Below are 105,291 nucleotides of genomic sequence, written 5' to 3' on the forward strand. Positions count from 1 at the left end.
AAAATAAAGTGTTACCATATCTTGCTTAAGTCACAAAGGCATGTTCAAAAAATTGCCTAAGTCATTTATTTCTCTTAAGTTACATAATTTACACACAGTGTTATTACTATGCCAATAGCCATCCTCTGTTACATCCTTTTTGAGTGAAATGATCAATAAATGTCATTTGTTACACTTTTGGTGACGTTTTTTTTGTTTCCTGCAAAACTTGAAAAATGACTGAGGCGATTATTTTAACAGTGTGACGAAGTGTCACAAGCTTTGTTTCTGGTTATAACTTTGGACACAAGCATCGCTGTCAGTGTAATGTCATGCTTCTCTTTTTTCAGCACTGGTTGGTTTGTCCTTCAGTGGTGCCATTGGACTCACATTTCTTCTTCTGGGCTGTGCACTGGAACAGTACGGGTAGGTTATTAGCAGTGGTGGAAGAAGTATAAAGTACTAATACCACACTGTGAAATTACTCCACTACAAGTAAAAGTCCTGCATTCAAAACTTACTGAAGTAAAAGTACAAAAGTATCAGCATCAAAATGTACTTAAAGTATCAAAAGTAAAAGTACTCATTATGCAGAATGGACCCACTCAGATGATTTTATATATTCTAAATACATTATTAGATTATTGTTATTATTATTATTATTGATGCATTTATGTAAACAACATTTTCATTTTCTTAATGATTATGATCATGAGGTTTAATTTTTTTAAAAAGTCTAATTTTATCATGTTTTCTTAGGTTAAATCTCCACCTGAAAAGTAACTACAGCTGTCAGCTAAATGTAGTGGAGTAAAAAAATACAATATTTGCTTCTAATTTGTGAAGTAGAAGTATACAGTTACATTAAATTGAAATACTCGAGTAAAGTACAAGTACCTCAATATTGTACTTAAGTACAGTACTTAAGTAAATGTACTTAGTAACATTCCACCACTGGTTATTTGTTTTGAAAAATATTTACCTTATTGCATGACTTGATTTAAGCCGTTTCTCCAGTGGAGAGGCAGATGTTCAGAGAGAGATATGAACAATAATTAATATCAATGCAGCAGAAGCTCAGAAATGTATTCACTTGTATGAGACAAGTTCCAGAAATGCTGAATCTTACAATTTCCATAATGCAACTCAATAGCGTCTTTCATTAAGTGCCCACTTCTTTCAAACCCCCATGCTCCAAGTTTGTAATGCAGGCTTTCTGTAAAAAGAAAAAAGAAAAAAAGAAAGAAAATGAAACCTCAAGCTGAGATAACAGTTTATGATTATCATACCATGTGCATTTGCTTATCTACGATGTAGGAAAAGAAAATGTAGGATGTGGAATCTCATCTGCAAATGTGCATCTTCTTTTCTCCTAAACTGTCTGTCAGACTGGTCAACTTTTATTTATTGGAATATTTTTTCAAAACAGAGACATTATACATATACTTCGATTTTAAAAAAAGCAGATAGTTAAGATGTTGTTTTCTAGTGATGACACAGCATTTATTTGCCTGATTCTTGAAATGAATGGTTAAATATTTTTGAATATTCTGTTCTGGCATCTATCTATCTATCTATCTATCTATCTATCTACTTACCTATGTAGTCATGACTACCTACTGTAATTTGAGTTACAGTTCTTCTTGCTCAAGTATTCATGTCAATGAAAGTGTCGGTGACATCAAGATGAAAAGTCCTGACATCATGTTTATGAACAAGATAGTCAAATGGCTCTGTCATGTTTTCATTATTACTCTGGAAATGTTTTCCAATGCAAAAAAGTCAGATCTTGGTGACATAACCTGAAAATGCTCAAGACAGAACTATATGCTATTTGCTTTGAAAACTACAGTAAAGTTACACATTACTGTATTTATCCATCCACCCATCCATCCATCCATCCATCCATCCATCCATCCATCCATCCATCCAAACACCCATCCATCCATCCATCCATCCATCCATCCATCCATCCATCCATCCATCCATCCATCCATCCATCCATCCATCCAAACACCCATCCATCCATCCATCCATCCATCCATCCAAACACCCATCCATCCATCCATCCATCCATCCATCCATCCATCCATCCATCCATCCATCCATCCAAACACCCATCCATCCATCCATCCATCCATCCATCCATCCAAACACCCATCCATCCATCCATCCATCCATCCAAACACCCATCCATCTATCCATCTATCCATCCATCCATCCATCCATCCATCCATCCATCCATCCAAACACCCATCCATCTATCCATCTATCCATCCATCCATCCATCCATCTTATAGTACCGGTTATATTTCCACCTGTTTATTTTTATTTGACCAGCTACAAACTCATGCCATCATATATCATAAAGTGTGCGTCCATTAACTGTTCCTCTCCTGTTTCTCTCTAGGGTATACTGGCCACTGTTTGTCCTGATTTTCTACATATTAAGCCCCATCCCGACCTTCATATCGAGACGCCTCAACGATGACAGCGACTCCTCCAGCAACGCCTGCAGAGAGCTGGCTTACTTCTTAACAACTGGCATCGTGGTTTCATCTTTTGGGCTTCCCATCGTGCTAGCCCGCACTAACACAGTGAGTTCTCTCTGCCCATGTGGGAATATCATGAAAATGTCTAGATATCAGCTCCTAAATTAAACTCTTATGAGCTGTTTTTGTTATTATATTTTCCAAACAAATAGTTGTACCAGTCTGTATATATAAAATCCACTGATAAAAATACTTTTTTTTAAACAAAGGTTCAATAATGTTTCCAGGGTCATTTAATAAATGAATAAAATAATTGTATATATATCCTTTATTTAACCAGGAAAAAGTCTTGCTGACATTAAAAAATCTCTTTTCCAAGAGAAACCTGGCCAAGAAAGCAGCATAAAAAGTGACAAGTTAAACATTTAAACACAGTTAACATAAACAATTGTGATGTGAATGTTTCCCAAAATAGCTCATGATTCAAATCACAATTATGATCGAGAGGCCGTTCATCTTCCATTGTGCCAGCTGACTGTTGTGATTTATTTTGGCCTGATTCAGTGTGAACATTTTTCTCCTCCAGATCCAGTGGGGGGCCTGTGGTCTGGTGATGACAGGAAATGCTGTCATCTTCCTCACCATCCTCGGCTTCTTTGTCGTGTTCGGAGGTGGGGACGACTTCAGCTGGGAGCAGTGGTAGAGAGCCTGCAGAGAGTGAACAGACAGAAAGATGGACGGATGATTGGAAGAATGGATGGATGGATGGATGGGTGGATGGGTGGGTAGGCGGATAATTGAATGGATTGACTGCAGACTTGGGGCACATGTGTCCTGCACTCAATACTCAGTGTAGGCTGCAAAATGTCAAAGTTACTGGGCATGTTTTCAGGCCGATTTTTTTATATTCTCTGGTATAAGGGTTGGAGACAACACTGTGTACCCTATTACTGTGCCTTATGTCTGGGACCAGAGAGACACTGATGCCTATCCACCTTAACCCATGTATTTTTAGCTTGTCTCGCCTTTGTTTCGACTCCCAAAATCACCCTGCTCTTTGCAGCCGCCGGCTATTTCATTATGCTTCAGTTAATCAATATCATAAAGGGATCCTAACTTTATTATAACACTGCAACCCTCACTGCGTTATCTGTCCTCATTGTTCCATGAGGATAGAGTCCCAAGTGGCTATACTGAATTATGGCTTGCTTATTATGAGCACTGTTTGCTATTTAAAGTGTGAAGGCAGGGCAAGTTATCTTAACCCATGCTATCTGACAACTATTTGTAGGACCCTAATCAGGTAAAGATATATTTGTATGGAGTATGTGGTTTGTTTGTTTTTTTGGTTTGTTTGTTTTCATTTTGCTACAAGACTTTAAAGCCTATACTTTTTTGGTGCAATTGTTTACATACTCACCAAAGATCATTTAAGAGTGCAAAAATGGAGCATATTCACCTCATGGACTGTGATTTTTTTTGATCTGTGCTATGCAGCAATGTGATCCTCAAAAGCCAGCTGAGGCATTTGGAGAAAGCACTGTGTAGTTAAAAAGATCATTCATCTATTGCCGTGTTTCTACTGCACAGTACAACTCTGCTTGACTTGAATCTCTATAACAGAACTAACAGAATGCTGCATATCAATGCAGAATCTGGAAGCGACAGTAAAAAAAGTTGGTATTGGAAATTTTCAGATTTCCGTTTGTAGTCCGAGTTGGAACAACCAATCACATTTAAGTGGGCTTGCCGGTATACAGTCCATTTGAAGAGCAAAAGAGGCAGAACATATTGGCCAGAAGGCAATCTCAGAAGCCATTTGCTATCGTCTGACAAAAGTTTTGCTTTTTATTTGCTTTTTTAAAAATTGGTCTGCATTCACATGCAAATATCTGTCAGTAGAGATGTTCCTAAATGTGGTCAGGACCTAAAACACGTTCCAAAAGTTTAGATGAAGCTGCTAATCGGACAATGATCAATTACAGGAAAACAGTAAGCCTTGGCCCACATATCCATTTTCTGGATATCCAATGGCTACATCCCAACCCCAGAAATATTGGGGATAACGATAGCCGAGTTCCAAGATTGTGCGTAACTCGACTTGTCTCACCTATGGTACCAGGTCCTTTAGTCTATTTCCACTAGGGTTGTCACGATACTAAAATTTTCAACTTGATACCGATACTCAGGAACATATTCAATACTCGATACCATTTTCGATACCACAAGGATAAAAACAAAGACCCCAAAATTTAACAGAAATATTTTTATTAACAAGAAAAATGCAACATGCAAAAAATCAACAGAACCACAGGTTAAATATTTATAATAAAAACAGTTATTGCAACTATGATAACAAGCTTCAGATACTCTTAAAAAAGGATATTTGTATCTGGATACAACATTTTAGTATCGATTCTTTTTTGAGTATCGATACTTTTGACAACCCTAATTTCCACGCCGCCACGTGAAACTGCCGTGACATCATCCTAAACACAACACGCGCTGAATCCTTTAATCGGCAGCCAAACACAGGAAAGCCTGCATGTCAATTGTATTGTATGTTTTAACTCCACCTTGTAGTATCAGCTCAGCTCGCCTACAACCTCGAACAAGGTGGTACTAAAAAAGTACCAGTTACCAGGTAGCAACCACAAGTTTTGCTAGTGAAAAACCAAAAACAGAACGAGTCGAGTAGAGTAAAGCCGCGATGTACCATGCAGTGGAAATGCGCCAGAGAAAGCACCCTAACCATTTTATATTCCTGCAGACAACAAAGAATTTCATACTGCTGACAGGAGCATGATACTAAGTTGCAAATAATATTTTTACATGTTGAATGGTAAATACAGTAGAGGTGTTTGGCTTTATCTGCAAACTCATTCATAAGTGCCTGTCATTCACAGTGTATATTTTAATTAATAGACAAATCACTGTGATTCTCTTTTGAGTCAGGTTTTTGTGTTTCATCATCAGGGGCTGTTGACATGTGTTATTGTAAATCAATATTACATCATTATGTTGTATCTCATCACTGTCAGTAACTGGCTGTTAATGTGGTTATGAAGTTTGTAAGCGCAGCCCACTTCATAGACTATCACACACAGTTATAATGTCCTGTACAATTTCTCGGTTTTCCTAATTCCTTAACTGCTTCTCAAGGTGAATATTATACTGTAAGTATCATAACTGACAATAACAGAACCTTTTTCCCTCTATTGGGAGTCCCATACCCACACTAACGAGTGCTGAAGAGCTCTCAAATGTTATTTTATAAGCTCCTGACTGCATTTTGTTTTCTAACATTGATTAAAACTCTCTGTATTGTGAAAAACTCTGTCTTGGTGTTTACTGCTAGTGATGAGAAAAGTGAAGGATATGTGGAGTGGATGGGGATTTCACTTATGCAAAGTCTTGGAGATGGATGATGCATTCAAAAAGACACCTGCAGTAGTGACAGTAGCAGACTGTAATGACCTCCTACAAGACTCAGCCCAGGAAATAAGGAGAGGGTGTGGGTGAGTGTGTGTGTGTGTGTATATGTGTGTGTGTATGTGTGTGTGTGTGTGTGTGTGTGTTAGGTGCATTTATATCTGGCCAGACTTTGCTAGAAATTCAGGTGTAAACAGCTGCTAAATCATTCAGATATTTTTGCAATATTCATTAAGCAGTGTGCAAAAAGAACCTCCATGTTTTTGCCTAACAGCCTATCATTTTCACTGAGAAACATCTGTCTGCCTCCCTGTCTGTTTTGCTGTTTCCAAACATTAAAACTGAATACAGATTGGCAACATTGCCACTTGTGAGCAAGGTGCAATCACAAAAGACAAAACATTATCTGTTCAGGGTTAAATAGGAAGTGATAGTAATCAACCATGATGCAGCAGCATGCAACTTGATTGGTTTCATTACATTCTCCATTCACTTGTGTCAGAAATGCACTGAAGCTGCAGCACCAATTTGCATGTTAAGCCAAGTGCATTTCCTCCACAAACACTTTGCAAATTAATCAATATTTCTATGGAAAAAAACATCTGTGCTTCCTGAATCTAGTGATTGCATTTGACAAAGGGAAGATGCAGCATGTATCCCATGGAGAGGTTACTGGTTACTGTTGTGTGAAAATGTTTATTAAGAAGATTCACAAAGGTGTGGATGTGCAATACATAATAGATTAACTGCATGAAAAGGCTTGGTTGTGTCAGGTTGAAGAAAGGAGCTGACATCAAAGATTAAAGGAAGTCTGCAAGATAAAAATTGGTCTCTTGGTTCTGATAAAAGGAAGGGGTGACACAGTTTAAGTAGTGTACAGAGAGTTTCCAACACAAGCTTATACACCTGGGCCAGTATAAGAACCATTAGAACCAGATAATGACCTGTGTATAGAAAGTGATGAACCTTTGCTCAGTTACTTGGCGAAGAAAAGTGTTGAAATAAATACCCACTGGCCCCTGTGAAGGAGAAGTTGTGCTTTGTCCCAAGACGCAACAATAACAAGCATCTGCTGCTGCGTGAGAGACACTGGCAGAAAATGATACTGTGATCATACTGTGTGCAAGTGAGAGACATTGAAAAAAAAAAGATGAAGGTAAAGATGGAGATGAAGAAAGAGAGAGAGAGCCCAGGGACACTCATTCATCTCTGTTCCAGGACAGCTGTTGCCTGGCAACAGCAAAGGCATCAAGTTTATTCTAAAATCCAGCTGGATCTGGCCTTGAACACTACATACAGTAACACCGTTTAGAGAATCACAGCATATTATATTATGGTGTGATACTGTGATATAAAACACACTGCAGTGTTAGTACATACAGTGCAACCAACACATCACAGCTGGACAATGAAAAGGAGCTGAACAATGCAACAGTGCAACGCAACACATGATACAACACATTTCAGAACAGCAGATAGACAGACAGTGTTGAGGAACCTCCATTGAAAGCAGTTTTGCAAGCTTCTGATTACTTCACACTAGAAAAAAGATGAACAGCAGCAAAGCTACTCTAGGTGGGAATCTAGTTTGGGTAACTAAAGCAACTTGTGAAAAAATAATTAAAAAAAATAATACACCTGATGTAATTATAACACTATATTATTCAAGAAAGCCAAATGTCAGGAAAAAGAAAAGACACTCAATAAAGTTTATTGCAAAAAGTTTCCGCAAATCGTACATAAGCTAAGTTTAAAAAATATTTAGCTTGCACCTTTTTAGACTTTTAAACAGACTTAAGCATTGATTTTTAAAAAAGATTTTTTAATGGGCCTATTGTTTTGCTCGTCAGTTTTATGAAATCTGACTACAACCGTTCAGAAAAACACTTCATCATTCAGTTTAGTACCTCAAATTTGTATGTAAGAGCAATACTTGAGTGAATGCACTTGGTTACATTCCACCACTGCATTAGTTCAATAACAGCACAAAATTGTTTACAACATTGTGAAATAAATAAATAACTAAATCCTTTCTTTTTATGACTGAAAATTTTTATTGTGGTTGTGGTTAATCAGACAAAAAACAATTGTTTTTTATAAAGTAGCTTAGTTTAACTATTTGAATCACAAAGCAAATATAAACGTATTGAACTACCAGCAAGCAAGCTACGGAAAAATGTACAAACAAATATGATAACATATAATTTACTACTCCCTTACACTGTACATTAATTGCTGAATAGATAAAAGCCATGGAAATTGTAAAGCATGGTATTTTCAATAATACTTATAATTCTATTACAAGTTCTGATATGTGTTATCTTTAATTATAACATTTATTACAACTTCATTCTGCCTGTACTGTAGCATCATCTCCATTGCTCATTCAGCAAGATAAGATAAGATAAGATAAGATAAGATAAGGTAAGTTATTCCTTTATTGATCCGCCATGGGGGAAATTCAGGTCTACAGAGTAAAACCAGAATAATACCAGAATAATAAAATAGAATAATAAAAATGAAATAGAATAAAGATAAAATAAATAAATAAATAGTATAAAATAAAAATACAAACAACAAGACACCTTCAAAATAAAGTGTTACCGTTAGTCTTAAGTCACAAAGGCCTAAGTCATTTATTTCTCTTAAGTTACATAATTTACACACAGTGTTATTACTATGCCAATAGCCATCCTTTGTTACATCCTTTTTGAGTGAAATGATCAATAAATGTCATATGTTACACTTTTGCTGAAGTTTTTTGTGTTTCCTGCAAAACTTGAAAAAAATGACTTAAAGGTGATTATTTTAACAGGGTGACGAAATGTTATTGTGAAGAAAACAGGTTCCAGTAAAAGTTCAATTCAACCTTGCCTCACTCAATCAAGGGCAGGCATGATGTGGATAACTTTCATTACAGCAGTATACATAACTGCTATATAAAGAGACAATCAACTAAAAGTCATCATGGAGTCAATAAAAGGCAGAGAGCCGGGGGGGTTGTAGTCCCATTAAAACCGGTGGAGCAGACACATCCACGCGGTGCCCTCCTCTCCTCTGGCCGGGGCGCAAAAGGACTCGGGGCAGCCAGCAGCGGGGGGAGGCAGGCGGGGAGGGAGGGAGGGAGGGCGTGAGTACCGACAGCCATTGGTAAACGGAAGGATTTGCGTCGTCGGTGTCAAAGCCAATCGATGCGCTCGCGGGGTCGGGAAGGGGAACGAGCGCGAATGGCACAAATGGAGCCGGATAAAAGGGGCGCGTGCTTTTTGGAAGCGCGGCAGAGAAACCGGAGACAACAAGGTACCGCACCAGCGCGTGGGACAACGGATACACAACCGGTAAGGCTGCATTCAATCTGACTGTGAGAAAAAGAAGCTAAATGTGTCTTAATTTTGACCGAAAAACGACAATTTATCAATCTTTCATTAGTTTTTACCGACCTTATCGGGTAACCTACAGCGCGACATTTCAAACTTTGAGGGTTTTTTGTGTTCCAGAGGTTGTTGTTGTTTTTTTTGGTGCAAAATATGATGTTTCACTAAGCTCAGGTGGCAGTCATTTGAGCCTGCACAGAGGCTATTTTCGAGGAAACCTTATCGGCAGCCAGATATCTTGAGTTGCACTGAAAAGGTCTTTGATTCAGTCATATCACGTAGGCTTCGTGTTTGTATGTAGGCTGTGCTCCTCATCTCTCTCGGGGCGCATTGTGGGCATCTCTCTTCCTTTTGTCAGCCGACTTGTTCAGTGTCTAGTTTGAAACACGAATGATGTGTTGCTCATGCAGGATTCTGCCTACACAAATGTTTGAGGCACTTTCGAGGAAGTATCCTGTGTGATGATGATGATGAGGTCACACAAAGCAATTCCCCCACTTTTTCTCTCAGCACAGAGACAGATGTTATTATAGAAAAACAAGTGGGTTTGAAATAGGGCTGGGCGATATGGACCAAAAGTCATATCACAACATATTTAGGCTGAATATCGATACACGATATATATCCCGATATTTTTATCGCAAAGTGAGAGCAGATGTTCAGTCAAAGTCAAAGTCAAATATGACATGTTACAAGTAGTTTTATTGAAACTGTTTTTTTAAGTGAACATAAATACTGTATAACAGGAGTAGCATTTTTTTAATCAAAGCTCCATAAAGTGCACATTTCAATAAAAATATTTTAAATAAAAATAGCCTATGAAATAAAATAGGCCAATCTTTTTCTGAAATGAATATATTTATATGAAAAAGGAATAACGAACATTATAAAATAACTAAATATGACAAACACTAGTACAGCACTTAAATATATAAAAGAAAAAAACTTTGAACTATATCAATATATGCAATATGGTCTAATTCCATATCACATTTAAAAATATATAAATATATTTTTTATATCGATATATCCCCCAGCCCTAGTTTGAAACACATTTGAGTTTGAGACAGTGTTTGTAGATGGTGAGATGGAGAGCCTGGGCAAACCCACTTTAACCCAACAACAGTCGGCCTGCGGGTTTGGTCTATAAACCAACTGATTTATATGCCATTACACAATCAATCACTGTCCATTTAGCACTGAAGTCTAAGTTAAATGAGGTCAAACCAGGAATTCCAGAAAATAAATGGCACTAGTTAGGCCCATTATTTCATCCTCAACACCATATTTCTGTCGGGGTTAAATGTGTCTGACTCATATCGATATAGACAGTCAATAGTGACCTTTTTATAGTCTGACTGATAGGGGAGAGTGGGGATGATTGTAACAGTTTTAAATTCATCATCTCCATGTTAGTGATTGTTTTTGCTCAACCTTTCAAACTTAGATTAAACCCACCACCACTTGGCACACCAAACTTCCCTCTAAAGTAATGGCTTGAGACTTTACTACAGTTTTTGCTTGATGATGATTGTCCGAGTAAAACCAGAGATATGGTCAAATTTATTTAGTATAGAAATATAGAACCAGATGTTATCCTCATTTTACCTCTTATATGTTACATGCAACCTGTATTCACATTAACAACATTTAAAATTCTTCAGTGACCATGATTGTGTGTTAAAAGTAGAAGAAAACACAATTTTCATACTCTAATTATCAAGTCATATAGGTGAGGTTATGCTAAAAAATAATACCAACATGGCATGGCAAACATTGCATTTAGGTGGTTTATAGAAAAGGTTTATATGAAAAGGATTCAAAAGCGGATAGAATAGTTCAAAACTACAAAGGGTTAAAACTTCAAGATAAAACTGAATATATGCTAAAAAAAATATCCAGTCTTCTTACTGGAGTCATATCTGTGATTCTGAGGTTTAAGTAAGGTAACATAAGGTGAAAACCATATTGTTCCACTGTTGCATCTAGAGGTGGGCGATATGGCCCAAATCTTCTACTGGAGTATATGTAATTTTATATCTCGATAGTAATATGTATCACTATACAAAAATGGTTCTTAAAGTTAGAGTCTTAACGTAACCATATGGTTTATTTTGAACTTCAGTACAAACAAAGACAACTGGCTGACTTGAGACACCACTCAAAACAATAGACTCAAAATACTGAAACTAAAATCTTTGAAAATGGAAGTTTTAAGGTCCCTTACAACAATTTAGTGTCACAGGTTTTATGGTTAACAGGATGCCTTCTTCTGATTTGTATTAAGAATTTCACCCTCTTCTTCCACGTTTGTCCAAATCACGTTACCTTGCGCTGCAGCTGGACTTGCACAATCACAAAATCTTGCAAGAGTGTATGTTGATTTCCTACTTGGCTTTTCCACAGGAGCCCTGAATAGCTTGTGGTTGAAACGGTGTTGAAATATCTACTGGAATCTCTATACATTTCTTCTTTTCCATGGTAGGCCTATATACACTCATGTCACCATACTCACACAAACCATTTGATATTCAAAGCTCATATGGTGCTGCAGATGAAAGTTTGTACATTATACCTTCATTTATTATGTTCTGATTGACTGCATGGGAAAAAAAACCTTTAAATAAATGATGTTTTTGAAAATGTATTTTTCTAGGAATTAATTATTCTGTCATTCTAATTATTGTTGTATTATAAAGTTGTTATTTTTCAAAATGTGTAGTGTTAATTTAACCCAGTTTAGTGAGTTAAAAGGGAACTCTTGACACAGTGTTAAATAATTAACTATTTGAATGTTAATTAAACTCTGTGTGAGAGTGTGGAGCTATATAAACCCTGAAAAAGTGTTAAAATCAACTCTGTTATTGCTGTCTGTAGACAAACGTATGTGCATACTAAAATATCGGTCAAGCCAATTTATCTGGGATTGGTATGTGTAGGTGATGTCTTTGGCTTTTTATGTCTTAGTGTAGTATTCAATATTACGAGGGCTCTTGAACTACTACTGGGAGCAGGAAATGTTTGAAATTCTCAACATATCTCTTTAAATTTTGTTATTGACAAAACACATCCTTTTTTCAGTGCCACACATGTAAAACATTCAAACTTAATTTCTGCTTTCACAAAGCTTCCTCACTGAGGTTAAGAAGGAAATGTGTGTATTGGTCACACCACAGCCGTTCATTTCTGCCCGGTCACATGGACAGTGTTATCTCCATCCAAATGTCTCCACAACTCCTAAAATATTCCAACTCTACCCAGTCATGACATACGAATAATAAAAAAAAATTGATGGAACCATAGAGTTTTATTTCTCTTTTACAAATCATTCTGCTCTTCTGTTACTCCACAGTGGTGACATTTCACTGTTGTGACTTTCATGTAACATTTTAGAAGGGATTTTAGAGGTGCACCTCCCTTTAAGCCCAGTTCATAGCATTTCTGCAGTGCTCCGGTCATGTGGTGTGAACTCAGCTGGCCACTGTCCCTTTATTCTCAGTCAGTGCTGAAACAACAGGGCACATACATTCAGCTTCTTGTCAAAAGGGCTTTGGCTACCAGACTGATGACTCACTTACTGGCTGCTTGGTGGCTTTACTGGTGATGTGGTTTCTATACTGCCTTTTCTGTTGCTAAACACTGACGTTCCGCTTCCAGCTCATGAATACACGGCCTGCTCTAGGCAGTTAGGTTTGCAAACTGCGTGAATGTGTGTCCTAGTGGGAACTGTGATTTGTGTTTTTTTTTAAACCCTAGCTGATTGTGAATACAGAAAGCATTGTGTGCTTACGTGTTTGACTTTTTTGCCTGCGTATGTGAAGAGGAACGCAGCCTTTTCTGTTCTCGGGGCTTTCACTGTTATAGCTTCACACTTCTCCTAAAACTCAAAAACAAAAGTTGTTTTGTTTAACTACAACCCTGATTCCAAAAAAGCTGGGAATCCTTTGTGACAAATATTTAATTAAAAACTTTACAAAGACAATATGTTTAACCTCTTAAAACCCACCTGCCTGCCAACGGGTAGGGGTAAACCAAAGTTAGACCTTGTGTTTTTGAACTGCTGTTTGCTTCGGTTGTGTTTTAGCCACAAGTGAAACAAGCATTACTGCAAATGTTACCTTTCAAATGAATACACTGGAAAAAAATTGGAGTGACATTTACTTAAAAAAAGCTAGGCAAGCTTTTCCAAATAAAGTGTTTGTAATCTTTACTCAGGCTGTTTCTAAGTAATGTTTACTTAATATAACTTATTTTTTTTAATGAAAAATACACAAGTAAATTGCAGATTCACTGATGTCCCTCAATTATATTTTACTTGGAAATATCAACTAATTAAGCCAATGAACTGGTTTAGTGAATATTACTTGGATCGAATGATTCAATTTACATACAAAACTGAGTAGACTTTATATAGATGATTGAAATAATAATTACAGAGCCAAAAAAGTGTACATGCATTCTGACCTTACAGATCTGTTATTAGCTTTGGTTCAAGCATGCATCGGTATCAGGACCGAAAAATTGGGATTGGTGCATCCATGCACAGGACAATAAAAAAACTTGAACTTGGTGCATAATTATCTGTATGTTCCCGAACTATGCTTGCCGGAGGAAAACATTGTGCCCCTCAGGGGGCCTTGTTGCTAATAAATCAGTTTTTGCTGTCCATAATATTGGCCTTTTTTTTTGCTGTGATATGTGATCATGAAATTGTAATCCATAAATTGTTTGTCTTTCAGGCTGACAGTCTGCTGACGTGACTTCCCGCCCATCCTCTCACCACCGGCTCAAAGAAAAGAGCTTCAGCTGTGAGTACACTGTCTCTGGGTGGGAATATTACGGTCAGAGTCAGGTTTTTACTGCAAGCCTTGTTGCTGACTAAGTACTGTATAGGATTTCTTCATTGGTTTTTGTAGCAGAAGAGATTAGTTTTCAGTGTATTATGGAGTACAGTAAGTCTGCAGAACAGTATACTGGCCCATATTAAAATGATCCTTCAGCATGTGTACCACTTCCAGATATATCTATCTATATCTGGGTTGGGTGAGGTGTTCAAATTTTCTAACCCCAATTGCTGATGTATTCATGCAGGTGTGTTTTTCCCTGCTGTCTCTCTGCCAGTGCTACTGGATTACATCGCTGAACGAGAGTCTGTCGCTGAGTAGTCTCAGATGGCGAGACCTATCTCCACACTTAATTTTAGCAATGTTCCAGCTGCAGCTTCTCACCCTTGATTCCACAAGTGCCTCTTGTTTCGGCTGCTATGCGACAGCTGGAACTGATCGCAACCATTCGTCAGAGACAGACCATTAATTAGCACAACAAAATAACAACAAAAAAATCCCCAAACCTGCAACCAACAACCTGCAGTGCCAAACCGTCAAATATATGTTTGAATGCACTTTCGCCTAACGGCAAGAGGGTCGCCGGTTTGACTCTGGCTTGCTTCTGTGTGGAGTTTGCATGTTCTCCCCGTGTTAGCGTGGGTTCTCCCCGGGTCCTCCCACTTCCTCCCACAGCCCAAAAACATGCACTTACGTTTAATTGTTGACTCTAAATTGCACATAGGTGTGAACGAGAGTGTGAATAGTTGTCTGTCTCTAAAGCCCCTTTCATAGTGCTGTGCCGCGCCGCAAATTTCCTGTTATATTGCCGGAAAGTTCTGTGCTGGCTTTTCAATGTAGTGGGAGTAATGTAGTGGCAACAGAGCAGCAGCAGTGCTGCACAGTAGCATAGTGCTAATAAGCTACACAGTTAGCTCTGTAGCAGTACAGTGTGTATGTGCTGCAGCAGTACATTCACTTAGCGACCTCCGTTTGTTTACAACAAGCACCGGACACTCTGTGTACAGTAAGCGATGCCTGTTTGTTTACGCTCAGCGGCGGACACTCTGTGTACAGTAAGCGATGCCTGTTTGTTTACGCTCAGCGACGGACACTCCGTACAGTGGCAGCAGCTGTTGTTCAGCTGCTGAGCAGTGATTCGATGACTGACGGACCAATTGGGAGGCGTGTTAGACGTCCCATGCGATGTCAAATATTCCACCTTGTCGGGATGTTCCGTTCATAGTGATCCCGTTTCCAACAGTCCCACCAATTTTCCGCCTCTGTGACTACCTCTGGAGGTGGAAAAATGGTGGGATCATTTGATCCTGGCATCCCGCTTCGGGATCGTTCATAGTGGAGGCGAGACGTTACAGAGCTGTAAATGTCTCGGCATAAAACGGCACTATGAAAGGGGCTTAAGTGTCAGCCCTGTGATAGTCTGACGCCCTGTCCAGGGTCTACTCCGCCCCTCGCCCATTGTCAGTTGAGATTGGCTCCAGCCCCCCGTAACCCTGATGTGTGTGGGGTCTATCAGGGTTTATGGGCCTAACCAGTCGCTATGCAGCAGGATATACGGTAGCCACCTGGTCTCTAATCATATTAATTTGTTCTCTTCAACCTCCAAGTATCTTCAAAGAGCACAGGTCAAAGCTGCACGCTGATTAATTTCTGTCTCGTCTTAAGGATTTACTGCCATGTTGACATGGAGGCTACCAGCTGGTGACACCAAAGGCACCCTGTGTCCCAGATCCTGCCGACTCTGCCAAACCCTCTGTTACCCTTCCTTACTCTCCAAGTCATTTTTATACAATTCATCCTAAAAGCTTGAATCAATGTGTCAGGCAATGGAAACTGTTACATGAAGGGATAAGTGATGCAGTGCTGACACAGGCAGCACTTCAATCACAATACGTCAATGGACGTTAAATTGGGTGACTTGGATATGATGGGGTAATTAGTAATTGCGTGTGGGTGTTTGAATTTGACAGAATAACACTCCCTCTTAATTATTGGGCTCTTTCAGCAACTCCATTAAAACAGTGACTCATCTAGAGTCAGTGCTGCCTTGTGTCCTGGCCCACCAATTATATCTCATTTCTTTACATTTCTCTCAAATGGTTGGTTAGGTCTCTCTATTAGTACCGGAGCACAGCATTAAAAAGCTCATGATGAATGGGAATGGGTAGTATCTGTGATGACAGTTGCTGTGAATTGGTCTGCTTCTAGCAGTCAGATGGAAAGAGCAACAATTTGCAGTGCCAACATGACAAGCATATGGTGCGGCAGCAGAACCATCCTAAAAATGGTCCTGTGACACGTGGCCCAGCGGCAACAGGCTCACAATCTGGCATTTCCAGTGTCTCTACATCTCTCTTGTGTCAGTACAGTAGGGCAGTGGGTTCCCTGCACGTGGCCTCCACGCTGACGTCATCTTACAGCCGCCACAAATTGGTGTGTTGTTTCTCTCCCTCCTCAACAAACTCCTCTCAGCCTTCACCCGTCTCAAAAGTTCCTTTCTGCTGGAATCTGCTCCACTGCACTGAATGCAAATATAAACAGCAAAGTTTCCATTGTGGCTGTTATGACTTTTCAGTTACAAGTAATCCAAGCTGACAAGTGTTGCAGCTTTTTTTCAATCATAGAGCTTCTGGCTTCTGGTTGAGTGTTAAAAACTATGTAAAACTGTTGAATTATGTTTTATGCATTCATGGAAAAAATTATTAGACCACCTTTGTTTTCTTAATTTTCTTTTTCATTTTAATGCCTGGTACAACTAAAGGTGAGGATTTGTTTGGACAAATATAATAACAACAAAAACAGCTCATAAGATTTTAATTTAAGAACTGATATCTAGCCATTTCTAATGGTTTTCTTGATAATAACCAAAAGCATTATCAAGAATACCATGGAAAGTGTCTAGACATCAGCACTTAAATTAAACTCTTATGAGCTATTTTTGTTGTTATCATTATATTTGTCCAAACAAATGTACCTTTAGTTGTACCAGGAATTAAATTGAACAAGAAATTGAAGAAAATAAAGGTGGTCTAATATTTTTTTCCATGTAGATCTCCACTTAAAGTCCATGGCAGAAGAAATAATGGCAATTATGCAGAGTTAAATGAACATTGAACAAATGAAAAACGGCTTTGCTTTAAGTAATCAAACTATTTTATTAATGAAACAATGGATCGACTAAACATTTCAGTTCAGTTTAAATAGAAAGGAGCTCTGGTGAACCCATATTGTTATGTTTATAATCTGTAACTTTGTCCCTTTCTGTAGAAGGGTGATTCAAAGTTGCAGTGCAGTGAGTTCAATAAGCTAGAATGTATATATTGTCCTATGGTTATTATCGCCAGTCTGACACCTGCATGGAGTGCATCAACTGCTTAGTGCTTAGAACATGCCCACACAAACAGTGTGGGAAGTAAGGATAAGATTAGAAAAGTGTTTGCCTTAAAACTTATTGCAGCCTAAATATTGATTGGTATCATATTCTGTGCTGTATGAATTACATTAAGATGGATGTGTCTAAGAGGGCAGCCACTCCAATAGGATATTAAGACCTTTTAGCATAAAATGCAACAAAAAAACTGACTAACAAATGATACCCAGTGAAAGGGTCACATATATTCCATTTTAATCAAATTCAGCAGTAAGCCATAGCTGCAATTCTATACTTTCAGCCAGAGTCACAAAAGAGTCCAGAAGGGATTCAGAGTGGTTGCAGGTGTGATTTGCATTATAAGAATGCATAAAGAATGAATAAATTAATATGTGGTCACTGGTCATTCATCTAACATTTGTTTTCTGTCGTCTGCAGATGCTACATCTAAAACAACTTTGTTTTTCATAGAGCATATTGCAAAACCAATGAAACAAAAGGCTGAACGCCACAGTATAATGATAAATGGACTAATGACAGCAATACAACTGACACTGTTTTTCATACCACCTGTGCTGTTATAATGCAGGCACATTGTAATCAAAATAATGAGTCTGAGCTTCCGGCAGTTCAATCTGTAACCAGGGACTAGAAGAGACGAGGCCCAGTTATTCCTCATTTGTCCTCTTATGTGCATTGAGAACTTGTCAACTGTGAGCTTCCTAACCTTCAGTTTATTTTCTGAAGTAGCAATGAAAAACAATAAGATGTTTAAATGCTTTTGAAAGGTAACATCAGTAGGGCTGAAGTATATTTGACTGACAAGCAATGCTTGCCATCAGTCATGCTACAGTCATGGAAAAAAATATTAGACCATTGTTTTCTTCAATATCTTGTTCATTTTAATGCCTGGTACAACTAATAATAATAATATCATGGTTTTCTTGATAATAACCAAAATTATTACCAAGAAAACCATGGAAAATGTCTAGACATCAGCTCTTAAATTAAATCCTTATCAGCTATTTTTGTTGTTGTTATTATTATATTTGTCCAAACAAGTGTACCTTTAGTTGTACCAGGCATTAAAATGAACAAGAAATTGAAGAAAACAAGGGTGGTATAATAATTTTTTCCATGACTGTATCAGCAGGCTCCTGACTGAGGTGTGAATAAAGCAGGAGTGGCCTTTTGATTGAATGAATGTGGGCAGGCCCAACGAACAAACAGGACCTCCTGCAGCTGTGTCAACAGCTTTCGTGTCTTGTGACCAGTGCTGCTTACTTCTCCATTTAGCACTTGCAATTTGGTAAAAGGGTATTTGAAGTCTTGTGTAAAATATTGACGAAATTTCCACTGAAAGGGAACAAAGCTGGGTAAGTAAAAGACAATTTGCTTAGTACAAAGAAGTGTTTTTTGTAAATGTTTTCTTTATTCAGCAGTTAGACGTACTTCTGTGTGTGTTAATGAGTGACCACTGTAAAGTTAATTCATCACAGTTGAGGCACACCAATGCCTTAGAAAGCTTTCATTGTTATTAGAAACGTAATATTAACGCAGTTCCACACAAGATTCCTTGAGCCTCCTTTGTTTTGGTGCCACAAAAGCTACCTTTGTGTGGGTGTCCAGCGATTTTAAATTTATGACAGTGACTGATTTGCCCTCCACAGCTCTCCATTGTGCATGGAGTCTGTGGGACATAGATAGACTGGTCAGATGGGCAAAGTCTCAGACTCTGACGTGGTGCTGATTTCTGATGTAAAATATGTGACACAAGTGCAAACATTGGTTGTCATGATAGAATTGTGAATTACCCAGTTACAGCCCATGCTATCGGAGCATTAACATTGTGTTGAATGACAGTAGATCAGTGCCATATATAACAGATACCCATAATAGAAGTGGGAATTATTTATAGATGATCAATAAAGGGTCGTCAAGAATTTAGTCGAACATGTGGAATTTTTAATCTATCTGTGTATTTTTTTATTTTATCTCTGACTGTGTATCAGTATCACTGAACTGAAACTCGGCCGAGTGTTCAGTTCTGCAGCCGTACGTCAATAAGCCAATGAGCTGAGAATTAAGTTGGATAAAGCTACAGTTTGCAATAACAATTATAAAACACACAGAAATACAAGAGTATTTATTTGAGCAAAACTAGCTTACTGTATTAAACCTTGCTAGCATGAATTACTAGGTTTTTGTATTTCTACAGAACTTATTTAAACACAAAACACTTAAATATGCAAGATTACTGTGAAATATAACCTCATGCCTCTTCGGGGGCTAAAACATTAAACTTCTTGACCTTATCTTTACAATTTAATCTCACTTGACTTAGTTTTTACAATCGACAGGAAGTCTTTTCGTCCTTTCAAAATAAAAGCTATATATATATATGTTTAACAACATAGCGTTAACGTTATAGATGCTGGAGTTGGCAGGTTTCTTACAAGCGCCCATCCCTAACCCATAATATTTATTTTTCCATGCATTCTCTATACACACTTATTCTTGTGTAGGGCCATTGGGGATGACAGTGGGGGGCTGATTTCTTCTAGCATACACAGGGCAAAAATTATCTAAAGTAGGTCATTTTCTGCCAAGAGTATCTGTAGATATAACCGGCAGCTAAACTGAGAAACATGGAGACCTAAAGGATTATAAAACCAAAATGCCTCCCTTGTTGCCATCTTGGTTTTTTGGAGCCAGGAGTGTCTATATGGAAGAGAGGGTGAAGCTTTGGAGGTTACACTGACAACACCCAAAAACAAACAAGTTTAAGTTCAATGTACACAACGACACGGATATGTATTTCTATGCAACTATCCAGATGATAGATCGATGTAGTAGCGACTTCTCAATGACAACATAGCCCTGCCCTAAGACATATCTGTTTTACTCTAAATGGGGCCATCATTTTTCAAAATTACCATCATGCTGTATTGAAGAACACTTGAACCTAGAAATTGAGATCATACTCTCATTAAGAAAATGTTTACTGAGGTAATTAATCAAGTGAGAAGTGGGCTCATTTTCTCATATACTAAGATACAATCTGACTTCTTTTAGCAGCAAGTGGAGTCTCCCCCTGCTGGTCATTAGAAATATTACAGGTTTAAGGCACTTCCACAACTTTTCTAACCCATGTCCACTTCTTTTATACTCTCACTGATCTATCATGTCCGCAAGCCCGTTCACACTTTAACTCACACCTTCATTTGATAGTGTTCAGTTCACTTAATGTGCAGTTATTTGGACTGTGACAGGAAGCTACACACAACTAACTATTATTGATCAATCTGTTTAGTTATATTCATTCATTATCCTTAACTGCTTATCCGCACTCGGGGTCGATCCCAACTGACATTGGGCGAGAAGCGGGGTACACCCTGGACAGGTCGCCAGACTATCACAGGGCTGACTCATAGAGACAGACAACCATTCACGCTCTCATTCACTTCTACGGGCAATTTAGAGTCACCAATTAAACCTCAGTGCATGTTTTTGGACTGTGGGAGGAAGCCGGAGTATCCGGTGAGAACCCACGCTGAGGGGAGTCGGGGAGAACATGCAAACTCCACACAGAAGAGCCGTAGGCCGGAGTCGAACTACACAAACATATAGCCTTGTTTAGTTATACAATCATGGAATTACTTTTTCATTTTTATGCCTGGTACAACTAAAGGTACATTTGTTTGGACAAATATCATGATAACAACAAAAATAGCTCATAAGTTTAGTTTAAGAGCTGGTATCTAGACATTTTCCATGGTTTTCCCAGAGCCCAAGGCTGTGCATTTTTGTTTTGGAATTGGGGTTATAATCTAATTATTGCCAATTCATTTTCTGCCAATCCACACACAAATTGTGGTTTCAGCAGCCTGAAACCACCGTATGGTGCTATGTCTTTAGTGTTCTTGGGGAAGATGATGCAGTTATTCAGCTGCAGAGCCTTTTCTCTCGCCAGTGTGCCAAGAGACGACATGCTGTACTCATACATGCTGTACTCATACATACTTAACTTGTACTTTAACCAGGCATGTTTAATGGAATAAATAACCGCTTTAAAGCAAAGTCTGTCCATAGCCTTTGCTTTGTCCTTGAGTTGTAAATTAAGCATGAAGATCCCTTATCTTCTATTCAAAAATCCAAGCCAAATTCTTACAAGCTGCATCTTGAGTGCTGCCTCATGACTCTGCATTCTGTTGCCTGTTTCACATCAACAATCAATTATTTGTAGAGGTAGAGGCAGCCGCCATGGGGATGACCTATTGCTGGGGTTACAGAGATGAGAGGTTACTTGAAGTTTGTTTATCTGAAAAGTGAAGCAGTGTGGTTTCAGTCCAGTGTGTTTTGTCCAATTATGGTCTTTGATTTGAGAGGTCTCTTGGGTTTTAGGGGCTCAGTCCTTCCCTGGATGTGTTCAGAGGACCCAGACATATTCACTGAAGTGCTTATAGCAAGGGAAAGGGTTTTATTTTGTAACAAACACTTCATTTATTTTAGAAGGTTTACAAGTAGGGCTAAGGCGACATGGAGAAAATCAAATAAAACCAAACACCAATGCTGTAGGGTTGATTTTTTTGGTGTTTTCGCAAAACATTCACACAAGGAACTTTCTTGGTTAAGTAATCATCAGTAAAGTGGATATATTGACTCTGGGTGAAGGCAAATACGGAACAGTTAGAATAATAAATGGACATTAAGTCATTAGTTTCAGCCCGACAAAATGGCAAACACATTAGTTGCACTACCAGCTATATCTGAATTCACTTGTTGAGATAAGATATGGGACAAGTGAAATTAATGGTGCTAATACAGTGCCATGGTTAAACACATCAGTCAATGTTATTCACAATATGGAACTGCAACTGTGCTAATAAACTTCCATTGGCTGAGGAGTGTATATTTCTATCCAACATTAAACTATCCAGGTGCTGGAGCTGTGTTGCCCTAAACTGTGATATTTTCCTCAAACTAGCTGAAGTCCTTGGAGAAAAGACAATCTTTCGATCTTTCGAAGCACAGAAATAGACAATTATATGGAGTCTGCCCCCTGAATTCATAATAAGTGGTCTCTCAGAGGCCGAGAAGTCCCCTCGCTGCTCGTTACAAAATATGACATAGTGACACAGTTACAAAGTTCCCCTTTCGTGTCTCAGATGGTATAACGACACACTGACTTTCATGGGCCTTTCCTCTGATGATATGTGCTAATAGTCCTAACGCTTTAAAACCAACGTAACTTTAAAGTGTTGGTCAAACTGGGTCTGAAGAGTGAGGCCTAATTGCTGGACTTACATGACATGATTTGATATGACCTTCTTCTGTCCGTCTTCTGTGCTTATGTGGTAAAGTAGCTCTTAGTTCTGGGGTCCATTCATTCAGTGATGATTTGTAAAAGCTTGATCTTGATGAAAAGACACAGAACAAAGCTGTTTTTTTTCGAGTTTTAAGTCCGTTTCAACTGATACTAAAACCTTCCATATAAGTATACTTTGGAAGGATGAAAGAATGTTCTGATGAAGAAAAATCTTTTATGGAATTTCTGAAATGTTGGTTGGTTCAAAGTTTAAGCACCTATTTAACAGAATAAAAATGGTAAATGGACTGCACTTATATAGCGCTTTTATCTAAAGCGTTTTACACTACAGAGATCGCTCATTCACCCGTTCACACACACATTCATGCTGGTGGCCAAAGCCACCAGGGCACACTGGTGCCACCTGCCACCATTGGGAGTTCATTGATACACTGATGAACACAGCATGGGAGCCATTTGGGGTTCAGTACCTTGCCCAATAAGGATACTTTGACATGTAGGCTGCCTTGGTCGGGGATCAAACCACCAACCTTCCGATCAGTGGATAACCACTCTACCAACTGAGCCACAGCCTTGGTGTTGAGAGGCCAAGTGATTTTCCTTTTAAGTAAGTTCAATCTGTACATTTTTAGCCCCACTATCTGGATGGTTTAGTAATGGTAATGCTGATCAAGACTGAAATATGGATTGGGATAAAGTCTGCAACCGATATTCAGAATTCATAGAGGAATCTAATTGGTTGATCCCCTGACTTTTCATCAAGCCTAGTGCCATCATCAGGTCATCATCAACTTTTAATTTATTTTTAATTGAATACTTTTGTCTGACCTGCAAAACTAATTACACGCCTATCAGCCTCATTTGCACTTTGTGTTTAGTGCTTGTTATTAACCCTCCTGTTATTTATAATTATTTATATACTTAGTTTTTTTCAGGAACCGCATCATGTTTAATTATCCAAAAGTGTCAGAAACCAAAAAATCCTAATAAACATTGTTTATATTTTGTTAATAACTCCATTACTAACATCTGAATCAATATTTAGTGCAGTGGTGTTCTTTACCTCTCACAGATAATGGTTCAATGAGGATAATTCACTTGTTTTTCACAAAAATGCATGTTAAAACTTGTTTATGTACATTGGAAAGACCAACATATAAAATGCAATAGTTTTACATGACATTACATTTTTGAGCAGTTTATTTTCAATTTTTAATTTTTTTCTTTTATGGAGTGATGTTGATAAATTAACACGAGTCACCTCAGTATCTATGTAATATAAACATGCAAATATGTGAAATGAACCATTTTCATTTTATATGTTTATTTCACTTATTAAGCCAAGCAGAAGAAATGTCATCCTGAAAAAACACTTTTAACTATTTTTTTATGATAGTTAAATGATAGTGTGCTAAATCTCTAATCTCTAATATAATCTCTAATCTAACAAATTAGATGGTGAACATGGTAAACATTATGTCTGCTAAGCACTGTCACTGTGAGCATGTTAACATTAATCTGAAAGCACAATTTTTCCTCAGACTGTCAACTTCATTATTTTGGGGGGTTGTAATGATAGTAGATAATATGTTTCAATTACAGTACATGCTGGACATTTGAACAGAATATGGCAGTACTAGGGCACATAAATGATAACACTATGGTATTTTTATTCATATTCGCCAGATGTCAGATTATGGCAGTTCAAGTTTCTGGAAACTATTACTTGAACTGAAATCCAAATCTTAAGATGCATGTCTTTAAATAGTTTACTGTTACATTTTTCTATCTACGGGGCTTTTTCTGCTAATGCTTAGAACTCAGATGGTTTTCTTGTGGAGAGAATATAACAGACACATCAATGCAAACTCATACATTATTGAGAACATTTCTCTACTGCTGAGATTTGAACCAGCAGCAGAATTTTACAGATGCTCAAAACAATCATCCCTGCTGTGTAATCTGCTGTCATTTTGTGTCTAATGTCACATTCTCCACAAGAACTGAGGGCAATAGGAGGCCACACATGCAGTATAGATGCTGTTTCGAAAGCTATCAACAATATTTTGTTGTTTGTGCAGATGAGACATTCACTTTTCATAACACTTGACTTGACTGCACTGACTGACTTTAACACAAGGGCACAGAGCTTGTAAATAAGGGGTGACGTGGGGGCGACCGCAGGGCAGGGGATCAATAGTGACATGGAAAATATTGATTCATGTCTGTCACTAAGATTGGTCACTCATGTCTGCCTTTTGGTGGTTTTCCACCAGCTGTGGTCTTTCTATTATTGATGAATGTACAGTCGGCGCATTTAATACATGCTGGCAGACAGGACTGGACGAAGAGACCTTCAGGCTCAAACAACATGAACTCCATCACTCTTTTTTTTTACACAGTCATTCTCAATGTAGCTTATGCAGTAATACATACCAGGGTTAAAGGAGCATTGTATTTTTTTGCACATTTTAGCACATTAACTACACTGTAAAACATGGTTGTAGAAATTACAGTAAAACACTGTGAAATTGCATCAGAAATAGGCCGTAAAATTAAATACTGAATATCAACATAGTAGATGCTTTTAAGGAATAGTACAAAAAAATTCAGTTTTTTTCTTGTGAAATTAATGGACAGATACCATAATGTCACAAGGACACAATAACCCTAAAATAAAGGGACTATTTAGTCTAAATGAATGGTTTTACAAATAATAATAATAAGATTTCTTTATTAATCCCACAATGGGGAAATTCAACCTCTGCATTTAACCCATCCTTTTTTACACGCAAGTGAACACACCATGCAAGGAGCAGTGGGCAGCACATTACTGCGCATTTTAATACAATTTACATTTACCTTTTTTTTTTTACAGTGTACAAATCACACATATTTAACAATCAATGTCATCATGACTGGTAAAATAAATAACAACAAAAAACATACAAACTGTCTGTATTACAGAGTATTAAAGATATACTGCACACAAATGTGTGTTTGTGAGCTGTAAACTAAATGATTTGAAGCTGAAAATGGCTCAACACGCCATCTACTGTTATATCAGCTCTAAACTTGCTGACCAATGCTGGTATAGAGTCAATGCTCACAATTTAAATGCTGACATGCCAAATACAAGTCAAATAGTTGTGTTTTATACCTTTTATTGTGTTGTTTTTGTGTCTATTATCTGTATTTTTCTTTTCGTTTTAATGCTCTATGATTGTCTACTTGTACCAACTTGTAACTGCTGACTTGCGTAATCCATCACAGTTCATGTAATGTCTGCTTTTCTGTAATGCAACCCAGTTCAGACTTGTCAAAGTACTGGACGCAGAGCTGCATTACCAAGTCAGAGCAATAAGTCTGACAACAATTGCAGACATGATGTCCACTGTGAGGGAAGCAGAATAACTTTTGGAAGTGGTTACTTTATCACTGCCCTCCCCTTCCTCTCTGCCTCCCATGTGCAGGCGTACTGGCGAGGCTGCCCAGAGCAGAAGAAGCAGGAAAAAGCTGCGTTTCGGAGAGAGAATCAGAGACGGGGAGAGAGAGAGAGAGAGCGAGAGCGAGAGAGGGAGTGAGAGTCTGACTGAACATCCCTCAGGATGAAGAAAAGCAGGAGTGCTCAGGGGGTTACACCAGGTGATGTAAGTATTGATTTTCCCAACCATCCATCTGTACAACCATGAATCCATCCGTGTGTTCATTAAACAGCCACTCATGATTTCTCTTTATCTGAAATTCCGCATCTCGCCTTTAAAGTTTTACAGCCTGATTCTGCAGTTTGCACAGTTGCTGTAAATCGTGTAACGTCCGCCCTTCCCTCTGTTACCCCCCGAAACAACAGTGAGTGTACAGTGAGCTCTAGTGGGAATACACAAAGGCAGCAAGGTGCAGTATGTCTGTGCGGTGCTCGGTGACTCATAAACAGATGACTGTACTGTACACAACAGACCGCTATCCAGCAGGACACGCTGCAGAGAGCGGGGTTGGTGTGTGTGTGTGTTGGAACAGGGACGGGGAGGATGAAGGACAGTGTGTTTTGTGTGTCTGTCCGCGAGACAGAGAGTGAGAAAGAGGATGGAGACAGAGTTGGGGGGATAATGCAGAGTTAAGGAGGCAGAGCGGGAAGAGGAGGAAAGGTGTAAAAACGGTTCACACCAGGAGACGTTCAGGGCATGGACTGAGAGAAAACATGGATCAGAAGAGGAAGGACAGAGATCTAACAGAGAGGCCCATCTGTTTCTCCTCCACGCCACCGGTGTTTATGACTGGGCCGCCACGCCAGATCATTTACATGACATTGTGCAACAGAAGCTCAGAGGCCGAGCTACATCCTGGATGATGAAAGTTTTCCTGCTGTGACTGGCCTCCATCACACTCCAACCCCCCTAAAATGCAGGACTGGCGAGTTACTGAATATCTATGATAATGCACAAATATAATAAAACTCCTCTAATGGTGTTGATTTCCCACTTTTATTAGAGGAAATAGGCAATTTAATCCAGTAAAAAGGCCATTCATGTCAGGAATAATTAATGGTAATTTTCACTTTTATACCAGCAGTCATTTAGGTAATGGCACACACATTTTTCAAAAATCTCACTTTAGAATAAATAGCAATTATTAGGACCTAAAATGCCTATTCAGACCCTAACGGCAGGGTTGTTTATGCAGGCTTTATTAAAGTTTGAAATGTTAATGTACTTCAGTGTATTGCGATAGATGGCAATGCTGCTTTCAACAGCTTTCATGCTACCCAGTAGTAGTAGGGCAGTGATGATAACCAGGGATGGGAATAATTAATCGATGATTGATTAATTGTTGTTAAGAATTTGGTAAATCACGTGGAATTTTTAATCGATCTGTGTATATTTTTAATTTAATTTTATCTCTGACTGTATCACTGAACTAGCTTACTGTATCAAACCTTGCAAACATGAATTACTAGGTTTAATTTGATCCATTTAAGACATTTGAGATGATGAGATTCAACTTTATTGTCATTTAAATGAGTAACAAATACTAGAACAACGACATTTGCAATTAACCAGAAAACAGCAGGGCAACATTGCTTTTTTACCGCGGGGTGATTAAAAAGTCCATATCGTCGGAGGTAGTATTTCCCAAACCTGAGGACATATAAAAGGTTCTGTAACAGCAACGGGGGAAAATGGTACTTATTTATAGCATATTATTTTGTTTTTTGGTTTATTTACAACTTTCTAATATATTTTGTAACAGACTTTGTTGGAGATAGGACAACCAAGTCCTTCACTAATTTCTGTCAATGCTCTTGCTGTTTACACAGTTCATCGACAAGCATTTAATATCTGACATAAGACTTTCTAAAAAATACAAACTTAAGAACTTAAAAAACTGAATCATATAAACTCAATATTATGTAGACCAGGGGTAGGCAACCTGCAGCTCCAGAGCCAGAGACAAAAATTATCCGAAATGAAACAAATGAATAAAATGAAGGAATCTCTTACATTGTAGTTTTCATTTACCATTGGTGTAGGCCCAAAGAAATTTGTATTCTACAATTGTTAAAATGTGTAGCTTATATATGGCATTAAAATGATGTTTCAACAACTAAAATGTGCATCACAGCTTATGAAACTCTACGGCCCGGCACCTTAACCTCTAAATTCTGCCAACTTCATATCTAGTTTTGAGTTTCCCTTTCGATTCTAAATCTCCTGAGATATTTATTTGGTGTCCAGCCTCTCTTTTGCACTTGGGTCCTTGCTGCATTCTGATAAAATCATATTAATAAATGGTCATGATGATCTATTAGTAATTAAGATTGGCTGTTTAATCTTCATTGTAAGGCTCAAAATAAGACATTTTTCCATTTTTTCCCGCCAACAATGACTCTTTTGTGGGTAAAGGTTGCCGACCCCTGATGTACAGTACAGGCCAAAAGTTTGGACACACCTTCTCATTCAATGCGTTTCCTTTATTTTCATGACTATTGACATTGTAGATTCATCAAAACTATTAATGAACACATGTGGAATTATGTACTTAACAAAAAAGTGTGAAATAACTGAAAACATGTCTTATATTCTAGTAAGCAAAGGGTGGTTACTTTGAGGAATCTAAAATACAAGACATGTTTTCAGTTATTTCACACTTTTTTTGTTAAGTACATAATTCCATATGTGTTTATTCATGGTTTTGATGCCTTCAGTTAGAATCTACAATGTAAATAGTCATGAAAATAAAGAAAAACGCATTGAATGAGACGGGTGTGTCCAAACTTTTGGCCTGTACTGTAGACAAAAAAAAAACATATAAACCATATAAATATTTTGGTATTGGAAATTCAAAGAAAATACTGGTTAATCCTTAATAAAAATATGAATTCACGAGCAGTTAAATTATATGTATGTGTTATTTATCTTATCATGGTTTCAGAAGCTCTTTTTTGAAGTCAAAGTATCTTTATTTCACAGAAGTTAAATGTGATTCAGTAACCCATCTGCTACCTCAACACCCTCGAGTGTCCGTCTCCCACATTACATTCAGATCCTTTACGTGCTTAATAATTAAAGCAGCCTCTCATTTTGTTTCTCTAGCTTCAGGATTCAATAATTTAGGCCCCACATGAAGCTGTGCTGTTTGAGCTTCACTCTCTCATTTGTACCACCTTCTTCAAAAAGCCTTTTTGGAAATATCCCAGAGAACACTGGAGTTGTTTGGACTCTGCGGCCAAGAGAGAGCCCTTTCATCTTCATCGAGAAAACACCCACTCCACCTCTGTTTGACACCGGAGATACACTACCTCCGTTTCAGACTCATTGCTTTACCTTTCATCTCGGTTCCTGTCCTTTTCTGACCGTGTTCTGGCTCATACGATACATCCAGGCTTCTAAATTTACTGTCGTCAACATCCTTATCCTACTCCTGGCTTACATACAGATGTACAATCAAAATGAATCAGACGCATTTCCTCTTCCAAATGCCATTCGGGCCACAGACGTGGGATCAATGCAGAACTAGGATTACATGTCCAGATGTCAGAGACACAATCGATACCCGAGTGATTAATAATTTGGCAGCGAAGCGGCGATGCCACTGTGACATATTGACAAGAGACTATTTAGGTCTTGGATTGGAACGTTTGTTTGATCGTGTTAGTGAACAGAGTCGTGTTTTGCCTGATTTAATTTTCATGCCTTTTCCCTCTGACGGGAAGAATCTTCTGTCTGTTAAAAAGACAGGCGGAATAAATCAAACAAATTGCATTTCCTAGAAGGAGCAGAGGAGTTCGCAGAGCTGTTTACGGACAATCAGAAAGGAAGGCAGACTTCCGACTCTGACTGTGGTTTCTAACTATCTCTCCGTCATTCAGAAACTCTCTCATTCATGTTTCTTATTTGCTTCCCATTTGGCGTCTCCCTGCCATTACTGTTCATCACTTTCACTGGAAAGAGGAGGTGGGATGACTTCATATTTCTGTCTGTTGTCTTTATTTCCTTAAATCACTGTGAGCTCTCGTGTGACAGCTCTCTCTCACGTCGCTCACTCACTCACCCCCTCACTGATTAATTAGAATTTCTCCTTTTGGCCTTCATCTCTCAAAAGATTTTCAACAGATTTTAAATCCCAGAAAGGATCTCTCTGTCCTATCTGAAGAGCCAATTTGGACTTGAAATTTACTTTACTCAGGGTTCGTATGGGTGCTTGAAATCGTTGAAACTACTTGAATTTAAATGTATTTTCACGGTTTAAAAACTGATTGGATTTTGGATAAAGTGCTTGTAAATGCTTGAAATTCTTACTGTATTTCTCTTGCAATCTGACTATATCCATCTATAGACTATAGATAATTACATGTTCAATGTAAAAAATAATGAGTAGCCTATCTGAAATGAAGACCGTTCCTTCTTAAAGTGTAACACCATCACTGTTGGTATGGTTAAGTGAAATCTCCCCCTTTTAGTATGTAAGTAATTCATCTAAAACATGCAATTTACAACAGTTGTAAGACACTGGAAAAGCCTGAAAATTTACCTTGAAAGTCCTTGAAAAGTGCTTGAATTTGACCACTGCTAAAGTGTACGAACCCTGTTTACTTGATGGAGTAAAGCGGACATTTTTCAATGGGAGCAGATGACAGTGGTGCCAGACCATTGAGAGATTTTATTTTACTGTTCGTCTTCTGAATGCATCACCTCAGCAAGAAACATGTACTTGTACTTACATAGTGGGCCGTTTTAGGGATGGGAATAATTAATCAATGATTAATTAATGGTCGTTAAGAATGTGGTCGATCACATCGAATTTTTAATTGATCTGTGTATTTTTTTATTTAAATTTTATATCGGTATCACTGAACTGAAACACGGCCGAGCGTTCAGTTTTGCGGCCGTACGTCAATAAGCCAATGAGCTGAGAATTAAATTGGATAAAGCTACAGTTTGCAAACTGAAAGTTGCAATAACAATTATAAAACACACAGAAATACAAGAGGATTAATTTGAACTAAACTAGCTTACTGTATCAAACCTTGCTAGCATGAATTACTAGGTTTAATTTGTTTAAAACATAAAACATTGAACTCCTTGATGTTATCTTTACAGTATAATCTCACTTGAATTAGTTTTACGATCGACAGGAAATATCTTCGTCCTTTCAAAATAAAAGTGTCTGTTATCAAAACAGGCTTTTGCATAGTACTGTATATTATATTTTATTTTGCGCATGTATGCATGCGGCGATTAATCAATTAATTGATCGTTAACGTTATAGATAATCGAGTTGGCAGGTTTCTTCCAAACACCCATTCCTACTACTACTACTTGTTTTAGTTTAGCGTCTGTTTGAGTAATCTTTACTTGAACTGCAACAATTACAGTAGTTGCTTAGTAAATATGCAACAATTTCAATAGTTGAATAAAACCCACAGTTCAGCTTTTCAGATTGAAGGCTTTGCTGGTTTTTATCTTCTATTATAGTAAATTGAATAGCTTTGGAATTTTGGTTTGATAGAACGAGACATTTAGGAATTAAGGAAATGATCAGTAATTTGAGAAATCTGTAATTTCAAATGAAAATAATTATAAACATTGGTACCTATGATGAGCTGAGAATTAAGTAATACAGTTTGCAAACCGAGTATTTATTAAAGAGTATTTATTAGAGCAAAACTAGCATACTGTATCAAACCTTGCTAGCATGAATTACTAGGTTTAATTTGATCCAAAACTTATTTTAACACAAAACACACTTAAATATGAAGATTACTGTGAAAACTAACCTCATGCCTCTTCGGTGGCTAAAACATAAAACATTGAACTCCTTGACTTTTTATCTTTAAATATCCCCTCACTTCAGTTAGTTTTATGATTGACAGAAAGTCTCTTTTCGTCCTTTCAAAATAAATGCGTCCGTTATCAAAACAGGCTTTTGCATGGTACTCTATATACATCTTTATTTTTCTCCATGTATGCATGTTTTTATACATAATGGAGTATATATAAAAAACAAAGCGATTAATTTATTAATTGGTCGTTAACGTTATAGATGCTGGAATTGGCAGGTTTTCTTCCAAACGCCCATCAAGTCAACAGAATAATTAGTTGAACATGTGCAGGCTCGGTCTTGTCATATTATGATGAGTCGTCAGTCCCGATGACAGCGAGTTCACAATGTGTCTTGGCTCTTTCTCCTCCTCACTCTCTCTCTCTCACTCACTGTCAGTCTCTTCCTGTCACGAATCTGCTGCAACACATAAACAAGATGGAACAAATGTTTTGCCAAGGCCGTGTTCTAGGAATTCCTCGACCCCCCCATCCATTTCCCCCTCCTCGACATCACGGTGCCTCCCCTTCTCCCCTGTTCATCTGCAGCCTGTCGGCGAGTTTCATTGACACTTCACGCGCTGTGAACATAAAGTGGAGGGTGATATATGCAGAATGAGCTCTGGCAGCCCGCCTCTGTTTCCTCAGCGCCCTGGCTTGTTTACAACCCGTCATTACAATATAGAACCCAGGGCTCCTTACTGGAACCTCAGCACTCAACCAGACTCATTAAACACACAATTTATATTCAACACTCCTCCGTAAAAATGTCAATTGGCAGCTCAGGTGTCAAGGGCCTGAAATAGGCTTTGATCAAACTGTTAATTTTTCTCTGTGTAGTGAAATGTAAATATAGCCAATATACAGTAAAACACTGCTTTAAATCAGGGATACAGTATGTGCAGGACAGGCATATTGTTTAGTTAGTTGAAGCATGTTTACGTCTACGTGTTTATGTGTTAAATTGGTATCATAAATCTCTCCTTTTGGCTCTATTGAGTTTATGCTTTCCTTTTATCAGAATCCTTGTTTCTGTTTGTTGATTTCCTGCTATTGTCATTAACACAAAAACACTTCACCCATATTTTCTTCATGTTTATTCACCGCAAAGCCTCTCCAGAGGGATTATTATGAGCCAATTTCATGGAAACGTAACCCATGAAATTGTAATTTTTTTTTTTTTTCTCTTCTCTTTCTTCACCCCTCAGGAGAATAAGGAGCCTCCTGTGGGACAATATACCACGGGAAGCACGCTCGGGGTAGAGGTGTGCAAAGTCCACAGACGGTTTTCTGGCAACCTGCAGCTGCCTCCGTTGTCATGGCGACAGGCAGAAAACGAGAGGGACAGAGGCAGGTCGCCGACACCTGACGAAGATCCAGTGACCCGGATGAGACCCACAAGTCTGCCCTTCGCTTGTCTGCCCCGCATCGACATCACACAGGCCGACCCCGACAGGTAAGACCCCCATCACAGTGAGACACTATGGAGTTCACATATGGGGTTCAGCACCGAACCATCTAGAGCAGGGGTCTCAAACTCAAATTACCTAGGGGCCACAAAATGACCAAAAAAAAGACAAAATGACTAAAAAAAGACACAAAATGACAGAAAAAAACCTAAATTACTTAAAAAAGACACAAAATGACTGAAAAAAAGACACAAAATGACCAAAAAAAAGACACAAAATGACTGAAAAAACACTAAATTACTTAAAAAAGACACAAAATGATCAAAAAATTACACAAAATTACTAAAAAAGTCACAAAATTATTAAAAAAAGACACAAAATTATGAGAAACCCCCCCCCCCCACAAAATTACAAAGAAAGACACAAAATGATTTATAAAAAAAAGACACAAAATTACATAACATAACATTTCCACTTCTTCCGGTAACAACAACACGGCAGATAATAAATGGTCCGGTAGCAGCTGCCTTTCTTTTTGTTAACGTCGTCATAGAAACAAGTGAAACAAAGCTCCAGCTGGAGCAATAAAGGGACCTTCCACACACAACACGGTAAAGTGGCATTCATTTAAAACTCACATTAAACTTTCATATCAAGATGAGGGCCACAAAATATCGTCATGAGGGCCGCAGTTGGACCGATTATATTTTTAAGTAAAATGCATCAATGTTGTGCACTTTGAGAGCTAAATGAGAGAAAACACCTCACATAACATTTTTCACAGTCCGGTGATACTGTATTATAGAATCTTTATTGTTTATCCTACTGGGTCGTTTTTTATTGTTGTCAACATGCTTTCCACTAGAACATGGAGCAGCCAGCCAGTGTGGGAAAATAGCTGGCTAGGAGAATTTTTTTTTTTCAATAAAAGCCCAAATTTGGTGGCCTCTCAAAGATTCTAATGCCACCATTCCATCATATTTAAAGTAATTAATTTTGATTTTGAATTTGATTTCTTTTCGTAATTTTTATTACGTGTGTAAGTGTGTGAAATTGCTCACATGTCTCGGAGGAGGATGGAGAAGTGAGGGTCGGGGTTTTGACTGACTGACTGGTGACAGACACTATGCTGTGCAAAGGCAACAAAAAAACTTTTTCTTTATTATGAATTGTGTAGATATACTTTAAGAAGCTTGAAATGTGACGTTAACGCAGCACATTAGACCCTGGTGGGACAGATTAGACTCTGGCAGGCCGCCAAAGTCTCGGTAATTAATGGGAAACTCTGCAAGTCTGCAACAACAACAAACTTTATTTATAGAGCGTTTTTCATACAGAAGGTTTAGGTCAAAGTGCTATAAGTACAATAAAAAGAAACACATTATAACAAGGCCAAATGAACAAGAAAATCAGACCATAAAAAGGCAGCAGATGGTAAAACATAAGAATGTAAGCACAAAATGAAATTAAAATGAGTAAATTAGTCAGCAATGATAAGAATGACATTCATTAAATGCCAAATCAACACTGCAAAAAAGGGTTGTCTAAAAACAAGATAAAAACACTTAATCTGAGGGAAAAGTTACTCAAAGCAAATTAAATTATCCGTCCATGCAGCAAGATTTCTTAATTTTAGATTATTAAATCTAGAAATAAGATTATAGTGTAAAGTTGAATACTTAAAAAAAGAAAAGGAACTCTTATAACAAGATACATTATCTAACACTTCTACGTTTTTTTAAAAATCTTGATAAGAACCAAATAATTTTCAGTGGAAAAGTAGGTTTTCATTTGCTATTTTTATGAAGTTCTCAGCTTTCTCAGTTTCTCAGTTTTTCAGAGCTGTGTTTTTATTTTTGTGAGAGCAGAATTTTGTGTTGCTAACAGTGGGAGGCTGGTGTTTTTCTTCTGTCTACTTTCGACATTAGATTTGCAAATTAGCAGCAGAGCCGGCCGTGACCTTTTATTTTTATTTGTGGTTTAGCACAGTGTTTTCAGCACCTCGTCTTTTTAACTTTTACTCGTATCTTGCAGTCGTGACTGTAACCCCGTGCCCTGGAGAAGAGGCATCAGATGGTGCAGAATCATTTGGCAGACTCTGTTATTGTTGCATATACCTCTGAGGATGAACAGTGGGCTGCTGTTCCATGTCAGCATTAATGCAGCCAATATGGATAATAGGGCGGTTTAATGATGGCTACTACTTTACTATATTGAATGGCCCTTTTTCTTTGAACCTGTATGACTCATCCACTAAACTACAGATGATTACTGCTCTCTTGTCAGTTGCTTTCATCTCAGTGACTCTCGTACTCTGCTCTGCTGCCTTTTAAAAGCATTTATCTGGATTAAAGGTCAGGATCTGGAAAACTTTTGCTCTGCATGTCGCTGTGAACTCTCAACAACTTTTGTTGTTGTTGTGCAGCTGTTATTGATGAGCCAATCAGCTTGTTCTTTTGCATTGGGATTCGCAGTATGAATGTGACAGCTGGGAAAAAAATATCTACCAATCAAATGGATCAAAAGCTCAGCCATATTCTTCTGAGTTGGTATTTGTTTTTGCAGTATTGTGAATTTGTTCTCAGGGAAGGAAGTGTCTTTCTGGCACCGGATTTCAACATAACAACTCCTTATTCTTTTATCAAGATATAAAAGCAGCGGTAGTTTTTCCCAAACATTTTGAAGGCCGTAGCTTTTAAAACGCCGGGAAAGTGGCAACACTCTTCTTGTATCAGGCTTGTTAGTAAAGCAGCTGCACTGATGGAAGCCAGAGGAGACGACAGGGAGCTCAGGTCGGAGCAGGCAGACGCTGCTGCTGATAAATCTGTGCAGAAACTCTCACCGAACAGCTCACCGAGACACTACCGCAAGCAGGTGGTGAACAAGCATCTCCAGCGATACAGGCGCTTCACTGTAGCCAACACCTGGTAAGAGTCTTGGGTAACGCTTTATATTAAGGTCCTTGTATTAACTATTAATTAACAAGTAATAAGGCCTTTGTAAGTCCTTACGAGATGCTTATTAACATTATTGTGTGTTTATAAGCTTATACACTACCGGTCAAAAGTTTTAGAACACCCCAATTTTTCCATTTTTTTATTGAAATTCAAGCGGTTCAAGTCAAATGAACAGCTTGAAAGGGTACAAAGGTAAGTGGTGAACTGCCAGAGGTAAATAAAAAAAGGTAAGCTTAACCAAAACTGAAAAATAATGTACATTTCAGAATTATACAAGTAGGCCTTTTTCAGGGAACAAGAAACGGGTTAACAACTTAACTCTATGGAGTCTTGGGCTATTTTGTCCATTTTTTAATTCTTTTCATGTCTTTGTAAGTCATTTTGTGTCTTTTTTTTGGTCATTTTGTGTCTTTTTTTAGTCCTTTAGTCCAACATAAAATGTGATTTTGAATCTTTTTTTTACTTTCAAAACACTATCATGCTTAATAAAGAATTTTAAATGTTGCAAATGTGCATTAATTTCAGAGTACACTGAGACATTAAACTGCATAATTTTCAATTAAATTCTGGAAAAGTTGGTGTGTTCTAAAACTTTTGACCAGTAGTGTATAAGTGTTAATAATGGCATTACAAACACCCATGACCCACCCATTATGTCTTTGCCATGCCTTTATTAATCTTATTTTGTTTGCTTATTAATATTAAAATATACTTTATTGCTCATCTATTATAAGTTAACTATAAGTTAACTATGCTTTTTGCAACTACCGGATCTAAAGCGAGAACAATGCCTTATTACTTGTTAATTAATGGTTATTAAGGGCCGTATTATAAAGTCTTCTTGTTGGTGTGTTTGTTTAGCAGGAAGGGACGGAGAGAGCTGCTGCTTCACTCTGCTTGTCTTTATTTGTCAAGGCTGTTTATTTATTGTGCTCTTAAAGAGGTGACATGCTATTTGGATTTATTCTAAACTCTGACAAACTATTCTTTAGCTGTAGTTTATTCCAAGTTGCCAAAAATGGCCTTGGACCAGGGTGAGTTAGAGTCCAGGACAGTTATTTATCAAAGAGATTAACTGGTATGTAAAAACTCTGGAATCAGACGCTGCCAAAAACGTACGTAGAGTCTGGCAATGATAATTGGCTGCAGTTCCATGCATATCTTAAGTTTATTTAAAGAACCAGAAGGCTTTACAATCTGTACATGCAACATGCTCCATCCATTAAGCCTCAGATAAGTTCAGATAATAAGAAAGAAAGAAAAGAAAAGAAAAAAAAATCTGCAAGGAAAAGACACAGAGGAGGATTTGTCTTCCAGGATGCAAAGATATAGAATAGATGCCGTACAGAATAAACAATATAAATGGTCTATTAAAATATCGGTACACTTGAGTATTTTGCTATTGTGTTTTGTGATAATATAACAAATTCTCTAATTAACCTTAAAATGCCTAAAAAAACCCCCAACATTTTCTTTTAGTTTGGAGTAAATCTGTGGTTTTGGTCACATTTGAAAGGTAACACTCTAGAGTTAATTCCCAAAGAGTCAGTATAACTGTAAGTGCTGCTGTTATTGAGTGATGGAAGCTGAAACACAGTGAAAAATTTGTTTTTATTGTCAGCCTGAATATTTTTGGTAAATACAGGCCTGCAGATCATTTTAGCTGGGACGTATATAGTATAAACTGTTACCTACTTCCAGTTCAAATTTGATGAAGATATCTAAAAATAAAAATAAAAGACTATTTTACACAGGTTTTTATAATTATCATAATAATAATTCTGATTATATGGAGACTCCAATAGCATCCTCGGTAACCATGGTGACATACCAAATGTCCATAAATTTTCAACCCTGCAACCTACAGTCATCTATTCTGGTCTATTAAAATATCGGTGCACTTGAGTTTTTCGATATTGTGTTTTGTGATACTGTAACAATTCTCAAAAACACTGAATCGATTTAACCCATTTAAGCCGGGAAAGCATTACTGCATTTCTACCATTAAAACCGGGAGCGCTGTTGCGTTATTCTACCATTAAAGCCGGGAAAGCGGATACGTAGTTTTGTAGTATTTGTAGTTTTTTCCACCTATTTTCGGTCTCTTGGCCAATGAAATGCATCAGAATACATGTGGGAGTGTCGCAATTCAAAACGTTGATTTAAAAAAAAAAAAACTTTATTGAAGGTTTGGACAAATAAACTCAACTTCTCATGGAAGCCACAGGTATAAGCTTTTTTATTTCATTCATTTATTTCATTCCTAGGCTGAAAAATCGATTATTTAGTAGGAAGCGTTGACACTTCTGTTGAATTTCCAGAAAAACTTCAGGTTTTAGGGGCTTATTTTAAAATCGCCCAGAGGTTTTTAAAGGCATTTAGGCCGTTTTAGGCCTAAATGGGTTAATAATAACAGATCCCACTGTTCTAATTGCATAATTGCAGTTTTACTTAGATCTTATGCATATGTTTGTGTGTTCTTTATACTATGAAATGAGACTAATTTGCAGTCTATTGCCGTGCTCACAGTACCGCAATACATGGAATTGTATTGAATCATAACCCTTGTGTCACAATATGTGACACAAGGGTTGTGACACGATAGTTTTTTTTCTAGACTCAATATATTGTCGTTTACATGCGTGACTTTTTGTGCTTTTTGTGTTGTGTTTAAAGTAATGCTGCAAATGTTTGACAGGCAGCACAAATTGCCGAAAAAAACAACAACTATATTTCCCAAGCAGCCATTCCAGCTGTTTATATGTTATTTTGATAATAAAATAATATAATACATAATAATCATCTCAGTGCAATGTTCTGTTAACAGCCTGAAAGTGTATTTTAATTGTTTTGGTTGTAGTTTATTTATTTATGTTTTATTTATCTAGGATATTTTAATATTTCCGGATAAGCGGTTAACGATAATGGATGGATGGATGGATTTAAATATTTCTTTTCCACATTTCAATTCAAATGTTTAATATTCTCGAGATTTAAAAATCCATTGCTGTGGAAAAGGATGTACTCAGTATGCTCTAATATCGTAATAAAATGAAAACGCCATCGATACAACGATACTATCGTTAATCGGGATAATTTCTGGGAAAGTATATCGTCCTAAGAAATGTGTCTTGGTGACAGGCCTATCTATCATATCGGCAGATTCTTGCCAGTAAACAGCTATTCTTGCCAATAAACAGCAGCAGAGTCATATTCAAAATCCTCTGCTGCTTTCCAGGAACATGTCATAACACTTCTCCACTTTATGTGTTGAAATGTGTGGCAGATGATGACATTATTTCATCAAAAATAGTTTTTATTGCTGCAACGTGGAAAACTACAAGCTGATCACAGGAGAGCACCAGTTGTTTTTCCTCTGTGATATTGAGCTGCACTCACTGTTTAACTCTCTGGATCTGGTGTGTGCAGTCGGAGTTTTTAAAAATTGATATTTATACAGCAGTCGTCTGGGATAAGAAAGCCGGCCTGTTTCTTTTTTTCCTGTGTTTGCACTCAGATGATAATGAGAGGTTCTGGTTCCTCTCAGTGTCAGCCAGTCAATATCAGTGAGGCTTTTAGCCTATTGAGTTACCTCCAGTATGAAATGAACTGGACATACAGTATATAAACACTGACAGAGTGCTGAATTTACACTGATTACTTCTAATACTACACACTCTTCTGCCTGAACTAGAGTCTTGTGTTATTGTAGGTTATATAAGGTTAATTTGTCAGGATAGTCAGGCTTTTCATCCCTTGACCGCAACGATTATTGCATCTCTTCCAACATGGTCTCACAGAAATCCGTGGAATAGCCACGGAATCGCTCAAATTTCCGTGAAACTGACACGGATTTCGCTACAATGCAAGTTAATGACAGTCATATTTTTCTGGCGAGATCTTCACCCCAAAGTGATTATGTACATTCACTGAGTGAATATTTAGAAAATAAAACATATATTTCTCGCTAGAAATGTGATCAAAATCCATTTTTATGCAGAAACAAAGTCAAAATATTAATTTTTTCACTAAAAATGAGAGAACTGTCCGCCATGTTTTTTGTTCTGACCGCCGGGACCTTGAAAGTCACGTGACTTGGAACAAACCAATAGGAACAAATATCCATGGAATAGCCACGGGATATGACTGTCATTAACTTGCATTGTAGCGAAATCCGTGTCAGTTTCACGGAAATTTGAGCGATTCCGTGGCTATTCCACGGATTTTGAGTTAAGCGAAATCCGTGGCTATTTCACGGATTTCTGTGAGACCAGGTTCATCTCTTCATGTGTTTTTGCCAATCATGATGTACTTTAATATCTCTTGAACATCTCGGAAACTTTGTCCCACACACCTCTACCCTAATAACTCTCTCTCCTCTACTCTGGCCTCCTCAGCCCGTCTCTCCTTCCTAAATAAGGAATTTCCCTGAATTTCCCTTCTGGGATGAATAAAGTAATCTATCTATAAAGAGGAGTGAATTGCAGTCTAATGTGCTCCTGATCGGGCAGTTTTAATTCCTAATACAGGAAAACAAACCTGTCAGGAGTTGACAGTAATAGTTGCCATTTCTTGTACTTTTTTAGCATATAAAAAAGGGACAGCAACCAGGAAAAACTTTCCCCCTAATATATATATAAAGATATGCAGTCATGGAAAAAAATATTAGACCACCCTTTTTCTTCAATGTCTTTTTTTTCTTGATAATAACCAAAATTATTACCAAGAAAATGGAAAATGTCTAGATATCAGCTCTTAAATTAAACTCTTATCAGCTATTTTTGTTGTTATCATTATATTTGTCCAAACAAATGTACCTTTAGTTGGATCAGGCATTAGAAAACAATGGTCTAATATTTTTTTTCCATGCCTGTAGAATGACTGATGGCACCAGTCATCAGTAACAATTTAAAAATTGTTTGTCAGTTAAATATACTGCAGCCCTACTGATGTTGCCTTTCTGATATCTAGACATTTTCCATGGTTTTCTTGATAATGATTTATTATCAAGAAAACCATGGAATATGGCTCTTATGAGCTATTTTTGTTGTTATCATTATATTTGTCCAAACAAATGTACCTTTAGTTTTACCAGGCATTAAAATGAACAAGAAACTGAAGAAAACAAAGGTGGTCTAATAATTTTTTCCATTAGTGTATTTCAAAATGTGCTACATTAGTGGTATTTAAACATTACTCAGAAATGTTGCAGTTATAGTCAGAACCGGAAACACACAACGCTGCACATGCATTGATTTGTTTACTCGCATGTGCACAGACATCTGTTTGAGAGTCAATGGTGAGGCTAATTAAGTTGACCGTGGGGTAAAAAGTGTGATTAACCCATCAACATCACAAGCTAATGTGCAAAATGATTCAACTGACAAAGCACCAGATTAACCTGAATGAAAAACAAGAAGAAACTTAAATTATAAGTAATTCAATTTAAAAGGTGGAAATAACACATAATATAGATCCTTTACACACAGCATGAAACATTCATGTCTTAATGTATTTAATTTCTTCTAATGTTAATGATTATGGCTTACATTTAATGAAGACCTAACATTCAGTGTCTCAAAAAAAATGTAATATTACAAAAGACCAATTTTAAAAGTATGTTTAATATGGAAATGTTGGCCTCTGAGAAGTATGTCCATCTATATGACTCAATACTTTGTTGGGGCTATTTGACTTGAACTACTGGAAATAGACTTTTCCATCATATTCTAATGTATTGAGATGCACCTGTATTTCTTCAAAAGCCAAAAGTTGAAGCCTGTTTATCAGCTCGGCAGCCACTTACTGTTGAGCTCTGCCTTTGTGTATAAGGTACCTCAAATAACTAAAGAGACCTGCAGGTGAAAGTTAAAAAGGTCAATTTGTTGCCTGAAATTATCTATGATTGAAGGGATTGTGAATTTTTTTCACTATGTGTTGTTCTGTGAAAACACAAACATTTTTCTAACTACATAACACCATATGGACATTAGAGTTTCTCAACTGCAATACAGGATTTTCCACTAGTTAGTATTACCACATATGCTTTTATAGGACATCATAGGTGGGCAAAGGAAGGGCGGGTGGGATGATGAACGCACTGACTAATCTTCTGTGGTTTAATACAGAGGGGAAAAGGACAGGCGGTCAGATAAACAGAGCAACTGCGAGTGTTCCAGCCCAGATCTGCCTGTTAGTGTCTGCCAAAGCCTACGTTGTTCCAGCACGTGGCCTGTGACTGCACAGAGAGAGGGTCTGTCAGTGTGTGTGTGTATGAGTGAGCAGCCACAGTTGCGGTGCTTTTTGTTGCCTGATGAGACGGGAGTAGGTGGAAGGGAGAAGAATGCCGCGGCGGTCCCCTAGGTGCAGAGCTGGGCACTTTGACTTCAGCGAGGAAGTGATCAGTGGAGCACACCTCTCGGCTCCCAGGTGACTCTTTTCTCTTTTTTATTGAGTTAAATTGTTAATCTAGACTGTCTTCTTGAATATTTTCAGCCTTTATGTCTCTTTATGTGTTTTATTTTTTAGAATGGTTGCATCATTGGTCGATTGCAATATAAATTTTGAAGTTTTTGAAGATTTTTTCCCCAAAACATGACAAAAGAAGTGAGATGCTTTGGGGTTTTTTAAGATTCATTTAACCAGCCTGTTGCTGTTCAAGCTTCATCATATCAGGATCAGGATTTACAGATATGATGATGTGCTTTCCTGCTTGTTTTGGATTAAGAGCCCCGATCGCTTGTAGGTAAAGCATGTTGTTGATGTTGTATGAAGTTGGGATTTAGATGACGCATAGCAACAACACAGATGACGTATCTCGCTCGGACTGTGCGTAATCACACTTTGCACATTTCACATTAATCTGAGCTTTACTGGCGTGGAGAGGTGTGGGACTGAGAGCGTCTCAGTGGGATGTGTGCCTGGTTAATCCGGCATGCTGCAGAAGTGACAGACGGGGCGGGGGGTAAATGTGGGGCAAATGTTGACGGGACCTTTGGGGCAGTTGGTCCATTATAAGATAGATCTTTTTATCTGGTTAAGTGTTTTTAGAAGCTATATAGTGTGATTTTTTTTTTCTTCTTGCCGACTATTTTGACTGAACCGTAAACTGTTTGTGTCGTATATTATCCAAGCTGATCTCGGCACTCTCTCGGTGACAGTGATTCATGATTTGTGGCATCTGCTGTTCCTGCAGGGCATTGATACTTTGACCTTTTTACTCTAAACTCCAGTCCATCTGACCTGATCATCTGGTTACACAATAGCTTGTCCTCTCCTCCTGCATACACCCGATGACACGAGGAGAAACTGATTACATCCGTCTGTGCATCTGTGCTGCTGGGCAGATGGGCTGCACTGTAAATGTTTGCATTATATTTATATAAAACATTTTGTATTAAATCTGCTGCTTATTGGTTTGCTTTTGCTCCGAACATTTCCTCCTGTCATAATAAGCTCACTGTTTGGACTTCATGCACTATCCGTTCTTCTTCTTTGTTTATATAACTAGTGCAGTGCCCGTAGGAAAGTATGTATTCATATAGTATGAGATTGTATTATGTATTTAATGCTAATGCCTCTTGCTAGTGTAACCTTAAATAACACAGAAACGCTATCTTTCAGTCCGTATTATGCTCAGCTGTCAGTTAATAAAGTTTTGTTTTTATTGTTTTCAATGGATCAAACTGATGCAGAAGAAAGGGCTTAAATCTCCACTTAGCATGCTAATCGTGAGATAGCACATTACGCAGCATGCTGCACTAAAAGTACATTAACATGAACCATATTAGCTGATATACTATATTGCATGTAAGTATCTCATATCAAATGATTATAATGCAACATAAGAAGTGAATAATGCTAAATAGACTTACAGATGAGATGAGTCAGGGTGGAAATCCAGAATGAATTGTGTTACTAACCAGGTGTAGGCCTATCACACAATGGGGCGGAGCTCCCCTAAAAGGCGTCCGATCGGAAACAGTGCAATGACGCAACACGTCCTACGTAAATAATGATATTTTGAAAAATGAATAAAAAAATCTTAAAATCGAGGATGCACACCTTCGATACGAAATCTGAGGTCAGTCTGACTGAGATATGCCCTAGACACACACACACACACACATACACACACACACACACACACACACACACACACACACACACACACACAGACACTTCTTGCTTTTATAGATAGATATAAAACATGCACACTTTGTATTAAATCTGCTGCTTACTGGTTTGCTTTTGCTCCTCTTGTCATAATAAGCTCACTGTTTGGACTTCATACACTATCCGTTCTTCTTCTTTGTTCTCTATAATTGCATATTTTCCGGGGGCTGCTCAATTATGTCAAGAATAATAAATGAGATCACGATTATTCAACATGTTTACTCATTGACTTTGGAAACATCATGCATTCATTTAACATTAAAATAGAAACTTGGCTTTTTAACAGTGGGGTTTTCTTGAAATGTAAATACACGGTCGCCCATAGAGTTGATATCATTTTGTTTTCAGACACACTCTTCTGTTAATTGTGGTTTCATTTTCATTGTGATATGTTTGGAAGAGATTAATTAATTTAGTTTTGAGAAGATATACACTTTATCTGTCAAGAATAAATCACATTGTCACGATCACTTTAGGGAAAGAGGTAAAAAAAATTATATTTTATTCCAACTTTATGAGCGACCGTAATATAATTCAATTGAAAAACAAATAAATTAAAAAATATAACAAATAAAGTAGATAACATATACATACATATTTAAATGAATAATATACAAATAATTTATGAAACACATAAGATAATCTATGTTGTAACATGGTGCACCTCCACAACCTACTGAAAACTACTAAACAAATATTCACTTGATAAAAATAATACATTAAAATAAAATGGATGAAATTAGATTAGATCAAATATGCACTGCCACACAACTACTTATCATCAATATAATATTTTGGTAAACTATATTTAACATATTCCAGTTACTAACTCACTTACACTGTAATGTATTTATAAAACAAGACATCATTGTGAGATGGAATACAGCACAATAATCTTTCCATCTCGATTATCTTGTTTTCGAAATTTTTGGAAGCCAAAATCGTAGAAAAAATAATATTTAATGTATAGCTGAGCCCTTTATTTATTTATTTTATTTATTATTTAATGCCCTTTTTTTCTTATTGGACTGTATATTTCCAAATCCAGGGCCAAACATTGAACCATTTCATAGTATGTTGCATTAGACTTTTCATGTTTTAAAAAAAATGTATATATAAATTGATACAGCAGAGTATTGAAATATTTTGCGTGAGGCCGTAGAGGTTTTTTTTTTTACCTCTGACATCATGCTCTCTCAATGAAAACAGGCTCTCTGGGTTCCCACAAATTGACTCTCATTGTGGAGAAACAAACAGACTCAAGTGAGATGAATAGACTTTATTTGGCAAAACAATTCTTGATTGAATTTAATTTTGTGGGCACAAAATGCAGTTAAACAGTTAAATTGCAACATATTGTATCACATTACTCACCATATCGCAAAATGCTTAAAATCTCAAAAATATCGTATCGTGACTCAAATATCTGGATAAAATCGTATCTTGGGGCCTCTGGGGATTCACACCTCTAGTATATAAAGACACTACATCATGGATGGGCAACTTAAATGCTGAAGGGGGCCACAATTTTTCATTCTCCTCACTGTCCATTTTTAAAACTCATCTTAAAACCTATTTTTATTCCTTGTCTTTTAACCAGGTATGAGACTCTGCTCTTGTTTTTAGTGTTTTATGGTTTGCTTTTATTTATTGTTTTTTAAATTGTTTTTTAAAAAGCAATGAATCTATTTATTTTAGTGTTTATTCCTGTTTTATTTTTTTTATTGTCTCTTGTTCTGTTTGTTTATGTACAGCACTTTGTTGCGGCTGTGGTTGTTTTAAAGTGCTTTACAAATAAAGTTGAGTTGAGTAAAGTTGAGATGGACACTACCACAGGGCCACATAAAGGACCGTGCACTTCACCAGATATGATGAAACTGCAATTTTAAATATGTTTATAGTGCAGTAACTTAACATATTTCATGCTCAAATGCATGTATAACAGTATAAATAGGAATACAAAAGGTTTGAAGCAAATAAAAAATAACCACTTACTGTGATTTATTTTTTTTATCAGTGCAAGAACAGCAGACCAACATTAATTGCAAGAAGTAATTTTGTGCATTTTTACACAGCACTTTTAAGATTTCATGCTCAAATGCATGTAGTTGTACTGAGGGCCACTTAAAGTGAGGGTTCGGTCCGTATGTGGCCCCCGGCCCTCCAGTTGCCCATCCCTGCACTACATCATAAAAATGGTTACACTGGAAAGTGTATCTGTCACTGTAAAACTAAACTCGACTGAATAAAAGAACAAGTAGAAGAGGCCTGACACACTATAAGGAGCTAATCTGTCTCTTTGCCTGCTTGTTGCTGCTCAGTGAGGATGAATGAGCGGATCTGTCGTCCACAGTATTCCAGTGAGAGAAACAGAAGAGCAGAGCAGCAGTTTACAATAAAAGAGCTCCTCCTCTCACTGAGCAGCAAAGCATACTTATTTAATGAGCACAATAGTTTGGTTTTTAGGCCATGGATGGATGGGTGAGTAATCATTTTAGGGTTTATGCAACCATCTCTCTTTCCTGGATGGGATTTGTGAACATGTTGCGCAAGAGAAGTACTTAGTGGCAGCTTATTGAAAGTGCTCCGTGTTTGATGATGACTGTTTGATAGTCAATGTAAATGATTAGATTAGGGAGGCAACGATGGCTGATGCCAGTGATTAAAATAGTCATTTGACCAATTGCTGATGTTGATCTTTTTTTTTTGTTTTTGGTAATTGTTTTTCCTCCTTGTGTGCCAGGCAAACAAAATAAATAAAGGAATTGTTTTAACTCTCTACGGTACACATTATGATGCCAGTTAGGAAAAATAAAGTTTTGGAGTGTTTTTTTTTTGTCATAATATAGACTAAATAAAGAAAAAGAAATTTTGTTTATACAGTCATGGAAAAAATTATTAGACCACCCTTGTTTTTTCCAATTTCTTGTTCATTTTAATCCCTGGTTCAACTAAAGGTACATTTGTTTGAACAAATATAATGATAACAACAGAAATAGCTCCATAGGAAATATTATATATATATTATATTATATTATATATATATATATATATATATATAATGAATTTGGTTATTATCAAGAAAACTATGGAAAATGACTAGATATCAGCTCTTGAATTAAACTCTTATGAGCTGTTTTTGATGTTCTCATCATACCTTTAGTTGTACCAGACATTAAAATGAACAAGAAAATGAAGAAAACATTGTATCATAATAGTGCACAAGTGAAAAATGTATTTAATAAACATGTAAAAGATTCAGTAGCTTCAACAGGGTACAATCAATAATATTTTCCATTAAAAAAACATCATAAAAGGAACTTTTTAACCGTTTTCTTGTCTCAATGTTGTCGTGTTTGGATGAGCAAAAAAAAAGAACAAATTTATGGCCTTTGTAATTAAATCAAGACTAAAGATTTTAAATTAATAATTTTCTGTTTGCCACTGCCTTTACTGCACTGTAACTTTTTTCCTTTAATAGTTGATATTTAAAAAAAAAAAGTTTTATCGGCTCGCTTTCAATTTAAAAATGTTATATTCGAATGTACTTTTATCATTTTATATATGTCTCTTTTAACTGCTTTTAATGTTTTGTGTAAAGCACTTTGAATTACCCTGTTGTTGAAAGGAGCTATACAAATAAACTTGCCTTGCCTTAAAATATTAATTTGGAAAAATGACGACTTCAAAAGCATTTTAGCTGCTTTACAACTTACTCAATGAGAAAAAATGTTTCAGTACCTGCAGAATCCAAATGTAAATGTAAAATCCATAAAAAACATAAATAATAATAATAATAACAATAATATCTTTCACCTCTTGTGTTTTTCATACAGAATACAATGTTCTTGTCGCTGATCTTTCTCCAAGCCAGTGTAATACTCCCACATGGTCAACATTTTATTATTTGTAAACCTCCCACACTGTTGTCCTCTTATGTCATGCCGGACTTGTGTCCAGTGGCTTCTTCTCCAAATCATATACGAATACGAATACGAATACAAATTACCTGAGGGCTGCTGGAGACAGTATCAAATTGACCAAAAAAAGACACAAAATTACTTAAAAAAGACACAAAACTACAGAAAAAAACTAAATTACTTAAAAAATACACAAAATGACCAAAAAAAGACACGAAATCACCAAAAAAGACACAAAATGGCTAAAAAAAACACTAAATTGTTTTTAAAAAGTCACGAAATGACAGAAAAAACTTAATTACTTAAAAGAGAAACAAAATGACCAAAAAAAGACACAGATTTACCAAAAAAGACACAAAATAATTTTTTTTAAAAGACACACAATTATTAAAAAAAGACACAAAATTACCAAAAATAGACACAAAATTACCAAAAAAAGACACAACACAAAATTACCCCAAAAAAAGTAATTAAAGGGACCTTCCACACACAACACAACAAGTGCCATTCATATAAAACTCACATTATCATCAAGGTGGGGGCTACAAAATATCGTCACGATATCAGGGGTCTCAAACTCAAATTACCTTGGGGGCCGCTGGAGGCAGTATCAAAATGACCAAAAAAAGACACAAAATTACTAATAAAAAAAAAAAAAAAAGACAGAAAAACAACTAAATTACTTTTTAAAAAAGACACAAAATTACAAAAAAAAAAGACACAAAATTACCAAAAAAGATACAAAATTATTTAAAGGGACCTTCCACACACAACACGGTAAAGTGCCATTCATATAAAACTCACATTAAACTTTCATATCAAGGTGAGGGCCACAAAATATCATCACGAGGGCCGCGAGTTTGAGACCCATGATCTAAATACAAAAAGAATAATTTTCAGTCCCCCTATTATCTCCCTACTGACTGTTATTTGTCTCTCTGCTCTTAGCTTTGAAGGAGAAAATGGAGCGTCTTTGTGCTGCAGCCCTTCAGACCTGCAGGCCTCGCCGGGTTCAGGTCTGGTTCTACATCCCAACCTGGCGAGCCACGGCCAGCGCCGGGAGTCCTTCCTCTACCGCTCCGACAGCGACTACGAACTATCGCCAAAGTCCTTATCCCGAAACTCTTCCATTGTTGGAGAACTGTGAGTTGAACTTATCATGGAAAGTGACTGCTGTAACATTAAAATTCACTATGTTCAACCGCCTTCAATATCTCTTATTCACATCCCCTTTCAGGCATGGAGAAGACTTGATTGTGACTCCTTTTGCTCAGGTAAGAGCAAATAAATCTGCTCTGAGAGAACATGAAAGTCAGCTTAATGATGTTTTGCTCGGTGGGAATTTTTTGGCAAACACATTTTTCCCCAAGATCACCTCACTGATCCAGAAAGTAACTCACTCACTCAGCCATGATTTACCCCTCTGCCCCCTGGTGGCCTTCAGTTGGCATGGCAACGTCATTTTAGACTCATCATCCCCAACTTCAACTGTGATTTAACTGGTGCTGTCTCGTTCCTTCTCTCGAATGGTTGTAATTTGCTCCAAACAATCATAAAACCAATCCAATTCACTTTATTTGTATAGCACATTTAAACAACAAAAACGTCTCCAAAGTGCTGAACATAAAATCAACAACAAAACAAGCATTTCCATATAACAATCAGCAATAAATAATAAGTGTATAAATCTAAAATGATGCTCTAAATAAAACAATAAAATCAAACAGATAAACATAGTAAAAATAAATAAAAGATGTAGTTAAAAGTAGTAAAATAAATCAAAGACACAGAGGACCACAAAACTCAAGCAAAGTTAAAAAGCCAAGGGATAAAAATGGGTCTTAAGACCACGTGTTGATTAAAATATATATATGATGTACTCTTATAGATTGCAGCCTAATGAACACAACAACTATAGTTTCCTACCTTGTCATATCTAAAAGAAAATTCAGGTTTATGACATGCTGATTTTAACCCAAAGCACTAGTTTAGGACCTCAAAGTTCTTTGCACTCGACACAAATGTCAGAAGAAAAAAAAAGTCTGGAATCCAAAGTTCTTCTTTTGTCTTTTTACTTATGGACTTAAAATAATACAGTATAAAAACTTAAGGTCTTTACTTTTTCATGGGGTTCTATTTCCTTTTATACTAAATCTAATAACCAATCAAATTACATTATTACTGTTATTTCTACATTACATTTGCAACACAGAATTTCTCAGGTCTAAGAAATATAATCAAACTTAAATGATCACAGTGTAAAATTATAAAGAATTACAAATGTATTTTTCATTGAAATTGCTTCAACAGCACTTATCAGTAATAACTAAAGCTAGGACATTATCTGTTCTGACTTGGGTGTAATTTTAGGGTTCATTTCAATGCTGATGTTCTTCATACTTCAACCCAACCTTTGCCACTTCTGGCTTCTTTTCTTTTTAGGTTCTGGCGAGCCTTCGGACTGTCAGAAACAATTTCACCACCTTGACTAATGTACAATGTGCATCCAATAAGTAAGTGATCTCATCATTTTTAAAGCTCATATTTTGTGAAAGTGACTTCAGACATGTTCAGGTTGCTTTTTTGTTATTTTTGTGTTGATAGAAATCCTTTAGCAAGCATCCAGAACATGGTTTTATGGCAGGAAATCTGCATGTGGATTTTAGCTTTCAGTGATATGTTTAGATTTTAATTTATATAGTATTGTTTAGATCATGGGTCTCAAACTCGCGGCCCGCGGGCCAATTGCGGCCCTCGTGACGATATTTTGTGGCCCCCACTTTGATATGAAAGTTTAATGTGAGTTTTATATGAATGGCACTTTATCGTGTTGTGTGTGGAAGGTCCCTTTAATTACTTTTTTTTGTGTTAATTTTGTGTCTTTTTTTTAAAGAATTGTGTGTCTTTTTTAATAATTTTGTGTCGTTTTTTAAATAATTTTGTGTCTTTTTTGGTAATTTTGTGTCTTTCAAATAATGGTGTGTCTCTTTTAGTAATTTTGTGTCTTTTTTTCGTCGTTTTGGGTAATTTTGTGTCTTTTTTAAATAATTTTGTCTTTTTGGGGTAATTTTGTGTCTTTTTTGGGGTAATATTGTGTCTTTTTTAAATAGTTTTGTGTCTTTTTTTGGTATTTCTGTATCTTTTTGGTAATTCCTTGGTTCCTTTGGTAATTTGGTTCTGTGTATTTATTGGTAATTTTGTGTCTTTTTTGTCATTTGTGTGACTTTTTTTGGTCATTTTGGGGGTTTTGTGTCTTTTTTAAGTAATTTTTGTGTTTTTTTTTGGTCATTTGATACTTCCCCCATGTAATTTGAGTTTGAGACCCCTGATTTAGATGCTACAATTCAAGATGCCAACATGCCTCACTTGGGGGCGCCAATGCATCAAAAAACATTTCTCATGCTATTGCCTTAAGAAGGAAGCACTCACATTAACCAAGTCTAGATTCAGACATCCAGAGTGTGGTTTTAATGTGAAAGTGCAGCATCATAAAACAACATTTAATTAAATCTCTTGGGTTGAAGAGGGGGTTACTCGTCTCATTTGAGTGCAAGGCTCCCTGTTATCAGTGCAGCAGGTCAGAGGCTGCAGTTGCATCAGGTTAGCCAGAGGTGGACTCAGAGTCAATACGACCTCAGAGAGAGGGGTCAGTGCGAGCCAAAACTAAATGAGGTCTGACAGTGTCACGTGGTAGACAATCTGACCTGCGTCCAGTTCACAGAACTGAGGTAGCATCTGTTTTGTGTTTGTGCCTAGGCAACAATGACTGCTGCTTACACAAAAATCACATTGTGAAAAAAAAATAATGCAACCATTTGTTACACATCAGGGCTCCTGATTTTAACTGTTACTGGCTTGTTTGTCTCTGGTTGCAGAAGGTCTCCAGCTGCCAATCAGCCTTCTCTCACCAAAGTCTGCCTGTCAGGTGAGTGCTATCATAAGCCTGCAATGAGCAATGCAAATCTGTGTTTTTATTTTGCATTAATTCTGAGGAGTTAAAAGTCCAGTTGGAAAACTTGTGAAGGTTTATGCGTAAAAGCTAGAGATAGTAGAGTCTCAGTTGTCAATAACATCTATGATTTAAAGGCACAGTGTGTCGGATTTGTTCGTTGGAACAAGCCTGGTCCTTGGCGTTGTCAGAACAGAGTAAAAACACATTTAAACATTCATCCATTATTCCCACTCAAGTTGTGGGGGGCTGGAGTTGATCCCAGCTGACATTGGGCGAGAGGGACACTGAAAAAAATTGGAGCGACATTTACTTAAAAAAAGCTAGGCAAGTTTTTTCACACAAAGTGTTTGTAATCTTTAGTCAGGCTGTTTCTAAGTAATATTTATTTAATAGAACCACTTATTTTTTAATGAAAATACACAAATAAATTGCAGATTCACTGACATTTTACTTGGAAATATCAACTAATTAAGCCAATTAACTGGTTAAGTGAATATTACTTGGAACGAATGATTCAATTTACATACAAAACTGAGGACACATAATAACAAACAATCACTAAGTAATGCACTACATGAAAAACTGCTATTTTAAAGTAAAAGCACTGAATCCGTATTTCTTTGTAGAATTTATATAGATGATTGAAGGCCAAAAAATCTTTTTTTTTTCAGTGCAGGTCGCCAGACTATCACAGGGCAGACACAGAGACAGACTATAACGCTCTCATTCACTCCTACAGAACAATTTAGAGTCACCAGTTAAACCTAAGTGCATGTTTTTGGACTGTGGGAGGAAGCTGCAGTACCCAGAGTGCAGCCCCACTTTAACATCATAGCACATATTATTGTTAGTTTCACCATCGCTAACAATGCGTCAACCAGTGCATGTTACAAGCTAACAAGCTAAAAGATGCTAACTTCACTTTTCTGATGTGTCTGCTAGAAGCACAATAGACTCCTCAACTGTGTTTGGAGGCTCAAAGGTGTGGCTGAATCACTCCAATGTTTCCTCTAACAGAGGAAAAAAAGACAAACAATTGTGCCAAACAATCTCTGCAGTTTGCAAATTGCAAGCTGGCTTTCAATGCTTGCACTGCTCTTTCACTGGTCAACCTAGTGCAAGAAGGGAGGGAAAAGGGTAGATGCACTTTCAGCCCTTTTCTGTTTTTTGTTTTGTTTTTTGTTTTTTACATTTTGTGTATGACAACCAGGGCATACTTAGTACATTTACTCAAGTACTGTACTTAAGTACAATTGTGAGGTACTTGTACTTTTCTTAAGTATTTCCATTTTATGTAACTTTATACTTCTACCCCACTACATTTTAAGGCAAATATTGTACTTTTTACTCCACTACATTTAGCTGACAACTTTAGTTACTTTTCAGGTCAAGATTTAACATGAAAAACATGATCAATTTAAAGTGATTTGACTTTTTTTTTTAAATTAAACCTCATAACAGTATATTAAGGGGTTAAAATGAGGCCTATCTTGAGAAAATTAAAACGCTGCTTACATAAATGCATCAATGATAATAATCCAATGATATATAAAACAATCTGAGTGGGTTCATTCTGCATAACGAGTATATTTTTACTTTTGATACTTTAAGTACATTTTGATGCTGATACTTTACTTCAATAAGTTTTGAATGCATGATTTTTACTTGTAGTGGAGTGATTTCACAGTGTGGTATTAGTACTTTTACTTAAGTAAAAGATCTGAATACTTTTTCCACCACTGATGACGAGCATGTTAAACAAAACAATACTCATAGCAGAGCATGTTTGTCTGTTGGGGAACTTTAAATTTGTGCTCATGGAAATTAGGTAGAACTTTTATTGCTCATGCACATTTCCAGGTCATCACAGTAATAGATACCAGCATAAAGTGCCTCCAGCATTTTCAAACAGAAGCTGTAAACTTATGAGTTGTTGATACAGGAAACCCAGGAAGACTTGATAACAATACAAAAAAAATTCCCATGCACTGACGCTGTGAGCAGGCAGAAGGAAATAAAGAGGGCGAGAGCCACATAAGGAGATTTAACCGCTGAGATGCGAATCAGGTAGATGAGAAGAAGGGAGAGGACGGGTGAAAGAAAAGAGAGGTGGAGATATTGGTTCCTGTCACACTGGTTCTTCAAGCCTGATTGACGTCAGCAGGGCCTGCACACGGCTGCTCTCCACTTCCTATCAGCACAGATGGGCTGCTGGGAGCGTCCCGCAGCAGGAAAAAATACAAGACAACTGCGAGTCTCTTATTTATTGTGCTTCCTCCTCCACACTTCTCACAAACCTTGACCCTCTCAGAGAAATCTCTGACGAGTGAAACCGTCGGAATGAGAAAAACAAGCATGATTAACTTACTGTTTTAGTTTTGTTTTAAACCTCTGACACACAGTGCACTTGTGTTTCTAACACTAAGTGGATAATAAGATATGACTTTATTTATCCCGCAGTGGTGCCTATAAGAGGCTGGACAAGACAAGAAATATCTCAGGACATTTTGAATCAAAAGAAGAAATGTGAATGCTGTCAAAAAACAAAACAAGGGAGCTCACACCTTAAACAGCCGACAATGGAGAATTGTGTCCTTAATATTTGTAACAATACCCTCACTTTTTATCCTATCAATTTTCATTTTTTACTGTCAAAAGCTAGCTTAGAGAGAGAAACTCAAAACTAGACTTGAATTTGGCAAAATTTCGAGTTTTATAACTTTCATAAGCTATGATGCACTTTTTTAGTTGACTAAAATGTAAAGAATAAAATAAAAATGTAATGCCGGAAATAAGCCACATGTTTTTTCAATTGAAGAATACAAATTGCTCTGGGCCTACACTATTGAAAAATGAAACATTAAAATGTAAAGAAATCTCTGACGAGTGAAACCGTCCTGTTAATGGCTTCCAATAACGACGGAATGAGAAAAACAAGCATGATTAACTAACTGGTTTAGTTTTGTTTTAAACCTCTGACACACAGTACACTTGTGTTTCTAACACTAAGATAAGATATAACTTTATTTATCCCGCAGTGGGGAAATTTAGTCGTCACAGCAGCTCAACATACCGACACATAGATATATAAGACAGAATAAGGATATAAAATATAAGATTTATTCATACAGATGCATCTCAATAAATTAGAATATCATGGAAAAGTCAATTTCCAGTAGTTCAAGTCAAAATACCAAGTATTGAGTCATATAGATGGACATACTTTTCAGAAGCCAACATTTCCATATTAAACATACATTTTAAAATTGGTCTTTTGTAATATTACATTTTTTTGAGACACTGAAGTTTAGGTCTTCATGTAAATGTAAGCCATAATCATTATAATTAGAAGAAATTACATTTATTAAGACATGAAATGTTTCATTCTATGTGTAATGGATCTATATAATGAGTTATTTCCACTTTTTGAATTGAATTACTGACATAAATAAACTTTTCTATAATATTCTAATTTATTGAGATGCACCTACACATTATATACACACATTTTTGCTATTTTGCATTTATTGTTTATATGTATATATTTTTGTGTTTGTTTGTTTTCCAGAAAGTACTTTGCATTTAACAGATATTGCACATTGGAGAAAATATGTTTTAGCATGTTAAATAGGTTAAATAAGTTGTTGCATATAGTAGTGTGAACATCACTGAATACATATATTTTAATGTATGCAGATATATAAATATATACACAGTATAAGTGGTATATGACATATAATATAGTAAAAATACAGAAGCCCTAATATAGGCCTAATGTGGTCGGATACGACTCTACTTATAATATCTCTGTCGTCAGCTTTTCCTGAGTATACAAAGAACATATAGTACACCTGCCACTACAGTAAATAATAGTAATTGTTCAGGAGGAGACTGCAACAATTAACAATATGGCAAGGAAAGATGCCCTCATATCCTCCCTCGTGCTGCTTTCTGTCTCGTTTTCGTCAACTCTTGGGCCGGAAAAGGAGAACAGATTTTTCCTGTTTTGCGTCTGTGTTTTCAGTGAGGCAATATCCCCAGTTGTGGAAAAGATACAGAACCTGCGTCTTTCAGTTCAGATCGCTGATTAGGAGCTTTCTGTGAAACACTGAATACTTCTATATAGGGATTTGGAGATGAACACAGTGAGAAATAGAGTGAAACACATTTTTAAAAAATGAAGGGAGTAGTGTGAATTCCTGTAGGAAGATGGTGAGGTTAGACACAGAGATCGAGTGGGCTCAAGGGAGAGTGTGAGATATGCCAGATTGCTGCAGCGAGTGAGATGGGAAAGAGAGAAAACACAGCAAAGGTCAGAGAGAGGGACGTCACAGTTTCTGAGGCTTTTTAATCAGATGCGATATGGGAGAAGCAGAAAAAAGGATCAGATTGGATGAAATAAACAAATAGAGCCGGAACGTGACCGCAGTCACTGGGTGAAAGTGCACAAGAAGCAGAAAAAAGTGTGTGTGTGTGTGTGTGTGTGTGTGTGTGTGTGTGTGCGTGTGCGTGTGCGTGTGTTCTTGTATTTCCCACATAGTGAGGACCAGAACACGTTTTTAACCAACAGAGTGAGGACATTTTTGCAAAGTGAGGACATTTCGGCCGGTCCTCACTTCTTTAAAGGCTTTTTTGAGATTTCAGACTTTGTTTTAAGGGTTCAGGTTACAGTAAGATTAAAAAAAAAGATAATTAACTAACTGAAACTATATTGTGTGGTTACAAAACTAACTAAAACAAACTAAAATTATAGTGAAAATGTCCTTCGTTTTCGTCTTTGTCAGCTTTTTTCATACATAATGAAGATGGATCAGACAAAGGAAATAAAGGCAAACATTTACTGTGACCTCTTTTAATCTCCCACCCAACAAATACCCCATTACAAAAAACTAAAACTAATAAAAACTAAAACTAAAACTAATGAAAAAGTCAAAAGTATTATAACCTTGCAAGGGAATTCACTGTCCCAATGAGGGCCCTCACAAAGATAGAAGTACAAGAATGTGTGTGTGTGTGTGTGTGTGTGTGTGTGTGTGTGTGTGGTAGCGGGGGAGCTGGGTATATTAAAAATCAGCTCAGCTGCAAATGCGTCACTGCTGGCTGTTTACGCTCTTCCATCTCTCTCCAGTAACGTGAGGGGATTGTAGTTTCATCATGTGAGTTTGCAGTTTACGCTTCAAAAACCATCTTGGCCCCATCACATGCAGCCCCGTGAGCCCCGCGGCCAACAAAGGGCTCCCTCTTCCCTGACTGATTCAGATTATAGGCTTTGCTTTATATTGCGCCTGATAAATAGTACTTTTGAAGAAAACGCCTGATAATGACGTCTTTCCCCGTCAAGGACTGCTGATTAATCTGCAACGGTTATCACTGGCATTAGAGGAATATTGTCACAGTTGGAAGGGACTCCAGGGTCCACGGTTAGTCATTTGACCAAGAAAACAATGTGAAACCTCATCATGTTCCCTTTGACTGCCCTGGAGAAAATTAATGTTTACACAGCGCCTTGAAGAAATAAATGTTTAAGACAGCTCAAAGTGGGGCCCGGTGACTGAAATAGGCCACGTTAGTTAACCTTGGCTTGAACCATGTGAAAAAAATTAACTTGTAAACATTTTACAGTTTTTCTTTTTGTATTGTGTGCACTTTGAAGCCTAACACTGGCCAAATACACTAGAGGTGTGAATCAGCAGAAGCCCCACGATACGATTTTATCCCGATAGTTGAGTCACAATACAATATTATTGCGATTTTAAGCATTTTGCGATATGGTGAGTATTGCGATTGTGTGTCCACAAAATTAAATTCAATCAAGAATTCTTTTGTCAAATAAGAGAAAATTCTCAGTCTATTCATCTCACTTCAGTCCTTTTATTTCTCCACAATGAGAGTCAAACCCACAGACTGACCAACAAAGTATTCAGTCAAACTGAACTGAACTGATATCAAACATGTATGGACGACAACAACTGCAGCATTTTATCAAACTTTCCTCAACTTTAAGCTTCACTGCGCTGAATTTTTTTTGGAAGAAACATAAAAAAAGCCTGAATTTGCAGCGTTATTTTGACAAATTCCCGACACGATATCCTGACGACATGGTGCCTATAGATTCCTTAGATCTTGTAGTTTAATATGATACCAGTATCTCCAGTATATTCCTAAAATTGAGCACGGGAAGAAAAAAAAAACGTGAAAATACTGACGGCCCGCTGGTGCTGAATATCGATACTTAGCAGCCATTAATCGATGTGATATTGCCACGCGAAACATCACGATACTATCCTGTATCGATTTTCCCCCCACCTCTAGATTTGAGCGACCATATGAGAAAAATTAACGTGTAGACATTATACAATTTTTCTCTATTTGTATTGTGTGCACTTGGAAGCTTAACATTGGCCGAACATATAGTGGCAAGAAAAAGTGTGTGAACCCTTTGGAATGACCTGGTTTTCTACATTTAACTTCACTTACTTTTTCCACCAGATTATGAATGTTTCAAGGATGTTTTTAATAAAGATGTCACGACCTCCACCAAAAGCTCCCAATAAAGGGGATTAACAAAAAGTTAAACACACAAAACAACCCTAAGCAGATCAGAAAAATCTAATCAATAAAAGAAAGGGTTTCTTGGACCAACCCTAAATGGGCCAATAAATGCAAAAGAAGCCCCTCTGCCACAGAACCATAACTTAATTAAAACAAGAAATATAAATAAATAACTGAAAAACTGAGCCACCAGTCCCACCAGAAAACAAGGGGGAAAAACTAAACAAACCAAATAAAAGATCTGATCCCCTAAAAGCTACAGGCCATTAAATACATGAACTATTACAGTTGTTTGAGTGGTATTAGGTTAAGCACATTGTGTTTGTCTATACCAGGGGTCGGCAACCTTTACTTATAGAAGAGCTATTGTCTACGAAAAAAAGAGAAAAAATGTTGGAATGGAGCCACAAACCTTATTTTGAACCTCACAATGAAATAAAACGGCCTATTAAGTCTAAATTAGCCTACCAAAATTACTTATGAGTCATTATGAGCATTTACTAATATGATTTTGTCAGAATTCAGCGAGGAGCCAAGTGCCTATGAGAGGCTGGACCAGACAAGAAATATCTGAGGACATTTTGAATCAAAAGAAGAAATGTGAATGCTTTCAAAACAACAATAAGGGAGCTCGCACCTTAAACAGCTGACAAGACTGACTGACTGGAGAATTGTGTCCTTAATATTTGCAACAATACTCACTTTTAGGCCTATCAATTTTTTTTTTATTGTCAAAAGCTAGCCTAGAGAGAGAAACTCAACTAGATTTGAAGTTGGCAAAATTTCGAGTTTTATGACTTTCATATGCTATGATGCACTTTTTAGTTGACTAAAATGTAAAAAAAAAAAAAAAAAAAAATGTAATGCTGGAAATAAGCCACGTTTTTTCAGTTGAAGAATACATTAATCAGATCACATTTTATGACAAAATAATGCAGAAATCTAGGTCATTTCAAAGGGTTTTACATACTCTTTCTTGCCACTTTACACATTTTTAGTCAGTACTTTCTTACATTAGTCATTGAAACACAAACTTATGTGTCTGAATGTAAAGTGAACTAATAGGGTGGGAAAAATATGACGATGCATATGTACGGTGGGAAGAAAAAGTATGTGAACCCTTTGGAATTACCTGGTTTTCTGCATTTCTGCATTAGACTTCACTTACATTTTCCACCCTGTTATGAATGTTTCATGGATGTATTTAATAAAGACATGAAATATTATAATTGTTTGAGTGGTATTAGGTTAAGCACATTGTGTTTGTCTATACTTGGGACTAAGATGCAGATCAGATTATGACAAAATAATGCAGAAATCTAGGTTGTTTCAAAGGGTTTCACATACTTTTTCTTGCTACTGTACACATTTATAGTCACAGTTACTTTTGTAGACTTTTATGAGTCATAGAAACACAAACATTTGTGTTTGAATATAAAGTGAACTATAGTCGGGCGGGAAATATGACGATGCATTTATACTATTAATGTAACATTTTTATTGCAATGGCGCATTTCTGTAATATTTAAGCTCTTTTGTGGACGCTTTACATTCTGTTTTGCAAACTTGGAGTATGAGGGTTACAAAAATAGGTTTTACCATGTGTTTTCATTTATTTACTCAAGTACCAGTAGATGCCAAATAGAAGTTCTGCACACCATCTGCAAGCTGGCAACCCGCTGTATTATATAACCTGCTGAACCTGTTGTTTTAGAATAAATTAAGGTAGCTGAAAAACATAATTTTGCATCTTGGTAACAGTGCAAAGCAATGGAATATATGAGATGATACTGTGTTTCCATTGCAATGCCATTTCATGAAAGGTAATGCAAGATGTGCCTCCCGTAGCCTTTGAGGCCAAGTGTTCAATCATCTTAAATACCCTTTGATGTCTATATTGGTCTTTCTCTCTTTTTCCTGATATTTGTTGTCACCCTTGTTGGCAAACAGCAGTTTGTTTCTTTGTGGGATGCATGCCAGCTGAAGCCTGAAGCCAGAAGTTACTGCAGTTCAAACCGTGCAAAATCAGTTCAGCGCAGCAGACAACTGCATTAAATCAGACTCCTTCTTCTCTGCCTTGAAACTAAATGGACACGTGACTTTGTGCGTAAACTGCCCGGGGCGTGGGGCACCGCACAATAAGCATTACTCATTCATCTTTTGTCTCTTCTTGTAAACACTTCCAAAGGAGAAATGATGAAAGGCTAATCTGAAACAGGTTATTCTGACAGGTTAAAGAGGAAGAATAGCTGCGTTAATCACCAGTCTTTTGCACTTTGATATCAAATAACAAGGAGTCATCACTTTTACTGTGTGCAAAGCTAATGAAAATGGATATTCCACTAGTATTCCTGTTAACATGTAGCTGTGCATACTACGATTAATGTTGCTTTTTTTTTAGATAAGATAAGATATGATAAGATATGACTTTATTTATCCCACAGTGGGTAAATTTAGTTATCACAGCAGCTCAAGATACAGACACATAGATATAGAAGACAGAATAAGAATATGAAAAATAAGACATATACACATTATTTACATACATTTCTGCTGTTTGGTAGTTATTAATAATATATATTATTTTGTGTTTGTTTGTTTCCTGAAAGTACTTTGCATTTTACAGATATTGCACATTAGAGAAAATATATTTTATATATATTTTAGCATGTTAGATAGGTTAAATAAGTTGTTGCATGTAGTAGTATGAACATCAATGAATAAATATATTTGAATATATGCAGAGATTTACACAGTAAAGTGTAAGTGGTACGTGACGAACCCTAACCCGCTTGTTCTAACTTGCTTCTTTGCATCAAAATGGGATTTTTTTCCATCGGTGGTGGACGTGTTCAAACACACCTCCTTGAAGAGGTTGTAATATTTGTGCATATCCAAAAACCTGTTAATATTCAAGCCTTACATAATGTTTAAGAGAAGTTTGTGTTTCTCTTTCTGACCAGAAATGTGCATGCAACCATAGCAACTCACAGAGCTGACATAAAAACACAGTTGAGATGCATATTCCAGATGCAACCCCATTGTGTAAATAAAACAGAATGCAATAATTCCTTAATGCTTTTTTACATTATGTTCAATTGAAAACTGTACATTGACAATATATATGATGTTCAAAGAGATAAACTTACAGTGTGTTTTTTGAATCTGGGTTGTACATGCCCAAATAATGCTCCTAAAACCTGAATGCGGAATAAGGCGTAGTTCAGAATATCCAGGTGGAAAATGCTGTTTGCATAACTTGTACCCAATTTGCAATATTGTTATATTTGGAATAATAGGAAGGGATATTAAAGGGATATTAAAAGTAATTATTATATAAAAAGGAATATTAATGCACATGTAGATGCAGTCAAAGTTGGTGCATGGTACATGATTTTGAATATTATTACTTATGATGAAGTGTCCTCTGTCAAATTTAAAATAAACAGCCGGCCAGATGGGGACACACACACACACACACACACACACACACACACACACACACACACACACTTTGCTGACCACAAACGGACAGCCAGAAACAAATTTGAACTGTCATTTTCAGTCTGGACAGGCAGTCCACTCCGCTCCTGTCTGCAGCAGTTAGTCTGCTCCGAAGCAGGAGTCCATGTCAGGTTTTCCAGGCCCGCAGCCAGAGGAGAGGATCCGGAGGGCTGGAAGCGTGCAGCCTGGTTAAGTATTTGAATTATGTCATTGACGTCAGCACAGTCATAAACCTCGCTGCGGCCCATCCCTCAAGCCAGCCCGTGCCAACACGGCTCCATGGTGCATTGTGAAGGAGCTGTCAAACAGGCCCTTATGTGTTTGTTTGTATAACCGAAGCCTTTTGTTTTGATAGGTGAGGAGATTATGCCACAGATGTAAACTATGAAGATACATAATCAGGAGGTTGTTTGTGAGAGAAGACAAAGGGTGATGGTTCGGTTTCAGGGCTGGACCGTCTACACTAAATGTCCAGGTTCCCTTCAACATCACGCCCCTCTCCTAATCTTACAGTAAAGTGTCTCATACTGCAGGTATCACAATAACACACCTTGACATTAGGTAACAGTATCTGAAGTAACAAAACGGTAAATGAGGAAGCACTCATTTTATTGAAATTTGAAGCAGCATACACTGAGCAAATGACCTCAAAAGCACAGTTTGTTTTACTCAAAGAACAAATAATATTAGCTGGAGGCAAGTCACTGTTCAAATTCAAACTATTTGCAGTTTAGTGCATTTTCCCACCATTAACTGTGTACTGAGTTGACTGTGAAAAACAGCTATTTTGTGGTGCTGTCTCCTCCTCTCCAAAACAAACAGATCTGGCGAATAAAACCAATGAAAACACTGAGTAAAGCAGTTTGATGTTGTTTCTCTCGTCTCTAGTGGAAAAAAACACTAAACAGTCGTCACAATAGTCTTGCGCAGCACTAAGCCCACGATGCAGCAATAATGTCTCTGCAGAATACAGTCATGGATAAAAATATTTTGTGACTATTGTTTTCTTCAATTTCTTGTTCATTGTAATGCCTGGTGCAACTAAAGGTACATTTGTTTGGACAAATAGCCATTTTCCATGGTTTTCTTAATAATAACCAAAATCATTACTAAGAAAACCATGCAAATGTCTAGATATCAGCTCTTAAATTAAACTCTTATGAGCTATTTTTGTGGTTATCATTATATTTGTCCAAACAAATGTACCTTTATTTACATTTACCTTTTGTACCAGGCATTAAAATGAACTAGAAATGGCAGAAAACAATGGTGATCTAATTATTTTTTCCATGACTGTAGATAGCAGAGATTGTGGAACAGGAGGGAATAATTTACCAGAGACCTGACCAATGGCCGGCTATTACCAACAGTCTCCATCCAGTGAGCCAGACCAGAGTTTCTGTGACCCTGTCCGACAGATACAGGATGCCCTGAAGGAGCAGCAAGTCGAGCTGACTTAAGAACGTTGACTTAAGATCCAGACATTCAGGAGGATTTTACTTTTACCAGGGGTAAATTTTGTGCAGAGGTCTCCTCATATCCAAAACAAATTGACCCGGTCACTAAAACCCATAAAAACACTGAAAAGTTGCACGTTTGAATCAGTTTTTCAATTTCTTTGACGCCTTTCGACAAATGAAGGAGTTTCCAGAGTGGCTGCAAACCAAGCTGCCGCCAACGTTTGCTCGGCTTGTTTCTTTGGTAACTTAAGATTCAGACGTCTGATGAGTAAAAAACAAAGTATAAATTTTAAAAAAAATTGTAGAACCCTATAAAGTTATAATTTCCTGATAATGTAATAAAATTTGCACTTAACGAAAATGTAATAAATCCCAATAATGTAATAACCAATAATGTAAAACAACTTCCTGAAAGTGTAATACATTTATTACACTTTTCAGGAAGTTGTTATGTAATAAGTTACCTTATGGGGAATTTATTACACTTTCAGGAAGTTGTTTTGTTGGTTTGTGGTTGTTTTAAATGAGGTTGTGATCTGTTGGATATCTGTAAAGAGGTACGTTTAGGGAAGAGTTTCCTGGGGTCTCCAGTGCTGCTTAGGAGTTTATCTGAGTTGAAATTCCATCAGTCAGAATATTTAATATATTGTTGGTGAAGTTATTACATTATTGGATTTTATTACATTTTTGATTAAGTTAAGTGCAAATTTTATTACATTTTCAGGCATTATTACATTATCAGGAAATTATTACATTATAGGGTGCTACGAGGATCCAAAAAGGTAAAATTGTTAAAGTGGCTTAAAACTGAATAAAAAGTCACTTTATAACAGTTTCCAGCAGACAACCACAATGCTGCCACATTTGAAAAGGAGATATGACGCCACTGACAGGCGACCAAATGAGACAAAATAATGTAATTGTACACCGGAAATGATAAAACACTAGTGCAGTGCCCGTAGGAAGTATCTTTCTGTCCGTATTATGCTTAGCTGTCAGTTAATAAAGTTTTGTTTTTACTGTTTTCAATGGATCAAACTGATGCGGAAGAAAGGGCTTAAATCTCTGCTTAGCATGCTAATCGTGAGATAGCACATTATGCAGTATGCTGCACTAAAAGTATATTAACATGAACCCAATTAGCTGATATACTGTATTGCATGTAAGTATCTCAGATCAATGATTATGTGCATTACGCTAAGCAACATGAATGTCATCCCTGAATTACATAGTAAGGCAACACAAGAAGTGAATAAAGCTAAATCTCCGCTTAGCATGCTAATCGCGAATAACAGAATTTGCACATTACATGCCACATTACAACGTCTGCAACTCCATAAAACACTTACTTTTCATAAGGTACCACACCATCCAGCACATACACATTGAACATTGATATTCGCTGGAAACTATTAGAATATTATTGGAAAATTGAACCTTGTAGCGCACTTTAAAACTCTGAAAGATAGGTTGACTAAATAGACTTCCAGATGAGATGAGTCAGGGTGGAAATCCAGAGTGAATTGTGTTACTGACCAGGTGTAGGCCTATCACACAATGGGGCGGAGCTCCCCTAAAAGGCGTCCGATCGGAAACAGTGAAATGCAGCAACACGTTATTTTGAAAAATGAATTCAAAAATCGAGGATGCACACCTTCGTGCCATGCACAAGACACATACGAAATCTGAAGTCAGCGAGATATGCCCTAGACACCAAGGTTATTATAGTTAACGAAAAATAACGAAATAATGAAAACTAGAATTGAAAAAACATTTTCGTTAACTGAAATAAAAATAAAAACGATAGTTTAAAATAAAAAAAGATAACTACCGGTAACTGAAACTGTACTGTGTGGTTACAAAACTAACTAAAATTATAGTGAAAATGTCCTTCATTTTCGCCTTTGTCAACTTTTTTCATACATAAACCTTTTTGGTTGATATGAAATCTATTTCATCTATCTGGTTTTATGACTTAATAAACTTATTGGGGCTGAGATGGATAAGACAAAGGAAATAAAGGCAACATTTATTGGGACCTTTTTGAATCTGGCAACCAACAAATACCCCATTACAAAAAAACTAAAACTAATAAAAACTAAACTAAAACCAAGCACTTTCCCAAAAAAAAAACCGAATTAAAACTAGCAAACTCACTCTAAAAACTAACTAAAACTAACTGAATTTGAAAAAAAAAAAATCACAACGAAATTAAAACTAAAACTAATGAAAATCCCAAAACTATTATAACCTTGCTAGACACACACACACACACACAGATTTTTCTCGCTTTATAGATTCAAATGTCTAGTCACTTTTACACACATTTGACACTTTAATGAGGAATTGTTACAAAAATGTTGCATAACTTTACGGTGCTTCTCCTATTTTCTTTCTCTTTCTGTTTCCTCATTGTTTCCCTCTCCGCTTGTGAATAAATTGACGTACATTGGGGATGATACACAGGTGATTCATAGCCCCCCTCCCTCCTTTCTGTCTCAGCTCCACGTGTGATGTGAAACAAATGCAAACAGCAGCAGCGTGTACGTGCACATATCTGTGTCAAAGTGTGTTTCTCCTTCACAGAGTGGATAAGGTCGAGATGAGGAATGTGTGTGTTTGCGTACATGCAGATAGCTCGGAGCTGTTTACACTTTAACCGAAGGTGATGACTCAAGTCTTTTTCATGACCCTCTGTTGTCTCTGGCCCCATTATTTCCTGACAAGTCATATTAGTAAGACTAAACAAGGCTTTAGTCCTATTAGTCAGTGTTAAGTCAAGTCTAACTCACCATGAAAACACAAATATGAAACATCACCTTTACGTCAAACCTGTAAAAGCTGCTTACACAGGAACTGGTGGAATGTAACTGTCTGCAGTTATTCAAGTACTTAACCACAGCTTTGAAGTACTTGAGTTTTTCAGATTTTTGTTGTACTGTACTTTTTTTCAGAGGGAAATATTATCGTCTTTTTTTCTATCAAGTGCATGTATTTAACAACTATAGTTACAAGATACTTTGCACATTAAGATTTTACATACCAAACATTAAATAAAATGCATTGTAATATATATTATTACAATGAATTGAACTATAATACATTTCTATTTTTACTTAAAGGGGCAATACATAATTACTGACAAAATGCCTTAAAAAAAAGAGCACCATTTAACATTAAGATTAAGATTTCCTTTATTAATGCCACAACGGGGAAATTCCCAGAGTTACAGCAGCAAAGTGAAAAGCAAAATAACAATAAATGGTAAACAGCAATATAAACTAGAAATATAAGAAAGGTATTAGCAAATAAACAAGTAAACTTTATTAAAAAAAAGTATTAGCAATTTACTATTTATTTACAATTTATTTCACAGTTTGCAATAATTACATGATTTACTAGAAGCAGCAAGGACGCTGCTCAGGACTGTGTAGAGTAAGACACAATATAAACTCAAAAATGTAGAGCAAACTTTCTAAACTAAAATGAAGACACACACCTGAACATACACAGTTGCTCATGAAGTTGGAATAAAATATTTTTTTTACTTCTTTCCATGAAATGAATATGACAATGTGATTTATTCTTGACAGAGAGAAGTGTATATCTTGTCAAAACCTTATTAATCATTCTCTTCCAAACGCCCAAAAAAAGCCTAACTCTGCATTTTGACGACATGGTGCCTATAGATTCCTCAGATCTTCCAGTTTCATATGATACCAGCATCTCCAGTGTATTCCTTAAAGTGAGCCCACTACAGCCTCTGAAAAACAACAAAAACGGCGAAAATACTGCCAGCCGCCAGAACGCTAAATGTCAATACTTAGCGGCCATGAATCAATATAATATTGCCACGCAAAATATTGCGATACTATGCTCTATAAGTTTTTTTCCAAGCCTCTACTAATTTCAATAGATATTTCTGCAAAACATTACTTGGACGTCTTTGACATGACATCAAAACTGGCACTTTTTCACCTTAAGTTGTTTAGAATGTTTTAAACAAAAGTTGAGCAGCAATTAATTGATTAATCGCTTAGTCGATTGACAAAAAAATAGTTGCCCACAATTTTGATAATCTATTAATTGCCTCTTAAATAGACAGAGATATAAACAACATATCTTCAGGTGTTGGACCTACAAAACAAGACATTTAAAGCCATCAACTTGGACTAATTTTCCATGTTTTTCTGACATTTTTTAGACCAAACAATTAATCGAGAAAGTATTTGGTAGATTAATCGATTATTAGAAAAGAATTATGAGATGTTGTGGAAGCAAAGAGGCGAATCACTAATATATATTCTGGTGTTGCCCTGTTGTGACCCCATTTTGGTTGAGCGTACATCAAATTCTAGAGACTGTGTTTTCAACAAAAATAACTTTTTGCTTCAGTTTGTTATATTTGGTGGATCTAGAGGAACTGGAGTGGAGGAATAAAGATAAATATTTACTGAGAATATTACTGGTGGCCTGTAAGAAATCAATAACGAAGAAATGGCTGAAGAGGCACCTAATGCAGATGAATGGATTGATATTGTGTACAACATCTTTGTAATGGAAAGAATTACTTTCAATTCAAGAACACAAAAAGAGGTATTTATTGAAAATTGGCAAAAATGGATTACATATGTCTCTACCATAAAACCAGATTTCAGGTAATCTGATTGGATGATCAGAATACTTTCATTTCTTTGTACCTTTCCCTTTTTTCTTTTTTTTCTGGGTGTTTTACAATCCCCTTTTGTACGCTTTTACTTTTCCCTTGATATTTTCTGTATTTGTCTATACACTGCAAAAAAAGAAAAATTGGGTGAACTCAAAATTTCAAGGCAACAAACTTCGATAAAATTTTAAATTGGACAATTAAACTAAATATTTTAAGTTTTGTTTTAGAGTTTGCTCAATTCTGAATTTCTCTGGCATGATTGTAACGCCGCTATGAAATGTCAGCTAATGTTGCGACCACAATTTTGAGTGAGCATTGATACGCTAATGGCTACTCTTGTAGCTGTAACAAGCAGCGCCGCTAGTATCAGTTAGCCACTAGCGTCAGTTAGCCACTAGCGTCAGTTAGCCACTAGCATCAGTTAGCCGCTAGCTTTCGCTAATGAATTTCACCACTCTCCCGCATTTCACAACAAAGAAATAAGAGTTAGCAGAATATTGTCCCTTGTTGTGAACCCCAACTTAAAGATATAAGTAACAACAACTCACAAACTTGTTTTTGAGCAGACAACTGGCTTTCTTTGTTGTGCTAACTTACATTATTGGCCTAAATGTCAGTAATTTGTATTTCCAAGTTTTACCAAATTAAATCACTGTTTTAGGCCAAAAAATACAAGTTGGCTTTTTTGCAGTGTAGGTCTTCATGTTGATTGTTTGTTTGTTCATTTACATGTAAAATCAAAAAACAATAAAAAGTAAATGACCAAAAAAAAGAAAATAATTGTTAGTTGCAGCCATAGTTTGAATGCAGGACTTTCTCTGTGAAAACCTAGTTGTTAATTCTGCTATTGAAACTTTTAGTGAAGTAAAGGATCTCAACACTTTTTCCACCACTGGCTGCAGCTTATCAGTAGGTGGTATAATAGATGAGGCAGTACAGTTCTTCACACCGAACTTCAGCCAGACAGCAAGGGAAGCAGGTTTTTGGGGGGTAGGTTGGGAGCACAGAGAGGGGCAGTGTGAGGTGGATGTGAGCGGAAGGTGTCTTGGGCGGGAATGGAGGTGGGGGGATGTTTGAGCCAAGCCCTGGTCGTTGGTGCAGTTGATGGCTCTCACAGAGGCCGGTTTGTGGCCCTATAGGGGAGAGAGCTGGAGGGAAAAGGGGGAGAGAGGGGAGGCAGACGGGGTCTGTCTGCACACTGAGGTCTGTTGTCCTCTCGGCAGCCTCCAGCATATGGCCAAAGCATTAGGACTCACCGAAGAAAAAAAAAATAGACTTCCACTGAAAAAACAGGCTGGAAAAGTACCTCGCGCTCTGTCTGGGAGCAGGTTTTTCAGACTGAAAGTGCGTCACGCCACCTTTGACTGGTGACTTTGTGAAATGTCTGTCAGCCCATTTAGCTGTATTTATGATCAACCAGAGGTGATGATGGATTCAGCAGTCCCATCTACTCCCCCTGTGTGCGTGTCTGCGCATAACTGTGTTTAATTACAACTCAAACTTGATTACAACATGTCACGTTAGAGAAGCATCCAGCTGTTGTCGTTTTGAGGAAACGCAACAGATGAATAGGTGAAGTTCTGTTCCAGTGATCTCGCTGTAGGCAAGTGGCATGAAGCCAGACAGCGAAACCAGTAAACTTTTGTTCTGCAGTCTACATCTGAAGGTTTTTACTGCCATCAGTTTCTGGACTGTGTGTATGAATCAGCCGCCAGCTTCAAAATGACCTGAATCCCGGTCATACAGGCGGCGTGGATACGCCAAGCCTTTGATGATTCACGACTTCCCTGTTAATATGTCTCTATATGCCCTCATCGGAGGGAATGGGGGCAGGATGTGGTCACACCTTCTTGGCACTGTTTCCTGCCCCTATGGCTCAAGACGGCCGCACGTTGGTGTATACCCAGTTTCAACAGCTCACCTCCTTGTGCTTGACTTGCTTTGATGCCGTACTTTCTGCTCTGTGTCACTGACTTTTACATGGCTCGGATGCCAGCGGTTCCTGTGAATAGTTTGAACCACGAAGCTTGGCGTCCGGCGGCATATTGTAGCCAGTGGTTCTTTGAATTCTCCAACCGGAGCTCAAGTAAAGGAAAAATTGGTCTGACCTGAGGAATGAGGCCTGTGCTAGCAGTCGCGCTCCTGCAATCTGAGGAGCCGGTGGCATGATTTCTAAAAAACCGCAGTCGAGCTTAAACGGTTGAAACTTGACTCGGCTTAGAGTCACTGTCATCATGTTCTGATATCTTTTCAATGGTGGGAGGTTCACTCAACTGCGTATACATCGTCTGAGATTTCACTGAAGTTCTTTGTTAGACACCGGCGGTTCAGAGTCTGTACGCCATCACTGTGCTTTGAAGTGCTTTGATCCACTATATTGACGTAAATTGGGGAGCAGCACGCTGGCTGTCCTGTTGTGCTAAGCATATGGGGTAAATTTCTTCCATGTGTGAAGCCCTATGAAGTAGAGATCAGTCTTTTCCATAGAAAAAGGAAGGTGGGGAGATCCAGATGCGCTCAGCGTTCACTCCCTCCGGGCAGAAATTTGTTGAATCAACATTGTAGCTCGTATATCAGAGACTGAAGCTTCTTAATTTGTTTCCTTGTGTTTTATCATCACAGTACATTTCTCATAAATCCCCTTTTTCCTTCTAAAGCTCGTGCGTCTACAACATGTGAGTCACAGCTGCTAACGGCAGAGCTATTTCATCGAATGACGGCTACAGTTGTCCTCTCAGCAGTCGCTCCGCCATTCAGTAATTCCGCTCCATGTTTTGTGTGAGTTCAGGGCCAAAGAGGAAGTGCTTTGGTTTCTTTGGCACACAGCGAGACCCCGGCCTGGCCCCCCCAATTTCAATTCAGGGAGTCAAAGTTTGCCTCTCGTGTTGCTTGTGCAAACACAGAGTTTTGTGTTTGATATAATTTTTTTCTCTCCCTCAGAGAGGTTCAGAGAGGAGAGAGCCAGTTTGTGCAGCATGGTGGTGTGAGCCGCTGCAGTTCAGCAGAGTACAGCCTTGAAGTGGTCTGCATGTTTCAGAAAGGAAGTCATGGAGAGTGGAGGGAGTTGAAGCGGTTCTCTTTGCAGCAGTGACAAAGTGCATCCAATAAGTTAATAAAGGGTTTTCTTCTCTTACTCTCCTCTGTCCCCTTTCTCTTCTCCCTATAACTGAATGTTTGGGTCAAAAACATATTGAAGGGAGTCTAAAAAATGCAAAGCCAGATAGGTGTCTCTCACCAAAAACCTGTCAGGTATGCTCACATCATTTGAGTGTGTTTAATTTGTATTGAGGGGGGTCACAGACAGCAGGAGGCAGCAGACTGCCTGGTTTGCACGCCACTCGTTCAGCAGAGTGATACTGAGAAGGGGGATAAGTGAACTACAGAGCGCTTGAGAGGGGGCGGGGGGAGCCAGACGGAGTGGGAGGGGGTTTGAGGAGCGCACGAGAGCGAGGGAAAGAGGGGGATACGGAGAGAAAGAGACTACAGAGAGAGTCTGCAAACAGTAATTCTAGCCCTCAGTTTGTCTGAGAGTTCCCTGAACTTTCTGAGGTGGTGGAGCGTAAAGAGATGAAGGAGCTGTGTGTACACACCTCCCCCTCTTCCTCTGCGTCTCCCGGATGTCCTGCGGGCCAGTCCTCCGTAAGATCAAGCCACACCGGGACCCTCGGACCTCCACGCATGGTGTCGGGGGGCTCCACGATGGACATGGATCCTCTCGGGCCTGATTACGTGTCCATGTGTCTGTTGGCAGATGAGTCCTATCAGAAGCTGGCTATGGAGACCATGGAGGAGCTGGACTGGTGTCTGGACCAGTTGGAGACCATCCAGACCTACCGCTCTGTCAGCGACATGGCCTCCAATAAGGTAGGACAATTTATTACTATATGTGTAAATGTGTGTGTGTAAAGACTGCATTTGTGAAGTCGGCAGGAAGTTTTTGCACCCACATGTCAAAATGACCTTTAAAATTGTTAAATCTGCCTCCTGGTTGATTTAACTATTAAATTGCAGTTTTTACTATAGCTGCTTTTATGCAAAATACCTCCCCCTTCAAAATAAAACATTTTCTGGTCATACTTTAGACGGTTAGCTGAAGGGAAACAGGTATAGAGGGAGCTCAGGTAAATTGCACCTCTCCAAAATTCTAAGAGATCCGACAGTCCATATAGGAATTTTGGATTTCCAAATTGCAATTTTAAAAAGTTTGTCTTGTTAACACTTGTATGCTCCTCATGACTTTTGAATCACGCCTGACAGGACAGCTTAAACTCTTAATGTATGTTAAACTGTGTGAGATAATGACCACGATGAGACCTCCCAGGAACACAGCACAGTGTCGAACCTTCCTAACCGAAATTAACATAGAGCAAAAAAAATGGTATAGACAGGTATAGCCAACAGGTATAGAATTATTGTCACAGTGGGTATTCTGTACTGTGCTGTCAGAAGACATGACATAGAGACTGAACTTCTTGACTTCCTGACTCACTTGTACACAGTTGTACAATTGGTCTTTGTTGCCGTGTGGTTGTCAGTCTGCAGAGTGTATGCAAAATGTAAATTGCTTAATGCCACATTGACGCACTTGCAAAGCAACAGCCATTCTGTGGTGGTGTATGACCTGGCATCATCATTTTATAGATTTCCTGTAGTAATAAAAAGTGTTTTGCATGCATGACTACTGACTTCCTGTTATCTTTAAACAGCATAGTTCATACTTCTTGGAAAGCACTTCTTGCTTCAAGTTCCTCTTGGAAGCACTTGAGACACAGAGTATGTTGTACAAGCAGCCTGAGCGTCACATGTCCATGCAGAACAAATTAAACTGCACGCAGATGCATTTGTCATTCACTTTAATGTGGTGTGGATGTTGGCTCTGTTGCACTGTTGAGCTCAGTGGGACGTTGGTCCACTTTCTCGAGTGACGTGATCATGAAAGGTCACACTTAACCGACAGACATCCGCTTGTCCAGAGAAAAAAGTTTAAGATTAACAGAGAAAATCTTTCCTTTAGAGGAAAGCTTATTCTAGTGTTAAAGCTACACTCCCCAACCTTATCTTCATAACATCTTTAGAAAGAGGAAGCACAACACCTTCATCTTCTACTGCACAACACCAATTCTAAAGAAGTTGGGACACTCTGATTTCCAAATAATCTGTGACCTACAATTCTTGAATACAGTAGAAAAAATTGTTTTTGGTAAATATATGCACCATATCATTCTGAGTTTGATTCATTCTAACATGTTCTTTTTACAGTGTCCCAACTTTTATAAAGTCTCGGTTGTATATCAATACTCCATTAACTATGGAGGGAGCAAAGCCTTTAAACATTTCAGGTCACGATTCAATTCAATTTTTGATTTAAATTTTTTTTCAGTACTGTAGGTTATGCTATTGTTAGATTAAGATAAAATAAGATAGGATAAAATAGCACTTTTTTAATCCCGAAGGAAATTCTCATACCAGAATGCTCCAAAATTACTAAAACAATTACAAAAACAATCACAATATTGGACAATATAAGAAAAATAATTAACAAAATAGGTAACAATAACAATATATGATATAAATATAAATATAACAATATAAAAATAAAAAGTGTCTAAGGAGTAAAGTGAGTAGAGATTCATACAAATCCACATATCATTGGTTTGATGCTCGAACAACTGCCATTTACATTTTTTAATTCTTCTTTAAAGAGATAGGCTACATGCTGTTAAATTTACCATATTTTTCTATAATGTACCACACACAGGCTTTATGGTCAAAATTCCTTTGTCTCTTATCCTGCTTTTGATTTCAATAATTGCATTTGACAACTCATCCGATTGTTTTTCAGTCTATAAATGAAATTGTATAGTTGTATGCTTATTAACAAGGAACGAGTGCTACAATAGTGGCTGATGATTTGTGCTAAGGTTTGTGTTAGCGCAAACACTTGTGCACCACTAACAAATGTGCAAACATGTACAATATTGCTTGTAGAAATACAATACATACTGTATGAATTAACAGTGGGCACTTTTGCAGTTTAGTCAGTCAAAACAGTAAGTGTTACCATATTTATTTCACCTACTAACATGTCAGGAAATGTCAACACAAATGTTAGCAAGCTAAATGCTTTGGCTGTAGCTCCTGTTGACAAGTGGTTGACATACTTACATACATACATGCTGACATTTTGCCCATGAATGGAATAAAATGTCAATGATGTGAAGTTAGTGGATTGATGCTTTGACCTGAATGCTAACAGCAGCCTGGTAACATGCTCACAACTAAAATGATACTCGGAGGTTTGACGCATTTTCAGCATCGACCGATTACTTATCTCGCCAGTTCTTATTCGTTTATCTGCCTCGTGATTCGGATCCACTCCAAGATTTGATAGGTGCGTCCTCGGCCAATGCTACAACCTTCCACCAAGTTTCATAAAAAAGTAGTTTTTCCACAAAATCACCAAAATAACTAACTGTGTTGTGTTGTTACAAAACTAAATGAAACAAACTAAAATTATAGTGAAAATGTCCTTCGTTTTCGTCTTTGTCAACTTTTTTCATAAAGGAAGCGTTGGTAAATATGTTTGCTGAGACTGGGGATGTTACACAACTATGTGTGTCGATCTTTAAGAAGTCAAAGTCTCCTTCAAAAAGTTCAGCTCTTCACTCGAACTAAGATTTAAAACACCCGGAGCTGCGAGAGTTAATAACCTTATCGTGGCTGAGATGGATAATAAAAGGAAATAAAGGTTACAATTTATTGTGACCCTTTTAAAAAAAAAAACATTACAGAAAAACTAACTCTAAAACTAAGCATTTTCAAAAATGTAAAAACTAATAAAAACTAGCAAACTCACTCTAAAAACTAATTAAAACTAACTGAATTTGAACAAAAGTTCACAACGACATTAAAACTAAAACTGATGAAAAATCCCAAACTATTGTAACCTTGGTCAGTACCCAATTTTCATTACAGTCCATCCAATGCTTCCCAAAAAAATCCCCCCAAAAAACCTAAAATGTCAATGATGCTGGAGGAAGTGATGAGATCACTCATTGGAGCCACTAGCTTCCTGTCAGCACCATAAATATCTGAGCAGACGAGGCAGATAGATGTTAGTTGCTGCCCTGGGAGAACTCTGAAAAAAGATTAAACATCCATTCTCATTAATTGGCAGCATGACAGATTAGTAAATCCAACATGTTGTTTTAAATCTTTTATTTTTTAAATCAGCTTTCTGGTAGGGCTGGGCGATATATCGATATAAAAGATATCGATATATATATTTTTTTTTAATTATTTCTTTATATATAAATGATGCCCTTACTAGGGTTTGTCATATTTAGTTATTTTGTAATATTTGTTATTCTTTTCTCATATAAACAAATTTATTTCAGAAAAAAATTGGCCGATTTTATTTCATAGGCTATTTTTATTTAAGATATGTTTTTATTTAAATGTGCACTTTATGGAGCTTTGATTTTGAGAAAAGGGACTCCTGTTGTTGTGACATGTCATATTTGACTTTGACTAAACATTTGTTCTCACTTTGCGATAAAAATATCGGTATATTTATCGTAAATCCATATTCAGCCTAAATATATCGGGATATGACTTTTGGTCCATATCGCCCAGCCCTACTTTCTGGTTCGGTTTAAATGAATCTAAATAAACTTATTGTGGTGTTTGAAGACAAAACAAAGCAGCTATATAGAGCTAATTGCTTCCCTTCCCTTTGCTTTGCTTTGATTGTCATTTGTATTTCATTTCTGCAGAGCTCGACTAAATTACTGTAAAGTGCACGACAGTATTGCTCAACCCCCGCACAGACAGTGCAGACTGTATGGCGGCGTCAGATTATAAACACCCAGGGTGGTGTTGTCCATTTCCGTCTGTATTCTACACTGTGGTCTGAGGCGGGATCTGGACGGGGAGGGGTGTTGTCAGACCGTAACGGGTGACTGTGACCGTGACACCAGCTTCCTGTCTCTTTATTTCCCGTGCCCCCCCCCCTGCTGGCCCCTCTCCTCTGCTCCCCTGGCAACCAGACGACAATAGCAGCGCGGTGACCATGCAGACAGGTTGAGTCTTTACAGGCAACCGCGTCACTGGGACCGTCGAGACAATGAGCACAAGGCCCTGCAGGCGCACAGCAGCTCGGCCGGTCGGTCAGGCAGGCCGGGCATATTGTTCGCCCTGAGTCACAGTCCTCCTGGTGTGACCCGCCACCACCAGCACGCATTGTTGACCAACGTTGTTTGTTGAGAAAGCGGAGGTCAACAGTTTATGATGTCGCACTTAAGATTCGTCAGATTGTTGTGCAATTGTACAGGGATTCAAAAACAACATTTATTTGTCTCCTGGGTTACTTTTGTGTCTTTTTATTGTGCAATCAAACAGAATAGGTTTGAGGGCAAAACTACTGGGACTGCAATCAAAAAAAACGTTTTGTTCCAAGTTAAATAGATTTGTGATTAAAATGTGTTGTTTCAGATCATAAAAACTTGTTCACAACAACGAAAGTTTTGTCTGCAATTGAGCTGGATTTCGCAGGCTGAGAGATGTCTCTGTTGGGCGTCTCCATCGGAGGGACACTTTGGTAAAATCATTCCAGATTCGTCTTCTTCGTTGATTAATCCCCCAGATTAAGACCAGCCGATAGAGACGTGTCTTTCAGTGGATGTTCTGCAGATGAGATTTGGCTCAACAGCAAGAAAAGGAAAAGTTTTTGATTTTCAAACTAAAGTTTTTATCCATAATAATGCTCTTTTTCACAAATGTATTTTTCTTGAAATAACACATTTTGTTAATTGCAGTGCTGGAAGTTTTGCTGAATAAATTTATTAATCAGAGGTGTGAATCAGCAGAGGCCCCACGATACGATTTTATCCCAATACTTGAGTCACGATACGATATTATTGCATTTATTTTAAGCATTTCGCGATATGGTGAATATTGCGATACAATATATTGCGATTTAACGGTTTAACTGCATTCTGTGTCCACAAAATTAAATTTAATTGATGTTAAGAATTGTTATGTCAAATAAGAGAAAATTCTCAGTCTATTCATCTCACTTCAGTCTTTTTATTTCTCCACAATGAGAGTCAAACTGAACTGAACTGATATCAAACATGTATGGACGACAACAACTGCAGCATTTTGTCAAACTTTACTCAACTTTAAGCTTCACTGCTCTGATTTTTTTTTTTGTAATGAAACACATTAAAAGCCAAACTTTTCAGCTTTATTTCAACTTCCCAACACAATGTCCTGACTCACATAGTGCCTATAGATTCCTTAGATCATCTAGTTTCATATATTATCTCCAGTATATTCATAAAAGTGAGCCCACTACGGCCTCTGGAAAAAAAAAAAACGATGAAGATTTTGATGGCGCCCGTCAGAACGCTAAATATCAATACTTGTCGGCCATGAATCGATATTATATTGGCACACAAAATATCGCGATACCATGCTGTATCTATATTTTCCCCCCACCTCTACTATTTATGCATAAGAGCACAAAAGTAACTCCATATTGATGATCATTGCAAAAAAATGTTGTCAAATCCAGTTTCATTATTGCACCGTGAGTGCAGCCTCTGCAGGCTTTTGCTCCTTCCCAGCATTTATATGACGTGATGTTTGACAAAGAGCCCGTTTCTTTTAGGAACCAGAGAGGATGTAATTGAACCCGCGATCAAACCCAGGGTGTCTCCACTTTCAGTGTCCAAGGGCACAGGTGTATCCGGGGCTACCGGGACCACACACCCTGCTGACCGCCAGCCTCGGTCGCTGTGACCTCAGAGCGGGGAGCTGCTCCCCTGCCCCTCACTATCATTAGCCTCGCCACACTTCCATGCTGATGCTGGTGACGGCCTTGAACAAACACTGCCATCTGAATCCAGTTAGAGGCGTTTAGCGCTCTGCGGGTTAGCGTGCGAGCGAGCCCCCGAGCAGAGCGCGAGCGAGTAGGAAACTTTAACTCACGTGTGGTCACTTCGGCTTTGAAGCACCGCCGACTTCAGAGGGGAAAAAATGACAAAATTATTGAAACAGATGTAGCGGTGGGTCTATAGCTGCAGCAGGGGTAATGGACATTAAATTATAGTGTTGGGAATCGGTTTGACTGAAAGGGTGGTGAGCAGATCAGACAGGCTGCAGTAGTGATTATGGTGCCTAATTGTAATTAAAAACGTTTTACCTCTGTAATCTGCTGTTATCATGGAAAATAAGACAGATTGAGGAAGGTAAATATGAGCCCGGCTTTTACTAAAACCCTATTCTTATCTAGTTTGGATTAACACCTTCAAGGAAATATGTCTTTCTAGTGTTACTCAAATGTGAAATAAAGTAGTTTTTCCATAATCAGACAGACAGACAGATCTGCCAAGGAGGTCAAATTCTTGTCTGTCTAAGACAACGTTAACATGCTCATGTTTAGCAGTTTTATGTTCTATTTCATTTTAGCATGTGGATGTGTTGCTAATTAGCAAATAAGTACAGCTGAACCTGATGGGAATGTCATTAGGTTTGTGTATATTAAGTTGTTTACCAAGTTTTGGACAAATTCAAAATATGACCTGATGATGGTGCTATATGGAAATCTATGGGGACACCAAAGTACCTAGGTTATTACAGGTAACCAAAATTAACAAAATAACAAAAACTAGAATTTAAAAAACATTTTCGTTCACTGAAATAAAAAATAAAAAGTTTAAAGTTTTTAAAAAAAAGGATAACTAAGTGTATTGTTTGGTTACAAAACTAACTAAATCCAACTAAAATTAAAGTAAAAATGTCCTTTGTTTTCGTCTTTGTCAACTTCCTTCATACAGGAAGCGTTGGTAAATCTGTTTATTGAGACTAGGATGTTACACGACTTCAAAAAGTTTAGCTCTTCACTTGAACCAAGATTCAAAACACCCGCAGCTGCAAGAGTTAATAACCTTATCGGGGCTGAGATGGATAATAAAACAAAATGAAGGCAAAATGTATTGTGACATTACAAAAAAACGTATCTAAAACTAAGCATTTTTAAAAATATATATATATATTTTAAACTTGTAAACTCTAAAAACGAATTAAAACTAACTGAATTTGAACAAAATTTTAGAATTAAAACTAATGATTGTTAGTTTTCAATCTTATTATCAGATTGAGGAAGGTAGATATGAACCCGGCTTTTACCGTAACCCTATTCTTATCTGGTTTGGATTAACACCTACAAGGAAATATGTCTTTCTAGTGTTACTCAAATGTGAAAGCCTGTGTGTTGACATTGTAAACAGCCACACAGGACAGAGGCAGTGTTGGATCACTCTGGATTTTGGTCAGATTGCACAGTCGAGGTATTGCAATATGAGTGCAAACTGTTCCCGTGCAATCCCCCTTTTTTTTTTTTCTGCTCTGTTACTCAAGGCCAAAGTGTAACTGTAAGAAATGAGCCAACTTTAAATCACTTGTCCCAAAGGAATGTCATTTGTGATTTTCCGCCACATGGCGAAACTAGTTTATCTGGGACTTTTTTAGTGATGAACTCAGGTATGTTTGTCGCCTGCGGGCTTGATAGGAAGCAGGATGTCTACCAGTAAGTGACCTCAGTGAATTAGTCTATCAAGTAAAAGGGGAAGTAGGTGGGGACACAAGCTCAGGCCTGTGTCGGAGGGAGGAGCCATCCACCTCTTGTTAGACTGTGGAGGCATGTCAGTCAAGTCAGCTTTATCGCTATATGTTTCCTGCCTGACTCCACTTCAGAAAAAGAGAATAGAGAGAGAGGAAGCAGGCTGAGAGGCTGAGACGCACTGAACACAGTTACTGCTCGTGAAACTTTTCTGGATTTCTTTTGGGTTGCGTTTGGTTATTTTTGCTCAGTGACAATGGGACTATGTTGTTCTGAAAAGGAGAAGCAAAACTTTGGGATGCATACGAGTTGGAAAAAGGTGAGTTTTTTAAGGAGTTGCTTGCATGCTGAAGTCTGCCATATGGAGAGTGTTTGTTTGTTTATCCAAGAATAGATTAAATCATTTGATCAAAGATAAATTACGCAGAAAACATGATTAAATAGTTAATTTAGTTCGCTTTTTTTTACTAATTTAATTTAGATTTTCCTGTCTTGTTTGCTTTTTGTATTTCAGGATTCAGAACAGTAGTTTGGTTGTATATTTGACTTTTAAAAAATTACTTTTTGACACTTTTTGTGTTAGTTTAAATGAGTTCTGGTGTACTGGCTCACAACCGTCATATCATCTATATTGCTACTATGCCACACAATGGCCCCAGTGTGCACCTATTTTGAATATTCAAACTTTATGGGGCATCAGCTAATCATCTTCTGAGGACTAACCACAGGTTTTTTTTAAGGTTATGAAATGTCTCTGGGTTACCTAAGAGCAGGGTTTGTTCTGAGTGTGAGCACTCGTTGCTAACGTAAAAGGATGTATGAGTTAATGCCATATATTGAGTAATCTTTTGTCCTGAACCCACTCATAGACTTGTCACCATTCCATGAGTGTATGCCGTGCGTCCGAGCTGAACTTTATGACCCCGGGTGACTGAAATGTGGCTCTGTGCCTGATTCATTTCCTAGAGGTCACACAGATCCACACTGTTCCGCTGCTTTAAAGAATCAATTACAAGTTCCCTTTGAATGGAATAAAGCCTCCTGATCCAAGCTCAAATTTTTGTCCTTACGAGCTCTCTTTGATTTTTATGGACTGCCTCTGGCAGGCTGGGTTTCGAGTGCAGCCAACGCTTTGAAAGTGGTATTCAAGTTTCACAGTCAAGTAGATGTTAGCTGTCTGCTTGACAGCTATTAGACAGCTGTTGAGACCAGAAGAGAAAAGACCCCATTGTAAGGAATAAAAAAAGACCTGGCAGAAGGCATAATCATGGCTGGGTTCTTTTTTTTTTAAAGACATTATAAAAACAGGAAATTACAATCACATTTTCAGGAGAAAGAATTGACTGCACCATTGCCCCATTGTGTTAATTATAAAGATTATTACATGCTTTTGTATGAGTGTTTCTCTTTCTTGACAAGAAAAAAGTATTTTGCACCAGAATCTCAATCAACCAGTCAGTCAAACTTTATTTGTATATGAGCACCTTTCATTCAGGTCCATGCAGCTCCACAGATGATTGACAAGTCAATAATAAGACAGAATGAGGAAAAATAATTATAAAAAGACAAAGTGATGAAAAAACTGAACAACTGGAGAACAATTCACAATTCAAATCGTTTAGAAAAAAAAATTAGAAAAAAGATTAATTACAAAAATAGATTAACAAGCTGCATATAAAACAATACAATGATATAATAATTAATTATAAGATACAAATAAAAAGTCTGCCATATGTGTCAGTGTTTGTGTATTGATATGATGTTTAGCCTAGTTGTGTCAATCCAGCATCTCTGCTGCAGACTGTAGTGTGTGTGTGTGTGTGTGTGTGTGTGATGCAATGAGTTTAGAGTGGGGACCACCATGAGAATGATGGAGGGGGGGGCCACGTGACTCTGTTGCCATGGCGTTCAGGTTGTCGTGCAATTGGTGGTACGCTGGTGGGCGGCAGTCTGAAAAGTCTCATCTGTTTGTCTCCCATCGTGTGTGTGTGTGAGTGTGTGTGTGTGTTTTTTAATACAGAAAACTGCTGCAGTGAGACAGGAAATGTGCTGTTTCTGTAAAAATATTGTAGACAAAAGCTGCACAAGAACAAGACTGTAATGATTGTGGACTGAAGTGTGTACAGCAGCTATTAAAAAAAAACCCGTCTCAAAGCCAGAGTGGTAAATTAATACCCGGCGTCTCCTCAGCCATGTGATAAACGCTCTGGTGCTTTGAAGCCTCGCATTGCGCAGTATGCGTTGGATCTGTTCTGCATTACTGAGCAGGGGGAGCCGATGGAGAAGGGAGGGAGACTGAGTTGGTTGGGGGGGGGGGGTAAAAAAAAAAAAGACAGTGGGAGGGGGTTTGCAGAGAGCGCAGAAGAGAGGGAGGAAGAGAAATCGCTAGAAAGAGAGAGAAAGATGTGGGGGGGATTCTCCCAACTCCGATTTTCTGCAGTGCTGTGCATGGCTCAGTGTTTAGCAAAGGGAGGGAGGCAAAGAGAGAGAGAGACTCCATCAGTCTGCCACAGGGGACTCTACAGCTAGAGCGCACCCCCCCCCCCCCCCCCCCCCCCCCCCCCCCCTCCTCCTCCTCCTCCTCCTCTCCGCCGCCTGTCTCCGTCCCTCCTTTCCTTTCTCCCTCCGTCTTAGAGCCAGCCCTTCCTCCCTGCCTTGCTCGACCTGGGCTTGGGAAGGCTGGATTTCCCCCCCGTGCATCACTGGATAACATTCGGACGGTGGCAGGAGGAGAAAGAGGGTTTAGAGGCAGTGAGAAACGAGGAAAAGGGAAGGAAATATTGATTGCATCCAGGGGGATTCCATCACTCTCACCAGCGGCTTTTTTGCGATCCTGGAAAACGGCGGGCGACGCTATGAGAAGATGCATCTGGCCGGGGATGTAGGGGTCTGCCACAGCCCCTCTCTGGAGAGTTCAGCCGGGGCGTTTTTACCGTAGTCGAGCGGTGGAAGGCAGGGACTCGGTGGCGCTTTGAGCTTCAGGTTGTCTGGCTGAGCTCAGCCTTGGGGGTCCACTCAGAGAGGAGCATACAGGGCTTCTGCTGGGGAGCGCCAGGGGCTCAGCACAGCTCAGCACCATGCCTGAGGCCAACTACCTGTTCTCTGTGTCCTGGGGATACATCAAGGTGTGTCCCAGAGGAGAGTGTGTGTGTCTGTGTGTGACATATTGTATATTTATGTAGCTGGTGCAGATTTCCCCACATTGATTTTGTTGTGTTTCGATTACACACTTGGATGTGTTTGATTAGATTGAACTGACTCATTGGTGGCGTGCACTGAGAAAAACTGGCGCATTTAGTTTCACTGGAAAAACTCAGCATAAACACTGCATTTTGTATATTATGCACTGTATTTTGTTTGTTGAAATGATCTGCAGTCAAGAGTCTCAGTGGCTAACTCGAACCAGGACAAGAAGACATAAACACAAACCTTATATGGCGCATAAAAAAACAGAGGCCGTGTTCTCATGGGACATATTCCAATGGAAAATAACAGGAAATGCTTTATTCCCCTGCTCGGAAACAGCAGTCAAATAAATGACTGAATGTGTTTTCATGTATAGGTCATTTAACCTCTTTTTTTTCTTCTTCTTCTTTTTATCTCCATGTCTGCAGTTCAAGAGGATGCTGAACCGGGAGCTAAGCCACCTGTCTGAGATGAGTCGCTCAGGCAACCAAGTGTCAGAATACATCTCCAACACCTTCCTCGGTGAGCACTGCAGCACATATACCTCACAAATATTACTCACATAAGTTCAACACAAACATCCTTCAGAGACGACACATGCAGTCTGCATGCAGCAAAGGTCGTGAGGTTACCTAAAGCATGTGCTAAGTAGCAGAGAAACTCCGTCTGCTCCGCTGCTCTCAAACCAGTCAGATCTGGTCTGGAGGGGGGAGACGGAGAGTTCCCTCGCTCTGACTGCTGCAGAAAGATGTGGAAGGGGGAGGGGGGGGTTACACTCGGGGAAGACTTCCCTCTGGAGGGATTAGGGGCAGTGAGCAGGGGGAGAGGGAGAGGGTTTGTGTGCATGCAGTGCCACCAGGTCCACATATACACTGCATTATTTATCAGGAGGCCAGCAGTGTTTGGTCGCCTCTTAAAAAGCCCCGGCGGCGTTTCGTGACTTGCGGCCAGCAGCCAGTCTGCCCCTTCAGCTTTTTTCCACCTTCCCATCCAACTCGCCACCAGACCTGCCAGCTTATCAGGGCTGTGTGCAAAATAATGTTTGTAAAAATATTTAAAAAAAGCACGCCTCCATCTCCTCCAGGAGCAAAAACCTAAAAGAGACAAGAGGATGCATAGGGAGAAAAAAGTGTACCTCTCCTAACAATAGAAGTGGTGCAGTGAGAGATTTCTGCATGATAGAGCAGCGCAGAGAGAAATCTCATCTTTGAAGCTCGGTGGTTTTGTTGTCATCTGTATTGCAGCTAACACCTGTCAGGTGCAGTGAGATCATTGTCTTCCTGTGCTTTGTGGAGGATGCAGCTGAGGTATTTTTCTCTCGCTGCGGTGTATGCGGTGCACATATCCAGACGATGCACACATACACACACTGTCAGCTGCGCGGCGCATGTGAGAATCTCACCGAGCCAGCACAGCAGACAGACTGAATCACATGCACCAAACAAACCCGCATACTAACAAGTCCGTCCTCTCCTGAACATCTTGGCCTAATATGAGCCAGCTTTCCACGATTCTGTGGATTGTTATTACAACAATTTCATTTTCTCCGAATGCAAGTGGCACTGTCAGATATCATAACATCTCATCAGCACTTTTTCTTGAAATTCTTCTTTTGCCTCTTCGCTGTCAAGAGAAATCTATTTTCAGCAGAGTAAAGTGTAACTGAAGGATTGCTTGCTAATTAGGCAACTGTCAGTGCAGCTTTAATGTGTTGTCATGTAGGTGTGAGAGGTCAACTATCTCCCCGTGTTAGCTTTGTTTACTCAGAACAAGCCCAGGATGCTTATACAACACCCACCAGTTTGTTTTTGTCTTTGGAGTAACTGAAAAGCAACTTTTTTTTTTTTAATCTTCTTTTGCTGTCTTCTGTTTTCTATTTTCTCCAGACAAGCAGAATGAGTTGGAGCTTCCATGTCCAGTTCCCAAGTCGAGGGAGAGGAAGAGGAGGCAGGGTCATCAGCAGCAGCAGCAGCAGCAGCAGGGCGGGATGATGACTCAGATCAGTGGCGTGAGGAAGGTCAGCCACACGCCCAGCATCTCTGGAAGCAGCAGCAATCGTTTCGGGGTCAAGACGGACCAGGAGGAGCTGCTGTCGAAGGTAAGAGACGGGCAGATTACACAACAACATTTAAAACAATGAGTCATGTGCTCGGCTGAGATACTTACTTGTCTTTACTCTAACAGGACCTGGAGGACATCAACAAATGGGGCTTGAATATCTTCAAAGTGGCCGAGCACTCGCACAACAGACCGCTCACATGCATCATGTACACCATCTTTCAGGTCAGTGGCTCGCCTCTTCATCCTCCTCATCTTCCACCTCATCGTCCAGTCACAAAGAGCTCATAGAAAAAAAAAAAAAAAAAAGGCTGCATGTGGTACAGCCCACGTCAGCGTGTGCAGTATGTTGGCTGTTACATCAGCTGTCAGTATCACTACAGGGACATCTGCGAGAGGGACATTAGCACTTGAAAATGATTTATAGCTGTGAATCACGCTGGCAAGGAGAGCAAACTGTTTTCATTTTCTCCGCCTCTTCTGTAGTATGTGATTCACAATTTGGCAACCTGGTTTGAGAATTGATTTTAAGGTCAGATCACTCTACTATAAGAGACGAGTGCAGTGCCCGTAGGAAGTATGTATTCGTATAGTGGGAGCTGCAACATAAAAAAGTGAATAAAGCTTAGCTTGCTAATCTCAATTAACAGAATTTGCAAATAACATGCAGACCACTACAACATCTGCAACTCCATAAAACACTTACTTTTCATAAGGTACCACACCATCCAGCATACACATTGAACACATTGATATTCGCTGGAAACTATTTGAATATTATTGGAAAATTAAACCTTGTAGCGCCCTTTAAAACTCTGAAAGATAGGTAGGCTAAATAGACTTACAGATGAGATGAGTCAGGGTGGAAATCCAGAGTGAATTGTGTTACTGACCAGGTGTAGGCCTATCACACAATGGGGTGGAGCTCCCCTAAAAGGGGGCGGAGCTCCCCTAAAAGGCGTCCGATCGGAAACAGTGCAATGCCGCAACACGTCCTACGTAAATAATGATATTTTGAAAAATGAATTCAAAAATCTTCAAAATCGAGGATGCACACCTGCATGCCATGCGCAAGACACATACGAAATCGGTCAGAGAAATATGAACAAGACACACACACGCACATACTTGATACTTGAAAAATACAACCAGCATGCCGTAACATCCTCAGTGAGGAATCTCACTTTAACTGTGTTGTTTTACTTTGTGTCTCATGCAGGAGCGAGACCTGATGAGGACGTTCAAGATTCCAACGGACACCTTCGTGACGTTCATGGTGACCCTGGAGAGCCACTACCACTCCAACGTGGCGTACCACAACAGCCTGCACGCCGCCGACGTAGCCCAGTCCACACATATCCTCCTGTCCACCCCCGCACTGGATGTAAGTCACTTTTTCTGATAGCAGTTAGAAAAAGCTACATTTTTACATTGATTAGCTTTAGTTCCAGTCAGTTCTGTAATTGACATGTGACACCATTAAAGTGTGCCACCATCAGCCACACCTCCAAACTGTTTATAATGCCTTAATGAGCTGACTGGCATTAACGTCACCAATACTGGCACGCCACTGAAACTGCATGCCGGAGAAGATGACACAATGAAAGGATCGGCCTCAAACCAATTGTCTTAATACCTTACCTTGTTTGGTGTTGACAGACTGTGAAGCTCACCTCTTTTGTTATTCTTCTTCCTCTTTCTCCTCAAACACAGGCGGTCTTCACAGATCTGGAGATCTTGGCAGCCATCTTCGCTGCAGCCATTCATGACGTGGACCACCCAGGAGTGTCCAACCAGTTCCTCATCAACACCAGTAAGTCCTCTCTACTGGCAAAAAATCAACAACATCCGATTTATTTAGTCTACTTTTACAAAATAGGCAGAAATATTTGCATGTTGTTTTTGGGATGTGTCAGAGGCAGACAGTGTGGGTGTTTGGGTTTTTTTTTTTTTTTTTGGGGGGGGGGGGGGGGGGGGGGGGCATTGCATGGTTACCATAGCAACCTGACCTGAGTTTAAAAAGCTGGAGCTCCATTTAATTTCTCTCTTCCTGTCTTTTTTTTTTTGCCTTTAGACTCTGAGCTGGCTCTGATGTACAACGATGAGTCAGTGCTGGAGAACCACCACCTGGCCGTGGGCTTCAAGCTGCTGCAGGAAGACAACTGCGACATCTTCCAAAACCTCACCAAGAAGCAGAGGCAGACGCTCCGGAGGATGGTCATCGACATGGTGAGGAAACGTCTGCATACTATCTGCCTGACTGACGTCTTTCACTGCTTTATTGCTTCCTTGCTTGATTTATTTCTCTTACATCATCCTCCGTGTCTTCCTCTCATCCAGGTCCTGGCGACTGACATGTCTAAACACATGAGCCTGCTGGCTAATCTGAAGACAATGGTGGAAACCAAGAAAGTCACTAGCTCTGGTGTTCTGCTGCTGGACAACTACACAGACAGGATGCAGGTATGAGTCACGCTTATACATGGAAATGTCATGGAAAAAATATTAGACCACCCTTTTTCTTGAAATTTCTTCTTCATTTTAATGCCTGGTTCAACTAAAGGTACATTTGTTTGGACAAATACAATGATAACAACAAAAAATAAAAAAAAAAAGAGCTGATATCTACCCATTTTCCATGGTTTTCTTGATAATAATTTTGGTTATTATCAAGAAAACCATGGAAAATGTCTAGATATCAGCTCTTAAATTAAACTCTTATGAGCTATTTTTGTTGTTATCATTATATTTGTACAAACAAATGTACCTTTAGTTGTACCAGCCGTTAAAATGAACAAGAAATTGAAGAAAACAATCTATTTTTTTTTAACATGACTGTGCATGATGAGGATCATTTGGAACATACAACATAAAAGTGCAAGATGTTGATTTTCTTTTTCTTTTTTCTCTGCAGGTTTTGCGTAACATGGTTCACTGTGCAGACCTGAGCAACCCGACCAAACCTCTGGATCTGTACCGGCAGTGGACGGACAGGATCATGGACGAGTTCTTCCACCAGGGAGACAAAGAGAGAGAGAAGGGGATGGAGATCAGCCCCATGTGTGACAAACACACAGCTTCAGTAGAGAGGACACAGGTAGAGGACACACACGCCATATTTCCATTACCATATTACCATTTAGGGTTGTCACCATACTAGAATTTTCAACTTGATACCGATACGCAGGAAAATATTCGATACTCAATACCATTTTCGATACCACAAGGATTAAAACAAAGACCCCAAAATTCAATTCAACAGAAATATTTTTATTAACAAGAAAAATGCAACATGTAAAAATGAACAGAACCACAGGTTAAATATTTATAATAAAAAACAGTTGTGCAAAAAGAAACTTCAACTATGATAACAAGCTTCAGGTCTGAGGTCGTGCAAAAAATAAATAAATACAATAAACAATTAGAGTATCATATGGCATTAATAATGACAATAATAAGTAATAATGTAAAATGGAGCAACAAGTATACATTACAATAATTAAAAAAAACCTCTCCTTTAACTTTCAAATGTTGAGTATCGATACTTTTGACAACCCTATTACCATTGTTGTTGTTTTTTCACTCTTACTGACATCATCGCTTGTTGTCTCCTCCAGGTTGGCTTCATTGATTACATCGTGCACCCTCTGTGGGAGACGTGGGCCGACCTGGTCCACCCTGACGCCCAGGACATCCTGGACACGCTGGAGGACAACAGGAACTGGTACCAGAGCATGATCCCTCAGAGCCCCTCCCCTCCCTTCTACACCAGCGACGGGGAGGGCGGCCCACACGGCGAGGTGGAGGGCGGCCCCGTGGCCAGTAAATTCCAGTTTGAGCTGACGCTGGACGACCAGGACGGACAAAGTGGCGACGGGGAGATCGGCGGCATGATGGAGACAGCGGACGGTTTAATACTCCGAGATGAGACTTGTGACCTGGACGGGGTGGAAATGATCTCCCCGGCAGAAACATAGCTGGACTGATGGTGTTCTTAGCAAGTTTTGCTGTTTTGGCTGAATCCATTTAATTGCAGTAGAGCAATCCTGCAATCTGGCTCTGCGGAGCTGCCTGGCAAAGAGGGCCTGACTAAATGTGGGGCACCCCTGCAAACAAGCTAGGAAACCCTGTGGCAGTTTGTTTTTGAGCCCCCTAGAAGGGAGCTGGAAGAGGTCTGCTCTTTAAAGAAGGGACAACTGTCGGACTGCAGAGGCAGGGCTGAATCTCACAGACAAAGAAGGTGAAGTGGACGATATGAACTGGGACTAGTAAAAATTCCAAACTTGCACTTCAGGACGTTTTTAATGTTCATTTTCTTTGTATCGTGTCGGGATTGGATGCAACCTGGTTAAGTGTCCAACTCGGAACTACTGGTCAGCAAGTTATTTGTACCCAAGAAGTTTTTTTTCTAACACTTGTCTAAAAGAAAAAAAAGTTGTGTGCCTTTTTTTAACAACCGTGTCTTTTTGTAAGTGTTTTTATAATTTATTGAACACATTCATGTAGCTGTAAAATGTGTCAAATTTTCTACAAAGAGGACACATTTGTCTCACGCAGTCTTCCTAATGTTCTGGCAATAGTATATAAGCTTGTTCTCACAAAAGTGGATGTATTTTACGAAAATCAGACAACTTCCCAGCACAATTTGCACTTTGTGGCATAGGACAAAGAGAGCGTGAAAGAAAGCATCAGTAATTTACATGAAAAACCAAAATAATTAGATTTATTCAACTTTTTTTTCCTCTCTCTCTCTAATAATTCATTTCACAAGCGATTAAGTAACACATAGAATGAATTCCTTGAAAGCAGAAAAACATTTTGTATTTTTGACTCCAAAAACATTTAAAAATATATATTTAAAGCGATCCAAAGATGAAAAGAAAGCACTTTGATGATTTCACTGCCACCTCTGAAGAGTGCGATCCCATGCTTGAGTCACTACTGTAACAAATTAAAATTTCCGACCAGATGTCAAACTGATCCCTGACATCGTCACGTAGCTATGTAGGGTTAATTATGAAAGCTAATTATTAAGTTCCACAGAAAAATATCCTAAAATTCTAAAGAAATCTCACCTTGTTTTTATGCTGAGCTCGTATTGGAAATCTGTTTCCACCTCGTAATTCCAGTTTCGTTCGCTCACACACACCTGTTTTGTTTAGCAGCATTCTCGTGAATAGGCTTTCCACCGTGACTCATTCTGAACTTTGAATGACTGTAAGACTGTGTGCACATTTAAAAAAAAACACCTGTTAGTAATAGAATAATTGTATCTTGTAGTTTTTAATCCAGCACTTTGAATATGTCGACATTTCTGCAGCTGGTTGCTGATCTGTCCAACACTACCTTAAAGGTACCACATCGTAAGGTGCAACCTTCAGAATAGGGGGGGGGGTCTCCTGTGTGTGTGTGTGTGTGTGTGTGTGTGTGTGTGTGTGTGTGTGTGTGTGTGTGTGCATGTGAGTGTGTATGTAAGTGGTCACAGAGTTGCACAATGTTGTTGCACCCAGCTGTGTTGTGCCGACCCTTCAGCTGTTTGTAACAGTATATTTATTATCTTCCTCCTTGTATATGATAATATTGATATTGATTGTTAATATTCCCTGTATATTTGTTATTATTTATATGCACTACCACGTGTCAAATCACAGTTTGACTGAACTTGTCTGGTGGTTCTGTTTTATTGTATTTAGCAAGCTGTTTTTGCTATAAGACCGTAACATGAAGTTATGCAGCTCAATTTTGACAATTTTGAAATGTTTGTTTCGGAAACTTTCAGCCAGAAACGTTTGTACAGTGTGAACCAACAACACCTCATGTGAGGTGCAGAAGAAGCTTTTGTTTTTTGTCTCTTGTTCCTGGCGGAATATGAAGGCTGGATATTTACTGCAGTATGTTGTGTACGGTGACGGGTCATTGTACAGCTCTAGGAATACTTGCTGAAATATATAACATTGTTTCAAATATATTTTTTCAGTGTTTTTCCTCACAATATATGGTAAAATGGTGTATGTTGTGCTCAACAAATGTTTTCTATCAGATTATTAAAATGGGCATGTATTACAGAATTTTCTGGTCTGTGTATTATTTGATCACACACTTTTAATTTATTTTCTGAAAAATGTTGCACATATATTTACATATATATATATTTTTTTTTTTAATTATTATTATTTAATATTAATTATATTTGTATAGCACCTTTCATACATGAAATGAAGCACAAAATGCTTTTCAAAAAATAAATTAGAGGCACCAGTACTTCACATTGAACAGACATAAAAATGATTATTAATTTATAAAATGAAAGTTAAAAATATCGATAATAGAAAGTGCAGCACCATTTTTTTGTTGCTCTAAAGCCACTGACTAAATATAAATATATATTTTATTATATATATAATAAAAAATATTTATAAAAAATAATGATTAAAAAAAAGAAGTTGTATATTTTTATTTTATATATTAATATATTTTATTAGTATTTTTATTATTTATTTGATATATATGTATATATATATATAAAATAAAATATATATAAAAAATAATGATAAAAAAATAAGTTTTATATTTTATATTTTTATTTTATATATTAATATATTTTTATTAGTATTTTTATTATTTATTTGATATATATGTATATATATATGTATAAAATAAAAATATATATAAAAAATAATGATAAAAAATAAGTTGTATATTTTATATTTTTATTTTATATATTAATATATTTTTATTAGTATTTTTATTATTTATTTGAGATATATATATATATATATATATATATATATATATATAAAATTAAAAAATATATAAAAAATAATGATAAAAAATAAGTTGTATATTTTATATTTTTATTTTATATATTAATATATTTTTTATTATTATTATTATGTTTTTTATTCATTTTTTTATTTTTAAATCCTCATCTCAAACCTTTTCATCAACCTGGAGTGGTGAAATGTTATAATGTTTCAGTTTATCCAGACTCAAAGACAGCCAGGTGTTTCCCACAGTTTAAATTAATTGTCAGAGTAATTATAATAATAGTGACTGATGTGGTTTTGTTGACGTCATGGTTCCACTTTTGCAACTCTGAGGGGAAAACCAAGTGGAAATGACAGAAGGAGGAAAACAGCATGATTGAGCCTTCAGTCACTTCCCTCCAGTGACACCAGTTGACATCAGTAACTGGTGGACAGAGCCAGCAATGTAAACAGGAAGGGCAGAGATAGTGATGCTATGTGCTGCGCCCTCAGGGCATTCACTCTCCCATGGCCGCGAGCACCTTGACCCGAGCAGATAAGCATCTGGAATACGTGATCAGAAGGAGGGCATGCTGGGTATAATGGGCACGAGGCCAGAGATGACTCTTACAGATATCAGTTTCTGGGTATGTTCAACAAAACAGAGGAGGGAAGACATTCACTGATGTTATCTCATCTGTGAAAGCTATTTATGTGGAAGCTCAGTAGCTCTCTTGACTCTTTTTTTTTTTTTTTTTTTTACAGTCTTTGTGGTGATACATTTTCTTAGGGGTGTAATAAAAAATCAGAACCCTTGAATAAAGTGATATTATGTTTTCTCAGAAACATTGCATCCATTTCTAGTTAATAGTTTATATGCAAAGATTCATAGCAGACGGAAGAAAAAGTACACAACAAAAAGTAGTGCTCTGACGTAAATGCAAATGCAGCTCCAACTGTTCTGGTCACATATAAAAGTTTTTTTTTTTAATTTAGACATATAGAGAGCAAACAAAATTATGTTTTTTTGTCGGTCAACTCAGTAGTTCGAATCATCATGGGGTCTACTGAAAATTTGCCTATAGGATTTTTTGCATTGGATTTTGGATCACTGAAATGAAATGAAAGAAAAACATCATATGACCATTATGGCATGTCCAAAACCTGAAAAAAGTAATACTATAAAATATTGATTTTTGTCAAAAATAGTCAAATTTTGGAATACCTAAATAGCTTAAAATGGCCCAATTATAGTCTGTTGATACATTTAGTAATATAGTTTGTCCAGAAATAGTGGGGGAAAAAAACCCATATGGGGTTTCCAAAATGACCCCCTCAAAAAATGTCATTTTTTCTTTTTTTTTCTTTTGACATCCTCAAAAAGTCATACTATAGCATGTCAATTTTTGTCAAAAATGGTCAAATTTTAAAATGCCTTAAAATGCTATAAATGGCCTAATTATACTCTGTTGATACATGTGGTCATATGGTGGTCCAAAAATAGAGCAAAAACACCATATTAGGGAATGTCCAAAAATTAACCATTCAAAAACAAAGTCAATTTTTGTCAAAAATTGTCAAATTTTTAAATGGCTAAAAATGTTTTAAATGGGTCAACTATGGTCTGTTACATATTTGAGCATAATATGGCCAGAAATGACAGAAGAACACCATATTACGGGATGTCCAAAAACTGGGGGAAAAAAAAGTCATACTATAGCATGTCGATTTTTGTCAAAAATGGTCAAATTTTAAAATGCCTGAAAATGCTATAAATGGCCCAATTATACTCTGTTGATACATGTGGTAGTATAGTTTGTATGAAAATAGCGCAAAAACACCATATTATGGGATATCCAAAAATTACCCCTCTCAAAAAAATGTCGATTTTTGTCAAAAATTGTCAAATTTTAAAATGCCTTAAAATGCTTAAAATGGGTCAATTATAGTCTGTTGATACATATTAATGTCCTGGACAATCACTGGAGTCTCATTTAGCCACTTGTAAGCCACTTGTTAAGAACACGTAAAAACTCACAAAATTCACAAGTGGGGGTATTTACTAATGTATTTTATGTCGTACAACAAATCACAAGCATCTCTTTTGCTTGTGTTAACCACAGACCTTATTTCAGGCATCTAACCAAAAACACATTTAAAATCCTCATTGAGTTTGAGAGGATCGACTCCAGGGCACTAAAATGCTAACTTACCTCCGCGTGGTGTGTTCTTTATAATATGACAGTTTTCCTAAAAAAACTTGCTTGCCTTAAGGAACATAATGAATGGTGACCTCTGTATAGCAATTCATGTCGTATTATCAGATTGTTGCCAATACACAGCCGTGCATTCTGGGATGTATACTGTATAGGGGCTTCTTCATTCATAAATACTTCTCCTGCCATTAGTTCGAAACTCATGTCTTGAGATACAGACTACTGCTTGTCCTCCAGACATTTAATTGATCTCATTTGGTCACCAAGGTTTAAAAAAGGTACTCATTACTCAGCTATGAAAAGTACCTGGTAGGAGAGAAACCTGCCATTACTCATGGGCTGATAGACGTAGATGTCCTTTGTTTCTGACACAATGCAAAATGTGCTGTCATTAAAATGTACTGCATGAACTTCATGTGTTATATAAGTAATGCATCACTTACAATGACTTTGGGTATCCGGAGTGTTGTTTGTGCACGCTATGTATCTGCATGATGCAATATGCACATAAACCACAGGGGCAGCACTGGCTATTGTCACAACAAACTGGATTCATTTTTCCAGTTTTTCTTAAAATGGGTCAATTTTTGTCTGTTGATACATATTAGAGCATAATATGGCCGATTATGACAGAAACACACCATATTATGGGATGTCCAAAAATGACCCTCTGAAAAAAAAGTCAGGCATGTCGATTTTTGTCAAAAATGGTCAAATTTTAAAATGCCTAAAAATGTTAGAAATGGCCCAATTATACTCTGTGGTATACATATAGTAGTACAATTTGTCCAAAATAGTGAAAAAACGCCATATTATGGGATTAACCCAAAAAGCCCAATTTTGTCAAAAATGGTCAAATTTTAAAATGCCTAAAAATGCTAGAAATTGGTCATTTATACTCTGTTGATACACGTGGTAGTATAGTTTGTCCAAAATTAGCAAAAAAAATAACATATTATGGGATGTCAAAAAATGACCCCCTCAAAAAAAAGTCATAGTATAGCATGTCGATTTTTGTCAAAAATGGTCAAATTTTAAAATGCCTAAAAATGCTTAAAATGGCACAGTTATACTCTGTGGTATACATATAGTAGTACAGTTTGTCCAAAAATAGTGGGGAAAAAAACATATTATGGGATGTCAAAAAATGACCCCCTCAAAAAAAAAGTCATACTATAAGCATGTTGATTTTTGTCTAAAATGGTCAAATTTTAAAATGCCTACAAACGCTTCAAATGGGTCAATTATAGTCTGTTGATACATATTAGAGCGTAATATGACCAGAAATGAGGAAACCTCCAGTGTAAGTAGACAAGTATGAGTGTATAGTCTCCATGAGTGTGTGTGTGGTTACTAGAAAGTATATCTCTGGCCTTGATTTACCTTTGAGGAGTTTTTTTAGACGTTTGGATGACAACCAGAAACCTGAACCATCCCGCTTCCTTTAGATTCAGCAAAAATGAGGCAACTGTTTATGGTAAACACGGGCGCACACACGGATGCTTTCCATGGTGGTGGTCCATACTGCCATGGCAATGGGCAGCCAGTTTGTTTAAAACTCCAACACAAGTCTTGTGGTGTGTTGGCGCCTGACGTCAGCAGGCTGAAGGCAGACAGCCCCGGCCCCCGGCAGCAGCGTCTGTGACCCGCCCGGCTTCAGGCCGGAGGCTGCTGCTGCCAGTGGATCCAGTCGACAGCCAGTCAACCTCCTTTCTCCACTCCAGCAGCCAGCCTCTGAAAGGGCCCGCGGCCCGGGGCCAAGGCAAGAGAGGAAGAGAACCACTTCCAGCAAAACAAACCTGCTCTCTCCGTATCCACTTTATAAAAACAAATGTCTTCCTGGAGTTTCTCCTGGCCAGCTGCTGTTTGTTTTTAGTCAAGTTGACAGTAAGGACTGAAGTCAACTGGGCAGTTAGTTGTAGGAATACATGTAATATGGGGCATTCCAGGATAATTCAATAGCCATCCAGATGTATATGTGTGTGTACGTGTGTGTGTGTGTGTGTGTGTGTGTGTGTGTGTGTGTGTGTTTTCTTGTACTTCCTACATAGTGAGGACTGGAACACGTTTTTAACCAACAGAGTGAGGACATTTTTGCAAAGTGAGGACATTTCGGCCGGTCCTCACTTCTTTAAAGGCTTTTTTTAGATTTCAGACTTTGTTTTAAGGGTTAAAGGTTACATGATAATGATAATTAACTGAAACTGTATTGTGTGGTTACAAAACTAACTAAAATTATAGTGAAAATGTCCTTCATTTTCATCTTTGTCAACTTTTTTCATACATAATGAATGCAAAGGAAATAAAGGCAAAATTTAATGTGTCCTCTTTTAATCTCCCACCCAACAAATACCCCGTTACAAAAAACTAAAACTAATAAAAAATAAACTAAAACTAAAGCATTTCAAAAAATAAATACTAAACTAAAACTAGCAAACTCACTCTAAAAACTAACTAAAACTAACTGAATTTGAAAACAAAAATTCGCAACAAAATTAAAACTAAAACTAATGAAAAATCCAAAACTATTATAACCTTGCAAGGGAATTCACTGTTCCAATGAGGGTCCTCACAAAAATAGAAGTACAAGAATGTGTGTGTGTGTGTGTGTGTGTGTGTGTGTGTGTGTGTATGGTAGGGATCAGCTCAGAGTGGCTGAGACACATGGTTTAGGAAGTGCACTGAAAAAGACAGTTCTGCCTCGCTCTGAAGAAAATGATGAATCTGGAAAAGATCAGATGAGGCAGACAGCTTCCTCTAAGGCCTCTTGTATGTGTGTGTGTGTGTGTGTGTGTGTGTGTGTGTTGGGTTTCACAGTCTCTAAAATGCAGGATTAGGACAATAACAGGATGTGTCCTTCCCAGAAAATGTCACAAATCATCTACTTATCAAACATGGCGGCAGTCATCATAGATACGCCATTGTTTCTTCTCAGTGTTTCTTCTCCGCCTTTGCATGCAACCAGCTCAAATATCTGCAAATACATAGAATATGTATTGCAGCAGTTATATAATACACAGAATGAGCCAATGCAGGAGAAATGTCAAAACAAACCCCAAATGTAAGACATGGTTTTCTGACCTTTTCATGAGGGGGACCATGTTTACAACAGTTATATTAATCTGCCTTAGCCTTTATGGAAAAACAGAATAATATAATCACTGTTAGATAAGTGGGGAGCAAAAATGTTCTTGTGTGATTTATGCATTTTGAATGAAAAAAAAAAACATGCTGTTGTTTGATGTGCATGACAAAAAACCAAGCAGATCCTGGGACATTAGCTTGTGTGTAAAGCACTTGTCAGTGTCAAATCACATTCATCACGATGCGTTTAAGGACACAGCACCCTCCTGACATTTGTACTGATTCCTCAGGACTTTTTACCCAGCATGCACCAAGCCCTGGAATTGTTTCGGACATGGAAGGGAACATCCCTGTGGGGACGCAGCGGCGCACAAGAGCACGCTGTCATCCTCGTTTGTCAAATAAAATAAATAAATAAATAAATAAAACACCCCTGGGATCATACATGCATGCTCAAAAATGGCACACTGAGGCACATGCATGCTCACACACACACATACACACACACGCACACACTGAAAACTGTGTGACATAGCAGATGAACAGATGTGACACTTGGAGATGGAGGGAACCCGCTGCACCTGAGGGTAAAAGAAAAAAAGGAGCGGTGAATATTGATTATGCATGCACCGACCACATAACCTGAACCAAATAAATATGCTGATTTCACAATTCTACCACTGCAGCCAAAATGAATGAAGGCTTTTTGTCAAAAATGGTGTAAAAATGCTTAAAATGGGTCAATTATTGTCTGTTGATACATGTTACGGCATTATATGACCAGAAATTACAGAAAAAAACATATTATGGGATGTCAAAATATGACCCCCCTCAAAAAAAGTCATACTATAAGCCTAGTACAGTTTGTCCAAAATAGTGAAAAAAAGCCATATTATGGGATCTCCAAAAATTAACCCCTTAAAAAGGTAATTTTTTGTCAAAAATTGTCAAATTTTAAAATGCCTGAAATGCTTAAAATGGGTCAGTTTTTGTCTGTTGATACATTTTAGAGCATAATATGGCCGATTATGACAGAAAAACACCATATTATGGGATGTCCAAAAATTACCCTCTGAAAAAAAAGTCATGCCACATATAGTAGTACAGTTTGTCCAAAAATAATGAAAAAAAACATATTATGGGATGTCAAAAAATGACCCCCTCAAAAAAAGTCATGCTATAGCCTGTTGATTTTTGTCAAAAGTGGTCGAATTTTGAAATGCCTAAATGCTTAAAATGGGTCAATTATAGTCTGTTGATACATGTTACAGCATTATATGACCAGAAATTACAGAAAAAAACATATTATTGGATGTCAAAAAATGACCCCCTCAAAAAATCGACATGCTAAAGCATGTCGATTTTTGCCAAAAATGGTCAAATTTTTGTCAGATGAACAGATGTGACACTTGGAGATGGAGGGAACCCGCTGCACCTGAGGCTAAAAGAAGAAAGGAGCGGTGAATATTGATTATGCATGCACCAACCACACAACCTGAACCAAATAAACATGCTGATTTCACAATTCTACCACTGCAGCCAAAATGAATGAAGGCTTTTTGTTTGTGAAATCTGATTCCCTGCAGGTCCGATCAAGATCAAGAGTTACTGTAAACCAAATCACGTTTAGCCTCGTGTCCTTCCATCGATTTCGCCCGGATCGATGCTTGTCCTTATTTGACACCAGGACACGGAGAGACAGAGAGAGAAAGGGGAGAGCATGAAGCTCAGCAGCTCTTCTCTGGTGTGTCAAAGTGAGCGAGTGCGTGGGAGGAGATGTTCAACATGCACTGCAGTGAAACAGTCTGTGGTGGAGGGGAAAGAGACTGAAAGAGGAGGCCTACACAAAATGAAAATATCAAATTTACCACATCTATAGGGGTGAGAAAAACAAAACATTCTGGCTGTAGCACAGTGTAAACTCCTGTGATGCCTTCAAAGGTCAACTACGCCCAAGGCTCAGATCTGAATCTGACATAGGAGCTTCAGTGTTGCACGTTGTCCCTTTATCTCGCACCGAAACACATACGTGGCTCAAAGCAAACACCATGCGACACTGCTGATGAATTAAAGATAACATTGTTGTTTAACAGTAATGCCCTGTGTTTCCCAGCATTATTATTTCCATAACAGCTCTCTCTCTGGGAGGATATGAACAATAAAGCTATATATGTTTGCATGGAAAATGCTGAGCCTGCCTTCAACACCCACAGTGTTGCAAAGTTTTTAAATTTCCCATGTTTTTCATCATACTGAAACTATTATTTTTCTTGTCAACATACAAGAGATGAGATTAGTCAGAGTCCTATTGTTGTCTTGTTATGAATTCCTGTAAGGATCTGAGAGCGTCACAGTCTGTAAAGCAGCAGCCTTTAGCTTTCTCTGTGCCAAGCGAGCTGCTCTGTGTTACAGGAGCGATAAGGCCCCAGCGTTTCCCCTCCACCCTGACCGACCGGGACAGACAGCTGCTCTACACCCCCAGACGCTGCCCTCCACGTCGGCATCGGGCCTCTCCAACGTGAGCCTCCGATGGAGGATGTAGATAAGAGCGGCTGTTGTGACTGGGCAGTCTAAAAGGAAAATATGATGATGGTCAGATAGCTTTTTGTAAGTAATTGTGGTGTTTGTGTCTCTGTGTGTCTGCATGTGGGCACATGTGTGGAATGTGTGTATGGTGAGTGGTGTTAACAGGCCCATAGTGTAGCAGCCTATAATGTACACTCAAATACTTTAATGAAGTAAAAGTGCCAATACAATACAATACAATCTAAAATTACTCTTATAATACATTACAAGAAAATGTTGCTGAAGAGGAAGTACATGGAATTATCAGCAGAATCTACTTTGAAAAAACAAAAGTAAACGTGACAGAAAAATAGCATTTTGTTGCATTATCTGTTGTTGGTCTAGGAGACAGAGTTGGATCTAATTTGAATTATACCATATACCATATACCATATACCATATTCCATATACCATATATCATATACGGTATATGGTCCGGGCCCCCAGCCAAAGGGTCACAAGATAGACCTGATGAATCATGAGAAAATTAGTAAAAACATATACAATTAATATTAAATATTATAATAATATAATAATATTAAATTAAAAACATTCTGCTACACAAATGTGTATTAATGGCCTTTCCTCTAGTGGTAGAGGGAGAAAAATAAAATAAAATTTGAATTTGAATTTACAAAAATATCCATATATTTATGCACCTGAACACCGCTCTTTAAGGTGCATGAAAACTAGTTAGCAAGTGAGCAAAGAAGCTGAAATTGTAAACTAAATGGAAAATTTGTTGGGAAAAAAAAGGCGGTTTACAGTAAAGGTTAGGGTCAGGGTTAGGTTTATTAGGATTTTTTAAATTTAATTTAAAAATTCTGCTACACACATGTGTATTTATGGCCTTTCCCCTAGTCATAGAGGGGGAAAAAGAGAAATAAAAATTTGAATTTACAGAAAATATCCATATATCTATTCTCTCATTTGTACGTCGCTTTGGATAAAAGCGTCTGCTAAATGACGTTGTAGAGTTGTAGAATTATTCACCTGAACACCGCTTTTTAAGGTGCATTAAAATTGGTTAGCATGTGTTGGGGGAGTGTTAGCAATTTGTTTGGGGGGGGGGGGGGGGGGGGGGGGGGGGGGGCTGAAGATAATGGATAAACAGTTGAGATAAACTGTTAAAATAGCTTAAAAATGAATAAATTGTTATGGTAGACAGCTAAAAGTATATAGATAAACAGTTAAAATTGCCTCAAACTGATCATTAATTGAAACTATTCTATTAGAGACCTTTAAAAGGGAAATAATTCTTTGGTTGACAACCCTTTGACATGTGAAATGGGTCAAAGGTCTCCAACAAGACACGTCCTTTCCATCGCTGATAACGTATGTGCACGTGTGCTTTGTCTGTACTGAAAACAGAGGACTTACAAGCACAAAAAAGGAAATTAGAGACTAGCCATAAACAGTCGCTTACTGCATGTCTGCTGACATGTAAATGTAGGCTGAGCGACTCGCAGTATGTCAAAGGGCGGCCTGGCAGACGGCCTACGTGCAGGATCAGAGTGCCACCAGAGATGCCATCATGCCTCGTTTTCACTCTACCATGTCAGTCAGTCTCATTAAGTTCCTGAAAGCAGGCGGCCTCTTTTCCTGTCCCTCTTTTTCAGTGTTTTAGTGGTTCAGAAACAAAAACCCACACGAGTTCAAAGAGTGCACCTTTATCTGCCAGCTCTGTTTGCAAAGGTTGCTCTCTGGTTCTATTGGAAAATGTGGTACCACTGAGGGCAAATGTAAGATTTTTATTTACTTTGAAGTCACGCAGGGGCCCTGAGGCGAGCATGTGCTATCAATACTGTCACTCTGTGCTTGACATACAGCCAGCACAGATGGCATGCAAATTAATGTGAGAGGTTGGTTTTCAAAGTTAATTAAAAAAGAAATAAAAAGTAGAATCTAAGGGCTTTTGGGGTCCTTGGTAGCCTCGGGTGAAGTCCAACCCAGGTTCCTAAAAAGCTTGGACACTGTGTAAAACATAAATAAAAACAGAATGCATTAAATTCAGAATCCAGGGTATATATTTACAAAAACAAAAGTTAATGAGACTACCCTACATGCTAAAAAAAAGTTGTTTATTTACCTAAAACTTTTTTTTAACCATACACCCCTAGAAATTACCATTCAGTGTTGCTATTGCACCACATAGGGAAAACATTCATGTTTCTATATACAGGGGGCTGCAAAAGTATACAGGAATGAAAAACAAAACCTGTGCACAAAACGTATTTCATTGCTTATACAAACATATCAGTAATACACATCTTCCAACTCTATTTTAATAATGGTAATACTGGTATAATCCTTACTGTATACCTACTTTTGCAGCCCACTGTATATGGGATTTTTCCTTCTTTCCTTCTTTCTTTCTTTCTTTCTTTCTTTCTTTCTTTCTTTCTTTCTTTCTTTCTTGTTGATTTTTGTCAAAAACGGTCAAATTTTAAAATGCCTAAGAATGCTAGAAATGGCCCAATGATACTCTGTTGATGCATGTAGTAGTAGTATAGTTTGTCCAAAAATAGGGGGAGAAAAACCCACCATATTATGGAATGTCCAAAAATGACCACTTCAAAAAAGAAAAAGTCAATATGTCGATTTTTTATCAAAATGCTTAAAATGGGTCAATTATAGTCTGTTGATACATGTTAGAGCAGAATATGGCCTGAAATTACAGAAAAACACCATATCATGGGATGTCCAAAAACTGAAAAAAGTCATACTATAGCATGTTGATTTTTGGTCAAAAATGGTCAAATTTTTAAATGCCTAAAAATGCTTAAAATGGCCCAATTATACTCTGTTGATGCATGAGATAGTATAGTTTGTCCAAAAATAGCGCAAAAACACCATATTATGGGATGCCGAAAAATGACCCCCCTCCAAAAAAAGTAATACTATACTTTTGTAATACTGGTAATACTGGTAATTTTTCTTTCTTTCTTTCTTTCTTTCTTTCTTTCTTTCTTTCTTTCTTTCTTTCTTTCTTCTCTATTTGGAATAAGTTAACAGTACAATTATACAAATAAATAGAAATACTTCACTTCAAATGGATACATGGGCAAAAATATACACTCACTGGCCACTTTATTACCTAACAAGGTGTACCTAATAAAGTGGCGGTGTGGTCTTCTGCTTCAAGGTTGGACGGGTTGTGAGATCAGAGATGGTCTTCTGGTTTTAACAAGTGGTTATTTTGAGTAACTGTTGCCTTTCTATCATCTCGAAACAGTCTGGCCATTCTCCTCGGACTTCTAGCATCAACAAGGCATTGTGGCCCAGAGAACTGCCGCTTACTGGATATATTCTCTTTTTCTGACCATTCTCTCCCTGTAAACCCTAGAAACGGTTGTGCCTAAATGCATTGAGATGCTGCCATGTGATTGGCTAATTAGATATTTGCGTTAACAAGCAGTCTACCTAATAAAGTGGCCAGTGAGTGTATATAAAAGGTGAAGAAAAAGAAAAACATAAATTAGAAAGATAAACACACAAAAAGTAAATTAAAACAACAACAACAAAAATTAAAACTGCATATTATTTCTTTTTCTAAATATTTTTTCTAGAAATACTCTTTTTTCATATATTAAACTATACTTGAATAAGTACATATTCCTTTTGTTGGTATGCATTTCTCCTGAAACATGTCATTAAAATCATGTCAAAAACTGTAAAGTTATTAAATATAAAGATGAAAAACAATGGCTTTATTTAATTAATACTTCTACTCTTTCTGTCATACCAGCTACTACCACTTAAAACATTCTTCAAAAGCATAATGTCTTTCAATTGCTGAGTGATTTATTTTACGGTGCAGTAGCGACACCTTGTGCACATGAGGAACAATTATAGTCTGTTGATACATGTTAGGGCATAATATGGCCTGAAATGACAGAAAAACACCATATTATGGGATGTCCAAAAACGCCTAAAATGCTTAAAATGGCCAAATTATACACTGTTGATGCATGTAATAGTATAGTTTGTCTGAAAATTAAAAAAAAAACGTATTGTGGGATGTCGAAAAATTACCCCCTCAAAAAAAATCATACTATACTATTTTAATAATGGTAATACTGTATACCAACTTGCTTTTTTACCACTTAAAACATTCAATGTCTCATAAGCATAACTTCCTTTAGACCTCTGGAGTCCACAAAAGCAGTGGAGCATCATTTCTTCCTGATGTCACAACTTAAAAACGAAGCAGTGTCGTGCCCTGTAGTCAGCATCCCTTGAAACTACAAACCAGTTTTTGTTTGATTATAATAGGTAAAATGAGATAATGTCAAACATATTTAGTATAAAAATATAGAACTACATATTATCCTAATCGTATCTCTTATATGTTATATTTGCAACATTAAAAATTGAGCATGATTATGTTTTGAAGGTAAAAAAAAAACAAAAAACAACATTTTAGATGTCCAATTTTATGTGTTTTTGTGTTTCTTTTGGGTTCAACATGTTGATCCAGTAAATTTAAGTAAAAAGAATAGTTATCAGGTCATATAGGTGAGGTTGTGTTGAAAAAAATGATACCAACATGGCATGGTAAACATTAGTGAAGTGGCAGAATGAAACATTTTAAGAAACTGACTGAACAGCCCAAGTCTCCATAGGGAAAAGAGTTATTTAAAAATGCCTAAAATGCTTAAAATGGCCAAATTATACCCTGTTGATGCATGTAATAGTATAGTTTGAATCATAGTATACTATTTTAATAATGGTAATACTGTATACCAACTTTTGCTTTTTTTTTTACCACTTAACCCTATAAAGCCTGAACCATATAATATAAAAATAATTATTATTATTTTTAATATTTTTAATTATTATTTATAATTATTATTATAAATAATTGCCAGAAAATTCAATTTTTGTAAAAACTGAGTGCTTATTAACCTGCTGACAAATTTTAAGAAATAAATAAATTGCATATATGAATTCTAATTTGTATCATATTTGATACATCAGGTCTTTTTGTGCATTTTGTTGCTCACAGTTTGTTTTTCTCGAACTAACAAAAACAAATAAACCGTAACATTTTTAACCTATTAAGAATTTGACTT

The 105,291-nt window shown here is 37.7% G+C and overlaps 2 protein-coding genes across 2 annotated transcripts in view; both read left to right on the forward strand.

The window, feature by feature from the left end:
* Nucleotides 1-5,805, forward strand: part of LOC131980223 (leptin receptor gene-related protein) — a 6,722-nt gene extending 917 nt beyond the window's left edge. Inside the window, exons 2-4 of the mRNA XM_059344436.1 lie at nt 330-405; nt 2,390-2,576; nt 3,058-5,805. Coding sequence (XP_059200419.1) covers nt 330-405; nt 2,390-2,576; nt 3,058-3,174 — 380 coding nt within the window. The 3' untranslated portion in view covers nt 3,175-5,805. The remainder of the gene's footprint in view (nt 1-329; nt 406-2,389; nt 2,577-3,057) is intronic.
* Nucleotides 5,806-26,327: 20,522 nt separating this feature from the next.
* LOC131980219 (cAMP-specific 3',5'-cyclic phosphodiesterase 4B-like) lies at nt 26,328-91,673 on the forward strand. The gene is made up of 16 exons (XM_059344433.1): nt 26,328-26,470; nt 33,346-33,593; nt 49,547-49,741; nt 49,836-49,872; nt 51,041-51,111; nt 52,474-52,523; nt 72,487-72,599; nt 83,976-84,069; nt 85,434-85,645; nt 85,732-85,830; nt 86,825-86,989; nt 87,319-87,418; nt 87,680-87,834; nt 87,946-88,068; nt 88,520-88,702; nt 89,223-91,673. Exons 1-16 carry the CDS (start codon nt 26,429-26,431, stop codon nt 89,580-89,582), a joined length of 2,247 nt encoding a protein of 748 aa, XP_059200416.1. The 5' UTR covers nt 26,328-26,428; the 3' UTR covers nt 89,583-91,673.
* Nucleotides 91,674-105,291: the final 13,618 nt, after the last annotated feature.

The sequence above is a fragment of the Centropristis striata genome, chromosome 11 (assembly GCF_030273125.1).
Source record: "Centropristis striata isolate RG_2023a ecotype Rhode Island chromosome 11, C.striata_1.0, whole genome shotgun sequence".
Taxonomy (NCBI): Eukaryota; Metazoa; Chordata; class Actinopteri; order Perciformes; family Serranidae; genus Centropristis; species Centropristis striata.

Excerpts from the sequence above, each read along its gene's own strand:
- LOC131980219 (XM_059344433.1), top strand. The coding sequence starts at position 26,429 with ATGAAGAAAAGCAGGAGTGCTCAGGGGGTTACACCAGGTGAT. Across the intron at positions 85,831-86,824 it reads TCATGTACACCATCTTTCAG|GAGCGAGACCTGATGAGGAC; the intron begins GTCAGTGGCTCG and ends TGTCTCATGCAG. Across the intron at positions 86,990-87,318 it reads TGTCCACCCCCGCACTGGAT|GCGGTCTTCACAGATCTGGA; the intron begins GTAAGTCACTTT and ends CCTCAAACACAG.